This window comes from Oncorhynchus nerka, linkage group LG9a (genome assembly GCF_034236695.1).
Source record: "Oncorhynchus nerka isolate Pitt River linkage group LG9a, Oner_Uvic_2.0, whole genome shotgun sequence".
NCBI lineage: Eukaryota > Metazoa > Chordata > Actinopteri > Salmoniformes > Salmonidae > Oncorhynchus > Oncorhynchus nerka.
This window is the reverse complement of record NC_088404.1, coordinates 25455299-25559478: the sequence shown is the minus strand read 5'-3', so window position 1 is coordinate 25559478 and position 104180 is coordinate 25455299. Positions and strand designations below refer to the sequence as shown.

General features: G+C 43.1%; 2 protein-coding genes across 8 annotated transcripts; both read left to right on the top strand.

Moving 5' to 3' along the window:
- The first annotated feature begins 8118 nt into the window (after positions 1-8118).
- bmal2 (basic helix-loop-helix ARNT like 2) lies at positions 8119-39190 on the top strand. 4 transcript variants are annotated; one of them, XM_029667757.2, is made up of 17 exons: positions 8119-8553; positions 21857-21934; positions 22386-22439; positions 22550-22591; positions 28151-28308; positions 28689-28861; positions 30316-30354; positions 30597-30714; positions 31622-31771; positions 32105-32354; positions 32699-32805; positions 33265-33415; positions 33571-33641; positions 33749-33863; positions 34511-34601; positions 34687-34798; positions 35073-39190. In XM_029667757.2, exons 2-17 carry the CDS (start codon positions 21861-21863, stop codon positions 35228-35230), a joined length of 1863 nt encoding a protein of 620 aa, XP_029523617.1. In that variant the 5' UTR covers positions 8119-8553; positions 21857-21860; the 3' UTR covers positions 35231-39190. The 4 variants fall into 4 exon arrangements, with proteins under 4 accessions (XP_029523617.1, XP_029523615.1, XP_029523616.1 ...); XM_029667755.2 differs by having other exon boundaries at positions 21808-21934; XM_029667756.2 differs by lacking the exon at positions 30316-30354 and having other exon boundaries at positions 8129-8553; positions 21808-21934.
- Positions 39191-42066: 2876 nt separating this feature from the next.
- On the top strand, positions 42067-96191 carry LOC115134106 (liprin-beta-1-like). 4 transcript variants are annotated; one of them, XM_029667751.2, is made up of 28 exons: positions 42067-42223; positions 68018-68102; positions 69294-69505; positions 72221-72310; positions 74395-74508; positions 74657-74776; positions 75603-75695; positions 75960-76052; positions 77226-77343; positions 77704-77748; positions 78864-78925; positions 79023-79104; positions 79422-79567; positions 79979-80091; positions 80594-80650; positions 80791-80851; positions 84227-84404; positions 89002-89161; positions 89633-89770; positions 90183-90333; positions 91176-91287; positions 91538-91626; positions 91773-91895; positions 92149-92274; positions 92487-92675; positions 92863-93027; positions 93365-93430; positions 94774-96191. In XM_029667751.2, the coding sequence occupies exons 2-28, from the start codon at positions 68039-68041 to the stop codon at positions 94855-94857; spliced, it is 3051 nt and encodes a 1016-aa protein (XP_029523611.1). In that variant the 5' UTR covers positions 42067-42223; positions 68018-68038; the 3' UTR covers positions 94858-96191. The 4 variants fall into 4 exon arrangements, with proteins under 4 accessions (XP_029523611.1, XP_029523612.1, XP_029523613.1 ...); XM_029667752.2 differs by lacking the exon at positions 77704-77748; XM_029667753.2 differs by lacking the exon at positions 75960-76052 and having other exon boundaries at positions 42068-42223.
- Positions 96192-104180: the final 7989 nt, after the last annotated feature.

Here is a 104180-nt window from a genome sequence, read left to right as displayed (position 1 = left end):
GATTATCTGTCAGCAGCAACAGAGCTAGCTACCGGTGAGCTATTAAGACAGAGATACTGTAGCTAGCTACCGGTGAGCTATTCAGACAGAGATACTGTAGCTAGCTATCGCCAGTGTCATACTGCTCTGCAGGTATACACTTACCTGCATGTGCATCTATTCAGTCACACCAAATGACACCTTTATGGGGGTTTCCCTAACTTCATGCTTATTTAACTGGTACGGGCAAAAGCCCCACCAGCCCACCTTTTTCCAGTGTGACTCTCTGTATTTGCCGGGTCATTAAATATGCATGCGGATATTGAGATTTAAAAATGTATCGGTGGTGCACCGAGCTCTAGACTCTGTTTTACTAACGGGTTGCACCAGAGTGACGGCTTGGGGCAGTGCTGCGCGCGCGCGTGTCTCTGTGTGTGTTGTGAAAATGCCCTGCACCCACTTTTTCTGCAAGGACCCACTATCCAGACCCTCCAATTCGGTGGAAAGAACATTTAGTCTAAGAGGAAATGAGGGAATTCTGGATTTTGTTTCCTTGAGGTGGAGATGATGCTCTAGGAGTGTAATTCAGTATGGAGTTATCTTGGATAGACATGATGATATATATGTTGGTTGTGGTTTCATATGATGGGTCATTGATAGGGCCTGGTGTGTTTTTTAATGTATTGTTTTGCCTTTATATAACTAGGCAAGTCAGTTAAGAACAAATTCTTATTTTCAATGACGGCCTAGGAACAGTGAGTTAACTGCCTGTTCAGGGGCAGGACGACAGATTTGTACCTTGTCAGATTGGGGGTTTGACCTTGCAACCTTCTGGTTACTAGTCCAACGCTCTAACCACTAGGCTACCCTGCCGTGTTGTCTCACATCAGATAGGGCAACGACTCTTCATGTTTGCATTGATGTTCATTTGATATGCGTCACATTAAAATGATGCCACCTGTTGGAGACAATGGGGTCCGGAGTGTACGTTCAACTCCGTTGGGGTCCGTTGGGGTTCTTCTCTTTACACTTTCAGGAAAAGCCGTGCCTACCATCTAGTGGTTAGAAGGAGGTACAGGCCTAGACCATATCTATAACAAACTGATTGCTAAGTCTATAACCCCTTTATAGAAGGTGCATAATTTAAAGTGGTTCTCTAAGCAATATTGCTTCACCTCTTCTTTGTTAATAATTCCAGAGAGAAAATAGTGTGTCTATCTATTTAATTTGGATAGTATGTCTGCCTATTTCCATGTTAAAGCCTCAGCCCTCCATACAAGATACCTTAAGTTTAAATCCTTGCACTGGATGAATGTGGAGGGCATTGGAGCTGTCGATGGTGGGTCATGGACAGCCATAGCTAGAACAATGCCTCACTGTTGAACAGGAGCTTTTCTAGTAATATTCTAATAATCTTTCAGGAGGTGCTGGTGCCACCACGGCCCCCCTTCTGTTACCGCCCCTGCTGTTGAGTACATAGCTGTATACAGTAGAATACATCACAAGCTGTAGGCAGTTGTCACTAGTTACCACAACTACAAAGTCGAGATGGGCTATATTATAATACATTTATGAAAACAAAAATCAGCTTTTTGGACTTAATTTAAGGTTAGGCATAAGGTTAGAAATGTGGTTAAGGTTAGGGTTAGGTTTAAAATCAGATTTTAAGAAAATAAATTTAAGAAATAGGCGGGGGTTATGACTTTGTGGCTGTGGTAGTGACGACTGCTGTAGGCTACGTTGACTCTCACAGCTCCGTGAAATCTGCGGCATTAAGCGACATTAATGAGTCTAAATGAGCAAAAAGCTTCAAACTAAAAGTTCTCAGCTTACTTGAACACAAGATAACAAATCGTAGTGTTTGAATGTTAAATGACGAGACAGAAGCATTGATGCGAGTAACCAGTCTTGGTCAGTACATCTACATCCGGGTATCTCAAGCACACCGGGAAAACACATGAGTTGCAGTAATGAACATTTACCAACAGATGGCATCACTGTGCCATTTTACACCCATAACATCTTCCCTTTAATAAAATAGGACAGGAGGTGTCAATTCACTAACAAAACAAACCTAGTAATACTTTCCAACATTAACAGTTTAGTATTTTTTTTCCTTTTTTTTTCTCAGGTAACAACAACACATTTTGATATTCTCTTCACTTCTATTTCTGTCTGTCAAACAATCCCTGATGGGAAACCTACAGATGAAGTATTTTTGGTGGCTGGGACAGACGCCCACAGCGTGAAAAGACAGGGGGCTTGTCTGCGAGGACTGCGGGTTCCCGCACAGGCGTGTCACCTGACTGTCTAAGGGGAGTATTGATGGGCGAAGGAGCGGCAGACCTGTGACCCCTGGCTCTTCGCCCAGTGCCTCAGGCCCCATGTGACTTGCTGGGGTTCCGTATTTTGTCATGCGACCCCTTTGACTATCAGGGTTCTGAGTAGGTGCTGGCTCAGCAATCCGAAGGTCAACGCTGTTACGATGGTACAGTGATCCATTCACTTCGACCAAGTAGGAGCGTGGTGCCATTTTCTGTACACAGGATCCGAGTCTCCAGAGGCCCGTCCGGTCCCCTGGTAGTGGCTTCATTTGCACTGTTTCACCCACCCTGAGCTCAGGTAAGTCTTTTGCTGATTTGTCGTAGATGAACTTGGAGACCTGTCTTCTGTGACTTAGCTTCACCAGCACGTCTGTCACCACACATGACTCCAGAAGAGTGCTGGCTACTGGCAGAGCTGCTTTTAAGCGCCGTGCTGCTATCCATACCTTCTGTCTGGGTATTGCGCCACTGCAGGATTGCTTTCCAGGCATCTTTTCCCTCTCGCAGAGCCTTTTTGCAGAGGTTCTTTGCTATTTTTCCTGCGGACTCCACCTTCCCATTAGCTTTTGGGTGTCGTGGTGATGAAGTGACGTGCTCAATTTCCCATCATGCAGCAAATTTTTTGATTGTTTTTGATCGTTGTCTCTGCTGAGAGGTCGGGGAGGAGGTCAATCTCCCAAAAGTCTGAGTAATGATCGACTACCAGCAGAAAGTCTTTGCCACTCTGCTGGAAGTACTATCTGCCAGGGGCGCATCGGTAGCTCGTGGAACATCATCGTCTCTCTCTGTTGCTCAATGGCATATTCATTGCATATTGTGCATTTACTGACATAGTCTTTGATTTCACTCTGCATTCCCTGGCCAATACAGTGTGTCACATGCTTGTCTGTAACAGGCCTCACCTCCTATGTGACTTGAGGGCACGCGCACCAACATCTCAGGGCGCAGGGGAATAACAACTCTCTGACACTTGAATATTACTCCGTTAACTGAGCTCCTCTTTGACTGGCCAATATTCTCTGACGGCTAAAGCAGTTTCTTCCTTGCAGTCGGGCCAGCCCATCAGAATCACAGACCTCAATGCCTGGAGTTGCTCGTCCCTGTCTGTGTGCTGTCTGATTTGTATAAGGCGCTAGTCCGTAACATTGAGGTAGTCAGCCTGGTTGATGTGTTCAACATCCACTTGCTCTGTTTGTAAGCTGCACACTGCGTGTTACATTTTTACATTTACATTTAAGTCATATAGCAGACGCTCTTATCCAGAGCGACTTACAAATTGGTGCGTTCACCTTAAGACATCCAGTGGAACAGCCACTTTACAATAGTGCATCTAAATCTTTTAAGGGGGAGGGGGTGAGAAGGATTACTTTATCCTATCCTAGGTATTCCTGAAAGAGGTGGGGTTTCAGGTGTCTCCGGAAGGTGGTGATTGACTCCGCTGTCCTGGCGTCGTGAGGGAGTTTGTTCCACCATTGGGGGGCCAGAGCAGCGAACAGTTTTGACTGGGCTGCGCGGGAACTGTACTTCCTCAGTGGTAGGGAGGCGAGCAGGCCAGAGGTGGATGAACGCAGTGCCCTTGTTTGGGTGTAGGGCCTGATCAGAGCCTGGAGGTACTGAGGTGCCGTTCCCCTCACAGCTCCGTAGGCAAGCACCATGGTCTTGTAGCGGATGCGAGCTTCAACTGGAAGCCAGTGGAGAGAGCGGAGGAGCGGGGTGACGTGAGAGAACTTGGGAAGGTTGAACACCAGACGGGCTGCGGCGTTCTGGATGAGTTGTAGGGATTTAATGGCACAGGCAGGGAGCCCAGCCAACAGCGAGTTGCAGTAATCCAGACGGGAGATGACAAGTGCCTGGATTAGGACCTGCGCTGCTTCCTGTGTGAGGCAGGGTCGTACTCTGCGGATGTTGTAGAGCATGAACCTACAAGAACGGGCCACCGCCTTGATGTTAGTTGAGAACGACAGGGTGTTGTCCAGGATCACGCCAAGGTTCTTAGCGCTCTGGGAGGAGGACACAATGGAGTTGTCAACCGTGATGGCGAGATCATGGAACGGGCAGTCCTTCCCCGGGAGGAAGAGCAGCTCCGTCTTGCCGAGGTTCAGCTTGAGGTGGTGATCCGTCATCCACACTGATATGTCTGCCAGACATGCAGAGATGCGATTCGCCACTGCTGAAGTAGGCTAGTAGTGTTGTTCATGCATGGAGCGCGTGTGAGTGCCTGATGCAGTAACCCTGCTGAGCGTGTCACTCACATACGTCTCTGGCCCTGGCTTACACACCACTTTGAGGTTGTAGGTTTGTAGGGCCAGTAGAATGCTCTGCAGTCGTTTTGGGGTATTCAGAAGAGGCTTGCTGAATATAGCAATAAGGGGCTTGTGATCTGTCTCTGCGGTAATATTGTGGCACACAATGCTGAGGCACTCCTTCTCTATCTGGGCATAGGTCTGCTCTGTTGGGGTGAGTGCCTGAGAGGCGAATGCCACAGGCTGGCCCTCCTGCATGAGGCAACAGCCAAGTCCATACTGTCTCTGGGCGCGAGCCACCTTTTGTCTTTAAGGCTCATAACGTTGCATGTGGCTCCTGAATCTAGCTGGCATTGCTGTGGTTTATTATTAAGTAGCAGAGTGACAAACCACTTTTGTCCTTTTGCCCTCACTTCCCCTATGCACTCGCTAGCATATACATCCTCTGTGCTGTCGTTCCCTTCATCTGTGTTTGTTTCCATGGAGTGCACTTTACCCTCCTTTATCTTGCTTTTCATGCAGACCCTTGCGAAGTGATTAGCTGTACCACAGGATTTGCATATTTTTCCATAGGCTAGGCAGTGTTCTTTTCCTAGTCCATGAGAAATGCCACAATATCGGCATGTATTGGTGTTGTCTACTGCAGAGTTGGCTGTAGTATTAGCATTAGCTGTGGCAAAGGGGAATTTCTTTACTGGCTGCCTGAATGTAGCATTGACATTGTCCGTATGTTGCCTTTCTAGCTCCATGGAACTTATCCGTATATCAGTAAGTTCTGCTGCACGGCATGTCTCCACTGCCAAGACCAGCGTCAGGTCACGTTCTCTCAGCAAACGTCTGCGGGTGCCTTCATCAGTTATGCCAAGCACAATATTATCTCTGATCAGTTCATCTCTTAAAGCACCATAGTCACATGTAGCTGCCTTTTCCCTTAACCTAGTGACAAAGCTGTCAATAGACTCCCCGTCCTCCTGTTTGCAATGACCGAAAACATAACGCTCGTAGATTACGTTCTTTGCTGGCTTAAAGGAATGTTCAAGAGCATCAAGAATAACTGTAGTGTTACCTTGCTGAGCTGCTGTTAGGTTCAGGTTGTGTTTGTATACGTGTCGGCATTCAGTTCCCATTATAGTCCTCAAAGTGGCAGCCACTACCTCATCGTCCTTTTCCAGACGTCCCGTTGCTAGCGCATAGTCCTCCCATTCACCTCGAAACGTATCCCAGTTTGTGCTCCAATCCCCGCTGAGCTTCATAATGGCGATTCCTCAGTAAAAGGCACATGACAGCCCACTTGGATTGGTGGCAGCTAGAAAGCCTGTGACGACGACCACCGAATGCCGCCCGAACAAGGAGAGGCACCAACTTCAGCGGAAGTCGTGACACCGTGAAGCATGTTGGTGGCAGCATCCTGCTGTGTGGATGTTTTTCAGCGGCAGGTACTGGGAGACTAGTTAGGATTGATGGAAAGATGAACGGAGCAAAGTACAGAGAGATCCTTGATGAACACCTGCTCCAGAGCGCTCAGGACCTCAGACTGGGGCGAAGGTTCACCTTCCAACAGGACAACAACCCTAAGGACACAGCCAAGACAATGCAGGAGTGGCTTCAGGACAAGTCTCAATGTCCTTGAGTGGCCTAGCCAGAGCCCGGACTTGAACCTGATCGAACATCTCTGGAAAGACCTGAAAATAGCTGTGCAGCGACGCACCCCATCCAACCTGACAGAGCTTGAGAGGATCTGCAGAGAAGAATGGGAGCAACTTCCCAAATACAGATGTGCAAGCTTGTAGCATCATACCCCAGAAGACTCAAGGCTGTAATCACTGCCAAAGGTGATTCAATAAAGTACTGAGTAAGGGGTCAGAATACCTCTGTGATATGTTAGTTTTTTATTTTTAGATATTTGCAAAACATTCTAAAAACCTGTTTTTGCTTTGTCATTATGGGGTATTGTGTGTAGATTGGTGAGGGGGGAAACAATTGAATCAGTTTTAGAATAAGGCTGTAACGTAACAAAATTTGGAAAAATTCAAGGGGTCTAAATACTTTCCGATAGCACTGTATATAGAACTAACAGTACAGTAGCAAATAGCTGTAGACCTTCTTTAGTTTAAATGGTACAGAAGCAAACATGTGTAGACTAATCAATCAATCACATTTTTTTTTTTTACTATTTACAGTGCTTTACTGATACTCGGCCAAAAAAAAACAAAAGAGCAAGCAATGCATATGCAGAAGCACAGTGGCTAAGAAAAGCTCCTCAGAAGGCAAGAACCTATGAAGGGCAATCTTTGTTTATTTCCTTCCTGTTATCCTTCCTGTTTGGCCCTGTCCGGGGGTGTCCTCGGATGGGGCCACAGTGTCTCCTGACCCCTCCTGTCTCAGCCTCCAGTATTTATGCTGCAGTAGTTTATGTGTCGGGGGGCTGGGGTCAGTTTGTTATATCTGGAGTACTTCTCCTGTCCTATTCGGTGTCCTGTGTGAATCTAAGTGTGCATTCTCTAATTCTCTCCTTCTCTCTCTCTCTCGGAGGACCTGAGCCCTAGGACCATGCCCCAGGACCACCTGACATGATGACTCCTTGCTGTCCCCAGTCCACCTGGCCATGCTGCTGTTCCAGTTGCAACTGACCTGAGCCTTAGGACCATGCCCCAGGACTACCTGACATGATGACTCCTTGCTGTCCCCAGTCCACCTGGCCATGCTGCTGTTCCAGTTTCAACTTCCACCTGACTGTGCTGCTGCTCCAGTTTCAACTGTTCTGCCTTATTATTATTCGACCATGCTGGTCATTTATGAACATTTGAACATCTTGGCCATGTTCTGTTATAATTTCCACCTGCCACAGCCAGAAGAGGACTGGCCACCCCACATAGCCTGGTTCCTCTCTAGGTTTCTTCCTAGGTTTTGGCCTTTCTAGGGAGTTTTTCCTAGCCACCGTGCTTCTACACCTGCATTGCTTGCTGTTTGGGGTTTTAGGCTGGGTTTCTGTACAGCACTTTGAGATATCAGCTGATGTACGAAGGGCTATATAAATAAATTTGATTTGATATTTATTTAAATAATATGTTGTTGTTTTTTCTTCAATAAATGTATGCTTAAGTCACTTTAAACTATGATTTTGTGATTTTTAATCAGAAACATTTCCTGTAAATTAAGTAAAAACAATCCGGGGAAACTTTAATTCAGAAATTTAGCTTATGATCACGTCACTTAAATTTCGTAATATTCACTATAGACCTCGCCTATGGTTCGTTCAGCCTCCCCTTTGGAAAAAATGAATGCGGAAAGAATAGGGTTTTGGAATAAACGCAGAAAATAAGGTCCGAGGTTAACACAGGTTTCGGATAGTATATACGTTTTGTTCTATGCCATTATACCGTCAGTTAACATGACCTTTATGTGTTTTGTATTTTACATACATTCTTCAAATTTCACAAAAAGCGACATTAGCTCATAAAGATTGTCAAAGAACAAAACGTATCGCCTAAACCTGTGTTTACCACAATCATTAGTTTCGGTGATTATTCCCCCCAAAACTACATAAATTTTCCTTATAGGCTTGGTCCAACGAACCTTGGCAGAGTTATCGCTTATAAAAAGGCGCCATTACTATTTCTTTCTATGTCCTCTCTCACCCCGACTTAGAAAGAAAATCCGTGAAGAGCCGTGCTTTTTTAATGGGTGATTTGAGTGCAGTGATGCCTAACATACGAAACCATCTTTGGCCAGACGGTGGATGGACGCTGTTTCTCCACTTCCGCAAGTTCACGGATTTGTAGGTTACGTTGTGTCCCTATTACACCGTGTACTTTCCTTTCACGTTTTTGTCTCCCCGATCGCTCCACCCTTGGAAGAATAAATCAGTCAATTATACAACACACTATCCAATACTACCGCCTTATCCACATGCATTGGAGTCTTGGGCCCCGGCGTACCGGCTCCAGCCATGTCGGCAAGGAATGCAGCGGCTGGCGGCGGTGACAGAACGACAGGGGAACAGACAGGTAAATTACATTACAGGACACCCACTATATCTGGTAGCTTCTACTGGTTTTATTTTTTCGGCCTGTGTCGACTTGCAAGTGATTGCCCGTTCTAAAGTGGCCGCAGAGGGGTATGGGGAACTATGCAAACGTCTCAATGATTGGCCGAAACTCCTCTGCGCCCTATCCAAAACTAGGTCAGTAGATCAGTCGAGCAATCTTACACTACAGTATTCCTGTTGACAATGTAGCCAAATTAGGTAGCTGGGTAGCTACTATGTATCGCCGTCGAGGTTTATGAACACTGTCGGCAACTGTAGCAAGAACACACGTCTAATAATACACGTTTCCTTGAATAGCTTAGCATAGTGCGCTATAGCCCGACCCACGGTAGGCTATGTTATGCTATGTTATTCCATAGTAGTCTATAGGCCTCTATTGTCAACGTTAGGTCCGAAATCTGCTACAATTCAGACAAAGCGATACAAAATGATGTAGGCTTATGATTTGGGGTACTTTTTCTAAAGATACGCTGCAGCAATGAGAAAGAAATGCATGTGGTTGATAAGCTAAAAGTTATACTTTTTATTTGATGGGCCTACATATAGGCCTATGTTATTCATCTTTGCAACGAAAGGCTATACCAAAAACAATAGCCTGATATATGGCCGTAGCCTAAATGGTATGGCTACTATTTGTCTTTGATTGCTACAAATGTAGAAAATACAACAGTTTTGGGTTGCATTTTGTGTTTGTTACTTGCACTAAATTGTGTGATTATATCACTGCCATTATTGATAAGTGTTAATTCAAGATGGCCTACTTCGTTTGTTACCGTTAACAAACAGTCCAATAACGAGTGTAACATTTATTTAGCAGAAAAACAACTTTTTCAATCATTATTGTATGCCTGATGACTGTGGTAAAGAGAGAGCCTAGTGGTTGTGCAAGCATAGTGCATTAGTGGCCTACATTGCCCTATACTATAGGCTATTTGTTGATAATACTTTTTAAAAAAACATGTATTTAGCCAAATATATTATTATATTAGGCCTAAACATAAATATGAGGCAAAGTTTTCCACATGTTTAAGCCCCTAATAGCTATGAATATACACACCCAGACTGAACAGCTTCTATCTCAAGGCCATCAGACCGTTAAATAGCCATCACTAGCACAGAGGCTGCTGCCTACATACAGACTTGAAATCATTGGCCACTTTAATAAATGGAATATTAGTCACTTTTTTAATAATGCCACTTTAATTATGTTTACATGTCTTGCATTACTCATATATGTATATACTGTATTCTATACTATTCTACTGTATGTTAATCTATGCCGCTCTGACATTGCTCGTCCATATATTTATTATTATTCATTCCATTCCTTGACTTAGATTTGTGTGTATTAGGTATTTGTTGTGAAATTATTAGGTATTACTTGTCAGATATTGCTGCACTGTCGGAACTATAAGCACAAGCATTTCGCTACACCCGCAATAACATCTGCTAAACACGAGTGTGTGACCAATACGATTTGATTTGAAATCAACAAAACAAAACACCGTTTCTAAGTACTAGAGAAAATAATGATAGCATGGCCTGTATTTGGATTGTATTGACACTGTATGGTTTTTCGTCATCTGTATATTAGAAAAAAATCACTGTGTTCGATCATTTCATAAAGATGTTCCTTGTCTGTGTGTTATGGGCAGGCTGAGTGCTGAGGCGTGACAGTTATACAATAGGCCTATCTAGGTCAAACAGCAACTCTTCTAGGCCTGACTATGTTGTGCTCTCTCTCCCCTCAAGCTAGTCTCAGTTGGTCTCGTGCATTTATTTACAGAACTAAAACATTGTTTAGGCTGCAATTCTCAACATTCATATGCTCTTAAACTGTAGTTTTGTTGACAAAGTTGTGGGGTGAATATGTTAGTTGAAGAGAAATCTGCTGCCTTGCCTGTCAGAGTAGCCTACATCATATCAAGACACATGGAGCCATTTTGCCTCCATACAATGGCGCAGAACCGTAATGGATGCTTGCACACACTGCATATGCTTTATCAAACAGCTATAGACACACACATTCCTTGAGACCTATGGCAAGTGTCAAGCACAAGTTAGTATGACATGTTGTCATCTAAAAACTGTCACTGGCTTTTTCCAGCCCTAATGCCAGGTTCACTAATTTACCTATCTAACATCAGCTCACTTCCGCTGAGGTGGGAGGGGTGACAATATTTGAGGTGTGTCCTTAAAAACAAGGGCAAAAGTGACAATTTCATGCCGATCTAATGTGGAGTTATATAAAAACGGTAATGCAGTTGATAATGGCATGGATTTTGATAGCAGAAGCACACAATAGTAGGGGCCGCAATGCAGATGATTCCTATAGGTACAGGGGAGAGAGAGTAATGCAGTACCCTGGTGGAGTGAAGAGTGTAGAGAAGCAGTGAAGAGTAGGAACAGTGCTTTCAGAATGTTGAAACGGTCCCATAATTACCAGCACCTGATTCAGAATAAACAAGCACAAGCAGTAGTAAGGAGGATCGTTAGGACAGCTAAGAGCGCGTATTGGTGCCGGTTCTGTGGAAACATAGGCAGGACCACTCCCGTGGGAGAGGTACAGGGGATGAGTGGGATCAAAAGATATTGGGATCTCCCTGTGCTGAAAAGTGAGGAGTTTATTGCAGTGAGAGATATAGAGAATTCAGATGTTAGCCCAGGCATTTGAGAAGGTGCACAGCTCAAACAATCTGACAGAAGTGGGGCAGCGTGGGAGAGAGAGGGTAAGAGGAGAACATTCAGGGGTGCTGGATCAGAGCGAGATGGTGGGGGTACAGTGAATGGCCCTTTTACGTTGGCTGAGATGAAGAGATCATTAGCTAAAGTTGGGGTAACATCTCCTGGGAAGGATGATATGTGTTACATCATAATAGTTCATCTCGGTGACAAAACAATGCGGAAAGTATTGGGCCTTTACAATAAGGTGTGGCAGGAAGGGAAGCTGCCTGGAAGTTGGAAGCAGGCGGTAGTGGTGCCAATACTGAAACCTGGGAAAGACCCTACTACTCTTTCAAGCCATCGGCTGATAGTGTTGACATTTCACATACAGTGGGGCAAAAAAGTATTTAGTCAGGTGAGAGAGTTGGGGTTGTATGAGAGGGAAATTCTTGAATATATTCACAGATGGATCTAAGAACCATAAAACAGGGAGCATAGGAGGAGCTTTTAGTGTTCCTGAGATTATTTTGGCAATGACGAAAAGAGCAACGGATCATTGTTGGGGCAGGGAGGTCCTCAGGCTGAGAGAAGGGAGGAAAGTGTAGTCCCAAGGCTGAGACTGGAACACACAAGGCTAAAGAGTACATTGAAAGTGGTGGGGAAACATCTGACTGGGAGGTGCGATTGTCAGGGAGAGATGGAGACTGTGGAACATGTTCTATTTCAGTGCCAGAAATATGTTCGAGAAAGGGACTGATTGTGATTAGATTTGGGGAGTATGGGGTTGAAGAGCCAAGCATAAGTGAACTACTGGGGAATTTTTCAGGGGCTGTAATATTTAGTTATATATATTGTTTGCTTAGAGAGATGAGAATATTAGGTAGGATTTAAACGTTCACTGTCTCTGGTCCTCACTCCAGTCCAGTTGGTGGCGGTAATACACCTTAAAGTTGGTTGCTAACCGGCAAATAAAATCCACAGAAGAAGAAGAGAGGAAGCGCAGCCGATCCAGCAATAACTCTCAGTGCCCATGGAAGGAGAGATGTGCCTTTTGTGCTGGTGAATCTCGTATTTATAAACATTTTTTTTAAATGACTGGTTTCTCCCCCATTTAGTTTAATTTGATTAAAAACTAAGCATACCCTCCCCTTAATCAAGATTGGTTTAGCAGCATTGCTTAGTTGTATTTTTATCTGGGCCATTTATAGGCAAGTAGCCTATGAATAAAGGGGTTTTAAATGGTCTGAGTGCTTTGAAATACTTTTGGTCATGTAGTGTATGTGGACATCTGCTCGTCGAACATCTCATTCCAAAATCATGGCCGTTAATATGGAGTTGATGCCCCTTTGCTGCTATAACAGCCTCCACTCTTCTGAGAAGGCTTTCCACTAGATGTTTGGAACATTGCTGCAGGGACTTGCTTCCATTCAGCTACAAGCATTAGTGAGGTCGGGCACTGATGTTGGGCGATTAGGCCTCGCTCGCAGTTGCCATTCCAGTTCATCCCAAAGGTGTTCGATGGGGTTGCGGTCAGGGCTCTGTGCAGACCAGTCAAGTTCTTCCACACCGATCTCGACAAACCATTTTTGTATGGACCTCACTTTGTGCACGGGGGCATTGTCATGCTGAAACAGGAAAGGGCCCTCCCCAAACTGTTGGGAAAGCACAGAATCGGTTAGAATGTCAATGTATGTTGTAGCGTTAAGATCACCCTTCACTGGAACTAAGGGGCCTAAACCATTAAAAACAGCCCCAGACCATTATTCCTCCTCCACCAAACTTTACAGTTGGCTCTATACATTTGGACAGGTACTGTTCTCCTGGCGTCCGCCAAACCCAGATTCGTCCGTTGAACTGCCAGATGGTGAAGTGTAATTCATCATTCCAGAGAACGCATTTCCACTACTCCAGAGTCCAAGGATGGTTAGCTTTACACCACTCCAACTGACACTTTGCATTGCGTATGCTGATCTTTGGCTTATGTCGGGCTGCTCGGCAATGGAAACCCGTTTCGTGAAGCTCTCGATGAACAGTTATGTTGCTGAGGTTGCTTCCAGAGGCAGTTTGAAACTCTGTAGTGAGTGTTGCAACCGATGACAGGCGATTTTTACACGCTTTAGCACTCGGCGGTCCTGTTTTTGCTCCTAAACCTTTCCACTTCACAATAACAGCACTTAAAGTTGACCAGGGAAACTCTAGCAATGACGTGTTGGAAAGGTGGCATCCTATGACGGTGCCACGTTGAAAGTCACTGAGCTCTTCAGTAAGGCCATTCTACTGTCAATGTTTGTCTATGGAGATTGCATGGCTGTGTGCTCAACTTTATACACCTGTCAGCAACCGGTGTGGTGGAAATGGACAAATCCACTAATTTGAAGAGGTGTCAACATACTTTTATATATATATATATATGTGTGTGTGATATATATATATATATATATATTTGAGCTTTTGTGCTCTCATGCTTTATGCACAGTTCACATACCTGCATACTTAATTTTGCTTGTTCAAGTAGGCTGTCATCCCCATTTTCAAAGAGAGACGCTTGTCTGCTTTACAAATATAATGCCATATCAACTACAGATTTTTGGGGGGAGAATCTGCCTCACACATTGGCAACAATTGACAGAAGCCTAGTACTTTGTATAAAATATGTTAAGTCAGTGCCTTGAATTGAAAATATATTTCATTCTATAACATATACACCTATTCCTACCTCCATACTTAATTTAGCTTGTTCATGTGTCCATCTCCAAAGAGTGCCTCTCATCCGGTTACCAATGATGCGCTCTTCCAAACTTATTGATTTTAGAAGTGCGATGCATTGATACGTAGGATAGGCCAGGCTCGTTGAAACCTATTACAACGTTGACTGCCAACACTCCAAACATAGGCTATTGAGGTTGTAACCTCATATAAATATCTTGGAATTTTAATTGATGACGGCCTTTCTTTTAAATTGCATATTCAACAACTTACAAAAAAATTGAAGCTGAAATTGGGATTTTGTTTTAGGAATAAGGCCTGTTTTTCTTTTGAAGCCAGAAGGAGGCTAGTAATCAGCACCATTTATGCCTTTATGGGGATATTTTATGTATGAATGCTTCCGCTCAGTATTTGAGATCAATTGACACTCTTTACCATGGCAATTTGAGATTTATTTTAAGCTGCAAAACCCTTACGCACCACTGCACTTTGTATACCAGGGTTGGCTGGCCTTCTCTAGTCACTCATAGGCTCAGTCACTGGTATACTTTTATTTACAAAGCCATTTTGGGCTTAGTACCTTTTTTATTTGTGCATTTTTATTGTTCAGAAATGTTGTGGGTACTTTCTTCGTTCACTGGACTTTATCCTGCTAACTGTTCCAAATGTCCGAACTGAATTTCGTAAAAGAGCTTTTATGTACTCTGCGCCATCGTCTTGGAACACCTTACAAAATACTTTTAAACTAGAAGAGCTTGTCCCGATTGTTGTTTTTAAATCACGGATGAATGTTTGAGGCTCAGTCCCTTACCTGTCAATGTTTTTATTTTGCTGTTTTATACTCTTGTAAATTCAATGGTTTTTTACTAGATTACTTGTAGTTTTTCGTGTTGTCTGTCTAATTTTTTTGTAATGACTTGGTGCTGCCTATCTTGGCCAGGGCGCTCTTGAAAAAGAGATTTTAATCTCAATGAGCCCTTCCTGGTTAAATAAATAAATAATTATTGCGCAAACTGAAATGTTTTTTTTTTCTGCTGTTACTGTAGCCTATGCTATTTAATAAACTGTAGTATCAATCCACAATGGACCAGGAGGAGAATATTCTGTGCCCCCAGCTGAATTGGTTGATGACAATGCAACGACTGTCAATAACCTAGAGAACTTGAGACATACGCATGCAGTGTTAAGCCATGGGACGAGTTGATTGGTCAGTGAGTGGCCAAGCCCTCATCACATCTACAACTTGTTTAGTAATCAAAACCCATCCTTTTCTCGCCACCGCCAACTATTTCCTTTATAATACCGGCTGTGAAAATAGCAAAAATATTTCTGACACCCCCGCACCTAGAGCCCCAGTGCTTCGATTTACCATTATGTTAGGTTTGTTAAAATAGAGCCTGTAATCTTTAGACAAGGTTAGAACGACCCTCTGTCAATAGCTGGTCAGACAGGAAGGTATTGTTTTCATATCCTTACAAAGGCATAATGACAAGGAATACAACTGTGGGAATAAACACAAACTATCTAAGACCTTGGTCCTGTGAATAACTGTGGCTAAAAAAGCTTTTGGTTATGTGATGATTAACCTTTAATAAAAGTAAGTCAAGGGAATTGGGGTGTTTTGCAATTCTTTGTCTCTGGCTATGAAAGCTATGTTATCGTTTTCATACGCTCTTTCTGGCCACACTGATGCCCACAGATGGAAACTGAGTGGGCAGTCAGGGTCATTTTCCTACAGTGTGTCCTAATGAACACGCCCCAGCGAGCCTCCGACTGACCTCAGCCAATGACGTCGTCATATAAAAATCGAATATTATTACTCCTTTGTTTAAGGCACATTCTAGTTTTGATGTTTCTAAAGTAACAAAATAATTTATCGATCAGTGATCTATAGCCATGTCTATCAAGACTGAGGTCAAGACACTGTTCAGGTTTTCATGTGTGTCAAACACCTTTATTGCTCCTGAAGCATATAGCGAGGATGATTCCCCATGGCAACTGTCTATTTTGCAGTGCCAGACTTGTGAGACGAATAGAAAAATAATTCAATATAAGTCCATGTAAACTGGGTGATTCGAGCTCTGAATGCTGATTGGCTGACAGCGGTGCTATATTTGACCGTACTGCTCTAAACGGGTAACCAGCAATAAGGCACCTTGGGTTTGTGATATATGGCAAATATAACAGCAAAGGGCTGTGTTGTGCATATGAACAGCCCTATTGCTTCATTAGACCACCCTTGTAGGCCTACACTGTTTTCGCATTAACACATTACCTGCATGTAGATTTATTTATTTAACTAGGCAAGTCAGTGAAGAACAAATTCTTATTTTCAATGACGGCCTAGAAATAGTGTTGTCAGCTCTGGGATTTGAACTTGCAACCTTTCGGTTACTAGTCCAACACTCTAACCACTAGGCTACGCTGCCGCCCCGATGATGATGATGCATTCTTTTTGACCCCCATTTTAGTGGATATACGTGTTTTAGCTGCTTAGGATCCTGGCTAATAATTAAATACAGAAAGCAGTGGAAAGGTCAAATGTTCTGTAACATGGGAGTAATGCTATTTCCCTTGGAAAGAACCTTAGCCTTGTGTTTAAGTCCCAGTGAGGTCAGTACCAGTCGAAGGATTGGACACATCTACTCATTCAAGGATTTTTCTTTATTTGTACTATTTTCTACATCATAGAATAATAGTGAAGACATCACAACTATGAAATAACATGTGGAATCATATAGTAGCCAAAAAAGTGTTAAACAAATCTAAATATATTTTATGTTTGAGATTATTCAAAGTAGCCACTCTTTGCCTTGATGACAGCTTGGCACACTCTTGGCATTCTCTCAACCAGCTTCATGCGGAATGCTTTTCCAACAGTCTTGAAGGAGTTATGCTGAACACTTGTTGGCTGCTTTTCCTTCACTCTTTGGTCCAACTCATCCCAAACCATCTCAATTGGCTTGAGGTCGGTTGATTGTGGAGGCCAGGTCATCTGATGCAGCACTCTATCACTCTCCTCCTTGGTCAAATAGCCCTTACACAGCTTGGAGGTGTGTTGAGTCATTGTCCTGTTGAAAACAAATGATATTCCCACTAAGCGCAAACCAAATGGGTTGGCGTATCACTGCAGAATGCTGTGAAAGCCATGCTGGTTAAGCACCATCACACCTCCTCCATGCTTCACGATGGGAACCACACATGCGGAGATCATCCGTTCACCTACTCTGCATCTCACAAAGACACTCGGTTGGAACAAAAAATCTCAAATTTGGACTCATCAGACCAAAGGACAGATTTCCACCGGTCTAATGTCCATTGCTCGTGTTTCTTGGCCGAAGCAAGTCTCTCTTTCTTGTTGATGTCCTTTAAGTAGTGGTTTCTTTGTAGCAATTCGACCATGAAGGCATGATTCATGCAATCAAATAACATTTATTTATATAGCCCTTCTTAGATCAGCTAATATATCAAAGTGCTGTACAGAAACCCAGCCTAAAACCCCAAACAGCAAGTAATGCAGGCGTAGAAGCACGGTGGCTAGGAAAAACTCCCTAGAAAGACTCAAACCTATGAAGAAACCTAGAGAAGAACCAGGCTATGAGGGGTGGCCAGTTCTCTTCTGGCTGTGCCGGGTGGATATTATGACAGACCATGGCCAAGATGTTTAAATGTTCATAAATGACCAGCAGGGTCAAATAATAATAATCACAGTAGTTGTTGAGGGTGCAACAAGTCAGCACCTCAGGACTAAATGTCAGTTGGCTTTTCAAAGCCGATCATTGAGAGTATCTCTACCGCTCCTGCTGTCCCTAGACTGAAAACAGCAGGTCTGGGACAGGTAGCACGTCCGGTGAACAGGTCAGGGTTCCATAGCCGCAGGCAGAACAGTTGAAACTGGAGCAGCAGCACGGCCAGGTGGACTGGGGACAGCAAGGAGTCATCGTGCCAGGTAGTCCTGAGGCATGGTCCTAGGGCTCAGGTCCTCCGAGAGAGAGCGAGAGAATTAGAGAAAGCATACTTAAATTCACACAGGACACCGGATAAGACAGGAGAAATACTCCAGATATAACAGACTGACCCTATTTCATAAGAGCAGATGCTCTTATCCAGAGTGACTTACAGGAGCTATTAGGGTTAAGTGTCTGTTCTCAAGGGCACATCGACAGATTTTTCACCTAGTCTGCTCATGGATTCGAACCAGCGACTTTTCGGTTACTGGCCCAAAATCCAGAAACTTCCAAGTGATTCCATACATTGAAACTAGTTCAGTGGAGTTTGCTCCCTCCCCCTTGTCCTCTCAATGTAGTGCTGTACTGAAAAGGCTGAAAAAATTAGTCACGTGACTCGTGACGTTGCTGGATGCGGGCCTCCCTCTACTCTCTTGCCAGTAAATTCATGATTCAGAAATCTGCAAAGTGTGGAAAAATTAGTTGTTGTATTGAAAGTGTATGGCCAAATGAGCTATTTTTGTCAAAAGTACTATCCGTTTTGAGTCAGAAAAGTTGTACTTTTCCACCTAAAACATTTGTGATTATTTTATGTAGCTGCCATATGGGTAACAACTGCGCATGTGCACTCATAGGGGGAATCCCTGCCGCATAGACTGCACATTATGCCTTTATACACAAATGCAGGTTTTGTTCAGCGGAGAAGTGAAGACAATGTTCCACATTAGTATTTATTTGAGCCTGAGTATTCGGACAAAGAATTTAGGCAAATTGAGCTTCAGATGGCCGCTGCCGCTCTTGCCACCAAAGCCATAAGTTAGCCGTAGCTGGACCATAGCCATTTCCCTTGATTTCCTGTATAATATACAGCCGGGACCGAACACCAGCTTGCTCTTGCTGCCATATCTTTTTCCACTTTGCGTAAATAACTTTTTACCTGTGATATGCCTAATTCAAAAAACTTTAATCATCTTTCATCAAGCTCCATATAAGGGCATATCGTGACATTTCTACTAGCAGTCTGCCCCACAAGGGCACACATGCAGCAGTTGGGCTACATAAAATAACAGCCTGGTCTCATAGACTAGATGTAACTTATTACATGTAAATCCGGGTTACTGAAATTAGTATGAAATGTTACGTTCGGTATGGTTACGTACCCAAAGGTAGCAAGTTTGAATCTCATCCCTCCCCTTAGGAGGATAATGACATTGACCCTACTTCTAAAATGTTTTGAGATTTGAGAACACATTTGGAGTGGCAATCAATACAGTTACATATCAGGATAATATTTTTTACAATATCGCAATATCTTTTGGTGCAGTATTTCTCAATTAAAAACTGTGCATGAAAATGAGTCCTCTCATTGAATGACAACAAAGACTTTATTGAAGAATCCCTACTGTTGACCAATCACAACAAAGGGGCGTAGACTTCTTCTCCGAACTTCAGCTTGCCGTCAGAAAAGAATGTGTGCCCGAACAGCCAAATAAAACTCAACAAAGCCCAAAAGCCGTCGCCCTCAAAGACATCACAAAATGTTGTCATAATATATGCATATATTGGGAAGCATGCAGACGCATTTAAGGTCAACAGCATCATGAACTTTACCAAGTACCAGGACATTTTAGCCAAAAACCTTGTTGCTTCTGCCAGGAAGCTAAAACTGGGCCGCAATTGAATCTTCCAGCAAGACAAGAACCCCAAGCACACATCAAAATCCACAAAAATGGTTAAATGACCACAAAGTCTCAGTCTCCGGACCTGAACCTCATTTAAAACCTATGGTTTGAGTAGAAGACAGTCCATAAGCACAGGAAGGATATCAAGGATCTGGAAAGATAAATAAAGGTGAAATAAAAATAAATACATCTGGAAAGATTTTGTATAGAGGAATGTTCTAAGATCCCTCCCGATGTGTTCTCCAATCTTATTTTAAAAAATTAAATTGTCATTATCCTTGCAGGAGGAAGGTGATGGATTATTGATCCAATGATTTTGACCCATCTTTTTTTTTTAAATTTACTTGTTAAACAATTTCTTTCTCTGAGCAATTGTATTAGTATAAAATATACTTTTCTTGCGGCTACAATACAGCTCAATTAGTATTAAATGTTACGCATTTGAAAAACGTACAATATGTCATGAAATTTCCAAATGTACTATATGTTACGAATTTCAGATAAGTTGCTAACATTAGCTAGCTTGCTAAAGTTAGCTTGGCTAGGAGTTAAGGTCAAGGTTAGTGGAAGGGTTAGGGTTAGCTAACATGCTATGTACATTAGTTGCAAAATATCTAAAAATAAGTAAGTGGATGCTAATTAGCATAAATGCTAAAGTTGTCCGTGGCGATATTTGAAATCGCAACCTTTGTGTTGCTAGACGTTTGTGTCATACACCCACCCCGACCAACCACCTTACTTTCGTTTTTGCCTTATGTAACCATTTGTGGTTGTAACTTGATGGGAGTGTAGAGCGCCAGTCTAGTGGTATTTCAAGCCCTTTAGTTCCCACCTCTTCATTCTTCATAGGAAATGTTCACATGGTATATGTAAAAAAATAAGTAGTTCTGTCTGCTTCTGTAGTTTAATTATGCATTGTACTATGTACTTGTTTGCATGTATAGATTTGCTCACTTGATCTTTTGACATATGCAATTAAAAAGAAGCCAGGTGTGTGTGTGTGCTCACCATTCACACGGATGATGGCTTGATCCCCGAAACGTTTTGTGTTTTGCTTTCTCACGTTTTTATTCATGCATTTTTCTGCGCAATGAACTTTTGGCCATTATCTGTTTTTGCATTCAAGCTTCCATTTTGGATTTATTCCTCTTTTTTTTTGACCGTGTACATGTCATCTCTTCCAGTACTCCAAATGTAATACCTACGCACCTGGAACAGATACTGTTTTGTATACGCTTAAACGTGCCTACAAATATAAGCATTACATTAGAATGTAAAATAACTGCAAAGTGATTATTACAAAATAGGGTTTTAGATTCATAAGACATCAATGAATCCCTCACCCTCCTACAACTGAATGTCCTTCCTCCTGTGTGACATCATAATCTACTTCTCATGTGAGTGAGCCCTGGACAGTAGGTTATGTGAGTGCAGGAAACTGATTCAGGACGAGCGTGAGTTAGTGAATGAACGCGATGGAGGGGTGCGTGTTGCCTGAACATTGTCCCCTATCCAAAGGCCGGCAATCCCTCTACAGATGTTCAGTGGCGAGAGCAGAATTAAACATCAGATCTGATAATGGGGTTATTTGGGTCTGTGTAACAGGCACTGTGTAATAGATGGGGGACAGGAGCTACGCTTGGCCTATCCTGCGTTATATTCCCCTTGCCTGGACCTGTCATGACCAGACACACGTGCACACTCACGCCCAGTGAGCAGGTTAGGGTCCGGTCTTTTACATTTGTCGTTTAGCAGACTCTCTTATCCAGAGCAACATTGAGTTAGTGCATTTATCTTAAGGGAGCTAGGTGAGCCAACCACATATCACAGTTATAGTAAGTAAAGCCGTTCCTCAATAAAACAACTATCAGCAAAGTCGGTGCTAGTGAGGAAAGACAATGGGAGTGTTAGCGCAAGAAAGGCACAGCTGTTTCTTCCCCCACGTCAGAGTGTTTTATATAGCCCGTTGCCAAACATCCTCTTAAATGGGCTACAACAAGCCTAAATAAAATTAAAATATACTGCTAGTACTAAGATATACCATACATCTGTTAGCGAATTCACTTTTTGGGGGGTTAGTTTTGATCGAAAATGTAGGATTGTCCATTTCCAGCCTGGATGACCAACACAGTTGTTCACCTACTGTTCTTAGGATTGTTTACTCAGATCTTTAATCCATTGTTAATGGATAGTGTGTGTGTGTGTTGGTTGTAGGGGATGTGTTGGTGGAGGAAAACCAAAGCCATTCTGTCTCTCTGCCCAGCTTGATGACCCCCACCTCAGCCGCTGGCATGACCTCAGGAATGGAACTGCCCCGGAAACGCAAGGGAAGCATGGACATGTAAGTGTGTGTGATTTAAAAAAATATGTATCTGTGCCATTATCACATCCATCTCTTACAAGATTATTGGACACTATTTTCATTTAGTAAATACAATTACAGGACAAAATTGTACAAATTGGTTAGTGTGTGGTGTTTGTGCTTTATGTGCCTGCTTGCCCCCCCCCCCCCCTGGTGGTTTGATACCTCTCACTGTTTTCGATTTGCTGTGTGTGTCTCTGTGCATGTGGGTGTTTGAGTGAGAGACATGAGGACAAACCAGTAAAAGCACAGCACCCTTCATTATCGATGCATCGTGCAAACATCTTAACAGCATTTCCAGAGTCTAGACTGAAGTCTGTAGGACTTATGTTTGGTATCAGCCAGGCTAACTAGGCAGTGCAATTGGCTTTTTAAAACAGCAGATGTAATTGGTTTTGAGTTTAAATATAAGCATGCACTTTGTTCCCAGGGAAATCAAATCAGCCTCCAATCTGGTTGCAGATATGAAAGATGAAGAAGACCGGTACTGTTCAACGACTCTCAAGGCTCTGAGCGCTTTATTCAACACACACTATTAATTCACTAGACTGTAGATGTGATTTAATTTGAATATACTCTGTATCTCTCTTACAGATCTGAAGGGGAGGACTCTCAGGCTAAAATCAAATGCTTCAGGTATCTGGGTTACTCATTGACCACAAACTGGCAACTTTTTGGGTGTTATGTGAGTTTAAGTAAGATAGGATATTCAACTTATACATATAACCTCTATGTAATTACCATGTAATAGGCTAGTAAATGCATGCAGTTATGGATGGATAATAAAATATGACTATATGGGTGAAATACAGTATATCCAAAAACTTGGTGAATGACCTACAACCAAGGTTTACAGTGCCTTCAGAAATTATTCTCACCCCTTGACTTTTCCACATTTTACAGCCTGAATTTAAAATGGATTAAATTGAGATTTGTTGTCACTGGCCTACACACAGTACCCCATAATGTCAAAGTGGAACTATGTTTTCACATTTGTTTTACTAATTAATTAAACATTTCAATCTGAAATGTCTTGAGTGAGTGAGCATTCAACCCCTTTGCGTAAAGCTGAGTCAGTAAATATTCAACCCCTTTGCTTACAGCTGCAGTATGTAACTTTTTGGGTGACTGGACCAAATTTAATTAGAAATGTGAGTTATAGGTCTTACATTCTCATTGAAATAAAGTCTAAGAAGCGTTATATTTGTTCTATGTCCGCTATTTCTATGCTTCCCATTCTTGAGTTTCGTTTGGGTTCTTTTACTTTCGGTTTTGTACATCAGCTTCCTAACAGCTGAAAATACAATATTTTTGGTTATGGAAAATATTGTACAATGACACTCTATATTATACTTGCTTCTTTTGTCTCGAACTCAAATTAGCCAAACTATTTGAATTTTAGCAACCTGGAAATGGCGGAGCGATTTCTGCATAGTGCACCTTTTGAACAAGTCACATAAGTTGCATGGACTCACTCCGTGTGCAATAATAGAGTTAAACATGATTTTTGAATGACTACCTAATCTCTGTACTCAAGACATATGATTATCTGTAAGGTCCCTCGGTCAAGCAGTGAATTTCAAACACATATTCAACCACAAAGACCAGGGAGGTTTTCCTATTTTTTAATTTCTTATTTCACCTTCATTTAACCAGGTAGGCAAGTCGAGAACAAGTTCTCATTAGCAATTGCTACCTGGCCAAGATAAAGCAAAGCAGTTCGGCACATACAACAACACATAGTTACACATGGAGTAAAACAAACATACAGTAGAAATATAAGTCTATATACAATGTGAGCAAGTGAGTTGAGAAGGGAGGTAAAGGCAAAAAAAGGCCATGGTGGCGAAGTAAATACAATATAGCAAGTAAAACACTGGAATGGTTGATTTGCAGTGGAAGAATGTGCAAAGTAGAGAGAAATAATGGGGTGCAAAGGAGCAAAATAAATAAATGCAGTAGGGAAAGAGGTAGTTGTTTGGGCTAAATTATAGATGGGCTATGTACAGGTGCAGTAATCTGTGAGCTGCTCTGACAGCTGGTGCTTAAAGCTAGTGAGGGAGATAAGTGTTTCCAGTTTCAGAGATTTTTGTAGTTCGTTCCAGTCATTGGCAGCAGAGAACTGGAAGGAGATGCGGCCAAAGAAATAATTGGTTTTGGGGGTGACCAGAGAGATATACCTGCTGGAGACCGTGCTACAGGTGGGTGCTGCTATGGTGACCAGCGAGCTGAGATAAGGGGCAACTTTACCTGGCAGGGTCTAGTAGATGACCTGGAGCCAGTGGGTTTGGCGACGAGTATGAAGCGAGGGCCAGCCAACGAGAGCGTACAGGTCGCAATGGTGGGTAGTATGTGGGGCTGGCACTGTGATAGACTGCATCCAATTTATTGAATAGGGTATTGGAGGCTATTTTGTAAATGACATCGCTGAAGTCGAGGATTGGTAGGATGGTCAGTTTTAGGTCATGTTATGGTCATGTTTGGCAGCATGAGTGAAGGATGCTTTGTTGCGAAATAGGAAGCCAATTCTAGATTTTACTTTTGGATTGGAGATGTTTGATGTGAGTCTGGAAGGAGAGTTTACAGTCTAACCAGACACCTAGGTATTTGTAGTTGTCCACATATTCTAAGTCCGAGCCTTCCAGAGTAGTGATGTTGGACAGGCGGGCAGGTACTGGCAGCGATCGGTTGAAGAGCATGCATTTAGTTTTACTTGTATTTAATAGCAATTGGATGCCACAGAAGGAGAGTTGTATGGCATTGAAGCTCACCTGGGGGGTTGTTAACACCGTGTCCAAAGAAGGGCCAGAAGTATACAGAATGGTGTCGTCTGCGTAGAGGTGGATCAGAGACTCACCAGCTGCAAGAGCGACATCATTGATGTATACAGTGCCTTGGTAGATTTAAAAAACTACACTTTGGATGGTTTATCAATACACCCAGTCACTACAAAGATACAGGCTTCCTTCCTAAGTCAGTTATCTGAGAGGAAGGACACCGTTAAGGGATTTCACCATGAGGCCAATAGTGACTTTAAGACAGTTTGAGTTTAATGGCTGTGATGGGAGAAAACTGAGGACTGATCAACATTCAAATCAAACTTTATTTGTCACATGCGCTGAATACAAGTGTAGACCTTACAGTGAAATGCTTACTTACAAGCCCTTAACCAACAGTGCAGTTCAAGAAAGAGTTAAGAAAATATTTACCAAATAAACTAAAGTAAAAAGTAACTACAGCCCCGTCGATGTTAATGGGGACCTGTTCGGCCCAACTTTTCCTGTATTCTACGATCAGCTCCTTTGTCTTGCTCACATTGAGGGAGAGGTTGTTGTCCTGGAACCACACTGCCAGGTCTCTGACCCGCCTCCCTATAGGCGGTCTCATCGTTGTCAGTGATCAGGCCTACCACTGTTGTGTCATCAGCAAACTTAATGATGGTGTTGGGAGTCGTGCTTGGCCATGCAATCGTGGTTGAACAGGGAGTACAGGAGGGGACTAAGTATACACCCCTGAGGGGCCCCAGTGTTGCGGATCAGCGTGGCAAACGTGTTGTTGACTACCCTTACCACCTTGGGGCAGCCCATCAGGATGTCCATGGATCCAGTTGCAGAGGGAGGTGTTTAGTCCCAGGATCCTGAGATTAGTGATGCGCTTCGTGGGCACTATGGTGTTAAACGCTGAGCTGTAGTCAATGAACAGCATTCTCACATATGTGTTCCTTTTGTCCAGGTGGGACAAGGCAGTGTGGAGTGCAATAGAGATTGCTTCATCTGTGGATCTGTTGGTACAATATGCGAATTGGAGTTGGTCTAGGGTATCTGGGAGGATGCTGTTGATCCTCCCAGATACCAGCCTTACAAAGCACTTCATGGCAACCGACGTGAGTGCCACGGGGCAGTAATCATTTAGGCGGGTTACCTTCGCTTCCTTGGGCACAGGGACTATGGTGGTCTGCTTCGAATATGTAGGTATTACAGACTCGGTCAGGGAGAGGTTGAAAATGTCAGTGAAGACACTTGCCAGTTGTTCCGTCCATGCTTTGAGTACACGTCCTGGTAATCCGTCTGGCCCCGTGGCTTTGTGAATGTTGACCTGTTTAAATGTCTTGCTCACATCGGCTGCCAAGAGCGTTATCACACAGTCGTCCAGATCAGCTGGTGCTCCCATGCATCAAATCAAATTTATTTATATAGCATCAGCTGATATCTCAAAGCGCTGTACAGAAACCCAGCCTAAAACCCCAAACAGCAAGCAATGCAGGTGTAGAAGCACGGTGGCTAGGAAAAACTCCCTAGAAAGGCCAAAACCTAGGAAGAAACCTAGAGAGGAACCAGGCTATGTGGGGTGGCCAGTCCTCTTCTGGCTGTGCCAGGTGGAGATTATAACAGAACATGGCCAAGATGTTAAAATGTTCATAAATGACCAGCATGGTCGAATAATAATAAGGCAGAACAGTTGAAACTTGAGCAGCAGCACGGCCAGGTGGACTGGGGACAGCAAGGAGTCATCATGTCAGGTAGTCCTGGGGCATGGTCCTAGGGCTCAGGTCCTCTGAGAGAGAGAAAGAAAGAGAGAATTAGAAAGAGCATATGTGGGGTGGCCAGTCCTCTTCTGGCTGTGCCGTGTGGAGATTATAACAGAACATGGCCAAGATGTTCAAATGTTCATAAATGACCAGCATGGTCGAATAATAATAAGGCAGAACAGTTGAAACTGGAGCAGCAGCACGGCCAGGTGGACTGGGGACAGCAAGGAGTCATCATGTCAGGTAGTCTTGGGGCATGGTCCTAGGGCTCAGGTCCTCCGAGAGAGAGAAAGAAGGAGAGAATTAGAGAACGCACACTTAGATTCACACAGGACACCGAATAGGACAGGAGAAGTACTCCAGATATAACAAACTGACCCTAGCCCCCCGACACATAAACTACTGCAGCATAAATACTGGAGGCTGAGACAGGAGGGGTCAGGAGACACTGTGGCCCCATCCGAGGACACCCCCGGACAGGGCCAAACAGGAAGGATATAACCCCACCCACTTTGCCAAAGCACAGCCCCCACACCACTAGAGGGATCTCTTCAACCACCAACTTACCATCCTGAGACAAGGCTGAGTATAGCCCACAAAGATCTCCGCCATGGCACAACCCAAGGGGGTTGTCTACAAGGCATTTTAGCTCATCTGGTAGGCTCGCGTCACTGGGCAGCTCGCTTCTGGGTTTCCCATTGTAGTTACTCCAAAATATTAACTTAATTGACAGAGTGAAAAGGGTTGTCTGTACAGAATAAATATATTCCAAAACATGAATCCTGTTTGCAACAAGGCACTAAAGTAATACTGCAAATAATGAGGCAAAGCAATTTAACTTTTTGTCCTGAATAGAAAGCGTTATGTTTGAGGCAAATAATTCACATTACGGAGTACCACACTCTACATTTTCAAGCATAGTGGTGGCTGCATCATGTTATGGGTATGCTTGTAATCATAAAGGACTGGGGAGTTTTTCACGATAAAAAAACAAACAGAATGGCGCCTAAACAGTCAATCCTAGAGGAAAACCTGCTTGTCTGCTTTCCATCAGGCACTGGTTAAGTCACTTTTCAGCAGGACAATAACGTAAAACACAGAAGTTGCTTACTAGGAAGATGGTGAATGTTCCTGAGTGGCCGAGGTTACAGTTTTGACTTAATTTACTTGAAAATCTATGGCAAAACCTGAAAATGGTTGTCTAGCAATGATCAACAACCAATTTGACAGAACTTGACAGAAATTTTTTGGGAAAGAATAATTGGAGAATGTTGCAGGTGTGGATAGATCTTAGACTTACCCAGATAGACTCACAGCTGTAATCGCTGCCAAAGGTGCTTCTACAAAGTATTTACTCAGGTGTGAATACTTATGTAAAATCCGATATTTCATTTTCAATACATTTGCAAAAATGTCTGAACATGTTTTCACCTTGTCATTATGGGGTATTGTGTGTAGATGGGAGTGAGAAAAAAATCTATTTAATCCCATTTCAATTCAGACTGTAACACAACAAAACGTGGAATAAGTCGAGTAATGTAAGTGGATAATGTTAGGTTGAATTTTGAGAACACAATCCCATAAAGCCAGACGAAGAAGTAGGGAGGTGTCATGAGAGAAAATGGGTTCACCGCATCGGGTGTCATTGAGTGTCCATCTCTCTCCAGGGAGCCTCACAGCCAGATCGAGAAGCGGCGCCGGGACAAGATGAACAATCTGATCGACGAGCTGTCAGCCATGATTCCCACCTGTAACCCCATGTCCCGCAAGTTGGACAAACTCACCGTGCTCAGGATGGCTGTGCAGCACCTCAAATCCCTCAAAGGTAGCCTACTGTACAGTTGGTTGGCCTGCTCACCCACTTAATACTTTACAAATATGAGGTAGACTTAAGTCATGTGAGTTAATACAAGGTAATACTTTATTTATACTAATACTTTCTTAGGAGACATGGTGATAGCTTAACCACCAACTGTCACCTTGTCTTAGACGGTTTCGGGTCATTTTAAGTCGCAAATTGTTACGTATATTGTACATTGTATTAACTGTAAACCTGATATTATTTTTATGATGAAAAGCCCAAGTATATTTTTTACTTCTTTGGCAATGGCTCATAAATATCACACACATTAATATATTGCTTCAATGCCACTTGACAGAAACAACAAATCCTCGTCCTCTCTGACTGCTGTTATACTTACCCAGGTTCCACCTGTTCCTTTGCTGAAGCCAATTATAAGCCTTCATTCCTCCCTGATGACGAGCTCAAACACCTCATTCTCAAGGCTGCAGACGGGTTCCTGTTCGTAGTGGGTTGTGATCGCGGAAAAATAGTCTTTGTCTCAGAGTCCATCAACAAGACACTGAATTACAGCCAGGTGAGAAATCTCACCACTACACACTTTATTAACATTTTCAAATGATTCACACAGTTTCTGTTACAGAATAATAGTTCTGATGTTCTTTGATAGCAAGTTTTAGGTTGCATTGGAACAACGTTAGGTTAGGATTTACTTTGACTACATATCCATAATTCATTTATTACTTATATAAGCGTTTCATTAATGTGTTAGAACAGGTCCCATTATGTAAAGGAAAATCAATGAACGACCTGGTAGATATGTTGGAGTGGAACTGACCTTCCATGGAGTTGCATTATTTTTCAGAGAACACACAGAGCCCCGAGTTGATTACATTATAGCCATGGTATAAAAGTGATAAACACATTTGCTGGTAGACATGTGTTCAACATCCACTGAAGTAGCTAGATAGCTACAGTAGTTGCCGTGGTAACCAAACAGACGTGATAGTTTAGCTAACCAAGCCATCAGTCGTAGCTTGCCATTATGGGAATCAAATTCAACAATGACCCCAAAAAATAAAATTTGACTTTTGCTTTCAAAAGCGGCTCAAACATGGAACATGTCAAAAAATAACTATAGCCATTGAATTCTGCTGTGCAAATATACTGTGCATTATAGGAAATTATGCACGCTCTAGAATGCACTTCGACTCAATCAGAAACAAGTATTCACTAATGCCAGGGTATAGTAAAGGTTCATGAAATATATCCATAGCATATCTATAGCGCATTTGTGTCAAGCAATGCAATAAGTCATATTTATGTATCTTAATAGATGCATCATTGCAATGACAGCATATTGTCATCATTATGGCTGTTCTCAAAAGTGTGATTTCATCATACCAGTGTTGGTGAATATGCCCAAAGGTTAAACCCCCGTTTTGAGAATGATGATGACATACAGCCTGAATTAGCCCCATTTCCCCCACCAGCCGGTATCGGCCTATGACATACCAGAGTGGCAAACTGCGCAGTTAATTACCATGAAGTGCTGAACTTTAAACGCTTTATGAATGGGAAAATAGATTTGACTTTACATTGACTGCATGGAATTCATAAATGCAGTGCATTCGGAAAGTATTATTTTTCCACAATTTGTTAAGTTACAGCCTTATTCTAAACTGAATGTCCTTGAGTGGCCCAGCCATAGCCTGGACTTGAACCTGATCAAACATTTCTGGAGAGACCTGAAAATAAAAACCTGTTTTTGCTTTGTCATTATGTGTAGATTGATGAGGGGGAAAACACTATTTAATCCATTTTAGATTAAGGCTGTAACAAAATGTGGAAAACGGCCAGGGGTATGAATACTTTCCAAATGAACTTTAGATCCTTTGTATGTGTTTATAGACCAGTATGACCAACTTAATTGTGATGTGGAGGAGAGCTGTCAATGAAGTACGAAAGTGTTATGACCCTCAACTACACTATTTAATCTGTAAAATGTACCCTGAGGGTTCAACCCTGTAGGGATCTTCATGCACCATTGACCTCCGTGAGAGAAAGAAGGTAAGTCACAGACCTATACCGGCCAGTGGGGAGATGGGGCTGGTACAGGCTACATATCAGCATCATTTTCAGAACGTGGTTTGTCCTTTTGGCATATTCACTTAGACTGGTAATGTGGTTAGGGCCTGTTATAACACATTCATGAAATGCTTAAAGATATGTAATGTGTTATAGAGATGTAGTCAATGTAAGTCGTTACTTATTATCAGCAAGTGGAGTTGATTGGTTGTTTTTGTTTACAGACGGAACTGATTGGACAGAGTCTCTTTGACTACATTCACCCAAAGGACATGGAGAAAGTAAAGGAGCAGCTCTCAGCTTCTGAGTTATATCCCCGTGAGAGACTAATAGATGCCAAAAGTAAGTATGTGTGACTCTCAGCTGTGTGCGGGGACAGGGTGTGAAAAGTAAGGTGTGTGACTCTCAGCTGTGTGCGGGGACAGGGTGTGAAAAGTAAGGTGTGTGACTCTCAGCTGTGTGCGGGGACAGGGTGTGAAAAGTAAGGTGTGTGACTCTCAGCTGTGTGCGGGGACAGGGTGTGAAAAGTAAGGTGTGTGACTCTCAGCTGTGTGCGGGGACAGGGTGTGAAAAGTAAGGTGTGTGACTCTCAGCTGTGTGCGGGGACAGGGTGTGTGACTCTCAGCTGTGTGCGGGGACAGGGTGTGAAAGGTAAGGTGTGTATTTTCCATAAGGAAAATGTTGACCACAGCAATGCTGAAATGACACCGTGGTAGGAGGCTGGGTAGTTTCCATAAAAAAGTAGAGCAGTGTTACACCCTAACACATTGGGGTCCTCCCCCCAGGAAGTGAGGCAGCAGCCAGTGAAGGAAAGCTCTCAGGAGTGGAGATTAACTTGGCCCATACCATGGAGCATACTGCACTGTGTGAGTGGGTCAGTGGGATGATTGTCTGAGGAGTGGGCAGGACCTTTTGGACTCTAATTGTAAAGCAGTGTCGTACGCAGGCCTGACAGTTGTAGTGGAAAACATCAATTTCTGAGAATATCGTTTTGACATAGAAAATACCTGTATTGTTACTTGCAATGATGAGTAGTCTCAGCTGATCTATCGAGTGTGTGTCTACACTATGTTCTGCTAACTGTATGTCATTCTGGATAAGAGCATCTGCTAAATTACAAAAAATGTACAGATGTAAATGTGAGTGGAATTGCATTGGCATTGTGTGAGTGTGTGCGCGTCCGCATGCCTGTGTGTTACTCACTCTACTGTGTGTATGCCTCTATCTAATCAGCCTTTCTTCTCCCCAGCGGGCCTGCAGGTCCAGGCTGACCTCCCGGTCGGAGCAGCTCGGCTGTGTCCGGGCGCGCGACGCTCCTTCTTCTGCCGCATGAAGTACCACAAGATCTCAGTCAAACAGGAGGACAAGGAATTCCAGTCCAGCACATCGAAAAAGAAAGGTAGGGGAAAAATCTGTCCCCATTTATAAAGTATGGTCTTCATAAATGTAATGGACATATGGAACCTGTCTGTATAACATTGAGAGAATATTCTCCCCTCTTTTAATGTGGATTGGTGTGAAGGAAAATAGTTTACCATCTTTTCCTTAAAGGTTTGTGTTTGTATAAGGCAGGACTGCCCTTTTCTTTCATAATAAAACATCAAATGAAATGTATTCTCTGGATTGGAGTAGCTGCTAAACAATGAATGTAAATGTGTTCATTAAGATTTAACTGTAATGGAAAAACAAATAGATGTAAAATGTCTACCTGTCGTGCTGTCCCCCCATGTAGAGTCTGAGAAGTACTGCACTGTCCACTGCACAGGCTACATTCGCAGCTGGCCCACCAGTCAGCTGGGGGAGGAGGGGGGTGAGGGGGAGACTGACAAGGACAGCTCCCACTTCAGCTGCCTGGTGGCCGTGGGCCGTGTCCACCTCCACGCCGCCTCTCTTGTCAACGGGGCCAACGAGGTCCTGGTCAAAGCAACGGAGTTCGTCACGCGCTACGCCATGGATGGCAAGTTCACCTTCGTCGACCAACGGTGATTGTTTTCCTCTCTTTTTGATTTAATGTTTAGGTTCTTATTACACTCAATGGGAAGGGGCTCAAAGTTCATCCTCTTGGTCTCCAAGCACTGGGTGGCAAATAAAGTATAATGAAAACTGGATAATGTAATTATCCCATGACAGTGTGGATGTGGTGTCTCTAGAGAGTCTGGGTCACTGACTCATATCACTCAGACTCAAGTTGCCTTTAATTGAAGAACAGCACAAATTTGTGCATATCAGACTGCCCTCTTCATAACCACATTGGCTCCTCTGAAGGAGTAATGACTTGAAATCATGTGATTACTAACAATATGTTCTACACCTCTACTCCTTACAGAGCCACCACTGTCCTAGGATACTTACCCCAGGAGCTGCTTGGAACGTCATGCTACGAATACTTCCATCAAGATGACTTGCCACATTTAGCAGAACGACATCGGAAAGGTAGGATCTCATTGGCTCAGCCAGTGGTTGGTTGCCAAACTAGTTCATGTTGTCGCTTGCACCATGCCTTTCCTGTTACCAACCCGATAGACAATAAACATTCAAAGTCTTCCCTAGAATTCCTAGAATGTGGAATCAAATCATAACCCAGGAGCAAGAGCCAGAGGCTAGCCACAACCCACCAGTAGGGCCTCAAACCACTACATGGGAGAAACGGTCCTACTTTTGAGCCATGTTGCTACCCAACTTCAATGTTTTTTCCTAGTTTCAGAATTTCCCCCCCAAAAATCCCCCCCATTGTTTTCTTCTGGTATTCCCCTGAAATGGTAATCAAAAATGAAAAAGAAAAACATTCCTACTTGCATGCCATAAGCAGCTTTCAAGCTATTATTACTCTTGTTCTAACCATACCTAGATGTTAAATGGAATAACTTAAACTTTCACACCTTTTCCTTTCAGTGCTGCGGAGTAAAGAGAAAATAGAGACACATTGCTACAAATTCAAAACGAAACATGGCTCTTTTGTCACACTACAAAGTCGGATGTTTAGTTTCATAAATCCCTGGACCAAAGAAGTAGAATACATAGTGTCAACCAATACTGTCATGTCGTAAGTACAAACCTTTTCCTTTTCCTCCTCAGGATCGTCACTGATCTTTCTGTACTGTCGTTGTAGCTTTGTGACACTGTGTAATTCAACCTTTTTTCTCAAAACTCTTTCCCAAAACGGTTCTCTCATGTGTCCACATTCTCTCACGTCTCCAGCAGTGACCACAGTCCAACAGACAGATCTGGGGACAAAGCAGAACCGTCAAGTAATTCCAAGGCTTCAGAAGGTTAGTTGAGATGTCAACTTGAAAAAGCAGACAATTGGTGTTATATAAGCATTGAGGTCTATAGCTAAATAGACCTAACCTGCGGCTAATGAATGTTTTCCTCCTAGACGATGGCAATAAGTCTCTTCCCATCATCCCGGGGATCTCCAGTGCTTCCAGTACCATGATCTATGCAGGGAGCATCGGGACCCAGATTGCTAATGAGCTGCTGGACTACAACAGGTGGGTGATGGGGTGTGGTAGCCTATCAGTGAAGATGGACATGTGGCAGAGAAATGGGGTGGTGTGTGTGTGTGTTTCATTCAGTGGGGGGTGTATGCTTCCCTGTCTCGTTTGGGGAATCGTGTCAGCTCTGCTAAAACATTTCTATCTGCAACGTTCAGTGCTTGGCACCCTCTTGACGAGATCCTGGTGAATCTTATCAAACTGCAATAAGCTGTCAAAAACACTCTTGAGAAGTTGCAGGTGTGAAAGGTGCACATGTTTGGACCCGCGCCTGGAAATGTCAAAATATATTATTTTTTATTTTACCTTTTAACTAGGCAAGTCAGTTAAGAACAAATTCTTATTTTCAATGACGGCCTAGGGGCAGAATGACAGATTTGTACCTTGTCAGCTCGGGGGTTTGAACTTGCAACCTTCCAGTTACTAGTCCAATGCTCTAACCACGAGGCTACCCTGCCGCCCCAATTTATATCACTATGATTTAGGTATGCTGTTCAAGCTATGCTTGAATGTGCTCAATGATATTGTTGGTACCTCACTGGATATATTCTGTTTGGCATTGTTGTCACTGTGCCAAAGCAGTAAACAAGCTCAGAAATGCCTGAGGTGTGATTGTTGTGATCAGTTTGATCTGTCTGTTTTAGGATGAACTCGTCCCCATCCAGCGGTAATGTCAGCCCCTTCACTGTGTTGAAGGACAAGTCTCCTCGGCAACTTACACTGTCCAGCAGCAGCGTAAGTCTCTTTGTGTGTGTGTGTGTGTGTGTGTGTGTTCATGTATGTATTACTTTAGTAACTTTTTTCCCCCTGTCTCGTTGAGGTGCCAAATGGAGAGGTGGCAGACCTAGAGATGCCAGGGAAGTCCAGTTCAGAGGAAGGAGAACAACAAGAACTCAAAAGACCACAATTCCCTGCAGGAGAATCACTCATGGGTACATCATCAAATCTCATCCCTTTAGCCCATTACAGTCTTGACTAGTTTAGGATTGGTCCTTTGTGATACCGAACAGAGTTTTTGATGATGGTACTCTTCTCGCTGAAGATCCATTGTTCAGTCGTAGATTATGTGGTTCTGTGACTGGTTTGTAGTCCTCTTTCACGCCCCCTCTCTCTCTTCCTTGCTCTCTTTCTCTGCCTCACACTCTTTCTGACTCTTTTTTTTTCTGACCATCTTTCGCTCTCTCTTCCCTCTCTCTGCTCCCCCAGTGGAAACTTCCCAGCTGGATATGGAGAATATGATGGACCCTGGCCTGGGAGGCCTTAGTAATGACGAGGCGGCCATGGCAGTGATTATGAGCCTGCTGGAGACGGACGCCGATCTGGGCGAGGCCGTGGTCATGGATGAGATCAACTGGTCCCTCTGAACTGGTCCCTCTTTGTCTCATCACTACTGAAACTCTCCACGTCTCACTAAAATTGACTGCACTGATCTCTCTGAAACTTGCCACAGCTCACTGAAATTCTAAGCCTCTCTGAAATCCCCCCCCCGGCTCTCTGAAACACACTACAGCTCTCAATAACTCGACCCAAACACAGCATTTCCCTCAGTACAGTTTTCTCTATCACCAGGTATCGTCTCCCTTTTTAAAACATATTTTATTTATTTATTAGTTGTTTTAGTTTTTTCCACATAAGCTGTGTAATCTTCAGGTGGATGTTTACATTTTTTTTTTTTAAGACAATGGGATCGATTGGCGATAAGGGACAACAGCTCTCCACCACTTTCAGTGGGAGGAAGAGAAGAGTCTGAGGCTGTGCCTACAAAGCCTTTCAGGTGGCCATTTTGACTATTCTTGGCGGCTAATTGTCCGTATCTGCTGATACGTAAAATACCTATCCAGGGGTAGTAAGATCTGGCATGCATCAGCTATGCCTGGGCAGAGGAACACACCCACAGTCTCTCCCCATCTCTGGAGTGGCCTTAGGAGCCGTGGTCTATTTGAGCAGCAGCCTTTTTGTGCCCCCACGTGTCACATCCTATAAGACTATGGCTGAATCCCAAATCACTCCCATCACCCCTTGACCCTCCAGTTAAGCTTTCACGCTTGCCTCCGCCATATGCACAAGTGTCCCAAAGTAGAGGGAGTGAAAATTGTCATAGGTGTGGGGGCTAATTAGACAGCCAAGCAAACAAGGCTGCAGGCTTTAGAGCGAAGTGCTATCCCGACACGCTCCGCAATATGTTTTGAGTTTGCGCAAATATTTTTATTTGAATATACAAGTATTTGAATATTGGAATGCATTTGGCAATACACTTGGAAGGTATTGGCATGTATTTGAAAATAACCAGTATTTATACAAATATTTAAATACTCCCATGCTTTTGAACCCAGGTCTGTTTGGTCCTAGGTTTATTTTAAATAATATATTTGGAAGTAACTATTTGAAAATACTTGTGCTTAAATAGTAGGCTATTTTATAGGAAATCATTTGAAAATACTTCTAATAGAAGTAGTTGATTCGGCACCACATTATTTTAAAATACTTAAATACACAGGTCTGGTTGACATTTACATTGAGAGTCACTGATAGTCTGCTATCAATGTGCCACTTAGAGATTTTCCCACCATCAGAGTAACTGGGCGTGTCACGGCCTAACCACCAACTCTCTGGCACACAGCATTTGGACCGACGTGTGAAGACCTGGTATGGATAAATGCCACATTCACCCACCATCTTGGCAGATTCTTAAAAACAGAAATGGAGGTTTAAGGGAATAGACTTAAATTATATTATTAAAATAGAGATGTATCAAATACCTTATATCAAAATGTACAGTTTATAAATGATCTCTGAATCAGGGATCACTCAGGGAGCAACAGAACAGAAACCACCCCTCATTCCTCCATTTCATGTTTATTAAATCTTTTACACTTTTTTTTATCACTTGTAGCAATATTTTTTTTCTCAGGCTATATATCACACTATAGTACGTGGGAGTACAGACGTTGGTATTGTTGTAAAGTGATTTGTTATCTTTTTACAACGTTTTTCGGCTTTATGCTTTGACTTAATTTCATGTGTCGTAATGCACTGATAGACAACAGTCTTATATGGCTCGTTCAGGAGGTGCTACTTCAGAGGTAAACCGAGTAGTTTGTGGTGTGTGGATTCTTTAAGGGACTATGCAGAGCGAACATTCCAGAACATCTATATACATCTGTCTCTCGCTTATTATTCAAACCAGGGGTTGTAACCATAATTATTTTTGTTACATTCCACTGTTCCGCCCAGCAAAATAAAGTTCTGAAGCGGTTCAAAACCCCTAAAAAATAATGGTTTATATCATTCCTTTCTCTTCCTTTTTAAACCTCTTTAGCTCAACATTAAATGACTTCACCAATCAGTGTGGATAGAGCAGCTTGCTATGGAGTGGGCAAGCTGTAATCGATGTTTACATGCATTGGACAGACATGTGTAGGGCACAAGATGTGACTGAAATTTTGCAGGTGGGGAGGGAGCGAGCAATAGAGGGTGGAGGAGGCTTGGCTTGAAGCGCTGGGCATTTTGTTATTACATGCATTATCTGAATTAGGATCACAGCATTATACTTGCGGAGGAGCAGATTCAATGAAGGAACTTTGAACGTCTTTGAACTTCCAAGAGTTGGCTTAACTTTGGACCAGAAGCTTTGTGTGTGTGCAGAGCGTCACCAGAATTTAAATAAAAACACATTTGACCTTTTTGTAGTTAATAAAGCCAACTTGAAACATGATAAGTATAATATCCTTAACTAGTATTGTGTACGTTTATCCATTCTTCTCAAATAAAAAATCTATCTCTCTAATTTCGGAATAATCACACTTGCAATGTCAGCAGGCCACCACACCCTACATACTCAATAGAGTACATGCCATATACACACTCCAATACGTCCCCCACTACCTGTCTGTGTCTATGTTTTGGAGGATGAGAGATGGGTAGCCTACACACACTGGCAAACATTTCCAGCTGGCAGGCAGACACTGGAATAAGTTTCTGAGTGACAGAGTGAGGGCATAGCATAGGCACTTTTTTTGGGGGGGGGTACTGGGGGAAAAAATGCCCTGAATGTAAAATAACAAATTAACCAGTATTTTTTTGTGATCAAATTTGTTTTTCTATTGTTAAGACAGGTACACATGGACAAAGAAACAAGTAACAAGACAAAAATAGCCAACTACTTTATTTGTAGTTGCCCATTTTACCATTGCCCCACCAAACTATAAGGAGCCGAATCTGGATAAGCATGCTTTTTAAATGTGGTGGCTCGAGGTCATGTCAGTAAGCCCATCATCTGCCATCCATGGTCACACTGATTGGTCTATGGTCACCATGCTTTGAATGAATAATGGTTTTGTGGCAGCCTTATGTGAGGTCAGACTAAATAACTAAAGTCATAAAATATCTTTAAAATGATGCTGTTTAAACTCCAATGCCTGTGCATACTGCTGTTTTAGCCCATCCCGCCACGGTCGTTACTTTTTAAAGTTTGTTCACATTTTGTGCCAGTAATGATTTTGATTCGGTTCTGTGGGTGGGATGGATGGAGGTGTATTGTGAGTTCTGAAGAACACTGTCTCTGGAGCTCCACGTTTGCTTCAATACTGAGGGAGGCACCAATCCACTAGGACCCCCACTACCTGTCTGTGTCTGAAGTGCCTCGTGCCATTTCTTAATGGATACCTGAGAAGTATATTACAAAACATCAGTCCCACCTTACCTCTCAACACATTAAATGGTATGGCATTTCCCCTCTCAACTGTTTATTGGATCATGGGATTTTTGTGTGTTTTTTTTAATGCATTTTTTGTTTTCGCCTTATAAGACAAACTAGGGTATGAGACACCGGTATGTGTGTAGGCGTGTGAATGAGTAACCATAAACCATTATCTGTGGACTGATGAGGCTTCAGAAACTGTTTCCCAGACTAGTGCTGTTTCCCAATGGATGCCCTAGAATCTAGATATACCACAAACCAATGTTTTATTGTGCTTGTGGCACAGGGATCACAGTTGGCCACAGTTAGCCTTGCCTTTTAGCCTATCCACACACAAGCAAGGCCCTTCTTTACCTGTGGGCTCAGAGAAGAGCTGTTTGTTAGCAGGGGAGGCTAGTCAGTGACTCATTCACAGCTTCAAATCACCTGTCTGTTTTTTTAAATATACTGTATTTGTTACTAACTGTTAGTGTATCTGTTTCATTTGTTTTAATAGTGGGCTTAAGAAACACTTAAAGATTCATGGCATTATTGCTGCTTCAACAGGTCTGGTTTATGGCAGAGAAGCTGTCTTAAGCTGTCTTGTGAAAAAAGGTTATTCTTAATAAACATTAGTTTCCTTTTACTTCACAGTGGTGTTTCGGTTATGCACACATGTACAGTCTCCGCGCACACACATGCGCACTTCATATTAAATCAATGTTTCCTGTCTGTACAAATGTCCTCTTTCAATCCATAGCCTTACTACGACACTTTCCCTGTAGAGCTCATAATGAGAACTCATGACTACAGCTGCTTTTTGTCATTCTATTTAGATCAACCCTGTCCTCTACTCCATTTTGCCCCCCTGCTAGGAGAATTACATTTCCATCATTTTACAAATATGATACCACTTGGGTAAGTGTGGTTAAGTGTGCCCATGGTAAGCTGGTGTAAAGTTCTGTTTTCATAACCAGCACTCCTACTCTGAGATGCTTTCAGGATCAGTTTAGCTTTTCACATCATAATATTTAAGACTGGGGAAACCTGATTCTATGTCAGCGCTCCTACTCTAAGACGCTTTGTGAATATGGGTTGTGGTGTGTACATAAAGTCGGCATGGTGGAGGGTCCATTCTGTTGAAGTGACAGTCTGCATCTCTACCCTGCAGGAGAGGGACTACCTATGTCACAGAGCTCTATAAGTGCTTTAGGTAAGAATTCTAGCTATGTCATTTCAAAATATATATTTTTTTGTTAAGTTAAATATAATATGTCTCTTGTTCACGAATGATAGCAATCAGAAATTGACCATAAAAAATAAAGGACATTCAACTTAAAAGCAAGAGAACCAATCTACTGTATTACACATTGAACCTCTTAAGAAATCCATTTAACTTTTTTTGGGACAGAAGTAGGAAAACCAATCTGAGTATGACAGGGAAAAGATAAGCTTCTGTTAGTCTAGATACCATTGTTTTTGCCATTTTCTACCATTCTATGGAACTCTATCTTTGTGACATACAGTACAAGAAACAGCCACTGTAAAGTGGTTATAACACCGTTACAAATACAGCTGAATCTATATCATTTTACGTTATTGATTGATTAGATCAACTATAAAATTATAACTCTAATCTTTTCATTTCAAAATATTTATCTCTGTGTTCTTTTGTTTGGTTGTCTATTTGTGCTAGAAAGTTTGAATGTGTTCCCCGGTGGACTGATCACTCTGCATGATTTCCGGAGATACTTCTGTAATGGAACTGGGGGCAATGAGTCAGCTACACTGAGCAGATATTCACCACCTTGGATAATAACAGGGTAGGCACCAAAAACGTACGTTTCTTATCTTTAAACAAACTTTTTTCCCCTTTGTCTTTTCAGTCTTCTCAATACTTTTTTCAATGTTAGCCATCCTCAGAACAGAGAGCAGCTCTGTATTACTGCACTGTTATTTGCATAATTCTTTACAAAATGCTGTCAATACTTTACATTTTGTTACTCTGCTACTGTTGTAGTATCACCAACTATTATCTAACAAAATTGTACTAATATATTGTCAGTACAGGTAACTGCATAGTAGTAGAATTAAGCCTTTTTTACACAAGTGGAATAGGGAACAGGCATTACCACACAGGCATAAGGGCAAAGTGTTACCAGAATATTTAATACTGTGTGAGAGACTGAGGATCTGTGGTTATGCACAGGGTGGGGTGGTTGGTTTACGGGACTATGTAGAGATACAGTATAATACATTGTTTTTCATTGTCATCCCAAGGGGTACTGTAGGTGCAATGCATTATGAGGATGAAAATAGAACAATGTTACTGTTCTTTGCCTTGCTCAAACGTCTTTGCTCAAGATCAGATCACTTCTCAGGGGAATTCAATATAATTTAATCATTAGTGGAATTTGTGTGGGTGCCATGGGAGGCTGGGAACCTACTGGCACTGCGTTGCATTGGCACTTGCCCCGGCTGCATTTGTAGCAGATGTTACTGTGCTTGTTATTCACTAGATGGTGCTAAATGTCAAATTTAACAAAGTATATAGTCTCTGATTACACAGGCTGTGTACAAGATGAGTGTGGCAGCCTTGTTCACTAAGCCAAATCCACTTACATCTGAGGAGCACACCAACAGAATATTTGTAAGATTGGATAAAGACAACAATGGTAAGGATCGCACAGGAACCATTTCAAAACACAGGTAATCCTAATTTAAGGTTACAAAACCTACATTATCCCAGTCAGCTGGTCAGCTATTGCTGCAGTTCCTCTCTATTCTAATTATCCAGCCCTGTCTTGAACTGTATTTTCTTGTATTTGTGATTGTAACTACATCTTGTGAGTGTGCAGCCAATACAAGGCTGTAAACATATCATTTTGATCATTCTATTTTATTCTACAACATTCAGTTCTATTTAGCCATCAGCCTGGAGGAGTTCATCGTGGGGGCCCTGGATGATGAGTGGATCAGGGAGATGCTGGAGTGTGACCTCAACACTGAATGTGGAAAGGATGGCGCTTGAGTAAAGACGGACAGAGGTGATGTGGAGGGATCCAGAACTTCATTTCATTCTCTCTTTGATGTCAGCTGATGCACTGAACTGGACATATGGGCTGAGACAATCTCTGGAATCTAGCTATCTGTGCAAAGTTTCCAAAGGACAAGACTATCAGTGTTTTTATGTGTTACAGTTCTTGAAAGCAATACTGTAGCCGACTTCCATTCCTAAACAAAATACCATTCTATTAAGGTCTAAGATGTTTTTTTTACCCCTTATTGTACAAGAAAGGCAATAGAACACTGGAAATTTGAAAAGTAATTATGAAATACATTTTCCAGACTATTTCACTTAGGTTACGTGTGTGCCCCCTACAGACCACTTGGGGCCGTCTTGCTTTTTAAAATTGATTGGCAGGCATGTCCCAAACTCTGAAAAGATCAGAGACTTTCCTCTTGCCAAACCAATCCAGTCTGGAGCGGGGCGGGATGTGCCTGCCTGCGATGACGTTTCCACTTTCCAACTTCCCATCGTCCCATTTCCGACATGGCGTAGAGAAGAGGCAACGCAGCTGGCTGGTATTGTAGCGGAAAAGTTGATAAAGTACAGGGATTTCAGTAGGAGGATATATAAACCGTTGGAAGTTATAACTAGGATTCAAGCAAAGTTTCGGTAAGTGCGACATTTATGCAGATGTTTTGTATCCATCTAATTCAGTTACAGTGAGTAGCGGCTGCTGTGATTTGGCAACAATGACAATGTTGACAGTCGTAATGTTACTTTTATCTAACTCATTCTAATATTAGCACTTTTAATGACATACTGTTGCAATGTTACTTTTGCACATTGAGTTCTTTGCAAGGAAAATTATTGACAGCTTTAATTTTGTTCCAGTGAATGAATGTAGCCTACGTACGTCAAATTCGTTCTTTAAAAAGTGAAATGTTATAATAATTACACCCTAACAGATAGCATGTAGCCAGCAACGTGGCTTCTCACTTTAATCTACAGCAGGGGTCTTGCAACGTTTTCTTGCCCAGGGACCCCCTCCCAGGCAAACCGGCGACCCAGGGACCCCAATCATACGTTAACAAAAAAAAATGTCACGTCCTGTCAGGTGAATGATAATGGCAAGGAGAAGTAATCAACATTTTTTTTAAATGACATAATTGTGAGTTTTTTTGATAATTTTGACCTCCCCACGTTGTTGGAAGAGGAAGTATAAGGGATTTTCAACTAGATATAGCTGCGGGACTTTTTTATTTATTAAGCGGATGGTCAGGGGACCCAACCTGGTCTCATTCTGTCTGTTAATCTGAGACACTCGATTTAGTATGATATGTTGTGTCTTTTCGTATGGTATGTATTAATTTGTGGATGTCATCAAACTTATATTTATTTAGGATTGGATGTTAAATGGCTGTCCTGGCTCTCTGTGGTCACTAAAGATCCTACTTATCGTAAGAGTAGGGGTGTTAACCCCTGTGTCCTCGCTAAATCTGGCCCTCATACCGTCACAGTCATCTAATCATCCCCAGTCTAGAATTGGCTCATTCATCCTGGTAAAATAAGGGTTATTTATTATTTTTAAACATGTCACTAATTACAATTTGTATTATATGTTAGGAATTAGCAAAACGTACAATATGTTACAAATCTGAAAAATGTACTATATGTTATGAATTTGCAAAATGTATGATTTGTTACAATTCTAGGTGACTAATGTTAGCTAGCTGGACGTTTGCGTTATATGCCCACCCATCCACCCCGACTTTTGTTTTTGCCTTAAATTACCAATGTCTTATGTAGAGTGTGTTATGTTTGGTATGGTTACATGACCAAACGTATGTGGACACCTGCTCGAACATCTCATTCCAAAATCAAGGGCATTAATATGGAGTTGGTCACCCCCTTTGCTGCTATAACAGCCTCCACTCTTCTAGGAAGGTTTCCCACTAGATGTTGGCACATTGCTGCAGGGTCTTGCTTCCATTAAGCCATGAGAATTAGTGAGATCAGACACTGATGTTGGGGGATTTAAGCCTGGCTTGCAGTCGCGTTCCAATTCATCCCAAAGGTGTTCGCTGGGGTTGAGGTCAGGGCTCTGTGTAGGCCAATCAAGTTCTTCCACACCGATCTCGACAAACCATTTCTGTATGGACCTCGCTTTGTGCACGGGGGCATTGTCATGCTGAAACAGGAAAGGGACTTCCCCAAACTGTTGCCACAAAGTTGGAAGCACAGACTTGTCTGGAATGTCATTATATTCTGTAGTGTTAAGATTTCCCTTCACTGGAACGAAGGAGCCTAAACCATTAAAAACAGCTCCAGAGCATTATTCCTCCTCCACCAAACTTTACAGTTGGCACTATGCATTTGGGCAGGTTGCGTTCTCTTGGTATTTGCCAAACCCAGATTCGTTCTTTGGACTGCCAGATGGGAAACGTGATTCATCACTCCAGAGAAGTCCAGAGTCCAATGATTACCATGCATACTGCCAAGCGTCGGCTGGAGTGGTGTAAAGCTTGCCTGGAGTGGTGTAAAGCTTGCCTGGAGTGGTGTAAGTATTGCAACCGAAGACAGACTATTGTTTACTCGCTACGCACTTCAGCACTCGGTGGCAAACTGACTTGTTGGAAAGGTGGAATCCTATGACATTGCCATGTTGAAAGTCTCACTGACCTCTTCAGTAAGGCCAAGCAAAGAACTTGGGTGGCCAAGTAAAATAACCTGCGGGCCAAATTCGGCCTGTGGGCCGCCAATTGGTGAAACCTGTTCTATAGCCTATTAGTTAGAAAGGTACTGGAACTTCAAACCACATTTTCGCTAAGAGCAGCTGTTTAGCTAGTTTAACAAAGGTTAGCCATGTGTTGGCAAAATGTATGTCCAAGTCTAGAAAGCCTTTACATGGGTGCTTTTTCAAAGCCTATGTCAGATACTCCAGTGAGTATAATTGGCGCCAATGAGTGTAATTTGCTCAATATCAGGACTTGAAAAATGAAGTTGACATAATTTGACATTAGATTCTCTCCTCTGTTAATACTGTAGGTATGTAATTCAAAGTTTGTTTGTTCGGTTGCTAGCGATATTCATAACATGGGGGGGACCAATCCATATTTTAGCGCACCAACTGCAGTACCTCACGGGCCCTATGGGGCATACCCCTGATCTACAGACAGCTGTGATGCTTTCAAACACTTGCTGCAGTTCATCAATATGTTACCGTTTTCGCAACAGTCATTTTCACAGATGGCCACAAATGTTTTCACCTAGATTCAGGTTGATTCATTGTTTTCGCCAAGATTATAAGGTAGAATTTATTTTGATCCACACACTAGTTGAGTCAACTGTTATGACTTTAAAAATGTGTGTGTATATGTGTGTGTATATTTATTTTGTTCTATTTCTCTAGCACAGGGCTCTCCAACCCTGTTCCTGGAGCACACCTGATTCTAATAATTCGCTGGTTGATTAGCTGAATGAGATTAGTTACAACTGGTTGGATTGAAAACCTACATGAGGGTAGCTCTCCAGGAACAGGGTTGGCGAGTCCTGCTCTAACGTCTTCTGTTAGTTTATATTTCTGCGTGAGCTTTTCAATGGAGAATGCTTCTCAAAAGGAGGCTACTGCAGCAAATGGCCAAATAGACTTCAAGATGATGACAATTATAATTTTGCCCCCTTTTCAAAGCACTGCTCTCATTCTATCTTTTCCACAGATGTGCTGCTACACTGTTTCAAATGTCAGGGAACCCCTTGAGCCCATTTGTCAGAGCTTGCTCTCCTCTCCACTGCAAAATAGCAAATATATGCTAAATGGGATCCTTGGGACATCCTAACTTTAATCTGTACCTTAACTGTTTTAAATGTCAACTTCAATGGGGTGACGTCAGAGCTGGACGTCACCCCATTGCAAGGATCTCACTAAGACTTTTCCGATAGCAAATATTTTTCAGTGAAATAGAAGTGAATGGTAAAATCAGTTTGACTGTTCAATGGAATCATTGGTATGTTCCCTTATCAGGCATATGTTTAATATCTTTAGTTGAGTGGCATTCTTTAAAAAATATATATTTCACCTTTATTTAACCAGGTAGGCCAGTTGAGAACAAGTTCTCATTTACAACTGCGACCTGGCCAAGATAAAGCAAAGCACTGCGACAAAAACAACGGAGTTACACATGAGATAAGCAAACGTACAGTCAATAACACAATAGAAAGTCTATATACAGTGTGTGCAAATGAAGTAAGGAGGTAAGGCAATAAATAGGCCATAGTGGCAAAGTAATTACAATTTAGCAATTAACACTGGAGTGATAATGTGCAGATGAGGATGTGCAAGTAGAAATACTCGTGTGCAAAAGAGCAGAAAAAATACAAATATTGGGATGAGGTAGGTGGTTGGATGGGCTATTTACAGATGGGCTGTGTACAGCTGCAGCGATCGGTGAGCTGCTCTGACAGCCAATGCTTGAAGTTAGTCAGGGAGATAAGTCTCCAACTTCAGTGATTTTTGCAATTCGTTCCAGTCATTGGCAGCAGAGAACTGGAAGGAAAGGCGGCCAAAGGAGGTGTTGGCTTTGGGGATGACCAGTGAAATATACCTGCTGGAGCGAGTGCTATGGGTGGGTGTTATGACGACCAGTGAGCTGAGATAAGGCAGAGCTTTACCAAGCAATGACTTATAGATGACCTGGATCCAGTGGGTTTGGCGACGAATATGTAGCGAGAACCAGCCAACGAGAGCATACAGGTCGCAATGGTGGGCAGTATATGGGGCTTTGGTGACATTAAATAGCAGGGCTCTAAATTACAATTTTGGGAGTGAGCCTGATCTGCTCTAGAGGTCCAAATTGGAATGCAAATGTTTCTTCATATTTGTGCTTTGGAATGCTTAAGCACCAAAGCTGAATAACTGCTTCTCTTACGTTCACTCAGGTGTATAGTCCGAGTAACGTTAGAATGTGTGGTTTATGCCTTCTGAAAGAATAGCAATAGCCTAAGTGCTCCAACCAACTGAACAAGGCATGCATGTAGTGAAACAGACACTTAACAACTCCATTAAAATAAAATTATTCAGATGCTTGTCATCACATTCAAACTTTTTATCTTAGCTCACAGCAGCCTCTAATTTTCTTGGATACATTATATTTTGTATTTGTGGCTCCTGTCTTGTTGCCTGACTACCCAGTCCTTGCTCCGGCCAAACGATACGCCACTGCTACAGATGTTAGTTTCTTCTCCACGATGAGTCTGGATCTGAGTATCTACCCACGGATTTCTAGAAAGCAAACACATTCTAACTGTTCTGATTGGTCCCAGAAATCGATGGGTCGGGCCCGAGCAAGAACACGTGGGTAAAGATGTTTTGACACTTCGTCGTTGGCTTTGATACTCTGATTAGAAATGATCCAATCGCTGATGACTGTTTTGTACATAACCACAATTGACTTTATCAATGGCAGTCAGACTGAAGTATGAAGCAAACATAGATCAGCAGAAGTATTCAGTTCAAGTCATCAGGCTACCTGTCTTGCACCATGTGCATATGAAAATGCCATAGAGAATTGAGTATTTTCACAGTTAACGAAGCATATACATACATACAGTTGAAGTCGAAAGTTTACATACACCTTAGCTAAATACATTTAAACTCAGTTTTTCACAATTTCTGACTTTTAATCCTAGTAAAAATTCCTTGTCTTAGGTCAGTTAGGATCACCACTTTATTTTAAGAATATGAAATGTCAGAATAATAGCAGAGTGATTTATTTCAGCTTTTATTTATTTTATCACATTCCCAGTGGGTCAGAAGTTTACATACACTCAATTAGTATTTGGAAGCATTGCCTTTAAATTGTTTAACTTGGGTCAAACGTTTCAGGTAGCCTCCCACAAGCTTCCCACAATAAGTTGGGTGAATTTTGGCCCATTTCTCCTGTCAGAGCTGGTGTAACTGAGTCAGGTTTGTAGAGTCAGGTTTATAGGCCTCCTTGCTCGCACACGCTTTTTCATTTCTGCCCACAAATGTTCTATAGGATTGAGGTCAGGGCTTTGTGATGGCCACTCCAATACCTTGACTTTGTTGTACTTGAGCCATTTGCCACAACTTAGGAAGTGTGCTTGGTGTCATGGTCCGTATGGAAGACCCATTTGCGACCAAGATTCAACTGATGTCTTGAGATGTTGCTTCAATATATCCACATCATTTTCTGTCCTCATGATGCCATCTATTTTGTGAAGTGCACCAGTCCCTCCTGCAGCAAAGCACCCCCACATCATGATGCTGCCACCCCCGTGCTTCACAGTTGGTATGGTGTTCTTCGGCTTGTAATCCTCCCCCTTTTTCCTCCAAACATAACGATGGTCATTATGGCCAAACGGTTCTACTTTTGTTTCATCAGACCAGAGGACATTTCTCGAAAAAGTACGATCTTTGTCCCCATGTGCAGTTGCAAATTGTAGTCTGGCTTTTTCCTTGCTGAGTGGCCTTTCAGGTTATGTAGATATATAACTTGTTTTACTGTGGATATAGATACGTGTTTTACTGTGGATATAGATACGTGTTTTACTGTGGATATAGATACGTGTTTTACTGTGGATATAGATACGTGTTTTACTGTGGATATAGATACGTGTTTTACTGTGGATATAGATACTTGTTTTACTGTGGATATAGATACTTGTTTTACTGTGGATATAGATACTTTTGAACTTGTTTCCTTCTGCATCTTCACAAGGTCCTTTGCTGCTGTTCTGGGATTGATTTGCACTTTTCGCACCAAAGTATGTTAATCTCTAGGAGACAGAACGTGTCTCCTTCCTGAGCGGTATGATGGCTGCGTGGTCCCATGGTGTTTATACTTGCGTACTGTTGTTTGTACCGATGAACGTGGTACCTTCAGGTGTTTGGAAATTGCTCCAAAGGATGAACCAGACTTGAGGTCTACAAAAACAATTCTGAGGTCTTGGCTGATTTCTTTTGATTTTCCCATGATGTCAAGCAAAGAGGCACTGAGCTTGAAGGTAGGCCTTGAAACACATCCACAGTTACACCTCCAATTTACTCAAATGATGTCAATTAGCCTATCATAAGCTTCTAAAACCATTCAATTTTCTGGAATTTTCCAAGTTGTTTAAAGGCACAGTCAATTTAGTGTATGTAAACTTCTGCCCCACTGGAATTGTGATACAGTGAAATAATCTGTCTGTAAACAATTGTTGGAACAATTATGTTTCATGCACAAAGTAATGTCCTCACCGACTTGCCAAAACTATAGTTTAACAAGAAATTTGTGGAGTGGTTGAAACACTTAGGTTGGAGTCATTACAACTCGTTTAATATATATATATATATATATGTGTGTGTGTATACCGATTGTTATGACAACTTGAAATCGGCCTAATTAAATCGGCCATTCCGATTAATCGATCGACCTCTATAGAGTAAGAAAGCAAGGCTCAGAATGGGTCAAAAAGTTTGCATGTTCAGTGTCGTTAATGGGGGGAATGGGGTTTAGTCAAGGCATATGAGTCAACTCTAGATCAAATCCTAAAAGGGAAGCAAGTCTTCCTACAGCTCTTTAAATGACCTCTTCGGTAGATCCAGCACTGGCTGAATCAGAGATTTGTATGTTTATGAGTATCTTTAGATTTTGATTTATTTTGTCAACTGGATAAAAATTGACTGTCCCTCACTGGCTGTCTGATGCTACACATAGGAATTGGTGCCAACATCGTAAAATCCTCTTTCCTATACAGAGCACTTTCCAGCCAGAGAAACAATGCATCGCAACGCGTCTCAGCTCGATCTCTTGGAAGTCAGAGCCAGCTCCCAGAGTTGCATGGCTGCCACTTTTCTTCACAGATAAGTGGCCCTCAGGACAGTATTTTTCTGCAGCATGTACCAGGAGATTGCCTGCCTGCCTAACAGAGAGAAACCAGAGTTCAGCATAGGACAAGGTTTTGTATGTCAGGGTTGTGTTCATCAGGGCACACATCTGAAAATGTTTTAAAACGTTTCTCAACTGAAATGAAAATGAGCATTTCTTATTGGACAAGTCCAAGTTGTCCCTCACTGTTTCAGTCCATTTTCTTTTGTTTGGTGCCTGATTAAATATGACCTGGGAATAGTTTAGTGCTCTATTCTGTGCAGAGGATGGGTTGTGATGCTTCCTTAGCCTGAAGAGCACAAAGCTGACGGATCTGAAAAGCCATTAGTGAGAGTCTCTCTCCCTTCTTTCCCTTGAGCTCATTACTCTGCCCCAGTGGATTGCATGCCAGAAGTTTCCTCTTGAGGACAAGAGCATTTGTGAGTGACTATTGAATAATGTTTTTACTCAGAGTACTGTAGGTCTGAAAAGCATATTCAGTCAGACAGCTGCCATTACTGTGCAGTGTGTTGTGGCTTGGTATTGTCATTGTGATTTTTTTTTTGCACACTTTCCTAAAGTCTTTGTAAGCTTGTCAGTTCAAACCCCTTTCAGTGTCAACAATAGCTGATTGTCTTCTTGCACTTAGTAGAAGTGGCGCTTATGGAACGCACAGAGACTTGATGTGCGTGGCAGGGTTTCTCGCTCGTTGGAGCGAGCGGTCGCATCTGCACTCGGTCCGCAGGTAGTATTACATTTCATTACATTTCATTATAGTACAACGGTTTGATTTGTCTAATCTTAGCAATTTTTCTTCTTAGCTAGCTACATAGCCGTCTTAGCCGTCTTTGTATCATAGATAATTGCGTAATTATCGTATTTCGTCGTCCTAACGCAGTCTACACCGCCCTGCAGCTAGCTAGCTAGCTAACGTCTACCGTTAGCTAGTCCACCGTCTACCGATTAGCAGCACAACTTACACTCAACTGAACGACTTGATTAGTGTAGTGTTAGCTAGCTACATAGTTGTCTTTGCTGTCTTCGTATCCAAGATAATTGTGTAGTTTAGAGTGTGTTTCAGAGTGATTATCTTAATTTACTGAGGTTAGCTAGCCAGCTATTCGTCGTCCTTAACGTAACAGAACTTCCGCACTCAACAATCCGGTCGCATTTCGCTTCGCTCCACAGGTAGTATCACATTTTTCATTTCATTACAGTACAACGGCTTGATTTGTTTGATCGTAGCTAGCTACATAGTCATCGTTCTTTTAACGCAACGTAACGTAAATCAACACTGCTAGCTAGCCAGCTAGCCCCGAATAGCAGCACAGTAGAAACCATTACACTCAACGGAACGACTTGATTAGTGTAGTGTCAACAACGCAGACACTGCCAGCTAGCCTACATAGTCAACAACGCAGCCTCTGCCAGCTAGCCTACTTCAGCAGTACTGTATCATTTTAATCATTTTAGTCAATAAGATTCTTGCTACGTAAGCTTAACTTTCTGAACACTCGAGACGTGTAGTCCACTTGTTATTCCAATCTCCTTTGCATTAGCGTAGCCTCTTGTGTAGCCTGTCAACTATGTGTCTGTCTATCCCTGTTCTCTCCTCTCTGCACAGACCATACAAACGCTCCACCGCGTGGCCGCGGCCACCTAATCTGGTGGTCCCAGCGCGCACAACCCACGTGGAGTTCCAGGTCTCCGGTAGCCTCTGGAACTGCCGATCTGCGGCCAACAAGGCAGAGTTCATCTCAGCCTATGCCTCCCTCCAGTCCCTCGACTTCTTGGCACTGACGGAAACATGGATCACCACAGACAACACTGCTACTCCTACTGCTCTCTCTTCATCTGCCCACGTGTTCTCGCACACCCAGAGAGCTTCTGGTCAGCGGGGTGGTGGCACCGGGATCCTCATCTCTCCCAAGTGGTCATTCTCTCTTTCTCCCTTACCCATCTGTCTATCGCCTCCTTTGAATTCCATGCTGTCACAGTTACCAGCCCTTTCAAGCTTAACATCCTTATCATTTATCGCCCTCCAGGTTCCCTCGGAGAGTTCATCAATGAGCTTGATGCCTTGATAAGCTCCTTTCCTGAGGACGGCTCACCTCTCACAGTTCTGGGCGACTTTAACCTCCCCACGTCTACCTTTGACTCATTCCTCTCTGCCTCCTTCTTTCCACTCCTCTCCTCTTTTGACCTCACCCTCTCACCTTCCCCCCTACTCACAAGGCAGGAAATACGCTCGACCTCATCTTTACTAGATGCTGTTCTTCCACTAACCTCATTGCAACTCCCCTCCAAGTCTCCGACCACTACCTTGTATCCTTCTCCCTCTCGCTCTCATCCAACACTTCCCACACTGCCCCTACTCGGATGGTATCGCGCCGTCCCAACCTTCGCTCTCTCTCCCCCGCTACTCTCTCCTCTTCCATCCTATCATCTCTTCCCTCTGCTCAAACCTTCTCCAACCTATCTCCTGATTCTGCCTCCTCAACCCTCCTCTCCTCCCTTTCTGCATCCTTTGACTCTCTATGTCCCCTATCCTCCAGGCCGGCTCGGTCCTCCCCTCCCGCTCCGTGGCTCAACGACTCATTGCGAGCTCACAGAACAGGGCTCCGGGCAGCCGAGCGGAAATGGAGGAAAACTCGCCTCCCTGCGGACCTGACATCCTTTCACTCCCTCCTCTCTACATTTTCCTCTTCTCTCTCTGCTGCTAAAGCCACTTTCTACCACTCTAAATTCCAAGCATCTGCCTCTAACCCTAGGAAGCTCTTTGCAACCTTCTCCTCCCTCCTGAATCCTCCTCCCCCTCCTCCCTCTCTGCAGATGACTTCGTCAACCATTTTGAAAAGAAGGTCGACGACATCCGATCCTCGTTTGCTAAGTCAAACGACACCGCTGGTTCTGCTCACACTGCCCTACCCTATGCTCTGACCTCTTTCTCCCCCCTCTCTCCAGATGAAATCTCGCGTCTTGTGACGGCCGGCCGCCCAACAACCTGCCCGCTTGACCCTATCCCCTCCTCTCTTCTCCAGACCATTTCGGTGACCTTCTCCCTTACCTCACCTCGCTCATCAACTCATCCCTGACCGCTGGCTACGTCCCTTCCGTCTTCAAGAGAGCGAGAGTTGCACCCCTTCTGAAAAAACCTACACTCGATCCCTCCGATGTCAACAACTACAGACCAGTATCCCTTCTTTCTTTTCTCTCCAAAACTCTTGAACGTGCCGTCCTTGGCCAGCTCTCCCGCTATCTCTCTCAGAATGACCTTCTTGATCCAAATCAGTCAGGTTTCAAGACTAGTCATTCAACTGAGACTGCTCTTCTCTGTATCACGGAGGCGCTCCGCACTGCTAAAGCTAACTCTCTCTCCTCTGCTCTCATCCTTCTAGACCTATCGGCTGCCTTCGATACTGTGAACCATCAGATCCTCCTCTCCACCCTCTCCGAGTTGGGCATCTCCGGCGCGGCCCACGCTTGGATTGCGTCCTACCTGACAGGTCGCTCCTACCAGGTGGCGTGGCGAGAATCCGTCTCCACACCACGTGCTCTCACCACTGGTGTCCCCCAGGGCTCTGTTCTAGGCCCTCTCCTATTCTCGCTATACACCAAGTCACTTGGCTCTGTCATAACCTCACATGGTCTCTCCTATCATTGCTATGCAGACGACACACAATTAATCTTCTCCTTTCCCCCTTCTGATGACCAGGTGGCGAATCGCATCTCTGCATGTCTGGCAGACATATCAGTGTGGATGACGGATCACCACCTCAAGCTGAACCTCGGCAAGACGGAGCTGCTCTTCCTCCCGGGGAAGGACTGCCCGTTCCATGATCTCGCCATCACGGTTGACAACTCCATTGTGTCCTCCTCCCAGAGCGCTAAGAACCTTGGCGTGATCCTGGACAACACCCTGTCGTTCTCAACTAACATCAAGGCGGTGGCCCGTTCCTGTAGGTTCATGCTCTACAACATCCGCAGAGTACGACCCTGCCTCACACAGGAAGCGGCGCAGGTCCTAATCCAGGCACTTGTCATCTCCCGTCTGGATTACTGCAACTCGCTGTTGGCTGGGCTCCCTGCCTGTGCCATTAAACCCCTACAACTCATCCAGAACGCCGCAGCCCGTCTGGTGTTCAACCTTCCCAAGTTCACTCACGTCACCCCGCTCCTCCGCTCTCTCCACTGGCTTCCAGTTGAAGCTCGCATCCGCTACAAGACCATGGTGCTTGCCTACGGAGCTGTGAGGGGAACGGCACCTCAGTACCTCCAGGCTCTGATCAGGCCCTACACCCAAACAAGGGCACTGCGTTCATCCACCTCTGGCCTGCTCGCCTCCCTACCACTGAGGAAGTACAGTTCCCGCTCAGCCCAGTCAAAACTGTTCGCTGCTCTGGCCCCCCAATGGTGGAACAAACTCCCTCACGACGCCAGGACAGCGGAGTCAATCACCACCTTCCGGAGACACCTGAAACCCCACCTCTTTAAGGAATACCTAGGATAGGATAAAGTAATCCCTCTCACCCCCCTTAAAAGATTTAGATGCACTACTGTTCCACTGGATGTCATAAGGTGAATGCACCAATTTGTAAGTCGCTCTGGATAAGAGCGTCTGCTAAATGACTTAAATGTAAATGTAATGTAAATGTTTCCATTAGGAAAAAGTACAACGTGCCCGGGAAGCATCCAATAAAACTTCATTTTCAAAATTTTCAAACATTTGACAGTACCTGTCAAAAGTTTGGACAAACCTATTCAAGGGTTTTTCTTAATTTGTACTATTTTCTACTTTGTGGAATAATAGTGAAAACATCAACTATGAAATAATTCTTTAAAGTTGCCACCCTCATATGCTGAGCACTTGTTAGCTGAGTTTCCTTCACTATGTGGTCCAACTCATCCTAAACCATCTCAATTGGGTTTAGGTCGGGTGATTGTGGAGGCCAGGTCATCTGATGCAGCACTCAGTCACTCTCATTCTTGGTCAAATATCCCTTACACAGCCTGGAGGTGTGTTTTGGGTCATTGTCCTGTTGAAAAACAAATGATCGTCCCATTAAGTGCAACCCAGATGGGATGGCGTGGCGTGTCACTGCAGAATGCTGTGGTAGCTATGGTGGTTAAGTGTGCCCTGAATTCTAAATAAATCACTGACAGTGTCACCAGCAAAGCACCCCTACACCATCGCACTTCCTCCGCCATGCTTCACAGTGGGAACCACACATGTGGAGATCATCCGTCCATTGCTCGTGTTTCTTGGCCCAAGCAAGTCTCTTCTTATTGATGTCCTTTCAGTAGTGTTTCCTTTGCAGCAATTTGACCATGAAGGTCTGATTCACGTAGTCTCCTCTGAACAGTTGATGTTGATGTGTATGTTACTTGAACTCTGTGAAGCATTTATTTGGGCTGCAATTTCTGAGGCTGGTCACTCTAATGAACATATCCTCTGCAGCAGAGGTAACTCTGGGTCTTCCTATCCTGTGGCGGTCCTCATGAGAGCCAGTTTCATCATAGCGTTTGATGGTATTTGCAACTCCACTTGAAGAAACTTTCAAAGTTTTGGAAATGTTCCACATTCACTGACCTTCATGTCTTAAGGTAATGATGGACTGTCTCTCTTTGCTAATTTGAGCTGTTCTTGCCATAATATGGACTTGGTCTTTTACCAAATAGGGTTATCTTCTGTATACCCACACCTACCTTGTCACAACACAACTGATTAGCTCAAACGCATTATGAAGGAATGAAATTCCACAAATTAACTTTTAGCAAGGCACACCTGTTAATTGAAATGCTCTACAGGTGACTACCTCATGAAACTGGTTGAGAGAATGTCAAGCGTGTGCAAAGCTGTCACCAAGGCAAAGGGTGGCTACTTTAAATAATTTCACATACAAAATATATTTTGATTCATTTAACATTTTTTTGGATACTACATGATTCCACGTGTTATTTCATAGTTTTTATGTCATCACTATTCTACAATGTAGAAAATAATGAGAGAAAAACTGTTGAATGAGTAGGTGTGTCCAAACGTTTGACTGGTACTGTCTACACTGAGTGTACAAAACACAAAGCTCCTTCCATGACATGCACAAGCTATGATCCGTTATTGATTTCACTTGTCAAATAAAATTTGATTTGTCACGCGTAAAACTGAAAGCGTGATCCACCACATTTAACCATGGAAAGAGGTCTGGCGATATGGCTGAATGTGTAAACATTGTAGTTATTCGCTCCGCAAGGCAATCAAACAAGCGAAATGCCGATACAGGGACAAGGTGAAGTCGCAATTCAACGGCTCCGACACATGACGTATGTGGCAGGGTCTACAGGAAACCACTGAATACGAAAACAGCCACGTCACGGATATCGACATCACGCTTCCAGACACTAAACACCTTCTTTGCCCGCTTTGAGGATAATGCAGTGCCACTGTTGTGGATCACTAACAAAGACTGCAGCCTCCCCTCTCCTCAGTGGCCGAGTAAAACATTTAAACTTGTTAACCCTTGCAAGGCTGCTGGCCCAGACGGCATCCCTAGCCGCGTCCTTGGAGCATGCGCAGACCAGCTGGTGTGTTTCCAGACCGATTTAATCGCTCCCTATCTCAGTCTGTTGTCCCCACATGCTTCAAGATGGCTTCCATTGTTCCTGTACCCAAGAAGGAAAAGATAACTGAACTAAATGACTACCGCCCCGTGTCATCATGAAGTGCTTTGAGAGGCTTGTCAAGGATCATACCACCGCCACCTTACCAGCCACCCTAGACCCACTTCAGTTTGCATACCGCCTCAACAGGTCCACAGATGATGCAATCGCCATCATACTGCACACTGCCCTATCCCATCTGGACAAAAATAATACATATGTAAGAATGCTGTTCATTGACTACAACTCAGCATTCAACATCATAGTACCCTCCCAAGCTCATCTTCAAGCTGGAGGCCCTGGGTCTCAACCCCTCCCTGTGCAACTGGGTCCTGAACTTTCTGATGGGCCGTCCACAGGTGGTGAAGGTAGGAAACACAAGGGTGTGTGCTCAGCCCTCTCCTTTGTACTCCCTGTTCACCCATGACTCTGTGGCCATGCATGCCTTCAACTCAATCATCAAGTTTGCAGACGTCACAACAGTAGTGGACTTGATCACCAACAATGACGAGACAGCCTACAGGGAGGTGAGGCCACTCTGAGTGTGGTGTCAGGAAAATAACATCACTCAACGTCAACAAAAGAAAGGAGATGATCATGGACTTCAGGAAAGCACCCCCCTATTCACATCGATGGGATAGTAGTGGAGAAGGTGGAACTATTTCAGTTCCTCTGTGTGCACATCACGGACACTGAAATGGTCCACCCACACAGACAGCGTGGTGAAGAAGGCGAAACAGCGCCTCTTCAACCTCAGGAGGCTGAAGAAATTTGGCATGTCACCCAAAACCCTGACAAACTTCTACAGATGCACAATCGAGAGCATCCTGTCGGGCTCTATCACAGCCTGGTACGGCAACTGCACTGCCCTCAACCGCAAGGTGGTGCGGTCTGCACAACGCATCACCGGGGCTAAACTACCTACCCTCCGTGACACCTATAGCACCCAACATCACAGGAAGGCCAAAAAGATTAGCAAGGACAACAACCACCCGAGCCACTGCCTGTTCACACCGCTATCATCCAGAAGGCGAGGTCAGTACAGGTGCATCAAAGCTGGGACCGAGAGACTGAATAACAGCTTCCATCTCAAGGCCATCAGACTGTTAAATAGCCATCACTAACTCAAGAGAGGCTGCTGCCTACATTGAGACCCAATCACTGGACACTTTAATAAATGGATCATTAGTCACTTTAAACAGTGCCACATTAATAATGATTACATATCTTACATTACTCATATCACATGTATGTACTATATTTTATACCATCTGCTGTACCTTGCCTATGCCACCCGGCCATCGCTCATCCATATATTTATATGTACATATTCTCATTCACCCCTTTAAATTTGTGTGTATTAGGTAGTTGTTGGGGAATTGTTATATTACTTGTTAGATATTACTGCGCTGTTAGAACTAGAAGCACAAGCATTGTTTTGATATTTTAACCTGCGTGTCGTGATCGTGTTTGGTGTAGGGGGACAAAATAAATGTATGCACGATGGCGCACTCACTCAGCCAGTTTGGGTTCTGTGTTAAGCTTAGTGATGAGCTTGGGGGCACAATAATGTTTAACACTGAGCTGTAGTCAATGAAGAACGCAATGTCATAAGGTGAAAGCACCAATTTGTAAGTCGCTCTGGATAAGAGCGTCTGCTAAATGACTTAAATGTAAATGTAAATATTAGGAAGAATTTCTTCATGTTTTGTACACTGTGTATATGACTTTTACATGTATATATTTTTTAAGGAGAACACTTTGTGTGCACATTCGGTGATACCGTATGCCCCGGTATGGTACAGAAATTGTATTATGACGGTATGAAAATCTGGATATTGCCCAAACCTACTTGGGATTATCCTTGTGAATCAACAGACGCTGTGACGCAATGTGTTTTCAGCAGTCCTGGGTTCAAATACTATTTGACATCTTTCAAATATGTTTAGTGTTTGCTTTAGCCTGCCAGATGGGCGGGGTTTGCATTTGTGTGACTTCCATTGTACCAGGCAAGCTCTATCCATCCCAGCTGAAGTTTTTGAAATGATCTAAATAGTATTTGAACCCAGATCTGGCTTTCACTGTGTAAATGCTGGCTGCAAACAGTTGTTTATGAGCGATCAGTGGAACATACCTGCAGAGTAAGCACCCTACCACTATTCAAGGCCAGCCATGCTCAGCTGGAGTAAGCTCTGTGTTTACATACGATGAGACAATGGAGGCATTCCAAGACCAGGGCTGAGTGCTGTGGTTTAATTAAGCATGCTTTGTTAGTTGTCGAGCCGTTGCGTATACAGCACTAACACGTTGAATGCATGGAGGCCTTGAAGGGTGATGCAATGTCCAAACAGCTCAGCTAAAAGTGTTCAGACATGATTTCTAAACCTGTGAACTTACAGTGGATGACAAGTGAGCAGAGAACTTAAGAGCAGTGAGCCCATCTGTTGTGGAGATGCCTGTCTGTTTGGAGTGTGTTGAGGGCAGGAGTCAGCCAGGCATGCCACTATTTGTCTCCAGAGATGTGCTGAATATAGGGTTTTGGTGGGAGGGTTGTTGGCGTTGTGCCTTTTTAGTATTTTATTTTTTATTTTATTTGACCTTTATTTAACCAGGTAGGCTAGTTGAGAACAAGTTCTCATTTACAACTGCGACCTGGCCAAGATAAAAGCATAGCAGTGTGAACAGATAACACAGAGTTACACATGGAGTAAATAATTAACAAGTCAATAACACAGAAAAAAATAGTCTATATGCATTGTGTGCAAAAGGCATGAGGAGGTAGGTGAATAATTACAATTTAGCAGATTAACACTGGAGTGATAAATGATCAGATGGTCATGTGCAGGTAGAGATACTGGTGTGCAAAAGAGCAGAAAAGTAAATAAATAAAAACAGTATGGGGATGAGATAGGTAAATTGGGTGGGCTATATACCGATGGACTATGTACAGCTGCAGCGATCTGTTAGCTGCTCAGATAGCAGATGTTTAAAGTTTGTGAGGGAGAGAAGTTTCCAACTAAAGGGATTTTTGCAATTCGTTCCAGTCACAGGCAGCAGAGAACTGGAAGGAAAGGTGGCCAAATGAGGTGTTGGCTTTAGGGATGATCAGTGAGATACACCTGCTGGAGCGCGTGCTACGGGTGGGTGTTGCCATCGTGACCAGTGAACTGAGATAAGGCAGAGCTTTACCTAGCATGGACTTGTAGATGATGGAGCCAGTGGGTCTGGCAACGAATATGTAGCGAGGGCCAGCCGACTAGAGCATACAGGTCGCAGTGGTGGGTGGTATAAGGTGCTTTAGTAACAAAACGGATGGCACTGTGATAAACTGCATCCAGTTTGCTGAGTAGAGTATTGGAAGCTATTTTGTAGATGACATCGCCGAAGTCGAGGATCGGTAGGATAGTCAGTTTAGTAAGTTTGGCGGCGTGAGTGAAGGAGGTTTTGTTGCGGAATTGAAAACCGACTCTAGATTTGATTTTAGATTGGAGATGTTTGATATGAGTCTGGAAGGAGAGTTTACAGTCTTGCCAGACACCTAGGTACTTAATGTCCACATATTCTAGGTCGGAACCATCCAGGGTGGTGATGCTAGTCGGGCGTGCGGGTGCAGGCAGCGAACGGTTGAAAAGCATGCATTTAGATGATAGCCTTGCTGTAAATCGTCCTCTCTGTTTTTCCAATGGATTCTCCAGTGCAGTGTTGAGAACCCAGCTATCACTGGGTTTAAAACTTGGTCCCTTTCAGCCAATTTTTGTGGACGGTTCGCTTAATATTTTGTGCAGTGTGAACACTCCAAAGGAGTCACACTAGACTACTACAACACTGTTTCCCCTGCCATAAACCCTCACATTGGTGCCACAAAAGAGAGTTGATGTGCAGGTTCACAAAAAAATACTGTTTTTGGGTCTTGATTAGCGATTGTCAAAGATGCACAAAAATGTTAATGTACTGCTGAAGTCGGAAGTTTATTTACACTTAGGTTGGAGTCATTAACTTGTTTTTCAACCACTCCACAAATGTCTTGTTAACAAACTATAGTTTTGGCAAGTCGGTTAAGACTTTGTGCATGACACAAGTAATTTTTCCAGCAATTTTTTACAGGCAGATTATTTCACTTATAATTCACTGTATCACAATTCCAGTTGGTCAGAAGTTGACATACACTAAGTATAAACTGCCTTTAAACAGCTTGGAAAATTCCAGAAAATTATCATGGCTTTAGAAGCTTCTGATAGGCTAATTGACATCAGTTGCGTCAATTGGAGGTGTACTTGTGGATATATTTCAAGGCCTACCTTCAAACTCAGGGCCTCTTTGCTTGACATCATGGGAAAATCAAAAGAAATCAGCCAAGACCTCAGAAAATAAATTGTAGTTCTCTACAAGTAGGGTTCATCCTTAGGAACAATTTCCAGACGCCTGAAGGTATCGCGTTCATCTGTACAACAATGGTATGCAAGTATAAACACCATGGGACCATGCAGCTGTCATACCGCTCAGGTATGAGATGCGTTCTGTCTCCTAGAGATGAACGTACTTTACGAAAAGTGCAAATCAATCCCAGAACAGCAGCAAAGGACCTTGTGAAGATGCTGGAGGAAATGGGTACAAAAGTATCTATATCCACAGTAAAACGAGTCCTATATTGACATAACCTGAAAGGCCACTCAGCAAGGAAGAAGCCACTGCTCCAAAACCACCATAAAAAGGCAGGCTACGTTTTGCAACTGCATATGGGGACAAAGATCGTACTTTTTGGAGAAATGTCCTCTGGTCTGATGAAACAAAAATAAAAGGGTGAGGGGAGGGGGAGGCTTGCAAATCGAAGAACACCATCCCAGCCGTGAAGCACAGGGGTGGCAGCAGCATATTGTGGGGGTGCGTTGCTGCAGGAGGGACTGGTGCACTTCACAAAATAGATGGCATCATGAGGACAGAAAATGATGTGGATATATTGAAGCAACATCTCAAGATATCAGTCAGGAAGTTAAAGCTTGGTTGCGAATGGGTCTTCCAAATGGACAATGATCCCAAGCATACTTCCAAAGTTGTGGCAAAATGGCTCAAGGACCACAAAGTCAAGGTATTGGAGTGGCCATCACAAAGCCCTGACCTCAATGCTATAGAAAATTTGTGGGCAGAACTGAAAAAGCATGTGTGAGCAAGGAGGCTTACAAACCTGACTCAGTTACACCAGCTCTGTCAGGAGGAATGGGCCAAATTCACCCAACTTACTGTGGGAAGCTTGTGGAAGGCTACCCATAACATTTGACCCAAGTTAAACAATTTAAAGGCAACACTACCAAATACTAATTGAGTGTATGTACACTTCTGACCCACTGGGAGTGTGATGAAAGAAATAAAAGCTGAAATAAATCATTCTCTCTCCTATTATTCTGACATTTCACATTCTTAAAATGAAGTGGTGATCCTAACTGACGTAAAACGGAATTTTTACCTGGATTAAATGTCAGGAATTGTGAAACGGAGTTCAAATGTATTTGGCTTAGGTGTATATAAAGTTCGACTTCAACTGGAGTTCAGATTATTTGTTTACTATATGTAATTCCTAGGCTAAGAGTGCTTCATTAACTGTTAATTCGATTGTGGGATTTAAATAGTGTGTGAGAGCAACATTTTTTGGTGAGAATCACAACGGGGTACAAAAAATCAATTCTAGCTCTTAAAGGGGCAGTAGGTCTTCCATATAAAACAACTTGTTGCATTCCACTTGTACTAATTTGCATGATATTGATAAAACAAACCAGGCTTAATTTTTTAAAGGTAGGCCTACTGTACTTATATTTTCATATAAGCAGGTTAATCATTCATTTTTAGTAGGCTAACTGAAGAAATGCTCTTAGCCACTCTGTGCTTTTGTCTTGAAGCTAAAATGTAATGAGTGTAGCCAACAGACGAGAAAATAAACCCTTTAATTGTCTGCACATCTTGCATTATTCAACAGTGTAATATGGTTTGGTTGCAGTATTCAATATTATAAACTGGGTTGTTCAGTCCCTTAATGCTGAATGGCTGACAGCCGTGGTATATCAGACTGTATACCATGGGAATGACAAAATATTTATTTTTACTGCTCTAATTACATTGTTAACCAGTTTTTATAATAGCAATAAGGCACCTCGTGGTTTGTGGTATATGGCCAATATACCAACGCTAAGGGCTGTATCCAGGCACTCTGCGTTGCGTCGTACATAAGAACAGCCCTTAGCCGTGGTATATTGGCCATATACCACACCCCTCCGTGCCTTATTGCTTAATTATAAACTGGGTGGTTCGAGCCCTGAATGCTGATTGGCTGAATGCCGTGGTATATCAGACCGTATACCATGGGTATGACAAAACAATTTATTTTTACTATTCTAGTTACGTTGGTAACCAGTTTGTAATAGCAATAAGGCACTTTGGGTTTTTGGTACTGTATGTGGCCAATATACCTTGACTAAGAGCTGTGTCCAGGCACTCCGCATTGCACGTGCTTAAGAACAGCCCTTCGATGTGCCTTATTTCTTAAGTGTAATATGTTTAAGAGGAAAGGGTTGTCATTGTTGAATAGTTTGTGCTTACTGGTTACTTTGATATTTACGGTAAATTTGAGCTGCGGACCAAGAATGTCGCATTGCCAGACAACGTAAGGTAAGGATGTAATGTGAACTGAAAAGTAGATCTCTCTTTCACCACCCCGCTCCTCACTCTCCTTCATATCTCCTAGTGGGAATGGGGCCTAATAGCATATTTCCCTTGACCTTGAAGAGTTCATGGTCTTTTTTTGTATTGTGCTGAGTCAAGTGCAGTCTACTGTGGCTGTCTAACGAGTGAAAAGATTCAATCAAATACTTTTTTTAGCTGATTTTTGCCGTGAGACACGTCTGTTTCAATCTCCAATCTCTCTGTAACCTTCAAAGCTTTGAACGTTTTGCAGCTTTCATCAGTGAAGATGCCACTTTTAGAAAGAAAAGCGAATGACTTTTGTTGTGCTTTATGACAGTTTTGTGTCACTGATGTTCATTGTCTTGGTGACATGATTAGGCTAGTTCTATTTTTGGTCATGAGTTTGGGAATATTTTTACCTTTTGAAATGACTTCAACCAATGGCCTGATACAAATCCAAACTATTTAGAAAAACAACTGCTTCTGAAAGTGACTAAATAAAGATTTGCCAGGAACTCTGGAATTACATTTCTGGGAGAGAGAAAAGATAAAAGGGTGTTAGAATGGCAACCTTTGAAAGTGTTTAACAGAAATCCTGTTAATGACTTTAAAATGGCTGATTAGCCCCAAAGTATGTATGGAGACCTTTTGGGGGGTAGCGTTAGCAGAGCACACATGTTTGTGCTCTTTTGAAAATAGCAGCTAAATACTAATTTACTTAACACAGCTCGCTAAGTTAGTGTGAAGTTAATTTCAGGCCTTCTCTCAAAAACCAAGGCAGAGATTTTTGGTTGTTAGCTACTGTAGCCTAAATCATCTCAACAAAATCTCCAATTTACACCACAATTTGCAGAAGATATGAATGACTCATAAATCATCTGTTAACGATAAAACAACGTATGATGTTGGTGTTTTCAACAGCATTTTCAACACTGTAAGCAGGGAAAATCCTGATGCATTCATTGCATGTATTTTCCATAAGGAAGATGTTGACCACAGGAATGCTGAAATGACAGTGGTAGGTGGCTGGGTGGTTTCCATAAAAAGTAGAACAGTGTTACACCCTAACACATTGGGGTCCTCCCCCCAGGAAGTGAGTCAGCAGCCAGTGAAGGAAAGCTCTCTGGAGTGGAGTTTACCTTGGCCCATACCATGGAGAACACTGCACTGTGTGAGTGGGTCAGTGGGAAGGGAAAGGGAGATACCTAGTCAGTTTTACAACTGAATGCATTCAACTGAAATGTGTCTTCCACATTTAACCCCACCCTTCTGAATCAGAGCGGTGTGGGGGGCTGCCTCAATCGACCGTGATTGTCTGAGAAGCAGGTAAAACCTTATGGACTCAACTTGTAAAGCAGTGTCGTACTCATGCAAGACCATTGTAGCTCAAAACATAAATTCTCAGAGAATGTAGTTTTGGCATAGAAAAGGCCTGTATTGTTAGTGATGAAGAGTCTCTCTCTCTCTCTCTCTGTGTGTGTGTGTGTGTGTGCGCGCATCCTTTTGATCAGGAAGCTAGACTGAGAGAATGGCCTTGCTGTGCTTTTTGGGCCTTTTCTCCAAACTAGGGCCCAGAAGATGTTTCCTCGCTGGTCTCCAAAACAAAGTGTCCAGTGTCCATAGCGGTGGCTCACTCACTGTGCCAATAAATGGGGTAAATGGCTTAATTATTATTCTAAATGTGTGTCCAATGACCCACGCCTGACAGGGTAACCTAGGGAACACAGGAAGGGCTTAAGATTGGCCAACATTTCACATCAAGCACAAGGAGATCATATTTCTCGTTTGGATGTTCATTTGAACCCCACCGGCTGACATGTATTAAAAACACGTTCAGGTTCAAATGTTTGCATGTTTAAAAAGAAACGGTGCCAGAGTAGGGAGTAAAGTTGTTCATTTTGATGTTGCCTCAGGACACTTTCATGTTTAGCTAAATCCTCCTTATCTTACGGTCTTTCATGGCTCCAGCCAAAACTGTGTGCATGTTTATTTTTTTGATGCGTTATGATTCTTAAACTTACGCACCTGTCAAACACTCTAGTACTAATGGTTATTATGTGCAGTCAATTTGAATCCAGAGTACTTCTTACACTTTTCTTTCTGGCCAAACTGATTTAACAACTAAATGTATAATAAAATAAATAAAAAATAAATAAAATTTCATGCACCAGAGATTCCATTCCCCTTTCCTTTGAGCAGGCCGGGCCTAATTTCTGGGGGATAGATTATGAAATGACAAGCTTATCAACACAGCTCCTTATTGAGGTGTACAGTCGGGAGCTGCTGCTGTGGCTTTGTTGTTCCAATGTTTGATACTACTGAATCCAAAGATGTCTGGCTATTTGTATTTTCCAAAAGAGAAACATTAACTATGCACAACATCATTTTTACAACATGATTCTGGTCCAGAATGCCCTGCACTTATTTTCTTTATACTTGTATTATTTACAGTTCCTTGTCTTGCCGCCCTTGTATACACACAGCGCCACTAGTACTGTAGCTTATTTATGATGACTGACATTTACGGTGTTGTGGAGACGAGTCCATGTGAAATACAGACTATTTACAGAATACAGATCTATGAATTACATTTCTCTAAGATGATGATGCTCCATTTGTCACGTCTCCTCCATGACCTTATTAACTGTAAGTCTACACTCGCATATTTCTGTCTCAACAGTTATTGTCTACTTAGTGTAAACTATTCTACCCAACAATGTGTTTTCATGACCGGCTATGTTGTCAGAGGAATCCTTTTAAGTTCTAATGGTATTCTTCTTGTTGCTACCATGTTGTCATTTGGTGTTGCTACCATGCTATGTTGTCTTAAGTCTCTCTATGTAGTGTTGTGGTGTCTCGCTTGTTGTGATATATATATATATATATATACTGCTCAAAAAAACAAAGGGAACACTAAAATAACACATCCTAGATCTGAATGAATTAAATATTCTTATTAAATACTTTTTTCTTTACATAGTTGAATGTGCTGACAACAATCACACAAATTATCAATGGAAATCAAATGTATCAACCCATGGAGGTCTGGATTTGGAGTCACACTCAAAATTAAAGTGGAAAACAACACTACAGGCTGATCCAACTTTGATGTAATGTCCTTAAAACAAGTCCAAATTAGGCTCAGTAGTGTGTGTGGCCTCCACGTGCCTGTATGACCTCCCTACAACGCCTTGGCATGCTCCTGATGAGGTGGTGGATGATCTCCTGAGGGATCTCCTCCCAGACCTGGACTAAAGCATCCGCCAACTCCTGGACAGTCTGTGGTGCAACGTGACGTTGGTGGATGGAGCGAGACATGATGTCCCAGATGTGCTCAATTGGATTCAGGTCTGGGGAACGGGCGGGCCAGTCCATAGCATCAATGCCTTCCTCTTGCAGGAACTGCTGACACACTCCAGCCACATGAGATCTAGCATTGTCTTGCATTAGGAGGAACCCAGGGCCAACCGCACCAGCATATGGTCTCACAAGGGGTCTGAGGATCTCATCTCGGTTCCTAATGGCAGTCAGGCTACCTCTGGCGAACACATGGAGGTCTGTGTGGCCCCCCAAAGAAATGCCACCCCACACCATGACTGACCCACCCCCAAACCGGTCATGCTGGAGGATGTTGCAGGCAGCAGAACATTCTCCACGGCATCTCCAGACTCTGTCACGTCTGTCACGTGCTTAGTGTGAACCTGCTTTCATCTGTGAAGAGCACAAGGGCGCCAGTGGCGAATTTGCCAATCTTGGTGTTCTCTGGCAAATGCCAAACGTCCTGCACGGTGTTGGGCTGTAAGCACAACCCCCACGTGTGGACGTCGGGCCCTCATACCACCCTCACGGAGTCTGTTTCTGACCGTTTGAGCAGACACATGCACATTTGTGGCCTGCTGGAGGTCATTTTGCAGGGCTCTGGCAGTGCTCCTCCTTGCACAAAGGCTGCTGGGTTGTTGCCCTCCTACGGCCTCCTCCACGTCTCCTGATATACTGGCCTGTCTCCTGTTAGCGCCTCCATGCTCTGGACACTACGCTGACAGACACAGCAAACCTTGCCACAGCTCGCATTGATGTGCCATCCTGGATGAGCTGCACTACCTGAGCCACTTGTGTGGGTTGTAGACTCCGTCTCATGCTACCACTAGAGTGAAAGCACCGCCACCATTCAAAAGTGACCAAAACATCAGCCAGGAAGCATAGGAACTGAGAAGTGGTCTGTGGTCACCACCTGCAGAACCACTCCTTTATTGGGGGTGTCTTGCCAATTGCCTATAATTTCCACCTGTTGTCTATTCCATTTGCACAACAGCATGTGAAATGTATTGTCAATCGGTGTTGCTTCCTAAGTGGACAGTTTGATTTCACAGAAGTGTGATTACTTGGAGTTACATTGTGTTGTTTAAGTGTTCCCTTTATTTTGTTGAGCTGTGTGTGTGTGTGTGTGTGTGTGTGTGTGTGTGTATATAAAATTATCCCAGCCCCCATCCCAGCAGGAGTCCTTCTGGTAGGCCATCATTGTCAATAAGAATTTGTTCTTAACTGACTTGCCTAGTTAAATAAAAAATAGCCAAAACCTAGCCATGTTTTTTTAATGTCCTTGCGCATTCTGGTTCTTAGCAATCTCTTAGTGGCTTTTGTGTCAGCAACCCAGTAATTATATTTTCCTGTGAAACACTGAGCCGACTGACGATAAAGTGTTGCATATTTCTTAGCAGAAATTTCCTCCCCTCACTTCCTACCTTTTCAGACTCCATAGAGTTAGTTTTTAAAATGTATATGTATTTTTTTGGGGGGACTTCAAAATCTCATAAAAGCTCTTGCTCTAGTGATGTGGAGATTACATCTAAGTAACTACAAGCCTATGCCTATGGCCAGCAGTTTTTCCTGACCACGGCTCAGTGGGCAAGAGCATGGCACTAGCAATGCCACGGTCATGGGTTCCATCCCACAGGGATCACATACAAAGAATGTATGCACTCACTGCAAAGTAAGTCAGTCAGTGGAGGCTGCTGAGGGAAGAAATGGCTCAAATGGAATTACATCAAACACCTGGAAACATGTGTTTGTTGTATTTGATTCCATTCCACTGATTCCGCTCCAGTCATTACCATGAGTCCTTCCTCCCCAATTAAGGTGCCACCAACCTCCTCTGAAGTCAATAATAAGTGGCATGTATTGCCTAACCCTCTAGTGGGTCAGGAAAAACACCTAGTCCTTAATTACATATAGCTTAATGGTTCATTGTCCCGTTTCTTTCTCCCAGGGTGCCCACTGAGTGTTGAAGATGATGTCTGATGCCAGTGACATGTTGGCAGCAGCCTTGGAGCAGATGGATGGGATAATAGCAGGTAAGAATCTCTGTCACTGCTGCGTTGGCATGCTGAAGAACAACGACTGATCTCTCAGCATCACATTCACTGGCGCAACACTATCGGAGTTGGATAGTTAGACCTGGGACTGTGTTAACAAAGAGTCTGAGTAGGAGTGCTGATTCGGGATCAGTTTTGCCTTTTGGATCATAATGAATAAGGTTATACGGACGGGGGCGGAGAGCTGATCCTAGAGCAGACACAAGACACTTGATGCATACAGAAATACATTTCCAGTACAATATGCCTTTCTCTATACTCACTGAAAGATTAATGGTCATACCTGGCCCAACCAGTGTAGCTCTGCAACACACATTTCAAGAGGCAGAAGAACATTTTTAGACTGGCTAATTAACTGTGAATACCAGATCACACTCAGGCTAGTTTGAGCAAGTACTATCCCCTCATGTCGCTATCGCTAATGTTAACTGTTTTTGATGATCATGTTTTCAGGCAGGAACTCAAAAAAATTATTCAAGAAGTGGACATTTCCCATTGTGGTTTGATAGAGGAATTCAACATGTGGCAGTTAAATGTAGTACTGTAGCTGATGGGGATAAATGTGAAGCCCATCTCAGTACTTCAGTATGGCTGTATTTGTACAGTAATGTTAATGCACAGTCAGCATAGACGAGCTTTAAGGCTAATCTTATTTTATGCATTGGGTTAATTATAGGCCTGACATTTGAGTTAACTGTCCGATCACATGATGTCTACGTTTCCCAAGTAACTCTAGCCTTTCTGTCCTCATTCAAGCTCTGTCTCTCTCGCTCTCTTGTTCTCTCTTTCTGTCTCTCTTTTGCTATCCCACTCTTTCTCTGCCTGTAGCTGTGTTTCCCTGTAGAGTCTCGTGTGTAAATTAGCTAGATTTCCTCACTTGTCGTGTCGGCTAGTTCCTGTAATGAGGAGCAGTGACGTAATGGTATAACCAAGAGTTATTTTCACTCTACTCTAGAAATGCAGGGCTGTTGTGAACCTGTTATACATTGCACAGAATGTCCTCTTTCTTGGGCTAAAATACAACATAGTCATTTGATGAAATTGTACCATTTAATAGACCTTATAAATGACTGAACTTCTTTCATGGGGAGGCTAACTGCAAATAGAGAATCTTTCTCCATCTTTAAAGTATGGAAACTGTTTAATTGAGTGTGTGTGTCCGCCCCCCAGGCTCCAAGGCTATGGATTACTCTAACGGGCTGTTTGACTGCCAGTCGCCCACCTCTCCCTTCATGGGCAGCCTGCGGGCGCTGAACCTGCTGGAGGACCTCCGGGGCGTGCTGGAGCTATTGGACACAGAGGAGAGGGAGGGCCTGCGCTGCCAGATCCCTGACGCCACCGCAGACAGCCTGGTGGACTGGCTGCAGCAGGGACACCTGATGGTGAGACCAGTCAAAAGTAGTGCACTATATAAGGAATAGGGTGCTGTTTCAGGTGCATCCACCCATGATGTTGATGATAAATCTCTGTGGTTGAATGTGCTGTATCACAGTGTAGGGACTGCAAAGTCTTCCTGGTTTCGCTGGTGCTAAAACTTACTTTATCTAGAACCTTCTCAAAGCCATGTGTATGAAATCCTTTGTCACATCTAGTGACTTGGGAGAGACACACAAATCTGTGATGAGAGGACTAAGAGAATGTCAGACGTACTGTAAACCGACATGGGAGACGATTGTTGCATTAATTTAAAGTTCATGTTCAGCTCCGATGACATCCCTCATCACATTAGTCTCCACAGCAGTGTCGTGTTACGGCTGGTGTTTGTCCAGACATGTCACGGAATGTGTAAATATAGGCCTGCTGTGGTGATTAATGGTGTGATAAGGTTAGATCCACAAAGGGGACATCTGTTGTTGTGGTGAATTACGGTGTGATAAGGTTAGATCCACAAAGGGGACATCTGTTGTTGTGGTGAATTATGGTGTGATAAGGTTAGATCCACAAAGGGGACATCTGTTGTTGTTGTGTCCCTCGTGTTATTCCCTCCTGTGTCACTACAAAAACAACATGTCTGAGACTCATCTGGTGGGGAATCTGGGATGGTACGTTCGTTAAAGAGCTCTACTGCTGTTTAAAGGAGAAGTATGGTATGTGTCACGCCCTGACCTTAGATATGTTTTCTTTTATATTTTGGTTAAGTCAGGGTGTGACTAGGGTGGGTACACTAGTTTTGTATTGTCTAGGGTTTTTGTATTGTCTAGGGTTTTTGTAATTCTATGTTGGCCTGATATGGTTCCCAACCAGAGACAGCTGTTTATTGTTGTCTCTGATTGGGGATCATATTTAGGTAGCCATTTCCCTTTGGTGTTTGTGGGATCTTGTTCTATGTTTAGTTGCCTGTATGCACTATTCGTAAAGCTTCACGTTTCGTTTGTGCTTGTTTATTTTGTTTTGCTGAGTTTCGGTTTTATTTAAAACATGTGGAACTCTACTCATGCTGCGCCTTGGTCTCATTTTTATAACGAACGTGACAGTATGAGGGTTAAAGGAGAAGTATGGTATGAGGGGATACATTATCACAGACATTTCCTGGTCAGTTTTAGCAGCAGAGTAGTAATATATAAACCCTCTAAATATTGATGAGGGGAAATGTTGGTTGGGGTTGAAGCTCCATTGGGCAGCTAGAGGATCTTGCTGTAGAGCAACCAGCCAGCACACCCATATCAAAGGCAGCTGGTTAAAACGTTGATTCTTTGTGCCGACTAATAGTATATGAATGATTAAGCCTATATATTTTGCTCTCTGCGTGTGCGCTCCGTTCCATTCTGTTTTGTAGCTGTTTTACAACAGGAATGTTTCTGGAACACTGAGTTCAAACTAACTATGTGAAGCCCATCTGGCCATTGATCATCTTGTTCGCAGTTCTTCAGCCTGTCCTCGCTTTGAATGTTACAAGAACACCTCTAATTTGAGTCTCCAATGTCCACGAACAGGTCCTCTGAGTTTACAAAGCAAACATCTCCCTGAACTCTTAGAGTATGCTGTAGTCAATAAGATAAAAGCCAGGGTTTGTGACAGACCGCTGTGAGAAACAACCCACTGATGTGGTGGGAACCAACTGCTTGCTGCAGAGACCACTGGGATCTAGGATCTGGGCCACGGGAAATGCCAGAGGCTGTGTGTTCACTAGTAACTCTCTGCTGTAACCCACTCTGTGTGTACACCAGTAACTCTCTGCTGAAACCCACTCTGTGTGTACACCAGTAACTCTCTGCTGAAACCCACTCTGTGTGTACACCAGTAACTCTCTGCTGAAATCCACTCTGTGTGTACACTAGTAACTCTCTGCTGAAACCCACTCTGTGTGTACACCAGTAACTCTCTGCTGAAACCCACTCTGTGTGTACACCAGTAACTCTCTGCTGAAACCCACTCTGTGTGTACACCAGTAACTCTCTGCTGAAACCCACTCTGTGTGTACACCAGTAACTCTCTGCTGAAACCCACTCTGTGTGTACACCAGTAACTCTCTGCTGAAACCCACTCTGTGTGTACACCAGTAACTCTCTGCTGAAACCCACTCTGTGTGTACACTAGTAACTCTCTGCTGAAACCCACTCTGTGTGTACACTAGTAACTCTCTGCTGAAACCCACTCTGTGTGTACACTAGTAACTCTCTGCTGAAACCCACTCTCTGTGTACACTAGTCTCTTCGACCATTTAAGGTGTTGCAGGCAAAGGAAAGGGCAAATGCAACATCAATCACACAAAGCTGTCACTCGAAAGACTCTTGTGCAATTTGTTGTCTGATAATTGTCCGTGTTTAAGGCACTTCCAATATGCCGTGTTCACCCTAGGACATATTCCAGTGTACCAGAGGTGCCACAGCATCGATCTTTAGCTTAATCTGACTTGATCTTGAAACATTAAGCACTGAGCATGTCGTAAAACTTTACCAGTGTAATAGAGGCTTCATCTCAGAACCCAAAACCACCTCTTGTGTCCACGCTGTCCAGCTACTCATAACTTGATGAACATTTATGTTTAACGGTCTATCACAAAATACTATTGGAGGATGTATGTTAACACTCACAGACCAATCCCAAGTGCCACTCTTTCACTGACTCTTCATGTTGTCTTCTGTGCCTGCCTGCAGTCCAATGGTCACCACATCTCCATGGGTGGGGACCTCTACCAGGAGAGACTGTCTCGGCTGGAGGGTGACAAGGAATCCCTGGTGCTTCAGGTAGTGTCCAGTACACAACAACATGTCATAGCTAGTAGCCATCTTACCACAGTAGCCTAAATGGCTCATTTAAAGGGCTTTACAACCAAATTAATTGACAGCAAGTTACCTTTTTATTGTGATGAACTGATTGCGCTTACAATAGCCAACTTTAAAAAATGTTTGGCATGACCATAACCTCCTAACCTGCTACCAAAACCTGTGGGCTCTCCTTCACCGCAACCAATGTGAGTAAAACATTTAAACGTGTTAACCCTCGCAAGGCTGCCAGCCCAGACAGCATCCCTAGTTGCGTCCTCAGAGCATGCGCAGACCAGCTGGCTGGTGTGTTTACGGACACATTCAATCGCTCCCTATCCCAATCTGCTGTTCCTACATGCTTCAAGAGGGCCACCATTGTTCCTGTACCCAAGAAATCTAAGGTAACTGAGCTAAACGACTATTGCCCTGTAGCACTCACTTCCGTCATCATGAAGTGCTTTGAGAGACTAGTCAAGGATCATATCACCTCCACCCTACCTGACACCCTAGACCCACTTCAATTTCCTTACCGCCCGAATAGGTCCACATACAACGCAATCGCAATCACACTGCCCTAACCCATCTGGACTAGAGGAATACCTATGTAAGAATGCTGTTCATCGATTACAGCTCAGCATTTAACACCATAGCACTCTCCAAACTCTTCATTAAGCTTGAGACCTGGACTTTCTGGCGGGATGCTCCCAGGTGGTGATGGTAGGAAACATCTCCACCCCGCTGATCCTCAACACTGGGGCCCCACAAGGGTGTGTTCTGAGCCCTCTCCTGTACTCCCTGTTCACCCACGACTGCGTGGCCATGCACGCCTCCAACTCAATCATCAAGTTTGCGGATGACACTACAGTGGTAGGCTTGATTTCCAACAACGACGAGACGGCCTACAGGGAGGAGGTGAGGGCCCTCGGATTGTGGTGTCAGAAAAATAACCTCACACTCAACGTCAACAAAACAAAGGAGATGATTTTGTACTTCAGGAAACAGCAGAGGGAGCACCCCCCTATCCACATCGATGGGACCGTAGTGGAGAGGGTAGTAAGTTTTAAGTTCCTTCGGCGTACACATCACAGACAAACTGAATTGGTCCACCAACACAGACAGCGTGGTAAAGAAGGCGCAACAGCGCCTCTTCAACCTCATGAGGCTGAAGAAATTTGGCTTGTCACCAAAAACACTCACAAACGTTTACAGATGCACAATCGAGAGCATCCTGTCGGGCTGTATCACAGCCTGGTACGGCAACTGCACCGCCCTCAACCATAAGGCTCTCTAGAGGGTAGTGAGGTCTGCACAACGCATCACCGGGGGCAAACTACCTGCCCTCCAGGACACCTACAGCACCTGATGTCACAGGAAGGCCAAAAAGATCATCAAGGATAACAACCACCCGAGCTACTGCCTGTTCACCCCACTATCATCCAGAAGGTGTGGTCAGTACAGGTGCATCAAAGCTGGCACCGAGAGACTGTTAAGCAGCCATCACTAACATTGAGTGGCTGCTGCCAACATACTGACTCAAATCTCTAGCCACTTTAATAATTAGAAATTGGATGTAATAAATGTATCACTAGTCACTTTAAACAAAGCCACTTTATATAATGTTTACATACCCTACACTGCTCATCTCATATGTATATACCATACTCTATACCATCTACTGCATCTTGCCTATGCTGTTCAGCCATCGCTCATCCATATATTTATATGTACATATTTTTATTAATTCCTTTATATTTGTGTGTTTTAAGGTAGTTGTTTTGAAATGGTTAGATTACTTGTTAGATATTACTGCATGGTTGGAACTAGAAGCACAAGCATTTCGCTACACTCACATTAACATCTGCTAACCATGTGTATGTGACCAATAAAATTTGATTTGAGGAATTGGCTATACAGCACATACACATCTGGGACCAGACTTTAATGAACTTGGTGTAGTAACTCAATTCCATTACTATGCACCATAATAATGTTTAATATTGTAATTACTGTCTTACTACACAGGTATAAGAGCAACTTAGTCTTACCCATGTGTTCCTGTGCAGGTGAGTGTGTTGACAGACCAGGTAGAGGCGCAGGGGGAGAAGATAAGGGACTTGGACATGTGTCTGGATGAGCACCGGGAGAAACTGAACGCCACTGAGGATATGCTGCAACAGGTCAGTTTGGAGGAGAACGGCCCCTGAACACGGCGCTCTGTTGAAGTTATATTCTTGTCACCACTGCTGAACAGCAAAACCAAGCAAGGCGAACTCTGTGAGTGTTTGTGTGTTGTCTATATTTAGTCTGTGTTTTGTGGTTTCGCAGGAACTCCTGTGCAGAACGGCTCTAGAGACTCAGAAACAGGACCTGATGGCCGAGGTGTCCAACCTGAAGCTGAACTCATTTGAAAAGGACAGACTGCACTTTGACTTCAGCGACAATGAGGTATGGAATGGGAGGCCTCTGCTTTAGGATTCATCCTTTTTGCAGTCTTTTTCCTCTCCCTCGCGCTCTTACACACACACACACACACACTTTCTTGCTGCCTGAAAACTGTGTGGGGAGGGGAGGCTTATATCATCATGTGTTCAAAGCCGCAGTGTGTTGGGGCAAGTAAAGACACTGTTCACTGCCAAGAGAATGCCAGTTACCATGGCCAGGGGCACTGTGCCTTGTTTGAAGATATGCATGAGTTGCTCTCATTCAAATGTCTGGCATTAGGGTTTTGATAATGGGGAAATGTGAAGATTTGGCTTAACTCTGGTTGTATGGTTGCCAACAAAGACCTAAAAGGTTGTTCATATCTTGTTTACACGGCAGTTCAGAGCAAAGCAGAACAGCTCTGGGATTTCTACTGTGCCTGGAAACTAGTCCCTCATCACATGATATGGTCTCCGTGGGGATCAGTAGTTGGCCTTGGAGTATGTGGGAGAAGATTCTCTGTATGGGCTTCTTTTGATAAGAAAAAGCAAAGCTTTTCACTCGAATCGCTCCAATGTGATAAGTCTAATAAGCCGACAGCTAAGCTGCCTTCTTCAGGGTTCAAAATATTTATTTTGATCAAATGAAAACCATGGCCATGTTTTGACGTATCTTAAGTAGCGCTTGAGGAACAAGCAATCTTACCATATGGTTTATCAAGCCATCGGGGTGACTGTTCTAGGACTCCTTTTACTTCTGAGAAATTCTCTGATTGAAGAAGCATGTTGTATGTAGCTTCCCTCCTTCCCCAGTACACTGTGGGTCATGCGGTCTTTGTCTCCCCTATCAGGACATGGTTCTGGAGATGAATGAACTGAGGTACAGAGTGACTGAGATGGAGAGTGAAAGACTACAGTATGAGAAGAAACTGAAATCCACTAAGGTGAGTTATCATGTGGTCCTGTGGAGTAGGCCTACCTGCACTGCAATATGGAAGATATGAATGATTCATTCTGCTAAAAGAAATCTACTTCCAGAAGGAAAACTTTTCCCTATAGCCCATTTCTTCTTTACACTTATATCCTCTCTTCTTTCTTTGAATATTTTTCAAATCTTGAGTATCCTCCCCCTTTTTGCTGTCTTTCTTTTATAACATCTTTCTTTTCTCTCTCTTTCCTTGGCTTACCTCTTTATCTACCGCTACTAGTCATTAATGGCCAAGCTTTCTAGCCTGAAAATCAAAGTGGGCCAGATGCAGTATGAGAAACAGAGGAAGGAAAACAAACTGCAGGCCCTGAAGGTTGGCTTCTCCCAGGGTTTCTGCTTGTTGCCATCTGATATGGGGTTATGTGTGTTCAGTTTTATTTGGTTTTTACATATTTCTAGCCAAGATTAAAGGTGTGTTAGCAGAAAAAGACCAACTCAACTGACTTATCATAAAAAACAATTGAATGATCCAAATGGTAAAATTGATGTGTTTTTCTGGTGCAGGTGCAAAAAGCTAAGCACTTATACATACAAATGTAAACATCCCTAATTTAAGCATATAGCATATTTAATGTAAACCACAGGTATGTCTTCATTTTGGTGTTTTGTGACATCTTTTGGAAATCTGTTTTGCAATGTCTTTCATTTTTTTCCCTCTTTCTTATGGATGAAATGTACTTTCTCTGTTTTTGTTTTGAAATCATTCATGCTTGATGTTCTGTCCCATGACATTTTGACACTAAGCTGGTCCAAGATCTGTTTATGTTGTTTTGCCAACACCTGTGGTCAATGGATTATCAAGACAGCACAAACAGGCCTGCGACCAGGCTATTATGACGCTGCCATGTAAAATGGCTCCTCCAACACTTGATGAAACATCAACCATCCCAGACCCCCGCACTGACCCCCACATCCCCACCTCCTCCCTTAGTCACACCTGTTCTGGGTGTGTGTGTATCATTGTCTCTGCCTGTCAAGTCAGCATCTGAATGTTTGTGTTGTGGTTTGTTTGTGAAGGTGGGTGTTTGTTAAGGACGGAGGTGGGAAAGGGGGCGTTAAGTCAGTGGCCATGTTCCTGGCTGACTACATTGCAGAAGCCTGCCAGATCTCACAACACCTGGATAAGTGGTTAACATATCGGTTAACCACACCATAGTTATTGGGTGCGTTCCTCTGCCCAGGTATTGCTGATGCATGCCAGAATTGACAAGCCCTGGATATGTGGTTAGCTGATATAAAATACCTATGCTATAGCAATCTGGTGACTGACGGCACAGTCGATGACATGGCACATAACCATTGGATGATGCAATGCAACGTCAAAGCAGGGGAACACGACCATTCTCTTGCTCAACTGCGCAGTCGATGACGTGGATACAACCATTTGTTGATGCGATGCTGCAGTACGTCTGCAATGTAGTTGGCCTGGAATGCAACCAGTGTTTTTTGTGAGGATGTCGCTGACTAACTGTTGTGTGTTGAGCAGGAGGAGCTGGCAATGCTGAGGAGGCATCTGGAGGGAAGGGACGGAGAGCTGAGGAGGTTACACGACGAGACTGGGTTCAGAGGCATCACACCGGTTGGAATGGACAGTGGAGACAGAGGTGACATCATGGGCCGCAGTTGACTTTCTATCTGTGTCTTTACTCAATGGGCCGGTTTCCCGGACACAGATTAGGCCTAGTTCTACACTAAAAGGTCTGTCCAATGGAGATCTGTGACACATGTTCCATTAAGCAAAGATAACATTTTGGTTACACTTTACTGAAAGCAGACAGGTATAATGCGTTATAACGCGTTATAAGCATGTATGAGCATTTGTCTTATTATGCTTATAATATATTATGTCTCTGATATTGCAGTTTGTCATACTTTGTAACCAATCAACATGATTTAAAAGAATACAGTTTTGATGAAACTGAAGTCGTCAGAAACTGAAGCCAGTAATTCTGTGTCCTGTTTAGTCTCTCACCCAGATGAAACTCTTAAATTGAGGCTGAAAGAGAAACGTAAGGTTATGCGTTTTATCAATTCTTGTATTTATTATTATTTGCTCTTGCTCATCTGTCCCCTGTTTGCATGTATGGGCATGAATGGCCCATCTGAACTTTGCTTGTCCATAACCCTGTGTATATACTCTGTGAAATCATTTTATCAGTTCAGCCACCGATATTTTAGAACTCAAATAAGTGAATGAAAAGATATCAGTGGTTTGTATTGCAGAAAGGTTTTTTGCCTTCATGTACTGTAAGAATGGTAAAGTTAGTTGACTTAAATATCTTAAAGGTGCATTCTGTTCTCTGTCCTCCATGGCAACTAGATGAAGTTGAAACGTAAACTTATAAAACACAACCTATACACAACAAGAAATATGTTGTTCAAATTTATTCACCTGCTCTACTTTGGTATTGTGATTGCAACTGTCCCAAAAGCTCTCTACACAACATATTGATTACAATATAAATCAAATGTATTGATTGTGCCTTTAAGACTGCCCTAGGGATTTATAAATATATACAATGATAGACTGTCTACATGTCAAAACATCCCTTCCTCTCATCTGTTATGGTATAGATGCCCGCCCGCTCGCTCACTGTTCAGTCTGTTCTCCCATCTTCCTGCTTTCTCCTTCAACCAACACCTCCTTCAACCACAGACCTCTCCTTCTCACCCTTTCCTTACTCTTCTCTCCTCTCACCACTTGCTCTCTCCATCAACACCCAGAGTGCTGTCTGCTAACCCTCATCGTCAGTCCATCATCCTTGTCATCTTCGTGTCTTTATTGTGACAGCTATAGAAAAGCGCATTGACATAGTTTTACCCACCAAGTCCAAATCCTTCACCTCAAGGTTCCCTCAACTGTTAGATGTGGTACTTATTTCACTGTGAGGCTAGGAAGTAGTTAGACTACATGGATAGGGAGTCAAAATGTCCCCCAGGAGGTCTCCCTGACTGTTTAGGTAGTGCTGTTGGATACTAATATATATTGACAGCTCTCTAAATAATGTACTGTTGTACCATAGATCACTATGGATGAGTTAGTCAGAGGACCCAAGACATACCTTTACCCGGAGTTGACCCAGCTGTATATTCTCTAGCAAAAATCTATTTCTTTACCCTTCAGATGTGGAAGTGCAGAGAATGAAAAAAGCAGTGGAATCACTGATGGCAGCCAATGAGGAGAAGGTACAGTAAACTACAGTTGACCCCACCGCCCTCCATCATGATTCTTAGTTGGTTCGTTTTGTCAAGTTTGATCTTTGTGACCCCTCTGCCCCTGTAGGATCATAAAATTGAGGAGTTGAGGCAGTCGCTGCTGCGCTACAAGAAGGTCCAGGACAGGAGTTCAATGCAAGGGAAGAAAGGTTTGAGAGAAACTGTTCTCTCTCTAAAACAATGTGCTATTACCTATTTTTTTAGGCGAGAAACACTCTTATCATACTGTAGTTTGTTTGTTCAAGATCAAAGAAGTAACACTACAAACAATGCTGAGTGACCTTGTGAATGTTAGCAGTGATTTGTAAGAGCAGATAGAAATCTTCTTGAGGTAAATATTTTTTTTAAATGAACGTCAAAGCCTCATATCTGGCAGTGGGCTCCAATAGAATGGCCAACTCTGAACTCTCTCTCTGGGCTACATAAATATCTGCCTGATAAAAATAACTTTCATATTCCATTCCAGAGAAAACCCAAGACTGCGAGAGTGACGAGAGTAACAGCGACAGCTCCCTCTCCGTGATGTCAATGACAACCACCCTGGTTGCCATGGAGTCGGAGAGGCACGCTCTAGCCGGAGACGAGGAAGTAGCAGGGAAAAGCCCAGACGAGGTACAAGATGACATGTCATAACTACTAAACTTCATTCATAGAAATATATTGACTAGAACGGGTCAAGGCCCTCTGATCACAGAACAGATTATATTTCTATGAATGTCCTCAGAAAACCTCAAAGCCTTCAGATGTCCTCCAACCAATAAAACAGCTAGTTACACATTTTTGAACGAGGTGTTGAGTCACTGTCACTTCGTCAAATTAGGTTGATAACATTCAATATCACTTTGCAGTGACACTTTTGATGGTTGTCTGTTTTGAATTATGACAAGCATTATCTTTACTGCTCGTTACCCTTAATCTACTAAATTGTGACAACACTGACACAAAAAGGTAAACTCTGGCATTTTTGGCGGTTGTACTTTACTAAATGTTCTTTCCCGTTTGGGCCTCTGCTTCATTGTGAAGCTGGAGATGCACTATGGAGCTGCTGAAGTGTCTTCGCCCACACCCAGCCCTTCAGTCCAGTCAGCATGCGATCCAAAAAGGGGGCCAGAGCTGGACCAACCTGAACCAGAGAGGTGAGCTGAACTAGAGATAATAATGTTCTATAATCCTCGAAACAACAGGCTTTGTTTAAACCTGTGGGACAATTTCCAAATTTCTTCCAGAACAACATGGTGTTTTCGCTAGGAACCAAACAGGAACGGAACTACCTGAATTTCCCCAATTCTTAACTTTAGTCAACTTTTGTTTTTGCTATGGTGTAGACCTACTTCCTGAAATGAGGCTGGCCTTGGAAAAGGTCCATATCTAGGAGAGCTTTCATGCTTCATCTCGCCCGTAGCATGATAAATGCGGCATAACTGATGACGTGTCGACACCACAAGGTCCAATGTGTCTCATAAGGGTATATAAATCCGCTTGAATGAGTAATAAGGCTTCCTTGGACAAATATTTATAGCCTCCACACCCAGGTTTGACCACAGCCAGTAAACAGTATAGCGTGCAGCAGACTGCTCGCAGCTTGTCCATGTTAGCATCGGGTTAGCATCCCAACACTTGTCTGTTTATTTCCTGCAGCAAGGCAGGGGGCCAGGAAGAGTCACAGGAGGCCCCCCTTTCATGTGATACTCCACAGTGAGTATGTCTATGGTGTGAAGCTGCATGTCATGTACGCTTCAAGCTTCTGTCAGAATTCCTTCCTCCCAAAGGTCAGCAGTTCAGTACATATGTTGGCCAGATGTTGTTAATGTTCACTGTGAGCTTTGTCATTTCAGGACCCTAGATAGCCCCAATTCAGGGAGTCGGGACAACTTGTATGTCAGCAACAGCGAAAAGGTAAAGAGATTTCTATTTTTTTTTATATATATATTTTTACATTTTACCCCCCTTTTTTCTCCACAATTTCGTGATATCCAATTGTTAGTAGCTACTATCTTGTCTCATCGCTACAACTCCCATATGGGCTCGGGAGAGACGAAGGTTGAAAGTCATGCGTCCTCCGATACACAACCCAACCAAGCCGCATGTAGCTGCTTCTTAACACAGAGCGCATCCAACCTGGAAGCCAGCCGCACCAATGTGTCGGAGGAAACACTGTGCACCTGGCAACCTTGGTTAGCATGCATTGCGCCCGGCCCGCCACAGGAGTCGCTGGTGGGTGATGAGACAAGGATATCCCTACCGGCCAATCCCTCCCTAACCCGGACGGCGCTCGCCCCACTGACGTCGCGGCCGGTTACGACAGAGCCTGGGCGCAAACCCAGAGTCTCTGGTGGCACTGCGCCACCCGGGAGGCCCAGAGATTTCTGATGAATTTGAAAGTCCTCAGTGAATTTCACCACTAACACTCCATCTCATCTGTGGCAGATTACATTGATGGATGAAAAGCCAACAGAGGAGAGTCTTTTCTCTGTGGTCTTCTATCCAAATTTCAGTCAGACACTTTTTTGCTCATCCTCTCTTTATCATTCTTTATATTCTCTTCCTTCCGTCTTGTTAGAAAGCCTCCTGAAGGTTAGCATCCTCAGTAAGGCTAATGTTTATGAGTGTGTGTGTGTAGGGATGGACATGGGTACTGGAATGGACGACAAAGCTTGATCTTTAACGAGAGCTCACATTTTTTTCAAATACTGTAAAACTATTTGGTGGAATGTGCTTTGTGGCAAGTGAAATTTTCTTTGACCCTAGCCAATGCTTCCCACAGTTGGGTCAAGTTGGCTGGATGTCCTTCTTGATACACATAGGAAAATGTTGAGCATGAAAAACCCAGCAGCGTTGCAGTTCTTGACACAATCAAACCGGTGCACCTGGCACCAACTGCCATACCCCATTCAAAGTCACTTCAATCTTGTCTTGCCCATTCAACCTCTGAATGGCACACGTACACAATCCATGTCTCAAGGCTTAAAAATCCTTCTTTAACCTGTCTCCTCCCCTTCATCTACACTGATTGAAGTGGATTTAACATTTGACCTCAATAAGGGATCATAGCTTTCACCTGCTCAGTCTGTCATTGAAAGAGCAGGTGTTGCTAATGTTTTGGACACTCTGTGTAAATGCCTATAAAAAACATATATCTAAATGATGGGATACACACGCTACATTCCTTGCCAAATGACGACAGTTTTATCACACATTCAAAATGGACTGGTTGATTGAAGTAGGAAATATGTGTTCCAAAACGAGCTGCAGTTATGGAATAATTTTGTCCCGTCTATTTTCTGCTTAAGCTACTTTGCGAACTGCTAGTGATATTTAGATTTGGCTAGCCTAGGCCCCTCAAACTCAATTCTGGACATCGAAGCCAGTTTCACTGCATTGTTTTATTGTTCCCCTCTAATCAGGGACTGATTTAGACCTGGGACACCAGGTGCTTGCAATTAATTATCAGGTAGAACAGAAAACCAGCAGGCTCTGGACCTTGTAGGATAATGTTAAATACCCCTGGCCTAGGTTATAACCCACCTAAACATGGACAGGATCCACACGGAAAATATGCAAAAACTGGTAGGTTGATCAAGCAGAGCGTATTTTCATCAGAATCATTAAGCATATGCATACTCCCCAAACATACAATGGGTGTCTTGACTGGAAATAAGAGCGTCTTGTCTGCTAAATGAACAAAACAAGGCTATGCCATTGTACAGCCATAGGCTTCTACAAGCTATCGCCACTACCTCATTTATTTCATTATATTTTATTGAATATCCAAAACATACAATATACTTGTAGTGAGGCCGCTCAACTACTACATCATACCAGTCATCCAACAGACTTCCATTCAGAGTGACACACAGAAGCATCCAGGGTCAATGCCCTGCTCAAGGGCACGTCGACAGATCTCCCACAAGGCCAAAACCGGGGACCCGAATCCACCAATATTTCCCCTCCCCCACAGTTCCCCAAGAGCCACCCCTCAACCATCCGAGACCCCTCCCACAGTCGTCGGCACCCCCCAAGAAAAAAAATACAAATAATTCCATTCCCCACCCCCAATGCACCAACAACCAAGAAAATGAACTAAAGAGAGAAAAAGACAAGACAGAAAACAATGCAAATAAACAAAGGACAACTAAAATCATAACAGCAAGGCCAACTGTATATGTTTGAGTGCATGTCTGGCACTATTTACATGTGTGTGTATATGCATGTGTACAAACACCTGCACGGGCATCAGCCTCAGGCAAATCGGCATTAGCTGTAAAAACACTGCCTTTCAGTATCATTCAAACTTTTTTACTATGTTTTATTTGGACTTTTTATTTTTTATACTTTTATCTTTGACCATCATTCAATCCCCCGCCCAGCAACTCCTCTCCCAACCCTCAGCTTCCCTCAGCTCATCCCACCCATCTCTGCTCATCTCCACTACTGAGGCTACTGCCTTTTGGAAGATTGTGTTCCACAATGTTATATAACAAGTTGATATTACGCTTTCAATAAATTAATCTTAAATGGCACTTTCTTTTTTATTGACTGAACATACAGTATATGGGGCAATTGGGATGTGTTATCTGTAATGGTTATGATAAATTAGGCATTGTTCCGATCTGTTGGGGCGGCAGGTAGCCTAGTGGTTAGAGCGTTGGACCAGTTACCAAAAGGTTGCAGGATCAAATCCCCGAGCTGACAAGGTAAAAATCTGTTGTTTTTTTGCCCTTGAATAAAGCAGTTAACCCACTGTTCCTAGGCTGTCATTGAAAATAAGAATTTGTTCTTAACAGACTTGCCTAGTTAAATAAAAATGCATAAATGCGCAGAGAGAAATTCCATTGCGTGTTACAAATAAAATAAATAAATATTTATTTATTAATTTGAGTACTTGAAATAAAATCTGAGTACTCTCGAACAGCAAAAAATGTTTTATTCCCATCCGTGTGCGTGTCACCTTGGTTTCGTTGCATGTGTTTGATTGCCTTTTATCACATTCAATTGAAATTTATGACTTTACACTTTAAGCCAACTCTGCACTGTATGGTATTTTCAAATCCAATTTCCCATAGATTGTTTTATATGTTACTGCGTGTTTGATGTGACATGGTTCTGGCGTTGTGTGCACTGATTTGGCAGATAGCGGCTATTTTGAAGAATAATTTGACTTGCAATGATTGTCATGTGTTTGTTTCCTTAGTTGAATGCACTGATTGTAAGTTGCTCTGGATAAGAATGTCTGCTAAATGACTGAAATGTAAATTTTCTGCTACTGTTCAGAATAAGGCTGTGGAGGAGATCAGTAAGATCAGCGAGCGCCCGCCCAAGTCTCCCTCTTCGTCTCACCCCGTGACCACGGAGGATGACCGCTTCGGTAACAAGAAGGCTCGCTCCTCCTTTGGCCGGGGCTTCTTCAAGGTCAAGGGAGGCAAGAGGACTGCCAGCACCCCTAACCTGGGTAAGAGATGGATGGCCTGGTGTGGGTGGATGAACTCTGGGTCTCCGGTGGAAGCTTTGTGGTAACAGATCCCATATTCACAAAGCGTATCAGACCACGAGTGCTGATCTAGGATCCGGTCCTCCCCACCCGTATAATCTTATTCATTAAGATCTAAAAGGCCAAACTGATCCTAGTTTAGCACTCCTACTCTGAGATGCTTTATGAATTAGGCCCAGATACTGTATAACACTGCTACTCACTGGTTTCTGCCTGATAACTCTGCTTCTTTTGAGCTCTTTTCACTTGTATGATGTGGTATCTTGTGCATTTTGACCATTTCATGTTAGGTATGATTAGATTTGTGAGATGGTAGTCTTCTTTTTTTTTCTTAAAAAAAATAACTTAATTACCAAAGGTATGTGGACATCTGCTCTTCGAACATCTCATTCCAAAATCATGGGCATTAATATGGAGTTGATCCCCCTTTGCTGCTATAACAACCTCCACTCTTCTGATAGAGCTTTCCACTAGATGTTGGAACATTGCTGTGGGGACTTGCTTCCATTCAGCCACAAGAGCATTAGTGAAGTTGGGCACTGATGTTAGGCGTGTAGGCCTGGCTCAGTCTTTGTTCCAATTCAGTCGGCGTTCGATGGAGTGGAGGTCAGGGCTCTGTGCAGGCCAGTCAAGTTCTTCCACACCGATCTCGACAAACAATTTCTGTATGGACCTTTTTGTGCACGGGGGCATTGTCATGTTGAAACAGGAAAACTTCCCCAAACTGTTACCACAAAGTTGGAAGCACAGAATTGTCTAGAATGTCATTGTATGCTATAGCATTAAGATTACCCTTCACTGGGACGAAGGAGCCAAAACCATTAAAAACAGCCCAAGGCCATTATTCCTCCTCCACCAAACTTTACAGTTGGCACTATCCATTAGGGCAGGTAGCGTTCTCCTGGCATCCTCAAAGTCCAGATTCGTCCGTTGGACTGAAAGATGGTGAAGCGTGAGTCATCACTCCAGAGAAAATCTATCCACTGCTCTTGAGTCCAATGGCGGCGAGCTTTACACCACTCCAGCCGAAGCTTGGCATTGCGCATGTGATCTTAGGCTTGTGTGCGGCTGCTCGGCCATGGAAACCCATTTCATGAATCTCCCGACTAACAGTTCTTGTGCTGACATTGCTTCCAGAGGCAGTTTGGAACTCTGTAGTGATTGTTGCAACCAAGGACAGACGTTTTTTCCGGTCCTGTTCTGTGAGCTTGTGTGGCCTACCACTTAGCGGCTGAGCCGTTGTTGCTCCTAGTCATTTCCACTTCACAATAACGGCACTTCCAGTTGACCGGGGCAGCTGTAGCAGGGCAGACATTTGACGAACTGACTTGTTGGAAAAGTGACATCTTATGACGGTGCCACATTGAAAGTCATTGAGCTCCTCAGTAAGGCCATTCTACTGCCAATGGTTGTCTCTGGAGATGTTATGGCTTTGTGCTCGATTTGATACACCTGTCAGCAATGGGTGTAGCCAAATCCACTATTTTGAAGGGATGTCCACATACTTTTGTGTATATATAGTGTATATATATTTTTGGTGTTTCTGCCACTTAATTCAGACAGTAAGGAACTTAGAGGGGTAGACAGGCAAGTGAGAGAAATGGTGGAAACAGTGTCGTATGTGACGTGCTGGAGAATGTTACCATTACAGCGCTGCACAGCCTTTTGGTTTATTCTGAAGTCTGAGCAGTTCTTAACAAAGAGCTTGCTTTTTCTATGTAGCTTTTAATGTTTTTATTTTATTTATTTTTTATGTTCTCCAAAACCACACCCATAGTTAAAATACATACGAACACCATAATGACTAGTCCCAGAAACGTCTCTCGGTCTAATTATGAAAATGTAGCCTACAGTGTGTGCGCTTTGTAGTTGTGTTACATATGTATCGTATCTGTCTCCTCCTCCTACCGTTATACTGTGACTCTCCCCTGTTGTTTTTTCCCTTCGGTAACCTTTGACCTCTGTCTTGTTCCTCTCATGTCATGTCTGCTTTCTGTAACACATTGTGAAGATCGTAGCCGGAGTGCGAGTGCGCCTATGCTAGGTACAGTATAATGGAGCCATCATGTCCTCAGGGCAAGGCAGGGCAGCAGTATGGCCTCGCTGGGGGATTTACCACTACTGGATATGACCCTTGACCTCATAACATTCCCTCCGTCCCCTTCCTTCCCAAACCCTCGCAACCAACTCCTCAACCAACTGTTGAATTTCTACTTTCACTTAACTCACAAATGTTATGTGAGTTGAACTGTCTTTTGTAATTTAATTTCATAAATCATGATTCTCCCCAGACTTAGTTAAATGTACAGTTTCTTTCTTTGTTGGGTGATCGCTCTATATGGAATATGAGTTGAAGGTGACTTCTACATATTCTTTAAGCATGCTGGTGTTGATAGAGATGTAAGGGTAGGAATATATATATATATATAATTCATGATTAACCAAAGTCTTATGCTAGGTGTTGGTGGTGACCTTGTTATTTCAAGACTTAATGAAGCATGCTCATGTAGATATAACTTGGGAGTTCTCACATAGGTTTGAATTTCCACTCTAAACATTTGAAAAGAGGTTACTTACTCTCCGGCAACCATGGCAAGGCATTATCGTTGCTGCTATTTTGGTATATAATTCTACAGTAGCTACAGTAGACATCCTCACATGCAACCACACCCATGTTACCAGCAATTGTTCAGAGGCAAACAGCTTTGCAACATGGCTGGATAACATCAAAGATCGGAGCCTTTTTTGTATGTTTTGTTCTGTGTGTCGGCAAACTGCTTGTATATGCTCATTTCTATTTCTGTTCAAACTCCCCTCGCAACAAACCATATCCCGGTTTTATAACCAGATGTCATCTGCAGTGATGTTCCCTGATAGTCTTCATGAAGTACATTTCTTTATTTGAATGTTATGTTCTTCCTGATGTTTTGGCTCTTATCAGTTGATATGCTGTTCACTATTCCTGAAAGCTAAATTCAACTCCAAATATTCAAATAACCTTTTTCTTAAACCCACTAAACACAGTTAGATACTGATTATGTTGTGGTTTCCAAACTTAGACCACCTCACTCTCTCATGTACAAGTTGAGTTCAGTGAAGCGGTCATGCATGCTGTAACCAGAGGCCTAGTGAGTCTCATTTAGGAATATGTGTGTGTGCATGAATTACACTCTTTAGCTCCCGAGTGGCGCAGCTGTCTAAGGCACTCCATCTCCGTGATAGAGACGTCAGTACAGACCCTGGTTTGATTCCGGGCTGTATCACAACTGGCCGTGATCGGTTGTGATACACAACCGGCCCTGATCGGTTGTGATGCACAATTGACCCAGCGTCGTCCGGGTTAGGGGAGGGTTTGACCTGGGAGTGGCCGTCATTGTAAAATAAGAATTTGTTCTGAACTGACTTGCCTAGTTAAATAAAGGTTCAATAAATAAACACTGTTCAAGATTTAGGATGCCTCCAATATCTCAAGTATAATATTGACATTTGAATTGTATGCATGTTTTGCCTATACACCAGTGCACAACTAGTCTTTGACTGCAACTAAAATAAAAATAACTCTTTAGTGCTTCATGAGTCTCCACTCCATTGCATGCAGATATTAACAGATTCAAATCCAACTTTATTTGCCACGTGCTGAATACAACAAGTATGTGAAATGCTTACTTACAAGACCTTTACCACCAGTGCAGTTCAAGAAATAGTTAAGAAAATATTTACCAAATAAACTAAAGTAACACAATAAAATAACAATAATGAGGCTATATACAGGGGACACCGGTACTGAGTCAGTGTGTGGGGGTACAGGTTAGTTGAGGTCATTTGTACATGTAGGTGGGGGTGAAGTGACTATGCATAGATAATAAAAAGTGAGTAGCATTGCCTTGGTATTAGTGTTATACCATCCCTATGATTTCTCTGTCTGGGAGTTGTGTGGCTGGCTATAGGGTGTTTCTGGGCCACAGCCTCTGGCCCTGAGATGTAGATATCTGTGCATGGCTGCATCTGAAATGACATCCTATTCCCTACAGGTGAGGAATCTTTGACCGGTTTTTCACAGCAAGAAAGTAATCCTGCAGCAACAGTAAATGTGGATTATAATGAATGGATATTTTTGTAGGGGTCGATACATTTTTATTTGGGGCAAATCAAGTCTTACATTTTAAAGTGAAAATTACACATTTAGAATCCTTTTTAAACCTACAAGTTTGCATTTCCTGCTGTGCAGAACATTTCCTACCTAGGATAGGATAAAGTAATCCTTCTCACCCCCCCTTAAAAGACCTAGATGCACTATTGTAAAGTGGCTGTTCCACTGGATGTCATAAGGTGAAAGCACCAATTTGTAAGTCGCTCTGGATAAGAGCGTCTGCTAAATGACTTAAATGTAAATGTAAACAACAGGAAGATCAATTTAAGATCCTACACCTGATTTTATATTGTACCACTTTTGACCAGAGCCAAAAGGATGCTATTTTGGATGCACCCCGTGACTGTCACCATGGTGACATGGCGGTGCTGATGTCCTGTTGTCATTGCTGATGTCCTGTTTCTACAGCTGAGACAGAGCGAGAGGAGGGCACTGACCATCTGGACCTGGCCGGTCTACCCCAGAGGTCAGCCAACAGCGACAGCACCAACACACTGACCAGTGTGACCTCCACTACATCCCCTGAGTGCAAGAAGAAGTCCAAGGGAATCAAGGGGCTCTTTGGAAAGTAAGTGTTAAAGTTGTTTGGTACAGAACTCTTGATGACACTGTCCTGTAAGACATCAATATTGAGTTTTGGGTGCCTGGGTCATTTTCATTAGGCACCAAAACAGAAGGAAACTGACTGAAACGGGGAGGGAGTACTTGAACTTGTTCAATACAAAATGCTTATTTTTTTGTTTTCTGTTGCAAAACATTTAGCTACGGTGTGCCCTAATGAATACAACCCTGGTTAATATTGATCTGATTTAAAACTCTGAATTAAGTCTTGACTAATCAAAAAACTAAGCTGGCAATATAAGGAAGAGAAACATGTTTTGTGTATTCTTTTATAATAAAAAATAAAAAAATCTTTCAGCTATGCTAACCCCACCGCAACCATGGTACATTCGTTTGGAGTCATAAGTGCTTAACTTTCAACCATGACCAGACTTGAATTTAAATTATGTATTTGAATTTTTTGTAAAAACAAATTAAGGCTGAGGAGAAGTCAGTCCACCACATTCAACCTGGATGACAACCTATCAGAGGCGGTCGAGTTCAAGAGAGGCGGAGTCCGAGCCACAGCAGGTCCCAGACTGGGCTGGTCCCGTGACCTACAGCGATTACCCAAGAAGTTAGTGTGCACTGTGATTTCACCTTGAATTAATGAGAAACAAGTTTTTGTGCTCAGTGCACTCCCGTTGAGCACTGAGAAACATAATGTGCGTCACTTGGCTTTCCTTTAGCTTCTGTGTTCTGAAATACACAGAGGAAAAACAATGCTAGAAATGACTTTCTCTTACACTACTCTTATCCAATCATGTAGCCTGGTCCCAGATTTGTTGGTGATTTCTTGCCAACTCCTACAGGCATAGAGAGCCTAGCCAGATCTGGGACCAGGCTATGTGATAAAAAGGAAGTTGAATCTAAACTAGTCCGGTTTTGCGTCCTACCATGGTCAAGTCATTGTTAGAAGGCAATACTGTCTTCCTTTATGAACGGGTGGCCCACGTTAAGCCAGCATGTCCTCATTCTTTCGCTCGTAGTGACCTGGACACCCCGTTTGCCCGCTGGTCCAAGGAGCAGGTGTGTGACTGGCTGCAGGAGCAGGGACTGGGGCTCTACCTGAACATGGCCCGCGTGTGGATCTCTTCTGGACAGACTCTGCTGCAGGGCTCACAGCAGGACCTAGAGAGGGTGAGCACTGAGCAGGAAAGATTGTATCTCAATGAGACTAACCTGTATGAATAAAAACACTTGGACTCCGCAGTACAGCCAGATGTCATTTGTATTGATCCCCTATGAGGCAATTCGCCCCATTAGGGTTGTGGTTGACGCTACCGAGGTGTAAAACATTTGTTGATCTATTCACTCTACTGTATGTTAAGGACCTTAAATATGTGTCAAATAATCCTGTAAGGGATGGGTTCAAATAATCCTGTAAGGGATGGGTTCAAATAATCCTGTAAGGGATGGGTTCAAATAATCCTGTAAGGGATGGGTTCAAATAATCCTGTAAGGGATGGGTTCAAATAATCCTGTAAGGGATGGGTTCAAATAATCCTGTAAAGGGATGGGTTCAAATAATCCTGTAATGGATTGGGTTCAAATAATCCTGTAAGGGATTGGGTTCAAATAATCCTGTAAGGGATTGGGTTCAAATAATCCTGTAAGGGATTGGGTTCAAATAATCCTGTAAGGGATTGGGTTCAAATAATCCTGTAAGGGATTGGGTTCAAATCATCCTGTAAGGGATTGGGTTCAAATCATCCTGTAAGGGATTGGGTTCAAATCATCCTGTAAGGGATTGGGTTCAAATCATCCTGTAAGGGATTGGGTCACTAAGGGTGACTTTACACATAAAGTGCTGAATGAATAATATTTTCATTTATGGTTAACCTAGGCACTGCCTCTCTTTATACTCTGGCCAAAAATACTGTACTCTATGACCAGAGAAAGTGGATGGAACTAATCCTCTGTTCTGTCCTGGGGGTGTGGCTCTGGGTGGTTGTTGTGTGTGTGTTTTTTTGTTTGTTTAGGAGCTGGGCATTAAACACCCGCTGCACAGGAAGAAGCTCCAACTGGCCCTGCAGGCCCTGGGCTCTGAGGAGGATGACAACAAGGGCAAACTGGACTACAACTGGGTTACCAGTGAGTAAATGAATGCCAGTATGGGAGTCATGGTTAATACTGGGGTTTTACTATGCTTAACATTTCATGTTGTCAATTATATGGTGGGCGTTTCAAATTAATTGTAATCCAATTAACAAGTCCTGAATTTGATTCAAGTGCTCTCGAGATGTACATTTTGATTATTTGATTTCTAATGTGGACTTTGACTGGCAGGTTGACAGATCCCCCCCCCCCCCCCCCCCTCTCTCTCTCTCATCTCCTCCCATAGGGTGGCTGGATGACATTGGCCTGCCTCAGTATAAGACCCAGTTTGATGAGGGGAGGGTGGACGGCCGCATGCTACACTACATGACAGTAGTGAGTGTCGAAGAGAGACACGCACACACTGACACTCCTGTCCTCAGGCCATGCATGGATAGACCTGATCAGATTCAGAGCCTGCTAACTATTTCCATCTGACCTGACATTCTTTTTAACATTATTGCACCTGTGTCCTCTGTCAGAATGACCTGCTATCTCTGAAGGTGGGCAGTGTGCTCCACCACCTCAGCATCAAGAGAGCCATTCAGGTGCTGCGCCTCAACAACTACGAGCCCAACTGCCTGCGCCGACGGCCCTCTGACGAGGTAGGTCCACCGGTTGTTTTCAGTAGTCCCCAAATAGAAGAAAACTTTTTTTATTTCTGTTGCAAATGTTTTAAATAGTTTTCCAGTGTGTGCCCTAATGAAGACAACCCTGGTTCCAGGAATACATGAACACTAGTCACTTTTTATGTACTTCTTCAAGCTAAACAAGTATTTAACAAATATTGGTGTACAATCATTTGGTCTGTTGATAAACAGACCAATTTTTTTCTCTCTCTGTCTCCTGATTGGTCAGAACAACATCACGCCAGCAGAGATCTCCCAGTGGACCAATCACAGAGTGATGGAATGGCTGAGATCAGTGGACCTGGCGGAGTATGCCCCCAACCTGAGGGGCAGCGGCGTGCACGGGGGACTCATGGTGAGAGAGAATTATCAGAGAGCCTGTGATCAGGTTTAATGTGGCCCACAGTGGTCTTGGTAAAATAAGACCAATGTTTTTTGTTGTTTTTGAAAAATTACTAAATGCCTAAAACCAGTTGGAGACTACATAGAAATGACAATGGGGTTTTATCTTAGAATGGGATGCGACTCAACCTAGCTCACATCTCATAATGTTCCCTCTTCCCCCAGGTGCTGGAGCCACGGTTCAACGTGGAGACTATGGCCCTGCTGCTGAACATTCCCCCCAACAAGACCCTGCTGCGGAGGCATCTGGCCACCCACTTCAACCTGCTGGTGGGCTCTGAGGCCCAGGGGCTCAAACAGGATTGTCTGGAGAATCCCGACTACACCCTGCTCACCGCCACCGCCAAGGTCAAGGTAGGGGTCTAAAGTAATGCACAATATAGGGAATAGGGCGCATTTTGGATGCAACCATGGTTTTTGGTAAGGAGTGATGAAGACGTGTGTTTGGGTGTGGTAAGATTGTTTTCATGTATTTGACACTGGTTTTGGTTATGAGCTGTGGTCTCAATTTATAATCATTTGAGAAATCTGTTCCCACCAGCCGAGGAAGATGTCGTTCGGGAGCTTCGGCAGCCTGAGGAAGAAGAGGCAGGATGACAATGAGGAGTATGTCTGCCCCATGGACGTGGAGATGCCAAAGGGACGTAGCTTCCAGAAAGGCTATGAGCTTCAGCTCTACGAGGACGACATTGACCGGCTAGAGCAGGTCAACTTTTTAGTCTGGTCCTAAGTCTGTTTGTGCTGTCTTGCCAACTCCTATGGTCGTTGTCAGACCAAGCATTTTGGCAAAGCATTTCTCTGTAAAGGTTGCATGGTGCTCAGTACACACTTAATAAGTTCAAGCTCCAGATTCAACCTCCACCTTTTAGATTGTTCTCTACTCAATGTTTCCAGTCTGCCTGTATTACATACAGACCTTTTTGGTCGTTCACTGCCGTAACAGGAGATGGCAGCACTGCCTAGTTTCTATATTCGCTCAGAGCAGCTGCACAGACAGGTCTTCTTAGTAATGGTGTTGTGTCAAACCATATCTGTTATTGCAGATGGAGGACTCAGAGGGAACTGTGAGGCAGATCGGAGCTTTCTCCGAGGGCATCCAAAACTTGACGGTAATTTTTTTCTGTTTTAATTGTGCTTAAGTGTTATGTTGATATGGTTTGTGGATAACAATATTTAGGGTATAAGCGCTACGGTGCCTTCAGGAAGTATTCATACCACTTGATGTTTTACCAAAAAAATGACTTCAAAATTGGTGAAAAAATGTTTTTTCATCTACACACTACCCATAATGCCAAATTGAAAACATGTTTTTATTTTAGCAAATGTATTGAAAATGAAATCAAGATTTCTCATTTACATAAGTATTCACACCCCTATGCTATGACATTCCAAAATGAGCTCCTGTGCATCCGTTGTCTTTTGATCATCGTTGAGATGTCACGAGAACTTGGTTGGAGTCCACCTGTGGCCAATTCAGTTGTTTGGACATGATTTAGAAAGAAACACCTTTCTAGAAAAGGTCCCAAAGTTGTCAGAGCAGAAACTATACCATGAAGTCCAAGGAACTAGAATTGTGACGAGGCATATTTCATTTTCAATACATTTGCAAACATGTTTTAAACTTTGTCATTATTGAGTATTGTGTGTAAATAGGTGAGATAAAAGCATCTTTTAAATCAATTTTAATTTGTGGAATAAGTCTAGGCGTATGAATACTTTCTGAAGGCACGGTATAAATATATAAGGCATTTGTGACATAAATATAGGTTCTAGAGGTCGACCGATTATGATTTTTCGACGCCGATGCCGATTATTGGAGGACCAAAAAGAGCCGATACCTATTAATCGGCCTCTTTTTTTAAATTTATTTTTAATTTGTAATAATGACAATTACAACAATACTGAATGAACACTTATTTTAACTTAGTATAATACATCAATAAAAATCAACCCCCAGCGTTGCATCGTTTATATGCAACGCAGGACACGCTAGATAAACTAGTAATATCATCAACCGTGTGTAGTTATAACTAGTGATTAATTTATTGTTTTTTTATAAGATAAGTTTAATGCTAGCTAGCAACTTACCTTGGCTTCTACTGCATTTGCGTAACAGGCATGCTCCTCGTGGAGTGCAATGAGAGGCAGGTGGTTAGAGCGTTGGACTAGTTAACTGTAAGGTTCCAAGATTGGATTCCCCGAGCTGACAAGGTGAAAATCTGTCGTTCTGCCCCTGAACAAGGCAGTTAACCCACTGTTCCTAGGCCGTCATTGAAAATAAGAATGTGTTCTTAACTGACTTGCCTAGTTAATTAAAGTTTTTTTTTTTTAATTTATCCGATTGTTATAACTTGAAATCGGCCATTCCGGTTAATCGGTCGACCTCTAAGTTCTTACATTTCTTCTCCAGTATTAATTTCTTATTTCATGCATTGTGTCCCTGTGTTTCCAGAGCATGCTGAAAGACGATGAATTTTTCAAGGAGATCTCCAACTCGCCCAACCCCAGCATAACAGATGACGATTCCAACATGTGACGCTGACCGTCGGCATGTGACCCTGTTCCCGAGTGCCGTTGTGAACGAAACAGTCTCCACTAGCAGACCAGGATTCAAATACTATTTGAAATCATTTCAAATACTTCAGCTGTGCTTGGTTGAGCTTGCCTGTTGGAATACAATGGGAATAGAAAAGTCTGCCCATCTAGCACTCCAGGCAGGCTAAAGCAAACGCTCAACGGATTTCAACCCGGGTCCTCCACTAGCACACACTCCAGACTTCACCGTAACCCCTACAACCCTCGCAGAGCAAGCACCAGATCTACTTTTAGTATTTTAGATGAGGTATAAAACAAATCTAGATTTTAAAGAAATACAAGACTATGTCTGATGTCATGTGAACTGACACACTCCTCTGTTTTTGTAAGGTGCCAATCCATTTTAACTGACCTATTGGGAGAGGATGTATTTCAAAACAATACACCACCATAGTTTGCCTACCAGCTGGATACTGGAGACATGTGTAATCCTTGTTTGTATACTGGCCATCTTTCTGTGGAATTAAGTATTAATATCAATATCTGATACACTTTTTTTTTTACAGTAAGATGTACTATAGGACTATTGCAAAATCTAATATATCATTTTAAAGAATATATTTGGCTTTTGAACAAAGTTACTGTCAACAGAAAAATAACGGTATATGCTGTGCAGATTTGCCCAAGTTAAGTGGTATGCCCCAAAACAGTTGATATGGTTTATGCAGAAAACCAGACTATTAGCTGCATCATTACTATACTTTCAACATATCGCGCCATATCCTAGACACTCCCAGTAATTGTGTTTCTTTGCATGCATTGGCACCAATGCCGTACTGTATGCATTTTAGGACAATACATTTACATTTACATTTAAGTCATTTACACAGTTCAATGCATTTGATTCCTGTTAAGTGTCATCATTGCATGTTATTGAAGCCTTTCTTGTAGCCAAAATGTTGTACACCTGCCAACAGAAGACAGACTTTGTTTTATCATTGTACTGAGAACTATTCTTAAAAATGGCCAAATAGCATAGTTATTTTCCGAGTATTGTAGCTAGCCTGGGTGCCTGTCTGTTTCTGCTCTCTTGCCAACTCCTAATGGAATTGTCATGCCAAACATATTGTTTGGAGTGACAAGGAGTTGACAGAGTAGAAAGCGACTGGCACCCAGGCTACGTTGTAGCATGTTGAGAGAGCTGAAGCAATGCAAGAATGTCTCAAAAGCAAAGATACTATTATGGAACGCCCTAACCACATGAGAAGAAAGTGTATACTGTGTACTGGTTGAGGTTTTACCCATTTCTAGGGTTAATAAAGTAATTTAAACCAAGTGATGTCTTTCAATGCTCAAATAGGAGGCTTGGAAATGTAGAACATAAAGTGTATGGGTAAATTTTGCTCAGCAGTGCAGATTCAATACCATTTAAAAGCATCCATGTTCGTACAGACCCATATTTTTGTCAACACGTACAGACCCTTATTTTTGTTAGTAGTTGCCCAAATTGAACAACTGTGTACACTGTATCCTACCCATTGTGTGCACTTTAAATTAAAGGTTTGACAAGCTATTATTTGCAGCATGATGAACATGAACACATTTACACGCATTAAAAATAAAATACATTAGGGGCAGGATCATTGCTCCTCCAGTTCTGTTCAGGCAGAAGTAAAGTATGCTATTCATGTGAAACCATAACTGAGCCACCTCATTCACAGCTGGCTGCTATTGATTTAGTCTGAACAATGTGTTTTGCATGGAAATCCTCTTGATCTTCCAGCATGATATATTGGTGCTGAAGGAATGACTAGAGGTTTCATTGAAGGAAAATAACACAATTCATCTACGAGTCTTGTAAATGGTTTTAGTATTTTTGATTGTCTTTAAAATGTTGTCTCTGATGGGGGAAACACTTTTTCATTAGCTCTACAGTCGTGGCCAAAAGTTGAGAATGACACAAATATTAATTTGCCTCAGTTTGTATGATGGCAATTTGCATATACTCCAGAATGTTATGAAGAGTGATCAGATTAATTGCAAAGTCCCTCTTTGCCTTGCAAATGAACTGAATCCCCCCAAAACATTTCCACTGCATTTCAGCCCTGCCACAAAAGGACCAGCTGACATCATGTCAGTGATTCTCTCGTTAACACAGGTGTGAGTGTTGACGAGGACAAGGCTGGAGATCACTCTGTCATGCTGATTGAGTTCGAATAACAGACTGGAAGCTTCAAAAGGAGGGTGGTGCTTGGAATCATTGTTCTTCCTCTGTCAACCATGGTTACCTGCAAGGAAACTCGCTCAGGAATGGCAGCAGGCAGGTGTGAGTGCATCTGCACGCACAGTGATGTGAAGACTTCTGGAGGATGGCCTGGTGTCAAGAAGGGCAGCAAAGAAGCCACTTCTCTCCAGGAAAAACAACATCAGGGACATACTGATATTCTGCAAAAGGTACAGGGATTGGAGTGCTGAAGACTGGGGTAAAGTCATTTTCTCTGATGAATCCCCTTTCCGATTGTTGGGGGCATCCGGAAAAAAGCTTGTCCGGAGAAGACAAGGCGAGCGCTACCATCAGTCCTGTGTCATGCCAACAGTAAAGCATCCTGAGACCATTCATGTGTGGGGTTGCTTCACAGCCAAGGGAATGGGCTCACTCACAATTTTGCCTAAGAACACAGCCATGAATAAAGAATGGTACCAACACATCCTGCGAGAGTAACTTCTCCCAACCATCCAGGAACAGTTTGGTGATGAACAATGCCTTTTCCAGCATTACATTTACATTTACATTACATTTAAGTCATTTAGCAGACGCTCTTATCCAGAGCGACTTACAAATTGGTGCGTTCACCTTAAGACATCCAGTGGAACAGCCACTTTACAATAGTGCATCTAAATCTTTTAAGGGGGTGAGAAGGATTACTTTATCCTATCCAAGGTATTGATGATGGAGCACCTTGTCATAAGGCAAAAGTGATAACTAAGTGGCTCGGAGAACAAAAAATTGATATTTTGGGTCCATGGCCAGGAAACTCCCCAGACCTTAATCCCATTGAGAACTTGTGGTCAATCCTCAAGAGGCAGGTGGACAAACAAAAACACACAAATTCTGACAAACTCCAAGCATTGATTATGTAAGAATGGGCTGCCATCAGTCAGGATGTGGCCCAGAAGTTAATTGACAGCATGCCAGGGCGGATTGCAGAGGTCTTGAAAAAGAATGGTCAACACTGCAAATATTGACTCTTTGCATCAACTTCATGTAGTTGTCAATAAAAGCCTTTGACACTTGTGAAATGCTTGCAATTATACTTCAATATTCCATCGTAACATCTGACAAAAATATCTAAAGACACTGAAGCAGCAAACTTTGTGGAAATTAATATTTGTCATTCTCAAAACTTTTGGCCACGACTGTAGACTAAAATGTTTGCTCTAGGTTAAATTTGAGATTTGAGATTTCAGTAGAATAGGTTGATGATTGCTACCAATATGGGCCTGGGAGACTCAGGAACTGGCTGAGGAGATCCTGAGGCAGAGGGACATCAAGTCTGAGGTCTTGTCCCAGGCATCTCTCTATGTAGCCGGCCAGTTGAGGAACTCCCTGGATTTCCAGGACCCCCAGAACCAGCTACAACCCAGCCTGGGCACCCCCAATGACATCTTCCTGGTCCAGTTCATCTTTTCCTGCATAGAGCGGGGTCTCTACAACTGTATTGTCACCAGAAAGATGACCAAACAGCAGAGCCTGTTGCTTGGGGTGGACTGGTTCTGGGGCCTGGGGGGGGGTCCTTTTTATTTATTTTTATTTCACCTTTATTTAACCAGGTAGGCCAGTTGAGAACAAGTTCTCATTTACAACTGCAACCTGGCCAGGAAAAGCAAAGCAGTTAGACAAAAACAACACAGAGTTACACATGGGATAAACAAACGTACAGTCAATAACACAATAGAACAATCTATGTACAGTGTGTGCAAATGTAGAAGATTAGGGTGATAAATAGGCCATATAAGTGACATAACTAAAATTTTGCATTAACACTGGAGTGATAGATGTGCAGATGATGATGTGCAAGTAGAGCTACTGGGGTGCAAAATAGCAAGAACATAAATTATATGGGGATGAGGTAGTTGGGTGTGCTATTTACAGATTGGTTGTGTATAGGTTCAGTGATCAGTAAGCTGTGAGTCTGGAAGGAGAGTTTACAGTCTAACCAGACACCTAAGTATTTGTAGTTGTCCACATATTCTAAGTCAGAACCGTCCAGAGTAGTGATGCTAGTTGGGCGGGTGGGTGCGGGCAGAAATCGGAAGAAAAGCATGCATTTAGTTTTACATGCTCTTAAAAGCAGTTTGAGCCCACGGAAGGAGTGTTGTATAGCATTGAAGCTCGTTTGGAGGTTTGTTAGCACAGTGTCCAAAGAAAGACCAGATGTATACAGAATGGTGTCATCTGCATTGAGGTGGATCAGAGAATCACCGGCAGCAATATCGACATCATTGATATATACAGAGAAAAGAGTCGGTCTGAGAATTGAACCCTGTGGCACCCCCATAGAGACTACCAGAGGCCCGGACAACAGGCCCTCCGATTTGACACACTGAACTCTATCTGAGTAGTAGTTGGTGAACCAGGCAAGGCAGTCATTTGAGAAACCAAGGCTGTTGAGTCTGCCGATAAGAATGTGATGATTGACAGTCGAAAGTATTGGCCAGGTCGATGAAGACGGCTGTGCAGTACTGTCTTTTATCGAAAGCGGTAATGATCTCGTTTAGGACCTTGAGCGTGGCTGAGGTGCACCCGTGACCAGCTCGGAAACCAGATTGTATAGTGGAGAAGGTACGGTGGGATTCGAAATGGTTGGTGATCTGTTTGTTCCCTTGGCTTTCGAAGATTTTAGAAAGGCAGGGCAGGATGGATATAGGTCTATAGCAGTTTGGGTCTAGAGTGTCTCCCCCTTTGAAGAGGGGGATGACTGTGGCAGCTTTCCAATCTTTGGGGATCTCAGACGATACAAAAGAGAGGTTGAACAGGCTAGTAATAGGGGTTGTAAATATTTTGGCTGATCATTTTAGAAAGAGAGGGCCCAGATTGTCTAGCCCAGCTGATTTGTAGGGATCCAGATTTTGGAGCTCTTTCAGAACATCAGCTGTCTGGATTTGGGTGAAGGAGAAGCGGAGGGGGCTTGGGCAAATTGCTGCAGGGGGTACAGAGCTGTTGGCCGGGGTAGGAGTAGCCAGGTGGAAAACATGGCCAGCCGTAGAAAAATGCTTGTTGAAATTATCGATAATCGTAGATTTACAGAAGATAGCCCTATTTGGTAAAAGACCAAGTCAATATTATTGCAAGAACAGCTCAATAAAGCGAAGAGAAATGACAGTCCATCATTACTTTAAGACATGAAGGTCAGTCAATACAGAACATTTCAAGAACTTTTAAAGTTTCTTCAAGTGCAAAAATGATAAAGCTCTATGATGCAACTGGCTCTCATGAGGACTGCCACAGGAAAAGAAGACCCAGAGTTACCTCTGCTGCAGAGGATAAATTCATTAGAATTACCAGCCTCAGAAATTGCAGCCCAAATAAATGCTCTACAGAGTTCAAGTAGACACATCTCAACATCAACTGTTCAGAGGAGACTGTGTGAATCAAGCTTTTATGGTTGAATTGCTGTAAAGAAACCACTACTAAAGAACAACAATAAGAAGAATATACTTCCTTGGGCCAAGAAACATTAGACAAGTGGAAATTTGTCCTTTGGTCTGGAGTCCAAATTGGAGATTTTTTATTCCAATCGCGTCATTGTGAGATGCGGTGTGGGTGAATGGATGATCTCTGTGTGTGTATTTCCCACCGTAAAGCATGGGGGAGGAGGTGTGATGGTGTGGGGGTGCTTTGCTGATGACACTGTAATTTACTTAGAATTCAAGGCACACTTAACCAGCATGACTACCACAGCAATCCCATCTGATTTGGGCTTAGTGGGACTATCATTTGTTTTTCAACAGGACAATTATCCAACTCACCTCCAGGCTGTGTAAGGGCTATTTGACAAAGAAGGAGAGAGATGGAGTGCTAAATCAGATGACCTGGCCTCCACAATCTCCTGACCTCAGCCAAATTGAGATGGTTTGTGATGAGTCGGACCGCAGAGTGAAGGAAAAGCAACCAACAAGTGCTCAGCATATGTGGGAACGCCTTTAAGACTGTTGGAAAAGCATTCCAAGTGAACCTGGTTGAGAGAATGCCAAGAGTGTGCAAAGCTGTCATCAAGGCAAAGAGTGGCTATTTGAAGAATCTCAAATATAAAATAAATTTAGATTTGTTTAACACTTTTTTGGTTACTACATGATTCCATATGTGTTATTTCACATTTGTGATGTCTTCACTATTACTCTACATTGTAGAAAATAGTAAAAATGAAAGAAAAATCCTTGAATGAGTAGGTGTTCTAAAACTTTTGACCGGTACTGTATATACAGGGGGTACTGGTACCCGAGTCAATGTGCGGGTGTACAGGTTAGTCGAGGTCATTTGTAGGTAGGGTTGAAGTGACTATGCATAGATAATAAACAGCGAGTAGCAGTAGTGTAAAAACAAAGGGGGGTATCAATGCAAATAGTTTGGGTATCCATTTGACTAATTGTTCAGCCTTCTTATGGCTTGGGGGTAGAAGCTGTTAAGGCGCCTTTTGGACCTAGACTTGGCGCTCCGGGAGCTCTTGCCGTACGGTAGCAGAGAGAAGAGTCCATGACTTGGTTGACTGGAGTCTTTGACCGTTTTTTGGACCTTCCTCTGACACAACCTAGTATGTAGGTCCTGGATGACAGGAAGCTTGGCCCAAGTGATGTACTGGGCCGTACACACTACCCTCTGTAGCGTCTTATGGTCGGATGCCGAGCAGTTGCCTTACCAGAAGATGCAGCAACTGGTCAGGATGCTCTCGATGGTGCAGCTGTTGAACTTTTTGAGGATCTGGGGACCCATGCCAAATTGGTTCAGTCTCCTGAGGGGGGAAAGGTGTTGCTGTGCCCTCTTCACAACTTTCTTGTGTGTTTGGACCATGATAGTTTGTTGGTGAGGTGGACACCAACGAACTTGAATCTCAACCCGCTCCACTACAGCGTGTTCGGCCCTCCTTTTCCTGTAGTCCATGATCATCTCCTTTGCCTTGCTCATCTTGAGGGAGAGGTTTTTGTCCAGGCACCACACTGCCAGGTCTCTGACCTCCTCCCTATAGAGGCTGTCTCATCGTTGTCGGTGATCAGGCCTACCACCGTTGTGTCGTCAGCAAACTTAATGATGGTGTTGGAGTCGTGCTTGGCCAAGCAGTCGTGGGTGAACAGGAACTAAGCACACACCCCTGAGGGGCCCACGTGTTGAGGATCAGTGTGGCAGATGTTGTTGCTTACCCTTACCACCTGGGGGTGACCCGTCAGGAAGTCCAGGATCCAGTTGCAGAGGGAGGTGTTTAGTCCCAGGGTCCTTCGCTTAGTGATGAGCTTTGTGGGCACTGTGGTGTTGAATGCTGAGCTGTAGGCAATGAACTGCATTCTCACATAGCTGTTCATTTTGTCCAGGTGAGAAAGGGCAGTGTGGAGTGCGATTGAGATTGTGTCATCTGTGGAACTGTTGGGATGGTATGCGAGTTGGAGTGGGTCTAGGGTTTCCAGGATGATGGTGTTGATGTGAGCCATGACCAGCCTTTCAAAGCACTTCATGGCTACCGACATGAGTGTTACGGGGCGGTAGTCATTTAGGAAGGTTACCTTCACTTTCTTGGGTGCAGGGACTATGGTGGTCTGTTTGAAATATGTAGGCATTACAGACTCGGTCAGGGAGAGGTTGAAAATGTCAGTGAAGACACTTGCCAGTTGGTCCACGCATGCTCTGAGTACATGTCCTGGTAATCCGTCTGGCCCCGCGGCCTTATGAATCCTGACCTGTTTAAAAGTCTTGCTCACATCACCTACGGAGAGCGTATTCACGCAGTCATCCGGAACAGTTGGTGCTCTCATGCATGTTTCAGTTTTGCTTGCCTCGAAGCGAGCATAGAAGGCATTTAGCCCGTCTGGTAGGCTCACATCACTGGGCAGCTCGCATCTGTGTTTCCCTTTGTAGTCCGTAATAGTTTAAGTCCTGCCAGATCCGACGATCGTCAGAGGCGGTGTAGTAGGATTCAATCTTAGTCCTGTATTGACGCTTTGCTTGTTTGATGTTTGTCGGAAGGCATTGCGGGATTTCTTATCAGCATCCAGATTAGTGTCCCACTCCTTGAAAGCGGCAGCTCTAGCCTTTAGCTCGGTGCGGATGTTGCCTGTAATCCATGGCTTCTGGTTGGGATATGTACGTACGCTCACTGTGGGAATGACATCGTCAAAGCACTTATTGATGAAGCCGTTGACTGAGGTGGTATACTCCTCAATGCCATTGGATGAATCCTCGAACATATTCCAGTCTGTACTAGCACAGTCCTGTAGCATAGCATCCGCATCATCTGACCAGTTCTGTAGTCAGCGAGTCACGTACTTTCTGCTTTAGTTTTTGCTTGTAAGCAGGAATAAGGAGTATTTAATTATGGTCAGATTTTCCAAATGGAGGGCGAGGGAGAGAGTTGTACGCGTCTCTGTGTGTGGAGTAAAGATGGTCTAGAGATTTTTTTCCTTTGGTTGGACATGTGACATGCTGTTAGAAATTAGGTCTAAAGGATTTAAATTTGTCTGCACTAACACTTAAGGATCGTACCCTTTTTTTCAATTTTCGCCTAAAATGACATACCCAAATGTATCTGTCTGTAGCTCAGGACCTGAAGCAAGGATATGCATATCTATTTGAAAGGAAACACTGAAGTTTGTGGAAATGTGAAATTAATGTAGCAGAATATAACACATTAGATCTGGTAAAAGATAATACATAATAATGTTATTTTTTGTTCCATCATCTTTGAAATTCAAGAGAAATGCTATAATGTATTATTGCAGTTTAGGCGCAATTTAGATTTTGTCCACTAGATAACAGCAGTGTGTTTGCAAAGTTTCAGATTGATCCAGTGAAGCATGGCAATACTGGACAATATTTTGTATCAAGTCTGCCCAAATGTGCTGAATTGATCAATTGATACATTTTCAAGTACATAACTATAGAGAACATAGAAAAATTATATGGTAATACAAAATTGAAGTTTACATACTCCCAGGAATGTCATACATGATGGATCATTAGCTTATACATCTAGATGGCCCGGGAGGGATGGGTGTGGAGCCAGAGACAGCAGGGGTTCAAACTGTAGAACCTAGTACCTACATTTGAATATAAAAATA

What these genes read in the sequence shown, in the direction of transcription:
- bmal2 (XM_029667755.2), top strand. Translation starts at nt 8,496, where the DNA reads ATGTCGGCAAGGAATGCAGCGGCTGGCGGCGGTGACAGAACGACAGGG. An exon ending in ATGAAAGATGAAGAAGACCG is followed by an intron (nt 22,440 to 22,549) that starts GTACTGTTCAAC and finishes TCTCTCTTACAG; the next exon opens with ATCTGAAGGGGAGGACTCTC. An exon ending in TCAACCAATACTGTCATGTC is followed by an intron (nt 33,416 to 33,570) that starts GTAAGTACAAAC and finishes TCACGTCTCCAG; the next exon opens with CAGTGACCACAGTCCAACAG.
- LOC115134106 (XM_029667751.2), top strand. Translation starts at nt 68,039, where the DNA reads ATGATGTCTGATGCCAGTGACATGTTGGCAGCAGCCTTGGAGCAGATG. An exon ending in CTTTCATGTGATACTCCACA is followed by an intron (nt 80,651 to 80,790) that starts GTGAGTATGTCT and finishes TTGTCATTTCAG; the next exon opens with GACCCTAGATAGCCCCAATT. An exon ending in CCGCCACCGCCAAGGTCAAG is followed by an intron (nt 92,676 to 92,862) that starts GTAGGGGTCTAA and finishes TGTTCCCACCAG; the next exon opens with CCGAGGAAGATGTCGTTCGG.